Source organism: Pantherophis guttatus, chromosome 6 (assembly GCF_059756535.1).
Source record: "Pantherophis guttatus breed Tessera chromosome 6, ASM5975653v1, whole genome shotgun sequence".
NCBI classification, from domain to species: domain Eukaryota; kingdom Metazoa; phylum Chordata; class Lepidosauria; order Squamata; family Colubridae; genus Pantherophis; species Pantherophis guttatus.
The window spans coordinates 27,816,682-27,960,860 of NC_142068.1; the positions used below are offsets into that span (position 1 = coordinate 27,816,682).

The 144,179-nt window shown below is 37.0% G+C and overlaps 3 protein-coding genes and 1 long non-coding RNA gene across 7 annotated transcripts; 2 read left to right on the top strand and 2 right to left on the bottom strand.

Moving 5' to 3' along the window:
* Positions 1-10,916: 10,916 nt before the first annotated feature.
* Positions 10,917-25,630, bottom strand: EIF2A (eukaryotic translation initiation factor 2A). Of its 3 annotated transcripts, none has more exons than XM_034439241.3 (14): positions 25,297-25,630; positions 22,254-22,323; positions 21,562-21,636; positions 19,155-19,273; positions 18,031-18,127; positions 17,162-17,244; positions 16,458-16,531; positions 16,204-16,348; positions 15,036-15,152; positions 13,894-14,465; positions 13,648-13,764; positions 13,270-13,398; positions 12,487-12,552; positions 10,917-11,930 (listed from the first exon to the last, which is right to left on the bottom strand). In XM_034439241.3, the coding sequence occupies exons 1-14, from the start codon at positions 25,322-25,324 to the stop codon at positions 11,865-11,867; spliced, it is 1,758 nt and encodes a 585-aa protein (XP_034295132.1). In that variant the 5' UTR covers positions 25,325-25,630; the 3' UTR covers positions 10,917-11,864. The 3 variants fall into 3 exon arrangements, with proteins under 3 accessions (XP_034295132.1, XP_034295133.1, XP_034295134.1); XM_034439242.3 differs by having other exon boundaries at positions 25,100-25,301; XM_034439243.3 differs by having other exon boundaries at positions 24,906-25,301.
* Positions 25,631-25,825: 195 nt separating this feature from the next.
* Positions 25,826-29,035, top strand: SERP1 (stress associated endoplasmic reticulum protein 1). The gene is made up of 3 exons (XM_034439244.3): positions 25,826-25,961; positions 26,250-26,325; positions 27,643-29,035. Exons 1-3 carry the CDS (start codon positions 25,878-25,880, stop codon positions 27,681-27,683), a joined length of 201 nt encoding a protein of 66 aa, XP_034295135.1. The 5' UTR covers positions 25,826-25,877; the 3' UTR covers positions 27,684-29,035.
* Positions 29,036-47,720: 18,685 nt separating this feature from the next.
* TSC22D2 (TSC22 domain family member 2) lies at positions 47,721-81,684 on the bottom strand. Of its 2 annotated transcripts, XM_034439246.3 has the most exons (4): positions 78,765-81,617; positions 63,458-63,529; positions 53,208-53,259; positions 47,721-49,391 (listed from the first exon to the last, which is right to left on the bottom strand). In XM_034439246.3, exons 1-4 carry the CDS (start codon positions 80,684-80,686, stop codon positions 49,131-49,133), a joined length of 2,307 nt encoding a protein of 768 aa, XP_034295137.2. In that variant the 5' UTR covers positions 80,687-81,617; the 3' UTR covers positions 47,721-49,130. The 2 variants fall into 2 exon arrangements, with proteins under 2 accessions (XP_034295137.2, XP_034295138.2); XM_034439247.3 differs by lacking the exon at positions 63,458-63,529 and having other exon boundaries at positions 78,765-81,684.
* A 10,943-nt stretch (positions 81,685-92,627) lies between these two features.
* LOC132709393 (uncharacterized) lies at positions 92,628-95,221 on the top strand. The gene is made up of 2 exons (XR_009620385.2): positions 92,628-92,942; positions 94,897-95,221. It is a non-coding gene; the product is annotated as an uncharacterized LOC132709393 (long non-coding RNA).
* Positions 95,222-144,179: the final 48,958 nt, after the last annotated feature.

Genomic DNA, 144,179 nt, shown 5'->3' on the forward strand with positions numbered 1-144,179 from the left:
TTTAATAAAGGTAATAATATTAGCATTTTGGTATGGCATCCATGCCACCTTTTGAAATTCAGGAAACAATGTTTTTCTTACAAGCCAAAAAAACATTTCTTTTATGGGCAATAACTAGTCTTTTCAGCAGGAGAGGGAGCTTATTCTGAATGTCCTTGAACACCCTTGCAAATTTTAAGAAAGTTACAAGCTCAGCTGGGAAAAAGGAGTTCTAATGTAACCCATAAATTTGCCACTTTTAGAATCTGTGTTTTCCATTGTTCAGTTCTCACATTTAATCACATCTGATCAATTGCTTTCCCACATATCATATACTGAATGTATCATTTATTTCTGCACCCTATATTTATATCCTATATAAAGATTTGATCTCCCTTAATAAATGCTTTTTGCTTTTCTTGAATTACTTAGTGATTCATATTTTTGGGTGGGTAAAAAAATCCCTTTGCAAAGGTAAAAATGTTTTCTCTCCCAAATTCAAGGATCAGGACTTCAGCTCCACACCAACTTGGGGTACCTGAATTTCAAAGCAATAAAACTAGCGCTTTTTTAAAAAAAAAACCGTCAGTTTCCAATTTTATTTTCTTTTATTTAAAATAATATTTTGGGCTGAGAAATTAATAGCTGCCACATTTTAGTCACTGAAGTTTCCTTGGAAACAAAACTATACCTGCTCAGGTTGGTATGGCTGACATAATACTATTTCTGAAGTGAAGAGAATATTATTCCATATTCCAAAACTTGAAAGTTAAGACTTGGTGAAATTTGATATTCTTTTGAAGAATTATGCTACCAAAGAATCCCTGACTAGAAAGAGAATGGCTATTTCTGTTTTTAAACTACTGAGAGTAGCAGTTTATGTTTATTTTATATGTAAAACACTGTTACAGCAAGACTGACAGTACATTTAGGCACCCTAAGAAAACATCCTTTTCTCAAAGAGATGTCTCTTCCTGCCCCTAAAATGATTCTTCTTGTGCCATATCCATCATTGGATGTTGGCGATCATGTTGGCGATCTTATTTTTATCAACAGCCACACAAAAATGTGTTGTTGAGTTTTGTCCAAGCCAGTCCCTTAGATTTTGAAGCCATGATGTTCTTCTTCTGCCTGGACCTCATTTGCTTTCAATCTTTCCTTGGAGGAAATGATTGAATTGGAATTATATGGTCATTAATGAAATTGGGACTAAGACTGCATTGGTTGATAAAATGCAATTAAGGTTAATTCTAAGGTTATGCCTAACACTTTTGCTAATTGAAGACTGTTAATTTGTCCATACCATATAAAAAGTGGAACAAACTTATATCTAGCAGTGAAGCCTAGATAAATTTTAAATTGGCTATTTAAAATTTAGTATGAGTAAAGCATTTCTATCTCAATTTTTAGATAGCAAAACTCCCAGATCTGTTCTCAAAGATTAAGCCCAGTAATTGTGCTGTCATTCACTTTTAATTTGAGACATAACATAATTTCCACCAAGTTCTTACCAGCATTATTTCTAATAGGAAAGAGTGAAACAATTCTTCTCTGAACAAAATATGGAGCCAGGTCAATTCTCTTCTGACAGAAAGGAATATTTCTTCTGGATAGGGGCAAAGGGAGCATGTTGCTTTTTTTATTTCTATATGAATGATCTCTTACCAAAAAGTAAGTTTAAAATGAATTATTGTTCATCTTTTAAGGACATTGTTATTTCAACATTTATATCAGACCAAATAATGGCTAATATTGTAGATTGGACAATGCATCTTGTTTTATTTTAGAAAGTGCAGTTTGTAGGGTTTAGCTGTGTAACTTACTCAAAAATTCAGAGACTATTCAGATACTTCTGAGCTTAGACATCTGGCTGCCACATGGAGGACTAAAAATATGTTTTTTCAAAATAGAAAGCTGAAGTTCTGATTAGTATCACAGGTACATTTTCTATTAGATGAAGTTCTGTTGCAAGTCTAATGCTGCAATCTGCTAGTTATCCTGATCTCTACACACCTAAAGGGTAGGCTGTGCTACAATGTACTAGCAGATGTCTTTTTTTCCTCAGAAAAATTCTAGATTTTTAAAAGCACATTTTTCTAGAAAATCTCAGCCATAAGAAAAAAAATCCTTACTGTGATCTTCTGGATTCATCGTAAGTAACGCAGTTGCATAATTAGTCTCCAAGGAATCCTGCTTCAAAAATAATGATCCTCCTGGGTGTCACTCCAAGGTACCAGTCTGTTATTAAACATAAAAATAAGAGTAACCAATGAGGACATCAAACTGTCCACACTGTATTTTTGAATCACAATTTTCCTTCCATATCATTTCTTGCTGGAACTAGGAATATATATGAGTACTGCAGTAGAAGCTGCAGCACCCAAAGAAATTGACTTCACATGCAGGAAAATTGAGGTGTTTATCTAAGTTTATCTATTGAGCTCTGCAAATGGGGAAAATGAAAATAGAAGAGTTGTGTGGCTATTAAATTCAAATAAGTAAATAAAGGTAGACTGCATTGGCACAATATGGGCTAATCATTTTATAGTGGAGAATATTTACATGGATTATTTTTTTCATTCCATTCATTTCCTCTCTGTCAGGCTCAAAAGACCATCAATGAGCTGATGTTTACAATATTTTTCATCAGAATTAAGAAAAAACAGTATGATAAACCTTCTAATCATAGGTAGTCTTTGACTTGCAATTGGTCACGTTTCAACCATTCAAAGTTATAACAATATCTGTTAATATCCCCAGCATTATTAACAACCAGTTTTGAAGTTCCAACAGCCAGTCCCCATAGTCACCTGATCACATTTTGGATGCTTGGTAATCAGCCCACATTTACATCTCTTTGCAATGTCCACAATCATGTGACCACGGTTTTCATTTTTTGCCAGAAGATGGCTTTAACTAAAATGGGCTTACTTAGTGACTGCCACATTCACTTAATAACCACTGCATTCATTTAATAAGCAGATCTAATTTAATAATAAGATCATAAAATTGTGTGTAGCCATGTGGTGATGCACTTAATGACCATCATGACTTAAAACCGTAATTCCAGGCTCAATGATAGCCGTAGGTCAAGGAATAACTGACTAACCTTAACTAGGTTCAGAAGCTAGGTAGAAATCCTTAGACTAGACTAAGGATTTTTCACCCTCTTACCTAAGACTAGACTAATTCCTTAGACTAGACTAAGAAGGATTTTTTCACCCTCTTACCTAAGATTTATATAGATGATTAATTAAATTCCACAAATGATTACACTAACAATATTACAACTCTCATGGAATTTGTAAGACATAAAATATAAAGTTTTGATAAAGACACAGAATTCTTATTCCTACAAATTACTATGTTTGATCAAAAGTTGCCGGTGATCTTTATATCTCATGAGCCATAAGAAATTTTAATATTTTCAGAGTATTGTCTTAAAACTGCTATGGAAAAAATACTACAAATGTCAGTGCAATTCTAAATATATTTTCTCAGAAATAAATTTTCAGTATATTTTTTTGATAAGTTAGAATTTCTTCTATTGCTGGTTATAATGATCTTTTTCTGCTTTTTTCTTCCTTTTTCTGCTTTGTGAATAGATGGTGTGGCCTTATTGCTTTATGTTCTGTGCATGCTAAGCAAAGATATATGATAACTCTTTGGCTTTCAAAATTGTGAAAAAGATCAGCCAATCATAGCAGTGCTGCAGTGAAGGATCTTTGCTTTAGGTCTCAAGAGTGATATATTTTATTTTGGGGATAATTTTCTATCAGGGCTAACTGCCGAGTGAGAATGGAAAACGAGAACAGAGCAGTTTATATTATAGTTGCACAAATGCATAAATATTTCCACAGTTCTTATTCTGTTCTTAACTTGATGGAGTCTACATTGTATACATAACCACAAACCGCCTCCTAAAACTGTCCAAACCACTAACAGAACTGCAGTTCTGGTTTTGCATTCATTTGAAAATCACTCATGGGTAATTTCCAGTTTGAGCAATCAGTACATTTGGTCATAACCCATTTTTGTGAACTAAGGGGAATAAAAGCCAAGAGACATTGTTTCTCAGTTGCTGCTCTAGTGTGGCTCTGTGGCAAACCCACTCCTTAGAATTACAGAGCAAAGCAGTTTATATTATAGTTGCACAAATGCACAAATATCCTTAGAATTACAGTATGACATGGCTTGATCCCTTCTAATTTCCGGAAGCTGTGGAAGAAATTTCCAAAAGTGTTTGGTTGAATAATTTGCAATCGCCATCTTTAATTTATTTCATTTTGAATTACTTTATATTTATATTGATTTCATTATTAATATTATATTGATTCTCTTATTATTTGTTTATTCTTCAACAATATAATAATTTATTCTTTAATTCTTGAATTTGATATTTACCAGTTGTTTTGAATTATTTACCAATAGTTCATAATTACATTTATGTAATGGTTATGGATGTTGTTGATTGTTTTACAAAATGTAATGAGTCTCTATTGATTTAGTGGTATACAAGTAGATAAAATTATAACAAAGATCAAACCTCTACTTCCAAATTAAAAAATAAATAAATAAAGCTATTGGGTTTGTGATGGTCAGGCACAACTCTACAATTAAATCAGGCTCACCAGCTGCATGTGGCCACCAAACAACCATGTGCGGGCCATCACATTTTTTCAACATTGCCAAATAGCAGAATAGTGCAGCAGCTATTCCTTTGTGATTATTTCTGACATTAAGATTAACTCTGGCTATTTTGCCTCTATGAGTTGGCAGGCCTGATCTAAGGTAATGGTGTGTTGGCATTGGACTTGATTATCTTATACCATCATACCACATTCTTGGAAGCAGTATGGAACTAGTTTGAACTAGTCTGCTTCTTGGACTTTTTTAAAAACTTACCAATGCAATCCCCAGTGCAGGTATTTTCTGATTATCTCCCATCTTGTTCTGACAAGCTCCACCTTTTTTATCCCAAAGATGCTTTTTCAGGAGACAACTAGATGTTCGCTCCTGTTGCGAACCGGTAGTAAAGGTAAGTAGAACCCACCCCTGATCCATAGGCCAAAATGAGAGACGGGTCACCCCTTTTGTATGTGTGACACGATAATGCATGCAGGGATATAAAGCTTTGGTCATTTCATTTAACTAAAATATGAATTTTGCAGATGCCTCAGGGGTGAGGGGATTTGCATGAACTTGGTAAGTAGCTAACATTACTGTTTCATATGACAAGATTTTTTTTAGTTGGAGATGCATATAATTGAAAAAATAATCATTCCTCATCACTGACATCAGATCATGCCCTGTTTTCTTAGGTAATTTTTAATCAGTATATCACTTATATTTATATACTCTACATTTCTTGAAACATATACACATTGGATTGAATATATCATACTGCTGTTCAAAAGTGTTACTCGTTTTCACCACCATAAAAGAAGCATGTAGCATTTCAAGTGTAAATATGTCTTATCTTTCAGTATATAGGTAATCTTCAATTTACAATCACAAATGAGCCCAAAATTTCTGTTGCTAAGTGAGACAGATGTTAGGTGAGTTTTGGCCTATTTTACTACCTTTCTTGTCACACTTGTTAAGTGAATCACCACAGTTATTAAATTAGTAATAAAGTTGTTAAGTGAATCTGGCTTCCCCATTGACTTTTTTTGTCGGAAAGTTGGAAAAAATGATCACATGACCCCGGTACACTGTGACCATTATAAATATGAGTAAATATGCCAAGCATCTGAATTTTGATCACGTGACCATGGGGGTGCTGCAATGGTCGTAAGTGTGAAGAATGGTCATAAGTCACTTTTTTCACTGCCATTGTAACTTTGGTCACTAAATGAATGGTTGTAAGTTGAGGACTACCTGTACTTCTCCTTAAGTGTGTTTTTCGAGTGGATGTTTATGGTATGATATGGTAGTTGTATTGTTCCTTCCATTCCATCTAGATGAAATGTTCATTTTATTCCTCTTAGACTATTTAATTGATTTAGGGATTTGCAAAAAAAAAGAACTAATACAAATTGTTGAATGTTCTGACTCCGGGATAACATAATTTATCTGAAAATGAAAATCTGTTTTTTTAAAAAAGATGCTTATATTAAATGTATTGTAAAATAATAAATGCTATAGTGCTATCGATAACTTTGCAAATTATTACAAATTCCAATGAACCAAAACATTCCCTCCCCTAATTACCTTTCCATAGATTGAAAAAATAATCAACCCTGTCAGTGCAAACGTATAACATATAGCAGGTCAAGAAAAATTGATAAATCTTAAGAAGATCAAGCGCAGACTTTGGGAAGCAAAAGAACTATAAGATAAACCCATAAAAGTAATTCTCTAGAATAGAATGAAACTTTTTTGTAGAATATTGCCCTTGTTCTTTCAATAAATGAAAGTTTTTATAGTTCCACTCCATTACTTTACTGACCCTACTAAACATGTTATGCTATGAACCAGTTCAATGTAAACCTATTTTTGTACATCTAATTATTTGTATTATCTAATGAGCATAATGTCAATCTTAAGCTGACCTGACCAAAGCCATTTTGAAGCTTCAGTGTTGCCACACTGAGTTGAGGGATAGGGAGGGAGGAATAGATATAGCTGGGATTTTGTAGCCAAAACAAAATACTTTCTCCTGGGAACCAAGGACATTCCCACAGGTGGCCAGAGAAAGAGGAGGAGGAGTGACATTACTAGGCAACTGGACGGCACCTTGATTGCACTATGTGACTCTTTGGAAAAGGGGGAAAACTTTTAATTAGATGAAAACTGCAGGAACCTTTAGAGTCGTTTTTCACCAGAACTGTGCCAATGTGATACTGTATATCCAATAAAACTATTCTTTGAGGAATCTACCTGCTTCGGAGTTCCGTTTTCTATGGGTGTATTACTTAGAACCCTGATAGGGTTCTATAAATATATGGGATTTATCACTACAAATTCAGATTTGCTTATATTGCCTCTGGTATGATGGTACACAATCAAGGGTGGTCTGATCTCTGCTTATAAACAAACTGGAAAATACTAAGTTGATATGCTTAGATTTATATCCTAAAGAGTACATCATCCAGCATGATGTCATTATGCCTATTTTCTATGGCACACTTGGCTGCCCAAAGACAATGCATGGGAGAACTCTTGGGACTTTTGCTAGCTGCTTTTCCTGCCACTCAGGTTTAGGAAGTGCTTTCTCCTCGGTTTCATAAAAAACATTCTTACAGCCTAGGCGTTTCATTTCCTGTGCTGACAGGAAACAACTATGGTATACAATTACTGTGATGAATACTGTGTAAACAAATGAAATCTGATCTTGACAGGATCAGGTATGCCAGGGATATGAGAATTTACTACAGCAAACTATGTATAAGCAGACTATGCAGGACATTACAGGGACAATCCTGTCCTTTGCAAATGGACTAGTCTCCATCTTCTTATGGACAAAAGGCATGGCATGGGGTATTAATAGCTATAGCACTTAGACTTATATACTGCTTCACAGTGCTTTACAACCCTCTCTAGGCAGTTTAGAGGGTCAGCATATTGCCCCCAACAATCCAGGTCCTCATTTTACCAACCTTGGAAGGATGGAAAGCTGAGTCAACCTTGAACCGCTCAATCAAACTCCTGAAACAAGCAGTGAGTTAGCCCTGCAGTACTGCCTTCTAACCACTGTGCCACCACAGCTCTTAATTGAAAAACATCAATATCAAATGGCAAAATATAATAGCCACATACAAAGGATGGGTGGACCAGAATTCAGAACAGAACAGAATTCAGCTGAATTTGTACTTCAGAAAAGGTGTATTAATCAATTAAGGTGACATGAACTGATAAAAAACCCCGCTAAGATAGCAAATGTGAACAAAATTTTAGCTTATAGTACTATGAAAGCTAAACTACTAACAGCCCTTTATAAGGATCTATAACATCTATAAGTGTCAAATGTGAGGGGAGCTGTTCAGCAGTGATGAGAGTCTATCATTTGCAAATGAAAAAGCAATTGCTTTTATATGTATATATGTAGATAAGTCAATATTAGAATTGTATGTATAAAGGATAAATTGAAATAAGGGAGAAAAAAGGGATATGTAAGAAATGTTTACCGATGCAAAATTGTTGAAAAGAAGAAAATAGTAAAAGATTCTTTTTTGCTTTTTTTAAAAAACAAAACTGTTTAATAAAAATTATTTTTTTTAAAAAAGCAATTGCTTGACTTTTCCACTAGAGGGCATTTAAAGCATTTGTTTCTTTTTCCTGCCAGGTATCTGCCATGTGACCTTATTTTGCAATAACCTTAGCATAATAGAATGCAAGGTTGGACAAGATCTTAGAGCTCACCTAGAAGACCCCCATACTCAGTGCTACTACTACAATCACAGTGTCACTGATAGACATCCACCCTGTTAAATGACTCCAGCAAGAGTGAACTCACATAGTAGTGAGTTTTAAGGTGAACAGTTGTTACTATTAGGACATTTTTCCCAATGCAAGACCAAAATGAATTTCCTTGCATATAAGCCCCATTGTTTCTTTACTAGTCTTCAGGAACAATTCTGAATGATTTTTCCCCACGTTCTACATAACAACCTTTCATATATCTGAAGAGAACAATCAGGCTTCTCTGAATCTTCTATTTTTCTAACTTCAGCTATTCTTCATATACTTTTTTCCACCCCTCTTATCATTTTAGTAACTATCCTCTGGATTTGCTCCAGCTTGTCCTGGGAGAATTGGTCAAATGCTTTATTGAAGCTAATGTTCTATCAAATTCCCATGGTTATTCTTTTAAAAAAATCAGTTTTGCTATAGGATTTATTCTTAATATGTCTAGACCAGGGGTGGGTTCTACTTACCTTTACTACCGGTTCGCAGCACGCCTGCGCTCTTCTGCGCATGCGCAGAAGCTTCTTGCGAACTGGTCCGAACCAGGGGCAACTCGCCACTGGTCTAGACCGGCTCTTCTGTTTCACTCTCTCCTAACTCCAACTATAATTATGAGTCCACCTTTTTCCAGGACAAGCGTAACTTTTTAATCTCTACCCTGGGTACTGGTGAGGAGTCATGGCAACCCAAATATTCCTCAAAGGGCAGGAAATGACATTAAAGCAAGAGATCAGTGGTCAGTCAGTGGATTCTGGTGAAATCTCTCCAGAAAAAGGAGGCACTATAATATCACCCGCTTGCACTCTGTGAAAACTGGTCCTCATGCATAGAGACTGCAACAACCTAGGCTTTTTGTGGGTCACTTATGAGTCATGGAAAATACTGTTTTGGATTCTTAAATAATAGGACTCTGAAGATAGAGAAAGCCAGAAGGAACTAAATATTACAATTAAAGAACACTTAAATTTGACTTGATACAGAACGCAGCAAAATAATTCAACATAGGACATATTGAAGGATATGTGGGAACAATGGACTTTAATAATTTAATAATAATTTTAAGAGTCTCTGCCATATTGACAGACTGTGTTTAAAAGATGTTGCAGAAGATGAACAAGTTTTACCAGGCAAAACAGAGAGTGATTTAGAAGTGGATTTACTGACAGGCTACAAGAATGATATAGGAAGAGATCCAACACTGGATATACAAATTAAACTAGCTGGTATCTTAATAATTGAAAGGAATATACAAACCAAACCAAAAAGTGACTTAACTCCCTATATTGAATTTACAAAAGAGGTCTGTTAAAATTTTGAAGGATTTTGTAAGAAGGAACAAAGAAAAGTATAAAAAGAAATCAAGTTCTAAGACATTACTTGAAGGGCTTAAAGATTGTTAAACGTAAAAGAAATTATATAAATTGATTTATTTGATGGTTAAACTAGGTATGTTATCTCTGATAATCCTTAATAGTCTGTTGCTGACCAGGACTGAATGACAAGACTTTAAGGATATATTTATGACAAGACTGATATTAGATATAGATAGGATAGGGGAAGTTATCATTTGTGTTTTGAGAGGGTGATAAATTACTAAAATTTATGTTTGTTGTGATGAAGAAGGAAGTCATTTCCTTAAATATTTTTTCTCTTGACTATATTTTTATTTTTGCTTTTTTAAATTTTCTACATTATTTTAATTTTATTTTTAGTTTGTATTTCTTTTTAACTTTTTAATTGCATTTAGTAACTTTTATTTTAAAAAATCCTTTACCCTGACCATTTTTACTTGGCTCAGCTAAAAAGCACCAAATGTTCTTTTTTCCTAGTCATTGCTCAAATCTCTTAATTTTATTTTTCTACATTTTTCCAATGGGAGGGGGATACAGTTATGGGGATAAGGAAGTGAATGTAGTGATAAGGAACTCCATCAGTATGCTATTGTTTGTTTCTTGTTTTTTTTATATTGTTTCTCACATTGCGAATACATTGAACGAAATTTGCTAAACTAAGAACTTTAACTAAAAATAGTATTTAGATACAAGCCAAGAGTTGCAAACAAACTTGAAAATTAATTTTAATCCAGAAAGTTGCAGTAGAGTTGGGAAATAAATAAATCTATTGCAAACTGGAAGAAGCTGCCACTAGAAGTAAATAAATTAACTCCAGTGCTACGGATATACTTGCACAAGATTGTAGCTGAAGGAAATAATGTTATTCATTACCTGTATACTACTGTTTGTATAGCTATTGTTTTCTTACTAAAGCTAGTAAGCCACGGTAAGCTATGAGCCACTGTGGTGCAGTGGTTAGAGTGCAGTATTGCAGGTTTCTTCTGCTGACTGCAAGTTGGCAGTTCAATTCTCACCAGGCTCAAGGCTGACTCAGCCTTCCATCCTTCCGAGGTCAGTAAAATGAGGACCCAGATTGTTGGGGGCAATTTGCTGACTCTGTAAACCGCTTAGAGAGGGCTGTAAAACAGTATATGTCTAAGTGCTATTGCTAGTAATAATTTTCTTGTATGCATATAGAGATGAATATTTTTATTAGATTGATGAAGTGTGGAATTTCATTTTACAGGTCACCTGATGGCTGAAGAATTAGCAAAAGGCTGATTAGCAAAATGAATTGGATAAAAGTTGAAGGGATCCTGCTGGAAGATCCTCCTTGTGAATTAGCTTCTCAACTCGAGACCAGGTAGTGTACTGCTTTAAAACACATAGATCAGGGTTGTCAAACTCATGGCCCACTGGCCAGATACATCACGCGCTGGCCACACTCACGCCTGGTTTAGCAAAGGGAGGGGGAGTTGCAATATGTCATGCGATGCCACCATGACGCCACGAGTTTGACACCCCTAACACCCCTAACATAAACTCTTATTTCTCTGGCTTTATAGTATTAAGTGATGGTAACCTATTAATGAAACATTTTGTTCCTGAATGTCCAATCCCTTTTTCTTATTTGTTATGGAAAAAGGTTCTTACATTATAGGAAGTGTGTGTGTGTGTGTGTGTGTTAAAGCTGTTTTTAAGAACTCAGAGACCTACAAAACCAAAATGTGTACGTATGTAGTATTTAGTATAAACCACAATGAAATAGCTATTGCAGCATCACAACCAAACCACAGTATGTAAATCACATAATTTGCTGCTTGAACTGCAAACTTCTACATATATATATGTATCAAAAGTTTAAGTCTTTGTTTAAAAACAATATACATCAGGGTTACATCTTAAACTTAGCATTTGCCAAAAACATAGGTACTCCAACATACTTTATTTTGGATTTTAGCAATACTGTTTTGGAATCAAGGCAAATGATTTACTTCTAAATTATAATTATTTTACATTCTTTCAGAAGGTAGACAGAAAAAAAAGGTAACCTATATGGGAAGTAATAAAAGTGAGCATTTTTAATTATTTATTTTAAAATGAATCCATAGAAGAAAATTTGTGATTTTAATATTCTGTAGCTCAAACACCCAGTTCCAAGTCTTCTAATTCTTTTAGAAGGGTAGCCTCTTTCTGAATTTTCTCCATCTACAATATAGATATAAGACAATTTTACTTAGTACACATAATGAAAAAAATAGTATAAAGTATAATCAATAATTATTTGATTATTTGAGTATCAGATTGAAGATCGCCTGTCTTCCAGATTCTTTCTATGTTCTCCTATCTATTCAGATATGTCAAATGAAACCTCTATGCTGCCTGAAATAAAACAATTAAGCTAATATTTAACTTAATGTAAGACAATAGAGCTTATGAAATTGTAAGGTTTAAAGAAAGGGACCAATAGTTTCTTTGAAATGTATGTGAAACAGATTGCATAAATAAAAGAAGTCCTTTCTTGTCCAATACCCAATTTCATTTATAATTATCACTATCACAAGTTACTAGCACTGGCTGCTTGACTATCACGCTGGTGACTAGGAACTATCTGCTTAAGAAGCAAAAGAAAGTCTTTACTGTGAAGAGGCAGCAGCTGCTACTTGGCTAATTATTTACAAAGCAACACTGATATATATTTTCAGAATTCAGGTGATGTACAAATTATAGACAACGCTGTATCTTAATAATATGATAAGCATACCTGGTTTTTCTCTAGCTGTTTACCTGCAGCAGCCTGATCTTTTAGCTGTTCAATAGCCTTGAGTTTCTGTAATTCAGAAAACATGGTTAAAAGCAGGGCAGAAACAACAGATTTAATTTGTTTTCTGTGGTACATGCACATATGTGGAGGATCTTATGTATTTTTTTATTGAGCTGAAAGAGAATCCTCTAGGTTACCAATGTCTTTATATTCCTTTCCGATATACACTACACTAAAAAAAATTCAATTGGTTTAATATAAAGCAGATTCTTAAGTCCCTAGAAAATAATATCCAAACTTCTTACCTCTCTTCTTTGGTTGTACAGACGCATAAGACTTACATGTAACATTGAACTGTTTGGTTTACTCCCATTTTTGCATCCTGCAGCACCCAAACTAGTCAAAATGAAGATTTTGGATAGCACATTTTTTGCAGTTTGGGGACAATGTGGAATTTTTATAAGGCTACCAAGTTTGGCCCTTGGCACTGCCTCAATTCAAAATATCCAGGCCCATGAGTGTAGTCCTACCCAAACCAATGACTTTATTACACCACAGCTATACGCTTGTGACACTGAGAAGGTAAGACAGATAAAAAATAATGACAATAATAGCAAAAGTACACTTCCTGTTTCCCAGTCAAAACAAGGGCTGCATTTCTTAGCTTAGTATGCTTTATGAACTAAATTGCTGTGGTTTGTAATCCACAAACACTAATACTACTGTTCAACAAAAGAAAATGGGGAAAGGATCTATCAATAGTTTTTGTTAGGAAAAACTTACCTTTTTAAGATTTTTTATCTTTTTCTCCAACTCAGGATCTCCTGATGTTTCAGAGGATATTGTATTGCTCGATTCATTTTGTACTGGAGGAGCTGGAGTTATTTCCTGGTTCCCTTTAGCTCTCGCCTCCTTTAATGAAATGCATCATTAGTTAAGATGACTTTTAAATGAAACCATTCTAGGCAGTAATTTTATTAACTATTGAGATATTTTGAGTTCTCCAGAATTTTTAATTTAGGCTTATGTGATAGTGAAAGAGTGGACACTTTGAGTTTAATACAAAATTCTATGCAGAATCCTACTAAATGGTTTACCAAATACTATTGGTTCAAAATGCAATGAATCATGCTTAAGAAAAAAAAATAAAAACAGCTATACCTGTTTAGCCACCTTCTTGGCTTCATGCTTCTTTTGATTTTTAAGTGCTGTTTTAGATAATGGCTTATCACCACTTTTTGACTGTGTTCTCATGTTCTGGGGTGGCTCATCCTCATGCTATGAGGAAGGAAATCAACACAAAAATAATTGATGTATAAATAACCAGCTATAATTAACTGGTGCAGAGGCATAGAAGACATAGCAGGTTTCTTTCTTCACTCTTTCGTGAAGATAATGGTTACTTACCAGTTTAGAACTAGTTAATGGCTTATTTCTGAGAGCTGGAGGTCTATAGGCTGGGGCAGCCTTTGGTTCCTCATTTAACACTTTGCTTGGAACAGCATGATATGTTATTGGCTTTTCTGGAAATACTCCATCCAAAAAGGGCTGCCAAGTAACTTGCCAAAGTTCTGCATTTGGCTGAACTTCATATCTGTATAAGACAGAGCCAGTATAATGCCAGATCTTGAATCCATTCCCAACTCGTAGCCTTGGAGAACATGTAGCTGTTACTATATGCTCTCCATCAGGGCACCAGGCAAAATATGTAGAATCAGAGGCTTGTGGTTTGGAAATAATTTTGTAGTTTTTAATATCCCATACATCAAGTTGTCCACTAAGATTCCCAAATCCAGCTAATACTAAGATATGTCCTTGAGGACTGTAGTAGACAGCATTGTGAGGACCAGTCCCAAAGTCAAACACAGGATCACATTTTAGATTGAAGACAGTAGATTTAGCAGGCATGAAACCATACACAACGCAGAACTCTGTGGCATTGGGATTCCAGGCTGCATCATAAATAGGACCATTTTTTGCTGTATAGGAAAAAAAAAACAGCTGAAATTGTAAAACAATATCTAAGTTGTTGAGAGACAAGTAAAATAAAAAACTTAAACTTAACACAAATTACAGTTTACAATTGTTCAATGAAATCATAAGTGCTACTAAATTTTGGTAATAAATGTTAGTTAAAAGCCAAATAGGAAGGAAGGGTGTAGTCTTCTGTAGGGCCAAAAATTAAATATTGAAAGGTCCTAGGGCAGTGATGGCAAACCTATGGCATGCGTGCCACAGGAGTGGCACGCAGCTCCCTCTCTGAGGGCACACAAGCCGTCACCCCAATTCAGCTCTGCCACGCAAGCACATGCACCTCCCCGCAAGTGCAGGGGGTGGGACTCTCTGTCCCATAAACATCATTTTTATATAATGAAACCTTTCACTTTAAATCTTACATACTTCATTCCATTTTGGTCAGTAAGTACTGGTTGGTCATAAGATCTAAATATGGCTCTTTAAAGGTGATCTTCAAATTCTGATGGGATTCTCTTTCCATCATGTGTTTGAATGCTTTAAAACGTAATATAAAAATTACTACAGCCACTTACGTAGTTGTACAACAGCCGTTTCTCCATTGGTTGCTATGTAATGTAGAGTTTGTTCTCCATAATAAGATGCTCCTGTTTTATCAACTTCTGTACTAGCTATCACAAGCATTGCAGTGGCTATTCAGATGAAGAAAAAATATATTTTTAAAAAGAAGCTATTAATCTATTTTTTAAAAAAAACAAATAATAAACATAGCTATATGCACTCTTGCAGTCTGAAGAGCGATGATTTTAAAAAACTAGCTTTGGATAAAGGAGACCATTTTAACCCCAATGTCGTTCTATGTTTCTTCTAAATCATAATTTGCAGCTGATACCCTCTGACTGTTGGGCTACAATTTCCAGGGAATATAATGGCTGGAAATTATGAAAATAGTTACTTAACATAACCAAAAAGGGTGCAAGTTAGGAAAAGATGCTTTGGTTTCTCCTCCAAATCCTTATTCCTAAAACAGAGTCTGCACAATGGGAACATTCAGAAATATTTCTCAGTGTATTCTGAAGAGCTAACTTTCAAATAAGTGTAGAGGGGATCACTGTATGTCAGAGTCATACAGAATGGGATTGACATAGCACTGTGATGGCAAACCTATGGCATGCGTGCCAGAGGTGGCATGCAGATTCTTCTCTTTGGGCACACGCCGTCACCAGCTGCTATTCTGGTTTCTGACGTGCACATGCTCGCCGGCCAGCTGGTCTTTGTGCATGCCAGAGCACCAGAAAACGCCCAAACAAATGGCAAAAAACAGCCTGGAGCACCGGAAACCAGAAGACCAGCTGGCTGGCAGTCATATGTCTGTTTTCAGGCCATTTTTCAAAAACGGCCAAAAAACACGCATACGTGCGCCAGCCAGCTGGTCTTCAGGTTTTCAGTGCTCTGGCACACGTGTGTGCTGGAAACCCAGAGGCCAGCTGGCTGGCGTGCGCATGCGCACCGGCCAGCTTGTCTTTGGGTTTCCGGCACTCTGGTGCACACACATGCACGTACATGCACACACATTCTGGTTTGGGCACTCAGTACCGAAAAGGTTCGCCATCACTAACATAGCATAATACCAAGTATAAATGTCCTTTGGGCATTTTGATTATTGAAGTCTATATGCTGACTACATATAGAAAAAGAAAAATAGACTCAAATAAAGACAAAGCTTTTTCTAAAAAAAAATACCTTTGCTATTCCACAGCATTTTTACCCTATCAGCTTTAAAAAAGCTTTTATTTGCCAGTGCAGATTGTGGGCCTTCAAAGTTAGGATATTGGTAAAGCCTTACAAAAGATGGGGCTCCTTTGCTTCCAGGAACATAAACAGCAACCTGCATTAACAAGGTATGAAATATCTGTTAAAATAAACATTAATTGTAGTATGTTCTAAAATCTGGATGAAATTAAATTGTGCTGGGGAAAGAATTCAAACGGAAGCACCTTGGTTGGCTGATCTCCTGGCGACAACACAAAGTCATTCATTTTCTGCAGATGAAGCTTATTTGCAATTGTACCTGCAAAGATCACCATCCTCAAGTTAACAAAATAAGCAAAACCTTTTGTGAATCGTTAGGTAGCATTGCCTATGGGTTTCAGCAAGTAATAAGTAAATAAACAATTGTAAAATATATTGTATACATGACATATTGGCTACTTTACAAGATTTTACATGAATTGTATATCTTTACAAGTATGAGAAAATAACTAAATTTTATCTCAGATTGAATTTAATGTAAATCTTGTAATATAAAATATTTTAAAGCTTAAAATGGCAGCATTTTAAGTAAAATACCACCATATAGCAAAAGTTTAGAGGTAAATAAAAAGATAAAAGTAAACTTTCATATTATAGATAGTCCTCCACTTACAATAGTTTGTTTTGTGACCATTCCAAGTTACAACAGCACTGAAAAAAGTGACTATGGCAAGAAAGGTAGTAAAATGGGCAAAAGTCATTTAACTGTCTCAGGAACAGAAATTTTGGGCTCAATTGTGTTCATAAGTCAAGGACTTATGGAACTTTAAAACTGTATTAAAGACTAAAGGTGGGAACTGCAATAAAGCGAGCAGCTGAAAACATAAGAATATCATGAAAAGATTAAACATGGAATGTTTATCTAGAGAACAAAAAAGAACTTGCATACTGAAGTTGTTGTTTTCAAAGAAATGAAGTTCATTGTTAACACTCCTGGCACACAGGCTTTCATCATCTGACCAGCAAGGACACCTAATGATTAGAGAGTGGGGTGGAGTGGAATAAATATTAAAACCAACACCTGTTGGTTTGTGGCCTTCAGAAATAGAATTTTTAACAATATTTTTTAAAAGCAGATTTTTTAAAAAATTAACATTAAAAGTTATATATTTAAAGTTGTAAAGGTGAAAAGCAAATTTGTAGATTCTAATCATTACTTATTATATTTTCAAATGTCCCCATGAATATGTTCTTATCTGAAAATAAGTTACATTAAAAATGTAAAAAAAATTCAGCATTTTAAAAAACAGAGGACATGCATGGAGAACACAGCTTATGGAACCCTTCTTTTTTGACCACAGGATCCATATTTATCTTTTCTGTACAATGAAGCAATATGTTATGTCATTTGCATGTGTATTGCTGTATTTGCTTAGACACATGCACTTGGAAGCTCAGGGCAGAATGTATACATTCTCTTCTGGGTCATGTGATCAGGAGGGATAGGTATTCAGACTGAAGCTGGTAGAAACTTTTGAGTAAGCTGCCCATAAGCATGCTGTGGGACAATATGTTTAGAATTTTTGTCTCTCCAACCCACAGACCATTTTCCAACTCAATTTTTCTTTTGCTGGCTTCTCTTGCAGACCAAATTTGGTTTTGTTGTGTTCAGTTTTGTAGAGTTACTGTGTTGAGAGCTAGAAATACAGAGATCTAAGCAACTTTCTACAGAGTTGAAAAACTTATTAGACAATTAGATATTTTAGTGTTTTCAAATATCATGCTCTAAATAATAAAATTCATTGAAATACTATTTACCAGTTCTGTGACTTTTTCTGGATGAATGACTTCAAGCATTTTCCATTTTTCACACTGAAAAGGTGAAGGTTGGGTTCCCCTGCACCATCTTTTGCAGCTACAACATACCAAATGCATACATTATACCAACACCTCCAAAATCATCTCTGTTCCTCTGCAATATACCATTGACCCAGGTGACGTTTTGTTGCAAACCTTTTATAGAAAAGGAGCTTTTTTCCCCCACGGTCCCATTTTGTCAAGTACAAAATAATATTTTTATCATCAAAAATTGCTAACAGTGACAGCTTTCTTCTTCTCAAATCAAAATTAGCCACTGTAAATTCTTGCCACTGTAAGATGAAATTCACTATATTACTGGATAAAACAATCCTCAGTTGTCAACCCTTTTGCTGACAGATATTTATGCATTTGAAAAATACTTATACTTTTTCTTCTGCAATATCATCTTAACTGCCAACAATAGTGGAGGTAATGGAGAAAATAGGTGGCATGACGAATCACAAAACAATTTCCTTTTTCTGTCTTTACAACGAAGCCATTTTGTAAAACAGGGAAGCATAAAAAAGTTAATCACATTCTTCCCACCCCAACTTTAGAAAAAGGAAATAATATCACATATGGTTAGGTCCTGGGGGCCTGGATTGTTTGTTAAGTGTAAAAGTGTAGAGATACATGGAAATGTGCAGTACACCTTCAAATATTTTCATTTATTTATTAAATTTATTTATTAAATTTCTAATGCTGCCCATCTCCCCTACATGGTGACTGTGGGCTGCACAGAAATTTAATACCTGAAGAATATCGCACAGAAGAAAATCAGTACATCTCTATTGTCCCAGAGTTCACAATATGAAATAATATATTTACGTTAAGGAAATCGATGTTGGAGATTGATTAAACATTTTGGGGCAAAACAATGAGAGGTCAGAAAAAGGAAACATAACCTCAAGTCATACACTTTTTTTTCTGCTTTGGAATGAACCCTCTTTTCCTCAGAGGCTCCATATTTTGAATGTTCCAGTTCAGAACAAAAAAATAATCTACTTGATCATTATATTATTCAAAATTAGCATGGTTACTGTCATGTTTACAGTAGCTGGAGAAGAACCTAGAATACTTACTTGTATAAAGCTGCCATGTCACCAGGACATTGCTCTTTGGAGAGAATTCAAGGCAAACTGCCTTTGGCAGATCAAAAGAATGCAGCAGGTTGTGGTTGGTGACATTTACAATGTTTACTCTGGAACCAAAAGAGGTCAGCTCAGTCAAGCTTGATTACTCTGGTTAATTAATAGCTATTTAGCTGTTCCTTCTAAATAAGCTCAATTCCCAATCACAGAAAACAGATTCATTCTTCCAGTTACTATATTGCTTGATATTTCATCAATGCAGTAATTCATAAAGCATTAAAACATAATTAAAATAAATTAGAATATAAATATAGAACTCCAGAGTTTCCAAAACTTGTACACATGCATTTCACTAAAATGTCCTTGAGAATCAAGGTAGGTAGACATCATTTCCCCTCTGATACACCACATTTCCCCTTTTCCCCTTGGCCAAAGAAAGCAAATAAAGTACCTATAATAATAGGAACCTTGGGTACAATTCTAAAATATCTGGAGCACCACTTGAAGACCATCAGTCAATTGCAAAAGGCAATTTAACTTGGAACATCTTACCTCCTGCTACAATACTTTTAACACCTCAAACAAATTTGCCTACCCCAGGTTCTTGAGAAGGGCTTGACAGATAAAACTGCCAAATCCAATCTAAACATCTGGCTGACCAACTATAAATTATGATATTTATATGCCACCAACTCTCAGTGATTCTTGGTGACCTACAATTATTAAAAATATTTTTAAAAATGCAAAAACCTATAAAAAAACCATCATGTGATAACAACCCGGAGGGAACAAAAAGGAAGAAAGGGACATCAGTTATCTTTACCAAAGGCCTTGGCAAATAGCTAGGTCTTTAGGGTTCTTTGAAACACTAGTAGGGTGGGAGCCATCTGAATTTCGAACTTCATTCCAGAAGATAGGGTGCTGTTGCAGAGAAAGTGTCAGGGGTTCAGAGAGATAGCATTGTTTAATCGATGAAATCCAGAGTGCACCAACCCTGCTAATTAGAACTACCGTATTTCCCCAAAAATAAGACCGTGTCTTATATTTTTTTGAACCCTGAAATAAGTGCTTGCCCTTATTGCCATGCGCTCAAAAGCCCAATTGGGCTTATTATCAGGGAATGACTTATTTTGGGGGAAACAGGGTAGCCAGGCAACTACTATGGGAGAGACAGTCCCAAGCATTTAATATAATCAGTGGAAACTACAAAAACCAACTCTTTATATTCATTGCATCCTTGTGTGATATGTTAAAACCTAAAAGAAGTTTGCAAAGTTTATGTCAGTTAATCTTACCACTGGAATACTTTATGAAAATTAATTTCTTTATTCATTAGTTTATTCATTTAATTTATATGATCACTCATCTAAAGTTCATGACTCTGAGCTAACAGCAGTTAAAAATATCATTAAAACGTAAGTGTAAAAAATAAATGTAATCAGTAACTGAGGTGAAAACAATACAAATCAACATAGCCATTGCACAGATTCTGCCACCAATAGATGGAGCATCCTCTGCTGTCAAGACCTAATGGGATAATCAGGGAGAGAATACTGCAGTACCTATATAAAATTAAGCAGAAAAGTACCCTACTTATCCAAAATATAAAAATAATTTGTACTCACATCCCACCAAAGCAGAGATAGCCCTCGACTTACAACCAGCCCCTTAAAACGTGGCTCTGGTGATTTGCATGGGGCCCTGTTGGGGATGTTCCATAACTGGAAGTGGTTAGTGGAGTAAAAGAAGGCTCCACCTCTACCGTATTTTATATTGGTTCCTTCCTTTGCTAATTTTTGTTAATGTTAATATTTGCAATATTTATCATCAAAATATTTTAAATTGTTTTAAATTTTATTTTGTAGGCCACCCAGAATCACTTGATAGTGAGATAGGTAACATATAAATTTAATAAATAAAAAATATACCAGTATAGCCAAGTCCATTATATCTTTTCCCATTCCTAATACATCAATTAATAAATGGAAATATCTGAAGCTTGTCAATTTTTTATAAAATAAAATCTTAGAATTCGCATTAAATAGTGAAATAGGCCTATCGCTAGTACAGAATTTAGAATGTTTGCCTGGTTTTAAAATCAATCTTATATATACCTCATAAAAGGAAGAAGCTATTGGTTACAAATCTCACAGAAAAATGTAACCTTACATGTTGTGCTCTTTTGAAAAAGATTCAGTCATGATTCTCGTCTAAGACAAATTCCTTGGAAGCCAAATACTGATTGCAAAAGTCACAGTAGCCTGCTTTAGAATAGTGAAGTATGCAAAATAATTTCCTATTGGAGGGAGTATCTGGCTAAAACTAATGAGCTTATTTAAGCTATATTTTTAATATATATTGTTAGAAATATAAACATCCCAAACACAGAAAGACTAACTTTTCTCCATTGCCCCATGCAAAAAGGGATCCATCTCTGTTGAAAGTAAACACTTTTGCATTTTTCCCAAAATCCCTGAAAGCAAAAACAAAAATAAATTAGAATTCAAACACTTATAAAGAAAAACTAAAATTATTTAGATGAAATATAAAGTATCAATCTTAAAAAATGCTTCCAACAAAATAATTGTTATTATTTTGATATAAAAGAAATAAATGTTACAATCAAACTAAAACAGAGGTGAAATAAGCCAGATGAGATATATCTCCCACCCAAAACAGAACCAAATGCAAATTTAAGTATGCATTTCAGTAACACAATGGTATGTCAATAGTATACTTGTTTCATTTCTGTCTCGGGTATGTGAACAAAGAAAATGCTAACTATCTACACCCAGATGCTCTTTTTTTCAATATGTGGAATTGCTTCATTTTCCATTTAATTACCAAAAATGTCCTGCCCTATCCATATTAGCACCCAAAGTTGTAAATGAATAGTCCAAAACATTCTGATTATTACAAAAACCTGAGTAATATTTGAAGTAGCAACTAGAAAACATTTACAAAATTTAAGCTCTACTGAACATATGTGGAGACATTCCAACCTCCACATATGATTATGATTATGTTATTATTTTTCAGTAACGGGCATCCTAAAATGTATACATTTAATAAAGCCAAAAATTAAAATACCTTTGAAATGTTGTATGCTCTGTAAAATGAGGTGACCCATGCAACATATAGAGTCCTTCAGATCCTCGTACTAGCAAATAATGAAAGTTATATGTTTATTTTGCTCCAAATTAATACATTAATCCTTAGTTTCATACAATAGAGAAAATTCTAAGTTAAATGAACATACTTCAGTTGAATAATAAAATATGAATATATATTTTGTGTAATAACCATGCCAATCAGTGAACAAGCAAACCTAAAGCCTCATATTTATTTACTTGTTTATCAAATATATATTGTGCTCATCTTGCAGTTTGAGGCAACTATGAATCACAACATAATAAATCAAATGGAAGTAATCATAAGTATAAAAACAGATTAAAATTACAAAAACCATGGGTTTAGAGTAAAAAAGTAGTGGTTGTTTCTGTTCCTACACTAGCCACTTCCATCTAACAGCTGCTCCTTCAGGGCCTCATGCCAACTGGCACAGCCAGGTTTTAAAGCATTTCCTGAAGGCCAGAAACGGGGGCGGGAGGGGGGCAGACCCCACTTCATGCAGCAATCTGTTCCAGAGGGTGAAGGCTGTGGCAAAAAAAGGCTCTTCTGGACCTCACTGGCCACAACTCCTTGGCTGATATGGTCTGCAAATAGGTTCTTCTGCTAGCATGAGCCTCGCATTGCAGCAAGGCGGCTCCTAAAATATCCTAGACCTATGCCACAGAGGGCTTTAAAGCTAATGACCAACACCTTTAATTGGACCCAGAACAGATCAGCCGCCAGTGCAGCTTGCATATCAGTGGGGTTACGTGTACCGCACTAGGGGCCTCTGAAACTCTACATGCTGCTGCATATTCTGTAACTGCCTAGAGTTGCTTCAAAATGAGATAACGGCAAATAAATTGAATAAATAAAATAAAATAACTCTGGACCAATTGTAGCTTCAAAATATTCTTCAAGGGTAGCCCCATTAGAATGTGTTGCAAGAATCCAAACAGGAGATAACAGGAACTGAGCCTCACAATACAGAAAAGGATTCAGTTTGTACACAATCTGAAGTTGTGCAAAGGCTGTCCTAGCCATGACTGCCATTAGCCCCAAGTTGTGGAGTCAACATGCCTCAAAATACTAGTTATAGGAAGAACAGTGGGAAAGGAGTATGTCTTTATTTGCTGCTTATAAGCACCCAGAAGGCACCCATCAATCAATCAAATTATGCAGCTGTCCCTCTCACAGATTACTCCAATAATTCAAAACAATCCAATGCTTAATGTGGCAGTACACTTTAGCATGAAATAAAGTAGAGGAGAAACACATTCACTATTTCCACTTAGCACTTTTATTTTAAGTGCTTTCATACTAATTTAAATCCCAGAGAAAACCAGTGACTTGGAACAAAATTACCTTAAAGCAAATACTGAAATCTGTACAAACGCATTAATATTACATATTTCATGAAGTGGCACTTACTTTCTAATGTCCCATTTTTAGTTATTTCATTGACATATTAACTCCAGTAAAATGGAAGGTAGTCATTTAAAATTAAGACTAGGAGCATGCCTCTGGCATTAGCTTTGCAGAAATATTTTAAAAGATTACTCACGATGCTATGTAATTGTGATGCAAACTAATATAAAACATCAAAGGACACTTAAAATGAAAAGTACAATAAATGTAAAAGTAGTTTAGGTTGGATTCAAACACATCTTTACATGAATTTAATACACTGCTTTACTTGAGTTCAGAATTACATAACTGTACAAATGTTCAAGATATAGCTCTGCTTCAGGATTCTGGTCTGAATGATTTATGCCAGAGAAAAGCATGGTTGCATGCATGATGACTCCACTCCCTCTCTCTTTGAGCTCTGGGACTTTTGTGGTGCTCAACTGCTTTCATTGGCAATCTAGGATATTTTCTAAATTGGAAAGAGTATAGCATGAGACAAAAAGCAGCCTCAGGCATGCATGAATTAGAGATCCTTGGTGCACACTGAGCTTGGTTGTTTTCTTGCAGACTTTTCATTACCCAAACTAGGTAACATCATCAGACTACTAGCATTGATGATGTTACCTAGTTTGAGTAATGAAAGGTCTGCAAGAAAACAACCAAGCTCAGTGTGCACAAGGATCCCTCATTTTAACCCTGAGCTACAATTATTCTCCTTTATTGGCATGCACAAATATATCAGATGAAAGGATTAGTATCTGCCCCAGCATAACCCTAAGCAGGACTTTAGTACCACAGCAGGCATCAAGCATTTCACCATTAGTTCAGTATGCTGCAAGAGAGTTCAGAGGTTATCTGATCATCTGGCACATACTAGTAAATTAGGGCCAGGTAGGGAGCCTCTGTAATAAGGAGGAAATCTGCCAAACTGAAAAAGAGCCTTTAGGAATTCATGAGCAAACAGGTAACTCTGGGGAGTTACCACTCAAAAAATTGGAGGGAGAAAATTATGTAGGTGATAATAGTGGAAGTTGGAAAAGATGGGGAAAATGGTTTTGGGTATTAGGATATTGCAAACCTGGCTTCTCTCTTAAGTCTTGGACGAGTGAAAAGCAATCTAGATTCTTTAGATTCTGAATGAGCATAAATGAACATTTTGGGTATATACAATGCATTTAGTAATGTTTGTAAGATTAAAACTATCGTTCTTCAAAAACTAACTTTTTCCTTTCGTGGTTGAACCCAGACTCTGTGACAAAATGAGTAATGGAATGTAAGCAAGTACTATATTTCAGATACGGCTCTCTCGAGAGATGCTTCTGTCCGCAGCTAAGCCCTTGCATATACAAGCAACCGAATGCTCTTTCCCGACAACTCTTTCCCTTTATAGAAGCCTACGCTCCCCATGCACATACCAAAAGTGTTCTACGCAGACACAGATCACTGGAGAGGTACAGCCCCCCACCCCAAAAAGTGAAGGCTTATACAAAATCCCGCTAAAAATTGCCGCCAGTGTGTGACGTCCTCGGGCTTCTACCAGACATCACAACAAGCCTTACAACGAGAACCATCTTGACAGAGAATGAGTCTGCTTGATTTATTCTGAACCCACCTGCCAAGAGCGGCGTGGGAGGCGCCATCTTTATCCGGATACGGCAGTTGTCCTTCCGGGTGGCGCACAGCGGGTCACAGCAGAAAACTGTACACGTCTGCTCTGCCCTCCATCGCCAGCTCAATAGCGGAGTTTTTTCCGGGTGACGTGTTGCAAGCTGAAGGGGGGGATCGGGGAGTGCCTCGGATCACCTGGCCACGAGGAAGCTTCCCCACTGGCTCCTCCAGGGAGCTCAGCGCCCATTGGACAATGACGACCGAGGGAGGGAGCTCCGTCAACGACGCTTTGCAGGCGAAAGTGTGAACAGCGGAGGCTCGAGGAGAGTCTCGCTTCCGGTGGAGGGGGGGGACGGCTCTCCCGCCCGCCCGCTTCTCCGCCGCTGGGCAACGCGCTTCCGGAGGGTGGGATCAACTTGAAGGGCAGTTGCTGCTTACGCGGCGGCTTGGCTGGGAAGAGCCCGAGAGGCGAGGCGGACGGTCCTCCCGTGATCCCCGGCGCGGAGCTCCCACAGCCCGAGAGCGGCGTCGCTCGGCCAGTGCCAGACGGAGGAGGCGGCGGCGGGGACGGCAACAGCAGTCAAGATGGTGGCGAAGCAGCGGATCCGGATGGCCAACGAGAAGCACAGCAAAAACATCACGCAGCGCGGCAACGTGGCCAAGACCTCGGTAGGGACCCCGTCACAGCCCTGTCGGGCCGCCTGCTCGCTCCCTTTTCCCGCAGCTCTCGGCGGGCCGGTACCCCCAGGGAGAGAGAGCAGCCGCCGAGGCGTCGCTGTTCAAAGCCCCGTCTGTCTTAAGGCAGCCCAGCCACCCCGGGAGGCTCCCTCCCGTTCGGCTTCCCTTTGCTTCGGCGACCTACCCCCGTCCCTCCGTCCCTCCCCGGCTTGGTAATCCCCGGGAGGGTTTGTGGCGGGGCGGGTTTCGGTCCCTAACCGTCGGTGGCTTTTCCTGCAGAGAAACGCCCCCGAGGAGAAAGCATCGGTGGGACCGTGGCTGTTGGCGTTGTTCATCTTCGTGGTCTGCGGTTCGGGTAAGTGTCGGTGCTGGCTGCAGCTGGGGGAGGTCAGGTTTTTTCCCGGGAATTGAAAGGGGGCCCTGAAGTGGACCGGCCGAGCGAGTCCCTTTGCAACGTGGGAGGAAGGTGTGTGTATGGGGGGGTGTCTTTGGTTATGATCCAGATTGCTTCAGACCCAGACCAGGCGGGGATGGGAAATGAACAAATGAACATATGAACATATGAACAGAATATATGAACATTTCTGCAGTGAAAAAGAATGAGACATTGCATCTGACAGGCATTCAGGTGAAGATGTTTGTGCGTTTGGGAGGGTGTAGGGGAAGGCTTTTATTGCTGTAATAGTTGAGAATACCATGATTTGGCAATCAGAATATATGATGCAGATGTGTACTTCTCTAATTTCCAAGCTGCTTGGCCTAGGGTACTTTTCGGTCAAGTTTTTTGTTTTAGTAAGCTTACACTGATCTTTATCTAATTCTGTAGCAATTGTATGTGAGCAACCCCTGAATGTTCATTTCACAATTCATTTTTAATCGCTTCATTGAAAATAATAGGCTTCCTGTATACCAGATGGCTCAGGACAAAGCTTTGGCCAAAAAAAAAAAAGATGAAATCTTATGCAAAGTAGTCTTAAGCACTATCATTAAAGAGGTCATGTGACTATTCACCTGTGCCTTTTATCAGCTTTCAACTTTGTTTACCCTTACAAATTATGTAAGACTATATGGGTTTTATTACTTGATACTAGACTTCATATTTTGATTTTTATAGTTTGTTCATTTTTTATTTTATATTTTTATGATTGTTTTGTATATTTTTATTGTTATATACTTCCCAGAGTTTCGTTCTGTGAGGTGGCCAACCATATAAATGTGATATAGATAGATAGATAGATATACTTTCCAAATATCCTTGGCAAAATTACATAAGAAGCAGAACTTGCTGCCTTATACTTGAACTTTAACTGTTAGAGTTAAATCTTGCTCATTTATTAACAAGATACTTATAAAAATAAGCAATACATAAAGGAAAGTACTACTGTACTATAAACATCTAAATTTGCAATATTGTAATCTAAACATTCAGTATGAAAAGTTTGTACACTGCAAGAACTTGTTTACATGTTATTAATGTGTGAATTGACTTATGTCCCATTTGAGAGGATTATTCTTTCATTTCTATACTTTTGAATAAATTGATAAGCAAATAATAGAGCATTGAAATAGGGGTTCTTTCAGATAAGGGAGCTAAGCTAACTAAAAAGGAATGTACCATTTGATGAATGCTAATATACTTTGCTTAGTAATACTTTTTGGTTTTGTTTTATAGCGATCTTCCAGATTATTCAGAGTATCAGGATGGGCATGTGAAAGAGTTGGTCTTTAAACAAGATATTTTCTCCTGTGAACTATGAACTTTCATTCCTAATGTTCGATAACTTGGAATTTAAATTTCCTGTCGTCTTGCTTCTGAAGAACTGTCCATGTTGGCCACATATCATTCCAGGTTCTTTCACAAATCATTCCAGGTTTTCTAGTCCATGCCACAGTGCCTTGAAAAAGCACCACATGTATAAAGCAATAAAGAATTATTGTTAACTTAAAATGGTGGACCTACTTATTCTGTGAATCAAATTCATGATTTATGTTGATATTAAAGTATCATAAAGTATATTTTAAAATATAATCAGTGTAGATAGTGATTGCATCATATGTAAACACTGATTTTTGTTAATCTTCTGTATAAATGGAAGTGTTTTATTTAAAAGAAAGTGAATCTTATTAAGTGGAAACTGTATAACTAGCTTAAAGCACATTCATGCAATTCAGTTAAAGGATGCCTGCTATGGTTTTTGCTTATCTAAAGCCCATCTTGCATATGTGTAGCTTAGCTTTAGTGTAGCATGTGGTGATTTAATTACAAATCTAATAGAATACCTTATCCTTTGCTTCTTTTGGATCTTGTTTTATTAAACAATGTAATGTAAAACCAGTGGCTTAACTGACCATAATTTACATAAAGGAACAAAGCTCTTCAGTCTTAAAATGCACCAGAAGTTTCTCAAAATGCTTAGCTGCTACTGTTAAATTGTATTGAATGTCAGTGTTTCTTATGCCATTATTGCATTGTTGGGGTAAGATAACTGTGTGCACAACTCAGAAGATACATTCGGGATGTAAATACCACCTCTTGATGTGTTCCACATCAATCATATGTTGTTTATACAGGCAGCACTAACATGCATGTAGGCTGAACAGTACCCCACTTCAGCTATACAAATTAATAGATTAAACATACTGCTGAATCCAAATTTTTATATTACTGTGACATGAGCCATTTTCTGTAAATTCTACTGCATGTTAATGTAGAAGTCAATGAACCGATGTAAGGGTAAGTGGGTTGCACTTTCACAGGGTAGTAAACGTCAGATTGAAATGTTCTTACCACTATTAACAGCGTCTTGCAAAGTATATAGCAAGGAAAATGCTAAGTTTGGTACTCTATCAGGGAATGCCTTATAAAAAGGTAACTGGACCACATATTACTTTTTAAAGGGCTGAGTGGAACTTTAACTAGGTAAATGACTCTTAATCCTGAAAAATGGGATGATGGGCAGATTACTGGAAGGCTATACTTTGTACTGTTAGCAGTACATTCTGTAAATGGGAAATGCTTGTTTGTAATCTAAGAACAATTTCCAATAAATTACTTTAAAATCTGAGATGTGTTAAGTTTTCAAAATCCCTGATTTAATTTGCATGAAGAAAATCCTATATTAGGCAGTGTGTTATTTTTCTGTTCAGCGCCATTTTATAAGCTATAAAGTTCCTTGGCTGGGTGATGTACTACCAACTTGGTTTGCCAAAGTATTCCCTATATTTATACAAGATTGGTGGTGCAGAACTGAAAATGGGTGGCATAGGGAGAAGAGCAGTTTCTACCACAATCCTATTCTTCAATTACGTCAGAATCCAGTCTTGGTCTTCAGTGTTGTAAGTTTATAATATTAAAAGGTTTAAGACAATATAACAGCTAAGATCAATCTTCCATCATAGTGGAGCATAGTATTCAGGCTAACCAGTTTTTAATGTTACAGTCTATACATTACAGTCATTTTGAAGTACAACATCTGGAATTACTAATTAGCTTGGTTTGAATTTATTGACACTGCTCCATATGAAGTATGGTAGGTAGCATAGACTCTTGTGTTGCATATTTAAATATTAAAGGGGTGTTTTGGTGATAGGAAATGTGAAAAAAAAACTATACTATTTTGGCCATCCCGTTTATTGGAGTGCAAGCTTGATACAACTAAACAAATGTGGGAAAAGATGCAGATTTAAACTAGATTTGCTTCAAAGTATTTCCATTGTTCAGTTTTTCAATGGTGTATTAGCTAACTAACATTCAAATGAGCTGTCCTTCAAGTCTCTTGAGAAGAGGTATGCAGCTATCAGTATGCAGTGGTTCCATTGCAATCCTGAGAAGTAACAGTTACTGCTAGTAATGCTGTAAAAAGTTTAGAGCGGTGGTTTAAGATACTTTTTATTAGAACAAGCAAACTGTATTTTGAAATAATTCTTTTAAAAAGAGCTGTGATGTATTTCTAAAAGTTTCTAAAATCGTATATTAAACCTTTTCACATTTCGTATATAAGAATCTCAAATCGCTACTTCTCATAAATCAATAAAGATTTAAAATATGACAATGCTATTAATGTATATCTGTAATACATTAATATATTTAGTATACTATGTCACAATGTCCAATTCCAGATAATATTCTTACAAATATTTTACACTAAGCAAAGTTTCTGCATCATTTTCAAGAGTCGCATCATGTAAAATGCAGTGCAGTAATCTGGATGAACAGTTGCTAGGGCAAGATACCAAATTGCAGCTAGCCATTCAATTAGGCTTTGTCTAAGCTAGTCAAATGCACTTTGGGTTAGTGAGGACGCTTGTAGCTAACGACAGAGATGGAACAAGAAGCCGGGTACAACTTGGATCTTTAAAAATGAGGACAGTCTGCCCAGAACAAATTGGTTCTGGATTGGTAGGCCATTTGTTTACAATATTTGTCCAGCTTGAGCTTCAGTTTGTTAGCCTTGATTTCCATTGCCTCACCTGAGCTGAAGAAAGGGATAAGAAGAACTGCATAACATCAGTGAAAGGTCTGTAGTGTTGGTCATGGTATTATAACATATTTATAAATGACAGAACAGGAGGTGTGATGCTTATCACATATGCAGATTACATCAAACTGGAAAGAGGACCTAGATAAAATCATAGAAGATAAAATACAGAATGACTATGACTATGAATTAAAAATATTTTAGTAGGGACAGTCATAAATCCAAATATAAGATCAGTAATAACTGTCCTAACTATAGTAATACTACAATATGCAAAGCAAATTAGCTGTGGTGGCTTAAAAAGACTAACACAATTCTAGACTTGGAGTTAGGATTTGGGTTAAGGCTACATAAGGATAGTATCCAGTTCATGAAAAGTATATCACTTTATGGTTTGGTTCTACCTCATTTAGAATATTTCGCCCAATTCTAACACGACACTTTGAAAAGCCATGGACAAACTGGAACATGTTTTATCCAGAAGAGTACAATACAACTGGCAAGAGGCCTGGAAATTAACAATAATTCAAACAATTGACTGTACCCATAGAAAAAATCCTAGCCATGTTCAATTATTTGAAAAGTTGTTGCACAAACAAAAGGAATTGTGTTTTCTATTATGTGAAGCCAATCCAAACCAACCAATTCATATTACACTAAAGAGGATTTAAATAAGCATTAGGAAGTATTTCCTGACAAAACAAGCAATTCAGTATCAAACCTATTTCTTGAAAGATGATTGATCCTTCTCCATTAGATGTTTAAGCTGGGGATGGATCTTTCTAGGATGATGTCTAAGACTGGCTTTATCAGAAATATTTCCTTGACATTTCCAGTAGGAAGCTATAATATAGTTTAAACTTCTTAGGTGTACAGAGCTTGCCTAACACTTCGTTGGCTTTGAAAACCTGGCTCTTCTCCCTTCCCTCTACCAACCTACCCAGGCCTTGTGCCAGAATGTTTCTTAGGCCCAATACAGGTGCAATTGTGGTGGAGGTATGCTATGGTGCCTTTGATGCATTATGGTTATTTTTACTTTGTTTTGTGTGTTTTTAGGGGTTTAATGTTTTTGTGGATTGTTAGCCACCCAAAGTTATGTATTTAACATCAACTGTCACATAAATTTTCTAAATAATTACATTAATGTATAATACTCATGTATGTATATACTATATATGTACTCATTTTTCTGTTTGATTTATAGTCTACCTTTTCTGCAGTGGGTTGAGGCATGAATACAGTACCATGTTCCTCCAGTTCTTCCAACAATGCAGGTTGAGCTGAGCAAACATGACTGCCCCGAAGTCAGCAAATGAGCTTTCATAGTTGAGACACAAACATGGATCTTCCTAAACCAAGTCAAAAATTGGATTCTGGCTATTTGCATTAATGTCTTGTTTGTTTTACTGAATCACTGATTGGTGCTATCAAAATATGATAGGGCAGAGGCCATTGACATGTTGAGCCAATGAATCATATACATAGCCCATAGAGAATCTTTAGTATGAGTTAAAATATGCTGGTATTGCTGCCATGGGTAATGAGGTGGGATACGGGCAAGATATGCCAACAAATTTTCAGTAGTTCAAAGCAGTGGTGGGTTCCAACTGGCGTTACCACTGGTTCTCTTCGTGCACGCGCTTTGTGCGCGATGTGCTCGCTTCACTCGCATGCGCACTGAACTTGCGCTCTGCACAAGTGCATTAGATATCTGCCCAGCTGAGGTGTGGCAATCCACTCTGCCGCGCCTATCAGCTGGGCTAAAAATGAAGAAATAAAGGTAGAAATAATGCGGGGGCAGGCGGGAGGGCCCAGCTCCCAAACAAAGAGAACCGGTTCAGTGATATCATATCGTCACCGCTACCGGACTGGCCGGACCAGGCTGAACCGGGAGCAACCCACCTCTGGTTCAAAGGCCTGGAGACTAAACCATATGAAGAACGGCTGCAGATTTTGTGTCTGGCTAGTCTAAAGAAAAGAATAATTGGGGTGACATGATAGCAGTATTACAGTATTTGAGGGGCTGCCACAAAGAAGGGGAAGTCAAATTATTCTCCAAAGCACCAGAGGCAGGAGAAGAAACAATGGTTGGTAGTATATATTCACTTGAGATTAAGGCATTAGATGTGTTTCCTGCCACCTTGTGCCTTTATTCTATTTTCTACAAAATAGAAGAGGGTTTTTTTTTCCAATCTCCCGTGAACAGGAAGAAGACTGAAGGCATTTGAGGCCATCTTTTGGGCATTGCTTAGATGAGAAATGACCTGTTTAGGAATTTGTTAAAGCTTTGAAGCAAGACAATTTAAGTATTTGTAGCATTTTCCACATCCAGTGAGTGAACATTTTTAAAACCTGTCTGCTTCACCCATTTGTTTTATATATTCTTTTTGACAACATATGACAACATCTTGCAGGCTGCTATATCAATCATTCTTCAACCTAAATTCTTTAGTCCCCTCTAGTGTCCAGTTTTTGAAATCATGAAATTGGTTAAGCATGTAAAAACCAAATCAGAAACTATTTCTCACAAAAAACTGTGGTACTTTATAATTAATTCCCGCATCTTTATTTTAAAATTTCAATATTCCATTTTTATCTGCATATTTAATCCATTTATAGCTTTCTAAAATTAAAAATGTATATTGAGCCATTTGCTGTTTATTTCAGTCTCCATTGCAGAAAGAAGCCATCCAGAGCACATGTGAGAAATCGTATGTCCTCTTCTTATCCAAAAAGGTCCCCAAGAATTGGTCTACTCTCTGGTTCTACAGTCTTTGCAATGGCCATCAGCTCTGCTTTCACAGAACCATCTTCAGTGTGCAATACCTTCCCTCAAATACAAAATATTCCTGTAACAGGTCAGTCACATACCATAGCCCATGGCCCACTCTATATGATGGTCCAACAGTATATTAAATCCAATTAGTTTTTTGCCCATTTTTTCATACACTCTTTAATATATTCATTTTCTGTTTCCTTTTCAGTAAACATTTATACATAGCAATAGACTTATATACCACTTCACAGTGCTTTACAGCCCTCTCTCAGCATATTGCCCCCAACAATCTGAGTCCTCATTTTACCGACCTCGGAAGAATGGAAGGCTGAGTCAACCTTGAGCCTGGTGAGATTTGAACTGCCAAATGGCAGTCAGCAGAAGTACCCTGCAGTACTGCACTCCTAACCACTGCGCCACCATGGCTCCTATACCTGTTAGCAATAATATGCTCATCATTTGTACACAATCCAGTCTTATCATTTTCAAAGTCTGGATGAAATTTTTTTTACAGTTAAATTTTGATATACATGCACATCCATAGTGATCTCCATTTTCTCACATCTCAGTTCCCATCTTGATAATTGATTACTATGCAATGGAAAAAATATATCTTCTACGTGTATTTTGTGATATGACAGTGACACATCACATATATTCCATCCTGTATATAAAAAAGGCAGAGAGATTAGATAGGATTTTGCTACTGAGGGGCAACAGAATTTGGGGGAGGAGGTGGTGTCACACCTGACCCCCCCTCCTCGTTACAAGTGTGAGTAGTTCACCAGTGCCCTATACAACATCAATTCTTCTAAGCCTTTTCACTTCAAAGTACTAAATTATGTTGACTAATATAAAATGGTTTCTTATCTCTTCTCCTTCTTCTCTATTTCATGTATGCAGGAAATATCCCCTGAAATAACATACACTATCTTTGTTTTAGGTTCATGGGATGAATAAATAGCCTTACCATCCTTCATCAAGGTTTTGCTTTATTAGTTCTTTACAGTCTTGCCATTCTTTTCCACCACATTTTCCACCACTTCAGGATGACTTTCATGTGATAGATGGACTGACATGAAGATCATTATTGGATGCAGAGAAGCTATTATGAACTTTATTGCTTTTTTGGTTTGAGGCAGAAGGATTCTGCATTTGAACGTATAGATATTATAAATGGTTCAACAGCCTGCAGCAGTGTCTAAAGTGTATCAAGCATGAGTCAGGTGTTAGCAATAGTGCAATAACAGCCTCCCGTTTTCAACATACATCATCACACTGCATGTACATCAAATCAGAATGAACTCCTGTGGACACTGCTATTGCCTGATAGCTATTTTTGCTTCAGATAATGAAGGAAAGAAAGGCTTAAGGCCAAATATATGACATATAGAGAAGCAAAAGAAATAAAAGCATATTGGAAGGGGGGGAAAATCTTGTGCAACAAGCAGTTGCAAAACCCAGAGTACCAGTCGTCTGACTCTGTGCAAGCATTTTGGACTAGAGGTCCAAAGATTTTATGCAATTGTGAGCTCAAATTTTCTGCAGAAAGACTGAATTCATGGGCATATTTCACTAATCTCACTCACTCAGCCTGTTTGGTCTCAGTTTAGCATCTTATAGGATACCAACAATCACTGTTTGAAAAACATAACTTTAGTATTTTAAGGTTAAATGTCTATGGAGATTCTCAGTCATTCAGGTAATGGTTGTCCAAAGGTACTTTATTTTTTAAAGAGGCAACTAGAATTTCTGATTTTTCTTTGGAGATGTTTTGCTTCTCATCCAAGAAGCTTCTTCAGCTCTGACTGAATAGTGGGGAATGGAAGGATTTATACTCCTTGCAGGTGGCTGGTCATTTGCATTGTTTTAGATTTAATTCCTGCAAATGACCAGCTGTCTGCAGGGAATATAAATCCTTCCATTCCCTATCATCCAGTCAGAGCCTCTTGAAAAAAAAGCAACTTTGGGACTATTTTAATGTTAGTTAATTTTATATCTTACTTTCTCACCAAGAGTTCAAGGTGGATTATATGGGACCTCCCTTCTTACATGAAATAGGTTTGAGCAAGAATGACTGCCCCAAAATTATTCTGAGACTTTCCATGGCCGAGGCAGTAATACAGTATTGAATTTCTATAGGTTTCATATTGTACGAGCCCAGCCAATGGAAGTAGTTAGTAAGTTATGGAGAATTGTAGTGTAACATGTTATGTGAATTCAGCAAGTTTGAGGTCATTTGCTTATTATTATTAAATCTCACCACACTTAGTTTATTCTATGGCATAATTAATGGTGAATTTCTTAATGGTAACCCCTATGGAACAGCTGAACTCCTGTTGCTGCTTTGTGTTGTTTGTGCATTGGCCAATTGCTGCTTAACTTCAATTATTTACAACTGTAAAACTTTGACAAAAATACAGTTGTTGTTGTTGTTAGTTGCGAAGTCATGTCTGAATCATCGCGACCACATGGACAACCTTCCTCCAGGCCTTCCTGTTCTCTACTCCAGTGAGGCTTTCCTTCTCATTAGGTGGCCAAAGTATTTGAGTTTCATCTTCAAGCACCATAGTTCAAAGGCCTCAATTCTTTGGCACTCAGCCTTCCTTATGGTCCAACTTTCACAGCCATACATTGCAACTGGGAAAACCATAGCCTTGACTATACGCACTTTTGTTGGCAGGGTCATGTCTCTGCTTTTTAGTATGCTGAAAAATACAGTAATGCTCCCTAAGAGCAACACCTACTGGCAGAATCGCACACAGAAACTCAAACCTATGTCGGCAATAGCTTCATTCACTTAACTACAGCTGTATAAAATTGCTGCAAGCTGTCAAGTTTCCTAAGACAAATCGAATCACATCTGTGCTAGATCTCATTTGCGGTGATGGGAGCCTTGAAATATTACAGCTGGAGCTTAACGGGTATAGTGAGAAGAAGCCTGCTCCTCTTAGAAAGGAATTTAAAAGAGGGAAATTCCCCTGCAGCTATCTGTCCTTCAGGAGATGATTTCCTTCTAGAAAGGGAAATTGCTGCTACAAATGTTATCAAATTAGGCAAAGAATAATGGGAATGTGATGAGCACAACAATCCTTTATTTGTATGAACTTCATCCTCATTTAGGGACTGCCTCATTTACCAACCTTTCCCAGTTAACCACAATGACGAAAAAGTAACTTTACAATCAATCCTTGCATTTATGACCTTCACAGGTCTGTAAAGCAAAGGAAAGCTGAAGAAAGATGGTAAGAATGGCCACCGTTTCACTTAGCAACCATTTTGCTTAACGAGCAAGCTGTTGGTCCTAAACACAGACTCCCTGTATCCGTGTGCAACCATGCGACCAAAGCCCTGCCCCCCCTTTTTACAAGATTTTGATTGCAGGACAGTGGCTGCCATCTTGGCCAATACTATTCATCTCCTTAAAGTGGCCTTGTTTGAAATACAATACAAGTGCTGAGTAGTAGTCCGGTTCTGGGATTGTAGAGCACTAAAAGTTGATATGAATTAAAGAACAATGTTTTTTTTTCTTAAAATGCAATCCCATGCTCCTTGGCTATAACTTTGGAGGGGAAGCTGGTTGTTCCTGGCATTGAAATCTCTGAAAAAAGGTTGACATTTTGGATCCAAAGAATCCAGAGAAATGTAGCCCCAGTCCACACTCACAAAGCAATTATATATTGTCTATATGCATTCTCTCCTGCTCTTTGGAATAACAAGACAAGGACGGTGAGGAGGAGTATGGTAAGGGACAGAAAAACCTATGAATCTATTCTCCATTCTACCCTGCTGATTTGTCAGTAGCAAACTACTGAACTAAGCATGCAAAAACAGAATTTAAAATCTAGCCGTATCTTGCAGTTCCTTTTGCATGCATCATGCAAAATTGTCTTCTTCCTCGTTAGATTTTGTAAAGGTTAGCAGTTTCTAAGGTATCTCTATATTGGGTTATGTACAAATTTTACCTTGAATCTCATCCTGAAATTGAACACTAAGGTTCAATAATTGGAAGTGGAAAAGCTTATGGACACAAAAATAAAAAGCAAACTAAGCAAACAAACTATATGCTCTTTCTTCTAATGTGGTGTTCTCTTCTAGATCAGTGTTTCTCAAACTCAGCAACTTTGAAATGGGTGAACTCCAATTTCCAAAATTCCTCATCTCTTCTACTCTTGAGAGTTGAAACCCACACATCTTAAAGTTACTGAGGTTGAGAAACCTTGTTCAAGATGTATCGGATCTTTGTTATAATTACCTCCAGATAGCTTAGCCTTTACAGGTTGGGGCTTAAGGGAGTTGAAATCACAAGTATCTGGAGAGAATTAGACTGAGGAATGTTGCCAATGGAGCCTAGAAGAGGTTATTAACATTTTACATCCAGCATGGATTGCACTGTTAGTTCCCAAACCAAGAGTGGTGTGGAGGTAATATGTGGGATTAGGACAATGGTGGGTTTCTAGCGGTTTGCCCCAGTTTGGGTGAACCGGTAGTGGTGGTGGCGGGAGGCTCCGCCCACCTGATCAGATATCATCACAGACGCTCTGCGCATGCATAGAAGGTTCTGCGCATGCGCAGAAGTGCCGTGCGCGAGCTCGCAGTTCCAAACTGGTAGCGAAGGTAAGTGGAACCCACTACTGGATTAGGAATGTGGAAAATCAGATACAGATTTCCAAATCTGACAGTTTTGGAAGGCACCAAGTTGGGGAAAATACTGTATATTGCCAAAGAAGCAATTTCAGATAAAAGGTCTAGAAACTTAAACCCAATTCAAAAATTGTCACCTTATGGTACATTATTTCACCAGCTAAAAGTTATGGGAACAAGAATTTTAGTAGTATACATATTCTAAGCTGGCCAGTTCTAAATGCAAAAAATTCCATATTTTTTATGTCTTTATAGAATCTACTGGAAATCTAACTAGGAATAACATATGCAACTTCAATGTGCCAAGATCCATTTCCAAGTGATATTAACAAACCTTAAATTACAGCCTCACTTCTAATTGTAAGACAAGCCCAATTCATGAGATTTAATGTTACAGCTCCTAACTTTCATCTTCACTAATAAAGTTGTCCAGTATACACATGCAATTTTCTGATATTCCACTGATGAAGTATGTCTATAGTGCTGGAGTATCATGAAAACCTGGCAGTCGATTGCAGAGTATATACTTACTTCATATGTTTCTCTCAATCGGTGTCTGAAAATTTCTATTTCTACCAGGAAAGAAGATTGAGGGTTGATTGCCAAATGGTGAATGTTCAGTGATAAAGAAGATCTATTCACTGCTACAATTTTGCACCTAAATTTACATTAGAGTGCAGAGGATTAGCGAAGGAAGTATGCAAGCTGTTTCTCAGAAAAGCAGTGCAAGAACATGCACGGTTGAAGTGACAATTGCATGCAAAGCTATGCAACATTAGATACTCTTTCAAACATCATTTGAGGTGGTGAGCGCTATTTCCATACTTTTTTTTCTTTTTCTCCAAGAGAAACCCAGAGCAACAATTGTTTGAAGATATCCGAGCATTATAAATGAGGACATAGCTCATATATTGTGCTGGGTCATGTTTCAGACTTAATCAGAGTTTGCTGACTAAGCCATTATCCACTGTCTTCCTTGTAATCCAGGGAGCCATAAACAATGACTTACTACCATAATCACAATAGGTTCATATAAAATCTAAGACAGAACCAAATAAATTCCATTAATAATTAGAGTGACTAGGGAACCCAGCCATTTTTAAATGACTATAATAAATGTTTATTCTGCATTCCTCCCAGAGAATCAGTTCTCTGTTAAGGATGGATTAGCTCTGGAGACAATATTTTTCCCTGACACATTCACAAAAACTAGTTGACAGCCTTGTGAGGTAGACCAGACAGGAAGCATGGCCAGATGAGTTAATTCTACTTTACGGTAAAGTTGCATTAACAGACTCTTGCAAAACTGAAAGTACATTTTTCTCCACAGCCCAAGAAATTAGAGAACCCTTCTAAGCTGCTTGCCCTACCCATATTCCTCCTCTGGGCTAAGGAGCCTTTTATCTGACCATTTCCTTAGCTGAAATTCTCCCTATTTCCCAAGGTCCTTCCCACACACCATTACACCCATAACACTGCAGGGATTTATATTTGCAGTTCTTTGTTCAGTCTTTGTAATGGTCTGTGAGAATAACTTTAGGAGACAGGAAAGACACAACCTAGACAACCATCATCAAAAATCTATCTTAGCCCATAGTAGGGAAGGGAGGCATGGGAAGTGACTCAGAAGGGACCCTCCCTAAGCCTCTGAAAAGTAAAGTAAAGGCAGGGGACAAGTGCTTTCAAATTTGCAAGGTTCTGTTACTGTAACCTTACAGTAAAGGTTGTGTTAGTACTCATACAATACAGTTTGAGGAGCAGAGATCTCACATGTACTGAAGGATGGTACTCATGATTTCTCATGCTGCTGCATTTTGCACTTTTCAAGTTTATCCCCATGTAAAGCCTGGTACTTTGGCCACCTAATGAGAAGGAAGGACTCACTGGAGAAGAGCCTAATGCTGGGAAAGATTGAGGGCAAAAGAAGAAGGCGATGACAGAGAACGAGGTGGCTCGATGGAGTCACTGAAACAGTAGGCATGAGCTTAAATGGACTCCAGAGGATGGTAGAGGACAGGAAGGCCTGGAGGAAAGTTGTCCATAGGTTGCGATGGGTCGGACATGACTTCACAACTAACAACAACAAAGCCTGGTGCAGTAAACCAAAAGCAGGAGGTTTATGAGTAAGGCCTCCTGGTCTAGGAACAGGTACAATTGCAAACCAACACAAAGCTGTGTAAAGGTCCCTCTGGCCACCTCTGCTACCTGCTCTTCAAGTGAGTGCAGAAGGACTCCCAAACTGCACACAGGATCTGCATGGGACAGTGCAACCCCATCTAGAACAAAAGATAGAAAGTCTCCAAACCCAGGGGGTTCCAAAAACCCAAAGCCACTTGGTCTCACTAAGGTTGAACTGAAGCCTGCTTTTTCCAGTCCAAATTCGCACAGTCTGTAGACACCATCATGATATTACTTTGCTTCTTGAAGCCTATAATCTTTTTTTTTTTTTAAATAAGCAGCAGCCTGTCCAGCTGCCTAAAGATTATGCAGCCCTATTTTAAACTCGGTAGCAGTTGAATACATTGTGACAAATGTAAATGCCATTCATTTCAATAGACCTATTCTATGATTAATCCTGGCTTACATAATAAAAACAAGCAAGCCAACTTCCCAAATCAAATTCCAAACCCATCAAATACAATTCAGATGAGAATATGTACAGTCCTGGGTTTCAGAAACACTTGTCTGAAAACTTTCTACCTGCAGGTGGAGATAAAGTATAAGATAGAACAATAACTTGGGAATTTCACTGAGAGAGCGAAAAGAAGGTGTCACCTGGGCATGTTACGCTTTCAGATCTTGTAATATGATCCAATTTTCTTTTCTGTGCTTTTTTATTGCAGAAGGGCAGGGGGTGTTCAAAAAGACTTGCGTTGTGCCAGCTATCAATAACTTTTGTGGGATTCCAGTTTTAAAGGTGCTCAGAGTTCTGCATTTGAAAGTTGAGCTGATGTCAAACTTCCAACGGCAGCTCACAGGAACAGAAAACAAACAGTGCTTGCAATTTTCCTACTGGCACTTCGGACCAGACACTGTGGGAAGAAGGGCATTGAATAGGTGCTATTTAAGTCTAGTCCCCACTGCCACTTCAGCTATTTTTATTAAACCAAATATGCTTTCATGCTTTCAATAAACTCTTGTGTTTTCTGTTTCATTCTTTGATTTGAAGGACAGGGTGGATTTATAAACATTGGATATGGAACTGAAGACGTTTAAGTCCCAATTTCTCTTTCCCATGAAACTCAGGTGTTCACCTGCCCAAACGTACCTGTACTAAGCTGCATTCATACAGCAACGAAGCGCCCATTTAGTTTGGATCTGGCTGAGGCCATTGTGCAAAGCATTCTATTGATGCTTATTCAACAAACTGTAGTTAAAGGCATGATGGCTTGATGCCACATTGAAGCCAGGAACAACACTGCTGGGAAGTGATTTTAATCTTTTGGGTTCCTTAGCTAGATAGGGAGGATGGTGATGAAAGGAATAAACGGGAGGAGGCAAAGAAATTAAATTCTAATGATGAAAAATAACAATTTGTTATTTTCTTCTCCATCACTACTCCAAAGCTATTCTGCTGAGAATGCTCTTATTTTAAAGAATCTTCAGATTGTATCCTTAAATGATTCAGTTTGCCCCTTCTTTTGCAATGGAGGGTCACTCCTTTGCCCCACCTCCTTTTCAGAGGTTTTCTAGTTAAGAGGAGAAAGGAAGCAAAGCAACTCCCACCTTCTCTCTTCTTGGTGTGTTTTACTTGGGAGACAATGCTTTACTAAACTCTTGTGTGTCCAGTTACTTGAGGTTGCTTTAGCATTTTTTTTTATTTTTATTTTTTTGCATGTGCAGGCACCTATCTCATCCTGAATCATACTTCAAAGAGAACCTGGTGAGCGGACTTAGCTACAAGGACAGCTGGCATGGCTCCTCTGTATGCATTTGGAGTGCTGAAAAACCTCTCACACCCCCCACCCCATGTTCAAAAGGTTTTGTTTTCTTTGTTACCAGCTATCATGTGATGCAAACACTGCCTGCAGCAGTTGATTGACTAAGCTGGTGCTGTCACACCGAAAACAAAGAAGGGGCTTTGCAGTGATAGGGAACTGGCTCATATAGCACAAAAGACTAGCAACGGCATATATAAACAAACAAAGGCATCCCCCCTACCCAACCCGCCTTCCTTTCATTAATTAGATTCAAGCAGAGAAAGATTTTAAAATGTTTCTGGGTTGAGATGGAAATTGTGAGCTAATTTTAATTCTTGAGGTCCTTTATGCTCCATTCCCATGTTTATTGGACTCAGTGCAAGAACTCAGAAAACCTTTCCACTTGGTCTTCAGGAGGGGTTAGAGTGACATTAGATTGGTGTAAAGGAGAAGTTATTTGGGAGAAGCTTCGTGTCTACAAAAAAGATCAAAAAAAGCAAAGAAGTCTCAGAAAAGCTCTATGCTGTTCTGGGAATTCTTTAGACACTTGGAAGTATCCTCCATTGAATTTCTGGTTAAACATTAACCTTTTGGGGAACACATTGAAGTTTTCAATAATAACAAAACCAACTTTTAAAAAAGGAAAAGGTCTAGCACAGCTACCGTATAATATTCTTGATCTTAAAGATGAGATGTGCCACATGACATGTTCCTGTCTTGGAAATGGATTCTTTCTTTCCTTCTATAACATTTAATCTGATGAGATCAATTTAATCAAGCATGTTATGATTTGCTAGCCAGTTTTAAATCATGGTTTAAAGCTATATTGACTAGATATATTTCGGAAAGCAGATTTCATATAGATGAACTTAACCCAAAATATAAGTAAAGCAATCCACAGAAGAGTGTGGGAATGACTTATCCTCAAAGTAGAGAATGAAAAGTTTGGCATGGTCTACCGAAGCATAACACCATAAAATGAGTTGTTACTCAAGAATTTTCAGCTGATGTAAGATATCACTCAGACTTAGGAAATGTTATAGTTGGGCTCACCTATTCACATAGGTGAATAAAAATCAGAAGGACACAATCTGTGGTTGCTCAAATTCTTGCTGAAACTCTCATAACTCTTCCATACTTGTGTATTTTAATGTGGCTTGGGGAACAAGCATTTTAACTCTATTTAAAGATTAAATAAATCTTAATTTTTGTTCTGATCCTGCAATACAAATTGTAAAAGCTCACTGTGTACTTCAGGTACAAAAATGGTATAACTCTGGTAAGTACTATATAGCACTCCAACCAAAAATATGGTAGAAGAAAATCTTACTGACTCAGTTTTTTTATAAAAAAATCATAAATCTCCTTTCCCTTCCCTCCACCCTCCCTCCCTTTTATATCCTGCTATTCGCCTAGGGATTAAAATACTGTATATTCCTTAATTTTATTCCTCTAAAAATTTGTGAAATTGGCTAGCTTGACTGATAATAAAAGTTTTTCATGACAGAATATGAATTTGAAACTGGATGTCTCTGATTTAATCTAATACCCTAATCACTAAATCACATTGGTTCTCAGATTTCTTCTTTTCTGCAGTTCCTTACCTTTATACTTATAGACACTTTGGAACTGAGCTCTGAAATATTCAACAGGTAGATTTATGGAATGTAGTCCATATCTATTTTTTTTTACATGATAAAATTCAAATGAATCCTAAAGACCCCATGGGAAAAAAGTACTACATTCCAAAAAGTTGATAGACATGGAGCAAGCAGAAGGAAGTCAAAGCTAGAAATGGCCTGTTTCTTTGTACTACTCTTTGGGTCTCAGATAACTGAGACATTTAGAATAAGACTGCTAAACTAAGATTTACATAAACTATAACTTCATATTCATAACTCCTGGTTTCTATAGAGATCGACATTGCCAGCTGCCTTTTAATTCTGGTTAACGGAAGTACCATTTTCTCTTTGCTGTTGGATGATATGCTAGCAGCTGGCATAAAAACAAATGGGACCCAAGTGTACAACATCTGGAGGGATTAAGTTGGCTACCATAAGCAGTTGACTCTGAAATGTGAATATTCCAGAATTTGAACTCAGTTTGAACTCTTGCTGGATTGAAGCATCTTATTTTGTAAGTTGCTATAAGAAATGCTTTTACAGACCCTGAGCAAATAAAGCAGTGATGTAGTTAAAAGGGTGGGGGAGGCTTCCACCATCTGAAGTGGCCCAGAAATGCCAAGCAAGAAGAAACAATTCAAGCACTTATTCTGAGTCTTTATCAGATCTTTGTTTATACATACTCAGTTAGAATTTTACCAAAGTTGCAGTGATATGTATTTTAATAGGAGTAGATAGGTCTCTATGAAAGAAATCTCTTTCTTCTCTTTTGCCTGAAAGAAAAATTGTAAGTTACTTGTCTCATTGCCAAATTTGTGTCAAGAGATTAAGTCAAATGTAAAAATAATTTGGGTATTTTAAATCTTGGTACCTACTGCTTCATACTGTCATGTATGTTCATTTCAGCATATTTCTTGTCGTAAAATTCAGCAATGCCCTTAATCTACATAAACTTTTATGTTATGATTATTTCCTTTCTCAGTCATCTATACAGATAAGGTAGCCACAGCCACATAACAAAGTGATGAAATTGGTGGAGAGAGTGAAAGAGAATGTAATGTCTTTTCCAGTACCTGAATCTGTTACTTGCAGTGACATCTGCATATTATGTGAAAGATGGCATGGATATTCAAACTATATAATAGAAAAATCATATTGCAAATTAATTTAAATAAAAGCAGTTTGAAAATAACATTCACTAAATTAGTGCAAGTAACATTCACGTACTCAAAAATTGTGATCTCTCTAAAGTATATGTATAGGATCCACGTATGGTGCCCTGTGACAAGATCTCTCTCAGCTACATAGTGGATCCAAGTCCCCATGATGATTTGTGAGGCTGAAGGTTGTGATTGTATTTTGGATATGTTTTATGCTTCTTTGAAAGGAAGGGTAATTAATCTTGAAAGTAGCAGTGATTATCATCCAGCCTTCCATTCTTGGGGAAGCTATTGGAAAAAGTGGTGAGACCTCAGTATCAGAGAGTCCTCAAGGAAATGCATTTTCTGATTTTTACAGCTGGATTTCAGCTGAAGTTGAAATAGTATTAAGCTCTCTGATGGGGGACTGGTTGAAGATGTACACGCCTGTGAGCCCTATTAGGATGTGCCTTGGTAGATTTTGATACTGATACCCTTCTAAAGAACTTTGGATTGGAGGAACCGTTTTGTTCTGGTGTTGCTCCTTTCTTAGTGGGCAATTTCAGTTATTGAGGTGATGCTAAATGGAGAAGAATGGCTGATTTGATCCGATGGCTTCTCCAGTATAGGATACTGCAGGGCTCAGACTTCTTCATGCTATTCAGCATCTACACAAACCCTTGGGAAAGATCATTTGTAGAATGCAGTCAATATCAGTATGCTGCTACTAAATAATGCAGTATCATCCCAGGCTGAACTGGGTGGGAATATTGTGGAAATCTGACCCGTTGTCTGGATAAGACTCAGACTGGATCCTTATAGGACAGCGATGTTATTTACCAGTGACAAATCTGGCTCTAGTTTTAGCTCTGGTTGGGATAGCAGTCCTCTAAAGACGCAGATCCATAGTTTCCATTGGAGAAGCAGGTGGAAAATGTGACCAAGGGGAACTTTGCCCAGCAACAGCTGGTAACTATTTGCAGGACAATCTACATGAGGATAGTCCTGACCACAGTTAACTCATGCCTTGTCACCTCTCAGTGGAATGATCTATGTTGGGCTGCCTTTGAAGACAATCAGTTTTAATTGGTCCAAAGCACAAAACTCCATCTGCTGATTTGAGGCAGCAAAAGAATTAGCTACTTACATTTATATTATCAACATACTGGCGAGTGATTTGTTTCCAGATCCAAGTGTTCCACTGTGCATTTGGGCACTAATGATGCCCAAGCCACTTTGTAAATAGTTAATTGCTTGTTTTTGTTTTCTCATATGTGATTTTATTAAAACTTTTAAGCAAGATAATAAAAGCTAACACAAACTAACAGAAGGTAGGAAAGTAAAAAGAAATCAAAGAAAAAGCAGAAACTGTGGGAAAAGGGAAAAAATTAAGGAAAACTAGAAAAGAAAGAACAAAGTGTAAGGAAATGGCTTTGATACAGTATTCTTCACTGTAGTAATAAGTACAAATATATTTTAACCTCTCTTATTCTAAAATTACATATTACTCTTCCTTCTATAATCTTGCTAGCCTAATCACAAAAACCCTAAGTAACGAGTTCATTTTTTTCATTTTTATGCAAAAAAAATAATAAATCCACAAGAGCTTCCACTGAGCAATAAATGTAGATGTCTTTTCTCTAATCAAAGAAGTTAATTTAATAATGTCAGCAAAATTTGTCAACTTCACCAACCATTCCTCCATAATGGGCAGCATTCCATCTCTGCATACAGCAATTTCACTGATGTGATCATACATTGAAATAATTTTCTATGGCTTTTTTCTAATTGTTTATTCATTAATCCTAAAAAGAAAAAATCTGGCTTCAGTTGAATATTAATCTTTCAGATCATCTGTATCGAAGTATGTATTTGGATACAATTTTTTAAAAATTGTGCACGTTTGTTAATTGTTTTTGTTATGCATATCCCTATTTTTAAGTTATCTGGGATCCCATAGAAAGGGGCACTAATTCTTGTGTTACTAGGCTCCCTGGTACACCTAGCTTTATACAGTAAAAAGTTTAGATACAAAATCAGAAGCTTTCTGCTCACAAAAGGACTCTTTTACCTCTACTTTTAGTACTCCTACAGTACTGTAGATTCCTTTTAGAAAATAAGTGAGTGCAGCTTAATGCTTTCTTTTGTGTGTTCACATCATGGACAAAGATAAGAAGGGATAGTACAGTATAGAATTGGAGTGGATGAAAGCAGTATTACATACCCTGTTTTCCCCAAAATAAGACATCCCCTGATAAAAAGCCCAATCCGGCTTTTGAGCACATGGCAATAAGGCCAAGCACTTATTTCAGGGTTCAAAAAAATATAAGACAGGGTTTTATTTTCAGGGAAACATGGTAATTAATTCCCCCAAACTTTCTAAAAATATGCAAAGTAGAATCCAGAATTTGTTACAGGTAATCCTTGATTTACCACAATTGGGTCATTGATCAGAATTTCTCTTACTAAGCAAGGCTGTTGTTAAGTGAATCATGCTGAATTTTACCTTTTTTTGATATGGGTGTTAAGCAAATCATTGCAGTTATTAAGTGAATCATATGATTGTTAAGTAAATTTAACTTTCCTCATTTACCTTGCTTCGCGAAAGCCAGCTAGGAAGATAGCAAATGGCAATCACGTGACCCTAGGATGCTGTAACCATCGCAAATACATGCTGCTTGCCAAGCACTTGAATTTTGATCATGTGACAATGGGGATGCTGAAATGTGTGAGGACCAGTTGTCACTTTTTTCAGTGCTGTTGTAACTTCAAACAATCGCTAAACGAATGGTAGTAAGTCAAGATCTCCCTATTTTCCTCAGAGCCCAAAAATAAACCAGTGCAATGTTGGTGCTTCACAAGTCTAATGTAGAACTAAGTAGCAGATTGCATTCTGTGTAGTAATCACAACGATTACTACATGAGCTTTGATATGTCACTTAGGTGAGATGGGCGGTGTAGAATTTTAATAAATAAAATAAAATAAATGTTAAAACCCTTTCCATTGCAGATTTCATTCGAAGTTTAATAATCTGTGTGCAATCTATTCCTTAAAATCTAATATACCTATATTATAACCAGTGTCAGAGAAGTAGCACATATGGATATCAGCTTCAATATTTCTCCAAAACACTAACCTAGGGATCTTCTGAATATATTTACAGCCAGACCTTTCAACAAAACTGCAGTTTAATTTCAGAAAGTGTTAAAATATATTGTACATCAACTTCTGACATACTACGTTAGTATACACAAATGGTCTCTTGAAACTGTATTTATGAAATGTACATTTTAATTTAAATACTCAGTATACACTGCACTTAATCTGCATGTTGCATTTATTAAATACATTAAAATCTGCAATGTAACAAAACGTTTTCTGCATACGAAATTCAAAACACCATTTTAAATGAACAAAAGATGGCTCACTTCATTTTTTTAAACTAGTGCATAACACACTAGCTCAGCTCCACCACACTAGCTGTTCTTTCTTTTTTTAAATTTGACATTGTTCACAGACTATTACATATCACAATAAGAGTGCTGGATAAAACATGAGGTACGAAAGTGGTTCAAAGATTATAGGTCATGCAGATCCATGCTAGACAGCAAAGAAAAATGTGAATGAGAACACTAAATAAAAATACATAAAGAATGTGCATTATAAAATAAAAACTCAATTACACAGCTTTGCTTCTTTGGTTACAAAGTAGGTTGAACAATTTCACAGCTTTTTATTCCCCCCCACCCCCCAAAAAAATCATACGAAATGTCAAAAAGCAGAGGAATCATGGCAATTTCTCTATTAGAAAGTAGAAACAGAAATGAGCAAAGTTTTCTTCATCAAAATAGCCCATCAATTATTATATCACAATGACTGGCGACTACCTGTACAGATGCACTATGGTCTTCATACTTACACTATACAAAAATTTACATTCAAGCTGGATCTTAACTACTGAAAATAAATACCAAAAGGTAAATTGCCATTAGTGTTAGAAATAGGCCAGGATTCTTTTGTTCAATTATTGCCTAAACATTTTTTTTCTATTAAACTCAATCCTGTCTATCAAGTTTTACTGATACTTACATTTATTTTTTAAAAAATTAAAAGTTCTGTGACATTGTTCATGTACATTATGAATAGCAGCCCTGTAATAAATAAAACAAATAAATGAAACTAATGTAGGCAAATGTTACTTGTCATTGAAAGAACAGTGGCTCTAAAGATGAGTTGTTACTGTATGAAAATGCAAGGCTCAAAGTAATCCATGAGTAATGGAAACCTTGAAGAGCCTTACTAAAGCTCTTAAAGACCTCCACTCATGTGCATCAAACAAATGCAGATTTTTGCATTATAACTCCTTCTACATTTTCCCTTGTGCACTGATGGCATAATTGGACACCAACTGTGTTGTATGACATCTCAGTGAGGGAAAGCGCTTGCAGAATGATTGTCTAATACTGAAAAGGCCAAAACACACAACTGAAGCATGGCTACCTGCTTTCATATAAAGTGGAAAGAAGACCAGTGGCACACAAGGACAGATTGCTTTCAGTTCTTAATGAGGCAAGAAAGCTTTATGCTGAGGAGACATTCGGCTGCTGTGGAGGTTGCGTTGGCTGTGGAGGCTGTGCTATCACTGTTTGCTGTTGAGAAGTGCTACTTGGATTGGCCTGTTGGGTTGAGAGTTGTGATAACTGATCATTGTTTGAAAGAGATTTTAACAGTGCATTTTCCCGTTCAAGTAAAGAGTTTCTTTCAACTAATTCTTTTATTTGTTCCTTCAGTACTTCCACTTCTTCTCTGACTGCATACATCAAATGGCTTTTCACCAGATCCTGTAAAAGGCAAATCAAATAATTAGAGAACTCCATATCAAGCTGTTATTTAACTCCAAATACTTGAATAAAACTCAATTATGAGCTTAAATAAGAAAAATAAAAATATCAAGAAATCTCAGATAAACTACAGGCACACATACCACTATCAATAATACTGCTAAATATATAAAGTAAAATATTAAAAACATAATTACAAAAAAACAAACTGTAACCTAGCTACATATTACATCAAATATGTTTATTTTACTCAAAAGGAATAATGGCTCATGACTGGGATAGAATCCATAGTGAGAAGTTCTGATATCTCTGAAAACATAAGCCTAGCATTTTGCTAATAGTTAATGTCTCCACGGATATGAATAGAAACTTTTCATTGAGTCTTGAATTAAACTCCTCAGGTTTACTTTTAAAGAAATGAAAATAATAAATTAATGTTATATATGTAGCATAAGTTGCTGGCTTTTTACAGGTGATCCACAACTTATGACAGGTCTCTTAGCAACTGTTCAAAGTTACAATATAACTTTTTAAATTTAACAACATGCAGATAAATTACAATAAGAAGAAAAATAAAGTTTAAAGTACATGGATGTCCTTTTAAGAAAATGTGCCATGATTTCAGTTAGGCCCTTATTCCATAGGTGCCTATTCTTCAGAATGAAAGGTTACGTTGTTTCCTACTATTTTGAAGTGCAATTATATATTTACAACCTGACTGTCAGAGAAACAAGAAAATGTAGTTTTTGGAAATGTAACCTTGTTGACTTATATGTTTAAAACTAACAAATCTTAAGTCTTTACAAATCAAAAGTAATTATTTTAGTCATCATATTTATATATAAATATTCTTACTCTTGAACTAGCTAACACATAGATAATTTAGTCTTTTCAAAAGCAATTATTTAAATCATTTAATTATTTATATTTTATATAAATATTACTAAAGAACTGACTAACAAATGAAAGAATTTAGCCTCTGGAGATGAAACTGTTGCTATGCTCTCTACATGAGGCTGCCTTTGAATAGCATTTGGAAGCTTTAGCTGGTGCAGAATGCAGCGGCCCAGACAATTAATGGCATTGGTTTTTCAGCATATGTGACACTACTAGCTTGTGCGCTTCCAGTGTGCTTCCAGGTGCAACTGACTTCCAGTGTAACTTCCAGTGTCTTCCAGATGCAATTCAAGATGTTGATATTTACCTTTAAGGCCTTATGAAGTGGGACTGAGCTATTTATAGGATTGTCTTTTCCCAATTGTCCCACCGAGTCCGGCAGGAGGGACATACTCTAGATGTCATCAGCTAATCAGTGGGAGCTGGAATGGCCCAGGAAGAGGTCATTTTCTGCTGTGGTGCAAGTGGAACAACCACTTGAGTTAGTTGTGACATTGCTAGCCTTTCATAAAGTCCTAAAACCTTGGTTTTGTGCCAGGTCTGGGCCTGGAAGTGTGATGGAGCCTGTCTCTTGGCTTTGTGGATGGTTGTTTTATAAAGTTCAGGTGTCACGTGTTTTTATTTTATATTATATATTTTATTTGTTTTTAATCATTTCACTGTATGCCACGTACAGTCACATATATGAAATAGGTAGCTATATAAACAAATAAATGAAGAAACAATATCCATAGTAACTTGAAAACTAACAAATATAATTTTTAAGTTCGCAAACCAAATAGTTAAATGCATTATACAGTATGCCACAGAAGTGAGTACACCCCTCACAATTTGTAAATATTTAAATATATCTTTTCATGTGACAACACTGAAGAAATGACACTTGGCTACAATGTAAAGTAGTGAGTAAACAGCTTGTATAACAGTATAAATGTGCTGTCCCCTCAAAATAATGCAATACACAGCCATTAATGTCTAAACTGCTGACATCAAAAGTGAATACATCCCTAAGTGATAATGTACAAATGGGGCCAGAGTAGCCGTTTTCCCTTCCTGGTGTCATGTGACACGTTAGTGTTACAAGGTCTCAGGTGTGAAGGGGGAGCAGCTGTGTTAAATTTGGTGTTATCGCTCTCTTTCATGCTGGTCACTGGAAGTTCAACATGGCACCTCATGGCAATGAACTCTGAGGATCAGAAAACACGAATTGTTGCTCTACATAAAGATGGCCTAGCCCTAGGCTATAAGAAGATTGCCAAGACCCTGAAACTAAGCTGCAGCATTGTGGCCAAGACGATACAGCAGTTTAACAGGACAGGTTCCACTCAGAACAGGCCTCGCCATGGTCGATCAAAGAAGTTGAGTGCCTGTGCTCAGCATCATATCCAGAGGGTGGGGGGTCAGCCTATCAGTGCTCAGACCATACACTGCATGTGGCATCAAATTGGTCTGCAGGGCTGTCGTCCCAGAAGGAAACCTCTTCTAAAGATGATGCACAAGAAAGCCCACAAACAGTTTGCTGCAGACAAGCAGACTTAGGACATTCCTGGAACCATGTCCTGTGGCCCGATGAGACCAAGATAAACTTATTTGGTTCAGATGGTATCAAGCATGTGTGGCGGCTACCAAGTGAGGAGTACAAAGACGAGTGTGTCTTACCTACAGCCAAGCATGGTGGTGGGAATGTCATGGTCTGGGGCTGCATGAGTGATGCCGGCACTGGGAAGCTACAGTTCATTGAGGGAACCATGAATGAATGCCAACATGCACTGTGACAAACTGAAGCAGAGCATGATCCCTTCCCTTCGGAGACTGGGCCACAGGGCAGTATTCCAACATAATAACGACCCCAAACATACCTCTAAAACGACCACTGCCTTGTTAAAGAAGCTGAGGGTAAAGGTGATGGATTGGCTAAGCATGCCTCCAGACCGAAACCCTATTGAGCATCTGTGGGACATCCCAAAACAGAAGGTGGAGGTGCGCAAGGTCACTAACATCCATCAGCTCCGTGACATCGTCATGGAGGAGTGGAAGAGGACTCCAGTGGCAATCTGTGAAGCTCTGGAGAGCTCTATGCCCAAGAGGATTAAGGCAGTGCTGGAAAATAATGATGGCCACACAAAATATTGACACTTTGGGCCCCATTTGGACATTATCACTTAGGGGTGTACTCACTTTTCTTGCCAGCAGTTTAGACATTAATGGCTGTGTGTTGTGTTACTTTGAGGGGACAGCACATTTACACTGTTATACAAGCTGTATACTCACTACTTTACATTGTAGCCAAGTGTCATTTCTTCAGTGTTGTCACATGAAAAGATATACTTAAATATTTACAAAATGTAAGGGGGTGTACTCACTACTGTGACATACTGTATTTTCAAAAGTAATTATATTGAAATAACAATAATATCCTTACTAATAATATGACTAACAAATTAGGCAATTTTAGACAGAATTTCAATAGTTTTAACACCACAATGTTTTAGATGACTGAAATAACATTGATTTAAATTGTATTTGCCCAGTTAAAATATTCAGAATTTGAATATTAATTATACAGCAGCACGTACTAGAATGGGCAGTTTTATTGCTAAAAATTCTACAAAAGCTCCAAATTATTTCAACATTGGTGCTATTTTGCTCATCACAAAATTGCCAAACAACAAAGTGCAAATAGCCAAAAAACTAGAGCAAACCATAATCTGTGCTGTACTATGCTATTCTTTTGTGATTATTCTTCTCTACCTATGAAGAATTTAGGACAGATAGAAAATTCTAAAACATATAGCTATTTATATTAAAATCTCCAAATATATGATCAAGATTGTAGGCAAAATAAAATTGTCCATAATTGCTGTTTAGAGTGAGATGACTGGCAGATAAGTTTAATAAATAAATAAGTTTCTTACTTACCATTGCCTGTTCTATTTTGTTATCAATGGCTACAACACTCCCACCAGATGCACTGTTTAAAAGAAAAGCAAAGAAAAGTCACATGTGAGCTTTGAGTTCATTGAAATGCTGTTCAGCAAAAGTGATGGAAAAGCAAAGTCTTCCATTATAGTTTCACAAGTCAGCACTTTGCATTCAATGTTCTTCTATATTTTAGTGATCATTACAAACCTTTAAGATTGGCGAGTGTTAATTCCATATGCTCAGGAACAAGGAAGTGTGGTATCTTCAAATCATAGGCATTGTATCCCAGAGAAAGTGAGACATATTTAAATCTCATCAAAATCAATGGGAGCTGAGAATATTAATGTTTTGAATAGAACTTAGACATAACTAGTTCTTGCTAGTTTGGCCCCGAGATATTTATGCCAATTTCTGGCCCTTGTTGAAACTGAGCACAGACCTCCTGAGAGTATAAGAAAAGAAATATTGCCCACATCCTATTGGCTGTTATGAGCTCCCATATTTGAGCACATCAATATGCAACTGAAATAGTTCATAATCATAACCAAGTCAACCACTGTGTGTTTGAAAGTGACATTTTGATGCAAGTCTAGATCAGTATGGAAATATGTAAAAGCATCTTAGTAGAAAAAAATAAGCCAATTCTTTTACAATAAAAGGATCCAAAACTGATTGTTGGGAGAGTTCTATTTCATTGTAGAATACCCACAAAAGATAGTTGGGTTGATTACCATGGTCCAACACTTTAGTCTTCAGTTCAAGTTGTACTTTTGGAGGTATTTCCACCAGACATTTTACAGTATACAGAACTCGGTTTCAGTTCTAGCGAGCACTAATTATGTTTATGTCATCCTGTACCATGCTGATCAAAATGTCATCTCCATATGGTTTAGATTTTTAGTACATTTAATAAATTTACTATAGAAAAAAACCACTGTATTTGGCATATTTTTCAGCAAAGTATTCTGTATTCACTACTACAAAGTTAAATCTATTTTTCATTTCTTAATCTATTATTGGCCAGAGAACTCAGTTTGCATGTAATTATTCATGTTTTTATAATCCAGCATAAAAATAAGGAAAATTCAGTGCTTTCAACTGGATATTAAAAAAACTTCCTTCCAGACTGATTTTATTTTAAATAATTATAATTGATTTTCAAATAAACAATATATAACACAAAATCTACCAAAATTTTAGGATCTCCATAGTTTAATCACAAAAATAATCTGCAGTAATATATAACTTCAAGTATTAATATTTTATTCTTTTATATATGTATGTATACTACAATGTATTCTATGACAAAATATTGGCATTATTAAACAAAAACAATAACCACTGTAATAATTAAAACACTCCATAAATAAGTGAAATTATCCTCAAAGGATTTGACTTTTTTTCTGATTTTCCTCACTGTAATAGTAAGAGTATTGTCAAGTTGTGATTAATCAGGTGTCTGGGAGCTATTGCTGAGTTTTGAGTTGGCATATATGAAAATAAATTCCATTTTTTTCCAAAAGTTTAAGGAATATTAAAGAAAACCTCTGATTGCCAAACAACATATCTAAAGCAGAAATATGCAATTGTGCTTTGTATTTACACTTCCTGAAAATTTGTGTAATCATTTCCAAATTTCTCAGGTCCATAAGAAACACAGAGCACATAAAGATAAATGATACAGGTCTGATATGATTAAAGCATCATTAAGAACTTTTAGCACAGTATGTTTAATACTCAAAATAACTTTTTTTTTTGTTCTCTCTCTGAGTCAGTACAGTTGCTCTGGATGAATCTACACAAATACTACATATAAATGTTCAACATGAAAAGCTATGTCAATTAACATGCATTTCATCCAGACAGGAATCACAGCAATTCCAATTTAGTTCTCACCACCAGGATAGTGCATGAAAAGAATTACCAACACTACTTTATTGTAAACTTATTTTCCATTGTTTCTTCCTTTCTATCATATGAAATATTTAAATTTTCTCTATTTATACTGTAGTTGGGATCCATCTCAAAATTCCTTGGTGAGATAGAATAGAAATGTACTATATATTCATTATTTAATAGCATATTTAAAGTGAAATATATCAACCTTCACTTAGAACAGGGCTATCAAACTCCTGGCCCACAGGCTGGATGTGTCACGCGCTGCGCCACGCCCATGCCTGGTTTAGTGAAGGGGGGAAAAGTCCCGATATGTCACATGACATCGCCATGATGACGTGAGTTTGACATCCCTGACTTAGAGCAACAGATTCTTGTTTAAAATGTGGACGTTTTTCAAAACAGGCATGAAAGCAAAATATTCATTTTGTTTCTTTTAAAAGCAATCAATAATGGAAACATATTTTACATTTAAGAGGTTTTCATTCACTCCTTTAAAAAGAAAATGCTTAATATTTTATGTTGGTAAGTATTTATAAAGCAGTCTTAATGGTCATTCTAATTTTACACTTTCACAATTTCTAGAAAAATATCTCATATTTTTGAGGCCTTACATTTTTATTACTAAAAAGCAATAGTTGTTGCATTTATTCAAGTGTAGATTTCACAATTCTATAACAGATGAAAAATATTTTTAAATGCCTTTTTCAGATTGTTTTGATGTTTGCATTAAAACTTGTTTTTTTTTTAATTATTTTTTTAAATTTGATTTATATGCCGCCCTTCTCCGGAGACTCAGGGCGGCTTACAATGCGCTAAGCAATATTTAGGAATATAACTGAATTTACCTATGTTATGAAACATTAATATTCAATATTTTAAAATGGAGCAAATGCAGTCCTGTTAAACTTTTTGGAGTCAGGTAGCATTCTGGACCACATGCAAAGAGTAGGAGAAAAAGGCAGTGTTTTGTGAAGGTTCTACTCTTTACTGAGTATATGATTCTAATCAGTTTCTCAACAGTAGTTATGCGAGATAAGCAATTGAGCCCTTGACTTCTCTATTTTTGGATTGTACAAGATTCAGTTTTTTCTCCCTTGCTATTTAACATCTATATAAAAGAAACCATGTTTTAGTTTGGAGTAATAGATAATCAAGCTATTGAAGATGCCTGGTTATACATTGCCACCATAAACCAAGCCAGAGATGCAGTGGGAGTCATTATCTGATACCTAGGGGTTATGAAGGATTAGATGATCAAAAATAATCTGAGATGATGGCTCCTACAAAGCCCAGAATAGGATTACACTCCCTGTAGAAAACTGTTAGATGAACCTGCTGCGAGATATTGTGCATCAGTTTAGGGTGAAGTATCAATATGCTGATAAGTATACATTGCCATCCCCAACTAAGCTAGGTATGTCGCAGTAATCCTGACATAGAGCCTGAAGGCAATAATTGAAGATTTGGATGGGTCAAGTAGATTCTTGCAACACTGCACTGCAACATGTCACTACTAGATTTGGTTCTACCCCAGCTGGATAGGCTTTAGTTCTTGATAAGATCAGACTCCCTCTAAAGCAGGGGTGTCAAACTCACATCATCATGGCAGCGTCACATGACCTATTGAGACTTTTTCCCCCTTCCCTAAACCAGGAGTAGGTGTGGCCAGCATGTGATGCATCCAGCCCGCAAGCCGGGAGTTTGACAGCCCTGCTCTAAAGGAGCATGCCTGCATTTGGGGATCTTCCCAGATTCACAGCTCCTGCTGAAACTGAAGGTAAAAGGCATAGCCAAAGTTTCTTTTGCTCAATGTTGGTTGATATGCCAACTATTGCCCTTGATGGATCAGGAATCTTTTTCAACAGTGGCTTATATCCTAACCTTTAGGTTTAAGCACTGCAAGACATTCTATTGGGGGCTTTCTTTGAAGACCACTGGGAAAGTAAAATTGGTTGTAAAGCACCTGCCTTCTTCCTGGTCATGGATAGTTGCTTTGGAAATAACACTTGTTTTGTGATGCACACTGGTTATCAATAGCATTCAAACTGCTGGTGCTTATGTATAAAGTCTTGGCTTGGCTCTCAATTACCTTTGGAATCATATCTTCCTAAGTAAAATTTACTTGTCCTGTGCAGCTAAGGGGGCTGGAGTCAGAAGATACACTTTTTCTTTCAGCTGCCTCTTAAGTTCAGATTCATGCTTTCCCTCTTGAATTTCAAAAAGTCATTTAAAGCAATCTTATTCTGTTGGTGTTTAGGAGGCCTGGTCTGGTTTTGCAATGTTTTATACTAGTTTTTTTTTTGTTTTTTTTTTGAGGATTATAAAGGAGGCCACTATAGAATTTACAAAGGAAATGTGGAATTTAAATGTAGTAATACACTGTATTTTCAGACACACAAGAGGATATATTTTACAACGTATTTCTAACATCTAAGAAAAGAATAACTCAAATTCAAGACTAATGCACACATTTGTAAAGAGTGGAACAAAAAGAAAGTGTGCTTTTCTCTCAAAACAATCTATATATTACAAATAAATACTATTACAATTTCAAGAATTGGCTCATTTATTCCTATCTCTGGCTTTCTAAACTTGTACTATGACTACTAAATTTCATTAGGACATTTAACACACACACACACACACACCGTTTTTTCTAACTTATATGAACTTTGTTTTACCTTTCAACTATTGCTTAATGAAATGATACGTAATCTGAAGCTGGAGAAGCAGAGATTTTTTTCATTTTTTTACTTCACAAATTTATCTATCTTTCTCTATATAAATATGGATGTTTTTTCCCCAAATACCTATAGAAACAATCATATTTCTGGACTGTTCCATGATTCTTTGAAACAACCATCTAAGTTCAATACTGGAATACTTAAGAATCCAACTGCAAAACACTACATCCAATAGCACTATTAGATAGACAACTGAATACATTACTTCTACATAGATATGATAGATGATGATGATGATAGACAGGGCGGATAAAAATCAATGATTTTTTTAAAAAAATCAAAAAAATCAGATTTTTTTATTTAAATCGGATTTTTTTTATTTTTATTGAATTTATTTTAATAAAAAACTTATGGGGTAAAAATCTATTGTAAGATAGTTTTCTATTTAAGATACATAAATAATTTAGTTTATTCAGCATGAAATGGAGCTTAGTTATGTAGCATGAGGCTGTATTTTCTGCAACACTGGGACTATCGGTGAGTCAACAGTGGGTCAAAGAAGTAGCAGAGATGACAGTTGCTCTTTAAAAATTATGATTTAAATCGAGTTGATTTAAATCAAGCCTTTTTACTAGTGATTTAAATCATGATTTAAATTGTGATTTAAATCAACTCGATTTAAATCAAATCCACCCTGATGATAGATAGAGCAAAGATTCAAATGCGATTTAATGTATGATTATGTTATTTGGATAGAATCTTTGATGTACTGAATCAGATGTTCAAGATACAAAGGCAGTTTGTAACTTTGAAGACTAACAGATTTAGTCTGAGCTCTCCATTGTAGCTTTCCTTCCATATGTAGATAAAGCAGAGGCTTTTTGACATTAATATAGGTAGTCTGCTGTTGAGTTTTTCTCACATTCATAATATGTCCCTATAACAATCTTTGAAGAAGTACTGTTCTGTCTGTGTCTCATTTCTGATAGAATTTGTTTAGAGAAAAATGTTTGGAGACACAGAAAGAAAGAAGAAGAAATATTTATATTGAATTAAAAATCGATTACTCCACTTTCCATTTTCATTCCCATTGTTTTTAACCCTAAAAAATATTCAGAGAAAGTATTTTATAGATAGCTATGGTAAAAGGCTTGACTATATTGGGCTGATAGTTTGCAAACCATATCTACCATTGTCAGACCATTTTTGCCAAAGTTAAAGTAGCTAATGAAGTTTAGTAATTTTATAGTTAAATATTTTATTAAACTGAACATCAAATCTTTTAAACCAAATATTAAATTTAATTATTATTGACTCATACACCCTTAAGTACTAGCTAATAATCATCTATTTAATGAGATGGGAAAGCAAATGAACGAAAAAGTTTTTTAAAAAATTATGAGTTTGAATGTTTATATCAGTGGTAAATAGTAAAGGTTTAACATGGTAAATTGACGTAAGATATTAACTGATGAGAAACTTTCTTTGAAAGGGACATTTTACAGTCTTATTTTTAGAACTGTTACTGCCAATAAAACATTTGTATTACTAAGTGAACACATCTGAAACAGAACATGCTGGTGCACACAAACATTCTAGAACATTTGTTAAATACTACGTTTGAATTTGGAAAAGTTCAGAATTTAAGGTGGTTCAGGAAGTACAAATCAGAACAGTTCATTTCCAAATACAAACTGAATGAAATGCTGAGTCAAACCAGTATGTCAGATGTACTGAGATTGGAAATGGCCATTGGTTCAGAATTCTAGAGGCAGCATTTTCAATACACAATATGGGTCATCACAAAGAGGAGAGCTGTGACTAAACAGAATTGTCAATACCGATGGGCAGACTTTACTTCCCATTTTCTTGCATCTATCGCAAAGTCAGAATATACTAGGCCAAGCAGCAAAAATATACTAGGCCAAGCAGCAGTTTGATTGTTCCCTGGTGTGTCCTTTTTAAAGCTATTCCACAATCTCTTATTCTGAGTAATTAAAGTAGTGAAAGGCTCCTGAGGTTACTGTACCTAGCAACAAGTGTTCAAGTGGTAAGAAAAAAACATGGTGTCTTCCCAAAGGAAGCTTCAACCTGGCCATGGTGTTTAATTCTTAAAACAATGATTTAAAATACTATATCTAAGATAGAAAGGTTTCTTCAAATACCTAGCTCGTACTGCCCAAGGGTCCAGGAATTTTATTTATTTATTTATTTATTTATTTTATTTTATTTTATTTGTATACTGCCCTACTCCCGAAGGACTCAAGGCGGTGAACAGCCATAGAATAAAACATATAAATACAAAATTTAAAATAGAGTAAAATAGAGTATAGGAATGACTTTTTAGAGATGATGAAACCCAGGAAAATAGGGATCAGTCAAAATCATATGCAGTTAAGAGTCCAATGTGATCAGCAACTGGTTTTGCCAGGTCCAATATGGTAGGTAACATCATTATGGTAGGTAACATCAATATGGTAGGTAACATCATTATTTTCAGATCAGTGCACAAATTCATTTATTATGCTAGGGAATCATGTTATCAAAAATTTTGAGAACCCCTCCACTACAGGACAATATAGCCTAATTTGACCCTATTCACATCTCCCTCTTGTCCATGGATGCTACTAAACTATTTAATAAGTACTGACTCCTAATCAGAATTTCAAAGGAGAACTTTATTTTAATCTTTATCTCTTTTGTATGGCTATATAGTTTTTATATGTAAACCGACCAGAGTCAGGATCCAATCTGGGTTGGTCACCAGGACCAGAATTTTAGTCTTCTCAGCTTTTGAACTTGGGCTGGAGCCCATCCTCAGGGTACTTCTCTCCCACGAGAATGTGTCCCTTAGATGAGATAGCTGGTGTATAAATTTGATAAATAAAAATATCACAGAATTCTGAGTTATGGATACATCCACTACACTACAATGTCAATGTAGTTAGATTCAAAAGTCAATAAATTAGATTCAGGGTTTGCTTCCAGTGTCATTGATTCGGTTGCATTCCCTTGTTTGGTTGAAACTCTTCTCTTAAAACTCTTCTCTTAAAACTCCATGTGGTTAGATTCCTAAACCTTCCAAAGTAGAGTTGAAGGATTTGCTGTAGAGTTTGTAGAGCTGAAGGGACAGAGAGGCCGTACCACTGATGGAAAAGGAAAAGTTGCTCTTTCTCCATTCCACCAGTGTCTTTATGGATTGAAGGAGCCTATCAGTTCACAAAATGCAACATTTGCACTCAAGCCATAAATTACAAAATAGTATGAACAGAAATGTCTGGGGAAAAAATCAGCATTTAATAAATAGGCTATAGTCTATGATCAATTTCTCTCCTTTAACTGTCACATCCGTGTTTTCTACATTTATAAAATTTCAGATTAAAGAAACCTGATCCGTATCTTAGACTATCATATGCATAGCAATAAAAATATCATATACTTTACCTAGCAATATATAATGTCCATCTCCCATGTGAAAGAGAAAAAAACTCTCATGAAAATTTATCAAAAAGACTATGAATTTCTCTATGAAATCCGAAGTTTTCCTGAGTTCTTGATAGCTCTCAAAGAGTTATTTGAGATACTAAAGTTGCCTCAGCAGAGCAAGACAAGATCTGAAGGAAATGCTGAAATGAATTCTGCACAAGTTTTGAAAGAACAACCTGCTACAGAGCATAAGTATGAATCTGTCTTCAACCACTTCCATCTATTCCAACATTATCACAAAATTGGAAAGGATTTCTAGACCAACTACCTGCTCAGTGCAAAATTTGCTAAATCATTTTAGATAGATCTCTAACTTTAACAATTTATTCCATAATTTATATATCTATATATCTATAAAGCCTTCAATAGTTCCTCTTAGAACTTAATTTCCAATTGCCTTACCATCTTGGTAGCCCTCCTCTGAACTCAATTTATTCTTTCTTTACAGAGATATTTGCTTTTTTCCAGTCTTCTGAGTTCTTGCTAGATCTTTAGGAGTTCTTACAACTATTCAAAGTTAATGTAATCACCTCAATAGTCCAGGATGTAACTCATCTAGCCCTTGATATTTGAGTTCATTTAAAGAAGGTAAGTATTCCTTTACCCACATCTTGTCTAGCTTGTATTGCAGCTTCCTCCCTGCATTAGTGGCACAATAATAGCCAAGCAGGGCTTTATTTCCTTTCAGAGAAAAAGCATTGAAAATAATTATGGTATTCTGTATTCTCATCTATTATTATTCCTTCTTCCCCACAACAATTCTACATTCTATTTGCTTTTCTTTTTGTTTCTGACATACTCAGAAAGGTTCTTTTTCACTCTTTGGACATTTGTGACCTCAGCACATCCCAAGCTTTAATGTTTCTGATACTAGCTCCACATTTTTTGTCTCTTCCTTGTATCCTTCTTTGGTTATATCTTCTTCCTCCAATCTTGTATTATATTATTTGGCTTTTTTTAAACATACTGACAATGTCTTTTTTCTATTTGTAGTAGAATACCAGAAATTGAATCAAGCTTCTATCAGCCATGTCCACTTTGGTTCAAATTTGCAATGAGTGAAACTGATAGGTAGCAATATTAGGAAATTTCATTTTGCTTGCAAAACTGAATCAGTGAGATGAATATTACTAGATTCCTATTTAACCACTATAGTGCTTATTGTCTTCATGGAGCTAGTAGATCTGAGACTCAACACACAAAACAACAGAATTATATTTTTTTCCTTAATCTTATGGCATGTTGGAACCCCCAAATGTGGAAATAAGCTATTAAGAGTACTTGAGGATCTCAATATGAAAACAATGGCTTTATAAGCTCTTTTGTATTTGTTTTAAATATGAGTTGTTCAGTTTAAATACTGTATTTTTAACCTAAAATGTGTTCTTTAAAATGTTGAAATCAGCAAGCATGTGAATTGAGCAAGCTTTAAGAAAAGCCATTCAATTTTCTTTGCTTCAATACCACAAATGCAAACAAACAATGATGCTTAATGTTCAATTAGCAGTAGAAAATATAAAACAGACAAGAACACCATAAGCCTGAAAAGCCAAGATTCCAATCTTTTAATATTGGAATCTGCTAATATTGTGAGAAAGCGAATTGCAGCTGTTGAATTAGTAACACAACTTTGACAAGTGATATCCTCAAAGTTGAATTTGTTGCAGTTTCTCGCCAATTGCCTGGCTGTAATTGAATTCCTTTTAATGCTTTAATTTATCATGACTCAATTTGTAGATACATGTTATAATTGTTATTTTGTCCAATCAATATAGATCCCATATTTACTGTTCTTAACTCTGAAATTTAAAAGATTTTGATTTACTTTCAAAATACTTTAGTCAGGCCATTTTTACTACTGATAGTTTTCAAACATTAAGTCTGAACTGTTGATAGCTACAACTGACAGAAGTTTTCATTTTAATATCAATGAACATCTAATTTAAAAATACTCTTCTCCCAGAAATATGAAATGGAGCAAGATTCCACATGGCCCAAAAGACAAGTTATGTAACTGAGAAATTTTGGGATACTTTAATTCCCCTACATGGCAAATAAACAAGGAAAAGGAAGAAGATACTAAAACGAACATATTACTTGATGACGAGAAACCTGCACAGTGCAAAGCTCTTCATGCATACTTAAGCACGTATGCTTTCCATACTCAAATATTCATACCTATCCCAGAGGTTCTTTGATTCCTGTAACTTGTTCGAATGAAACACTTGGTAGAAAGTAGTTGAAGGATTCCTATGAGAGCCAGGAAATGAAACAATATTGAAAATGAACAATCTTTTTGAGTAAAATTATGTGTTCTGGTTTAAACATTTAGATAAGCTAGGTTCAAAACTTAGCAGATATATAATAGATAAAAGAGAAACAAAGTGTGTACAAAATATTCTTCTTGGATATTAAAGAGAATCTTGTTCCTTACATCATTTTCAAAATGTGTCAATCAAATGCATCTAGATGCTTACAAGCAGAATACAATGATAGCTTTTATGATTCACCTAGCCCTGATATTTAAATGGCACTATCTTCTGAATGAAAGGTTGTCTGTTATCACTATGTACTGATAATATGGGTCCCAAAGACAGACCATGCTATGGATATGTGAACAAGATAGTTTCCACAACTTCTAAACAATGAATTTAAAGATACACATAATCCAAACATAAAAACCTGATGCCATTAACCAGAACAGTTCATATTTGCCAAGCAAGTTATTCATGTGTGATTATCTGGATGAAAAACTGCATACACATTTCCCAATAAGTAATTTTCTTAAATTATCAACCTCAGGCTTAAAAAAAGGAAAGTCTAAAAAAAAAAAGATATTCTAAACTGTGATTATTCAACCAACTGATGTTCTGTGAGCAAAAATGAGATAGCACAGAAAAAGACTGACAAATTCCATGCTTCTAAATACAGAAGCTGGATTAGGAATGAATTCCCTTTACCTAAAGATAGAGACAGGCAATACGTCCTTCACAGAACTTTGATCACAAAAACAGGTCATCACTGTATTAGAAAGGCAAGAATATAACTATTTAGGTATTGATTTTTATGCATTTCAGCTTGCAGAATGATGGGTTTGGCCAAAATCTGAAACAATTTTCAAGTAGATAGCAAAAATATGTTATCAGTAATTCTCATATATCTGTACTTAATGGAGACAGGACAAGGAACTCTTTTCTTAATCATTTACTATCCCATAAGGGAAATCTATATTTTCAGCTGAAGTCTGAAGAAATAGAAATCTTATCTTAAAAAATATCCTACCTTACTTCTGAAAAATCACGAAGAACTATTTTTCATAACCAAATTTTCAATGGGCCAATATATTAAATTACTGATTAAAATTATATTACATTGCAAAAAATTGCCCCGCTAAATCCCGAATTTGCATAATTCTCCCTTGATCAGATGTTGAGGACTCTCTATTTTCAATTCCCAAGCCTTTAGAATCATCATCAAATTGGCACTACCGATAGCCACAGTTTGTGGAAACAGAAAATTTCTGACTATAAATTGTGAAGTTAATCTATTTCCATCATTATATTTTAGCATCTTGATAGCATGCTAAATGCAGTTCATGTAATACAGAAAGGAAACAGGCACAAAAGAACCTGAGGGATTCCTGGGACTTGTTCTTGTAACACTAAATTGAAATTTCATATTATATTTGAATGTTGACATAAAAATTGAATACCAAGCCATACCTAAGGAACTATTACATACAAAATTCAAGATAATTATCATACAGAGCAAATACGAAATAGAAACTATTATAAATCTGACAAATGCAATTTATGTCATATAATACAATGTTACCATTTTGATTAACAAGGACTACATATGTATTTTCTCAGGAAACACTAATTTGCAACAGAATCTTTAGCATCTTTCTACAGTTTTCCTAGATAATTGCAGTGGTGATTTAAAAAGAGAGAATGATGCAGTGTCTAGTTAACATGTGTGCATTTAATGATCAGATTAAAAATGTTTCCTCTCTCTCTCTCATCTATTATTATTCTACATTATGGGTATCCTTTTGATTTGCCTGAACTGCATTGTGTGAATGTGTAACTAATGTATATAAATCACACGATAATGCTAAAAGTTTACTATCTTCTGGGGCTGTCCAGGGCTGCATGCAGTCTGTGGGCTGGACACGTCTGTTCTACATAGCAAATAAATATTATTTATTTGAGAAGGTAAAATCTGTAACTTAAACCTTATCAACAGATTCTGATAAAATAGTGGTTAGGTAATATTAGATAAAGAGAAAACTAAATTTGATAAATTAAATAAAAATATTAAACACAGAAAATGGGTTACTTCAAAAGAGCATTATAGAATGATTGAGACCTATAGTACTCTATAATTTAGCTGCACATTGCTAAAATTAACCAAGAAACTAAGCTTCTTAAGAAGAAGAAAACCTCACTGTGTAAATATAGTAAAACACTTATGAAACTAAAACAATTAACAAAAACTGTGTAACATTATGGTACATATTTTCTTACAAAGACACTGGTTTTCTGACAAGTAATTAAAAATATAAAAGCATAGAACTGTGATGGCAAACCAAGGCACGTGTGCCACAGGTGGCACGCAGAGCCATATCTGTGGGCACATGAGCAGAGCCCTACCTCAGCTCCAGTGCGCATGCGCATGCTGGCCACCTGATTTTCGGCCCACTGGAAGTGGGGAAATGGGCTGTTTCTGGCCTCTGGAGGGCCTCCGGGAGTTGGGAAAGGCCGTTTTTGCCCTTCCCAGGCTCCAAGAAAGCCTCTGGAACCTGGGGAGGGCGAAAAACGGACCTACTGGGCTCATCATGCCATCGTGTGCCAAAAGTGGGGAGAGCTTGGAGGGGTGCGTGCATGCGCGGGGGGGCACTGAATTATGGGTGTGGGCACCATCCCCCTGCTTTTGGCACATGACAGAAAAAAGGTTAGCCATCACTAGCATAAATATCATCTATAGTTTAGCATGACTAAAATATATGAACCTAAATGTGTTCTTTGGAATTATGATTTAAGCCATTTAGATTCATCAGTATTGTTCACTCTTTTAATACATAAAGTTAAACAGTTTCATGAATCCATAGTTTTATCAACAATTATTTAAAATAGAAAATTACAATTTTGAAGAAAATCTACTTCAAGTGATTAACTTTTTGAAGTAGAGTATCTTGCAACTGAGTAAGATAAGCACCAAGGAACAGGATGCTAAAGGACAAAAGATACAGGAGACTTGAAAATAAAGTTAATATTCTAGTAGCACAGTAAAATGTTATTGCCTCAAGGATATTGAGATTTTTTTTTTGACAAAAAATGTCCAAATACTATGAACAGAAGGAAGTTTATTCAACATTGGAAGTTTTTAAGATGATGTTGGTTAACCATTTGTCTGAAGTGGTGTAGGGTTTTCTGCCTAAGGAGGGGGTTGGACTAGAAGATCTCCAAGGTCCCTTCTAACTGATTCTATTCTATTCTATTCTATTCTATTCTATTCTATTCTATTCTATTCTATTCTATTCTATTCTATTCTATTCCACTCAAATAAGGGGTATCTTCCCAATTTGGACAATTCTGTCCCCATCACTACTTATCCAGAGCAGTGGTCAACAACCGGTGGTCCGCGAGAAAATTTAGGTGGTCCGCGGGGAGATTTTCGTATTTTTGCAGGTGGTGCAATACGGAAAAAGCACAGCCCTTGCCACTGTTGTGGTGGTGGGGGAGGGGGCAGCACAAGTGGGAAGAAGCAGTGTTTGGGATGGCTGGAAGCTGCGGGAGTGAAGCACTACTTTCATTTGCACGGCAACAGCATTCTGCCTCGGTATATTTGCGCTAACCAGTGGTGCAAGGCAGCCTCGTCTCCTGCTGCTTGGGATTCAGAGCGGTAAATGGCGTCTGGTCTGGGGAGCAGCCAGATTTTGCTCTCCATTGCGGATGCCAGATCGGTCCCCTGCAAGCTCTCGTCTCTCGAGGAGCGCTCCCTGAAGCGGCGCTGGAAACTTTGGTCGGGCTCCTCGAAAGATGAGAGCTTGTAGGGGGCCGATCTGGTGTCTGCAATGGAGAGCAAAATCCAGCTTCTTCTCTCTGCTGTAAGTGCCGCATCAGGATTCTGCCTTGGTATATTTGCGGTGCAAGGCAGCCCTCGTTTCCTGCCATTTGAGACTCGGAGAGTCTGGTTCGGGGAGCAGCCAGATTTTGCTCTCCATTGCAGGGAGAGAGAAAATGAGAGAACTGGGAGAGAGAGAAAATGAGAGAGACTGGGAGAGAGAGAGAGAGAAAGGGGGAGAAAGAGAATGAGAGAGAAAGATTGGGAGAGAGAGAGAGAGGGGGAGAGAGAGAGAAAGAGAGAGAGGAGGGAGAGTGCCTGAAGGACCCCATCCCGTCACTGGGAGTCCAGGTGTTTCAGCAAGCGGTGCGCTGGATTCGTATTAATGGTCCGTGAAATTTAAAATTATGAATTTGGTGGTCCCTGAGGTCCAAAAGGTTGGGGACCCCTGATCCAGAGGGCTATTTGTGAAAAAGGTAAGTGTCTTTACATTAATTTTTATATATCTAATCAAATACAGTAAATTCACATTTTCAAGATTCTATTACTATGGCTAGTTTAATAGAAGTAGATTTAAACCTACCAGTATATGGCATTGGTTTCCTAGTTTGGTCTACCCTCCTGGGTAGACCCTACTCTCTTGAAAGTCTCTTACTCTTTCTAGAGAGGCAGTAGTTCTCTTTATTCCTGGAGATAGTCTAAAATTCTTAAGGTACACCACTACTATCAGCAAGGCACCACACTGCATCATTGTTGGAACATCAGTAGTAAGTGTATATATAAATAACCAATTTAAAAATGCCACACTGCAGCTAACACAACATTTGGACAGAATTTATCTCAACCTGCAATGCAGCACAACCAGTATTTCTGCATTTTCATGGGAACTTGCCAAAAAAATCTAGGGGAGACCAGGACTGATTCCTGACTTTCCCAACTCAAATGTGAACTATTTATGGCTGGCAACATAGTAGAGTTTCTCAAAGATTGTACTAAGATCACTTTCATACTGAATTTACTATAAGGAGCAACTAGAGCTGGCAAAGACAGCATACACATAGACCACAGACATGCAGGTAAGAGGTGGCTAGTTTAGCGTGGCTTTCTACAGATTTTTTGCTGTCTCCCTGATCTTCAAAGAAACTTGACTTGAAGTTTATTGGCCCCTTTCCAGCTAAGCCTGTGACCACTGATGTGTAAGAATCAATGAAGATTCTGTTTTCCATCAGTCTCTGATTATGAGAGGCGCACCATCTACCCTATGCATATTAGGATGACTCCAGCTTTGCTCATACTGGTAGGTAGAGAAGAGTATGAAGTGGAGACTATTTTGGACTCTGATACAAGGGCAAACATTTAAAATCCAAGGTAAGAAAGATTGCAGGAGGCTGCGATAAATATGCATGTTCCATAACTGCAATGCCAATTTCACTGCAAGTACCCAGGGAAACCCTGTTCACATGAACTATCTTCCATTACAAGAATGGGGCAAATCAGAATAGGAAAAATCTCACTTCTTGTAGAGGGCTATAGAACTGACAAGTGGGGGAAAGGGAAAGTACTTTGGTTGTATCTACATTCATGATATTAAGAATGGAAAGGGGAGGGAACAATTACCAGAACAGGAAGATGAAGAACAAGCTTGCAACAAGAAAGGGGGGGGGTCACCCTTCAGGGCACAAATGAGTAATAGAATTTGTTAAGTGATCTGGAGGAACCGCTGGTTGAGAAGGGAACAGGACACCTACATTTCATTCCCATGGCCTGACTCTGGAAATGTGGGAAGAGGACTGAGGCTGACAAAAAAAGTGATGTAGAGGGCAGAAAGAATGGCCCTGAAGGACAATGGAAAGATATGTTACCAAGGCAACAATCAAACAAATGCAGATTGAGCCCATTTCAAAGAAACAAATTTTAAGAAAACACCTGATAGGTCTCTCCTTAAATCCCACAAAAAAAGTGAGGAAGAAAGCACATTCAGACTTGCAAGATTCTGTTACTATAGTTGTTCTAACAGCAATAGCGCTTAGATTTATGTACAGATTCACAGTGCTTTACAGCCCTCTGTAAGTGATTTAGAGAGTCAGCAATATTGCCTCCAACAATCTGGGTCTTCATTTTAACGACCTCGGAAGGATGGAAGGTTGAGTCAACCTTAAGCCGGTCAGAATTGAACTCCTGGAAGTGAGCAGCAAGTTAGCCTGCAATACTGCATTCTTACTACTACGCCACCACGGCTCTTAATAAGAATAGTTTTACACCTATATGGCCTTGATTTCTTAGCTAGGTCTACCATATAGCACTGGCACCTAGTTAGACTGTAGGTTTCAGTGAATCTTTAACTGAACAGAAGCTGGCACAATAATATATTATAGTATGCATTTGCAGTATAAAATATCATTGCATTTTGTCTTTAGAGTTATATATTTTATATCATTTCAAATTCACCTAACACAGTGATGGCTAACCTTTTTGCTGTCGCGTGCCAAAAGCGTGTGTGGAGTCATGCGCGCGCATGTCCACACCATAATTTAATGTGCCCCACACCCCCATGCAACCCCCCTCCCGTGCTCATCCCACTTTTGGCACGCGATGGCACGGCGGGCCCGTTAGGCCTGTTTTTCACCCTCCCCAGGCTTCCAGAGGCTTCCTAGGAGTCTGGGGAGGGCGAAAACGGCCTCCTCCCCTCCCGGAGGCCCTCTGGAGGATGGAAACAGCCCGTTTCCTGACTTCCAGTGGAACTGGGAGGCCAGTTTTTCACCCTTCCCAAGCTCCAGAGGCTTTCTCGGAGCCTGGGGAGGGCAAAAACGGCCTTCCCCCCATGGAAGCCCTCCGCAGGATGGAAACAATGTGTTTCCCGACTTCCAGTGGGCCCGGAAGGCCAAAAATCAGATGGCTGGCATGCACATGTGCGCTAGAGCTGTGCTAGGGCAATGCTCGCATGCCCACAGATATGGCTCCAGGTGCCTGTGTCACATGAGCCATAGGTTCATCATCATGGACCTAACATGAACAGTACATCATAACTCAGTATTGTTATATCTACTACTTTTTCTCTAAAATACTTTTTACAATTTTATCTTATTAGTGGTTGCAGAGATTATCTGAGATTATTTATTATTAATTTATTGAGTGTGTGACATCTATTACAGAGATAATGCAATCACTGATATACATTAATAAAACACATTATACACAGACATAAATATAAGCTTAAATAAGGCATCAGCAACACACACACACACCCTTTTACAACCCTGTAATCCCTTAATTCAGGGTAGAGTCGGGGCAACTGGATGAAGCTGAGCCTTTATTTGCCGGATGCCCTTCCTGATGCAACACAGATATTTTCTCTTTGCACCTTGAGAAACATCTGCCGCTACCTAGGATTGAACTCTCAACCTTCCAAAAGGGAGGCAAGCGTCTTCACCACTAGACCATCATGCCAAGTGTGTGTGTGTGTGTGTGTATGTGTGTGTGTACACCTGTACCTATATACATACAGTATATCTATATTCATAAAGTATGTGGACAATACAATATACAATATAAAATACTAAATTAAGGTAAAAACATAATAAAATCACCAGAATACTGTATATCATCATAGTCACAGTAGGATAGAGGATACAATTCGATATTTAAAGAAGCAAACCAGTGTGGTTCTAGTGTGGCTATGATGAGACCATTCAAGGTGCCTTACAATTTCTTGAGGGGACGTTCTCAAACTATATGTATTATCATCTGTTCTGATGATATGGGGGGTAGCGGGTATGAAATGTGCACCACTTCCATGATGGTATGCCCTGCGCAACTTTCTGTTCTAATGGAGCAGCTAAAAGTCTACACACACAGCAACCAAACTGGATACTCTCATTGTCAAAAACTAAAGTTGCAGCAACTAGATTATCTGAGCTAAAATAATGTCCCATAGTATTTTTTTCCCATTTCTAGCTTCCTGCAAATCTGAAATCTAATCAAAGCAGCAGATTCTTTACCAGACTAAATATTTATTTCTTTGAAATCATAATTTAAGATGCCAGATATTCATTGTTGTCCCATTTAATTTGGAAAGGGGACTTGTCCTCTGAATATGAAAACATTTTACTGAAAAGAAAATATCCATTAAAAATAACAGCAAAAAACTTTCTAATTTCAATAAAAAGAAATCTTGCATACGTAAAGGATGATAGTAGTTCAAGTGGAACATTATAAATATTTTCCATTCAGAAAACTTGGCCTGCCTATTGCTAAATTTTCACAGAAAGGTAGCATGTTGTTTCAATATGCCTTCTCTATTTAGATTAAAAGTGATTTTACTTGGGTTTCTCTGGAACCCATGAATGGTTTACTTTTCAAATTTGATATTTATCAAATAACACTTAAGCATTTTTCTTCCACCGTCTTCAAGAGTTGGCTTTACTGTTCTGAATTAAGCATTTACTTTCTAAATCAATTTCGATGCCATTTGTTTCTTTGCACTTTTCTAAAAATCTACTAAGAAACACTAGCTTGTTGTTGTTGCAGCCTTATCATATCAATCAAATTTTAAAAGGATAAAGAATGTGAAAAGTCTTCTGTAAGTTCTTATATCTCAAATGTTGGTTAGAACTTTCATGGCAAAAAAAATTAAGGGTATAGTTTGAAGTTCTAGATGACTTGGCAATGTATATTTCAATTCTCTATTTCTCTGATTGGCAAGTATGAAATTCACACATGATGGAAGTTTCCTGTGAGATCTGGTAACATTGGAATATAGATCTCCTTTTGTTTTTAGAGGCTAGAGCTAAACCTAATATTTGTCCTATTAGATTAAGTTATCTAACATCAATTCTGTTGATCAATTTAGCTACAAAACACTTACAAAACTAATAATTCTTACTCTAAACTATTGTTAATCTGAAGGAAATAATTTTAATGACTTTCTTCTCTCTCATTGCAGTGATCTCTAAATGTTCAAAATAAGTTGGAAAAGTAAAAATGGGATAAACTCTGAATGTCCACTTTCATATTTTCTTTCATTTATTATTAAAATGTCATATTTAAAACACAGAACTTGCATGCCTGCTAATGCAGGCAGCTAAATACATTTATTCAGCAAACTTTTTCCTACTAACTATATGGAACATGATATGAACAAGACACTGAATTCTAGACCTTCCTTAGGCTTGCCTCCCTTAGGCATGAAAACTGGGAGACTTTGGAACAGTCATTCTCTAAGCCCAACCTATCTCACAGGGTAGTTTTTGTGATGAAAATAGAAAATAGGAATATTAAGTTTGCCACACTGCCTGCCCCTCCCTCCCCTCTCCCCTCTCTCCATCCATCCATCCATCCATCCATCCATCTCAGGATAAAAATATAATTATGAATTTTGATTTTTTTTTAATTCAAAGGAACAGAGCTGAAGAGAGATACTAGCTGAAAACTGAAGTACAAGAGTTTATAAAAGGCTTCTCATATCATAAATTACTGACATAAAACAGATAGGGTACGATATCCTTTTCTGCTGGAATAGATCATGAAAGCTTGTTATTCTGTTGGAAGATAAAGCATCATCTGGAAAAGCTCTCCAACTAAAATGATGGCTTACCTCCAAACTATGCCAGTCTGGTTATAGAATAAATATAAGGAGACTCCTTGTGAACTGAATTGGATGATAAGCATTTAGTTCGGGTGTCGGCAACCTATGGCCTCAGAGCTGCATGCGGCTCTTTCGTCCCCCTGCTGTGGCTCCCTATTGGCTGGCTAGCCACGCCCATCACTGATGCTCTGCATCGTAATGGGCTTCAGGAGGAGGAGGACGCTGTTTACAACAGGGAGCATTGGCTGCAGCCAGCCCAGGCCAGCATCTCAGGGCAGAAAGCAAGTCGTGTGTCTCCCCAAGCAACCAAGGTGCGTGCAGCACTAAGAAGCGCTGGAAGAAGCCTCCATGAGATGAGAGGCAACAGGGGTGAGTCCCTCTTGTTCAGAGCGAGTCTCCATCCCCATCGTTGCCCTTACCTTCCCAGGCTACGCGAGGAGTGACTGGGAGGGGAGGGTGAGGGGCAGGGCCAGCTAGCTGAGAGGGAGCTACAGCAGGGGGATGAAAGAGCTTCATTTATCTGGGAACCTGAAATGACTCTTGATTTAAATCATATGGTAAAAAGCACCCAAAGAAAAAGAAAGAACATCAGCAAAAAAACAAAAACAACTCCAACCCTTGCCTGTTTTTGGAAATGATTCAAGAGGGAGCACACACACACACAAGAGGGGGGGGAGGAAGAGAGATGAGAGAAAAGGGGAGAAAAGAGAGAGAAATGAGAAAATGATGGAGGGAGAATAAGAGAGAGGAAAGAGAAACAAATGAGAGAAGGGAGAGAGAAACGCTAGAGAGGGAAAAGAGGGAAACAGAGAAGGGAGAGAAAGAAAGAAAGAAAAGGGAGGGAGGGAGAGGAAAAACAGAAAAACAGAAATGAAAGGGAGAGAAAGAGAGAAATGAGACAGAAATAAGAGAAGAAAAAGAGAAATGAGAAAATGATAGGGGAAAAAGAGAGAAACAAATGAGAGAGAGAAGGGAGAGGGGGAGAGAAATGAGCTGGAGGGAGAGAATGATGGAGGGAATGAGAGAGGGGAAAAAGAGGGAAACAAATGAGAGAAGGGGAGAGAAAGAAGGGAAAGAGAGAAAGGGAGAGGAAAAAGAGAAAAACAGAAGGGGGGGAGAGAGGAAGACCCATTTCCCAGAGAAAACACCTGGAGCCACAAAACCTGGGTAGGTGTGGCTGGGCAGGTCATGTGGGTGGGAGTGACGTTGAGTTGGCCACGCCCACCCAGATTTTGTGGCTCCCAGTGTTTTCTTTTCTGTGGGAAACGGGTCCAAATGGCTCTTTGAGTGATTAATGTTCCATACCCCTGGTTTAGTTAATCCATATGAACTAACACTGGCTTATTAACCATATTAAATATTGTATATTGCTGTATTTCCAAATTATATCCATTTTCCTAATATTAAGTGTTGGAAGACCAGTAGTTTTTAACAAAAGGAAAAAATTCAAAGTGGCTAGACTTATGTTTTTCAAATAAAGACTAACTTTAGAATAATTTTTAAAAGGCAAACTATTAAGATATTTGATCCAGTCATAATAGTCTCAGCTTTAATGGGGATAAATATTTCTAACTTATCCAAGAAAATAGGCCTTTGCTTCTCCAGCACTTTTTTCTTGCATCTCTTCTACTCAAAGGCTGGGCATGCACAGGCAAGGGAGGCGTGGCCAAAGAACTGATTAACTCAGCCTACAAGTAGAAGAGAGGAGCAAAACCCATTCCTTGGATTTTCTACTCAGCACAATGGAGAATCGACAGCTTTACTCCATTCAACTAACCTAAAATCCTAAAAAAATTATTGGACTTGTAGACAGGAAGTTTAAGTCTGTCTATTTAAAATGTTTAAGCCAACTACTTCAGAAATGGGACTATATAAAGATTATACTTTTTCCTTTATTTCATTTGCTGATTATTTGACCTACATTCATCATTGCCTTTTCAATGACATGTCATTTCTCTGCTACAATCTCAATATATTCTAAATTTATTTTTCATTTGGACTGATTCTAATTCAGTCATCACCAACCACAGGCTGAAGTAAATAAACATAAAATAATAAAGAACCCATTTTTCGTTAGTCAGTGCAATAAGTCTATTAGGACACTTAGAAGCCAACATGAAGCTCATATTTATTCCATGGAATCCCTCCATGGGTATAAAGGGCAAAATAACTTCTCTGATCAATTATGGCAACACAAGTTATTTAGAGATAAATACCAAGCCCAATCTAACTCTAACTCAGTGCCAAAAAATCCACTGTATAATAGAAATAGGGAAATTTGCTTATCAAATGAAACAGTATTAGGAAAAACTACTAACAGCATTTATTAAAAAAAAACCTTTATGAAAAATATTAAATAGGTATCAATAATCAAAATACTTAATATAATGATTTGTTTAGTAGAGAGCGGATACATAATTGTATCACTAATATTAAAATTACTATTTTTGCTAAATAAAATATTTGATGTATGTATTTGAACTTTACAAGCTTCTGTTATTCTAATAAATAAATGGAAGCAGTTTTAATAAAATAATTTTAAAATTATTTCATAAAATGTCTAGAACATGGTCATCCAACCTTTTGACTTGCTGCCTTGGGCTGCATATAAAATATATAATACAGTTAATGTACATAAATAACAAACTTCCTTTATTTGTATTTCTTATTATCTTGTGGGGTTGCATTAATAACTGTCAAGGGCCACATGTGGCCTAGACACACCTGTTCTAGAAAGATAATTATACAAGTTTAATAATATGCCAGATAACTGCCACTAAAATTTAGGACAATCTAATAAGAAACTATTCCTTACATTCAGTTTCTCGTTTAACTATATCCCAAGAATTGAGGTTCCAATTCCAGAACATTTTAGACCATCCTATTTAATAATGTAAAATATCAAGATCTACAGTTACAGCATGTTCTGTGTATATTATTAATGTAATAGATCTAGAAAGGATTGGAATGAACTTTAACTCTCATATATTTTGATGAATGTGTAAGAAAATATGTTGTTATTCCATGCAGTTAATTATATAGAACTACAGTGAATCTCAAAGGATGCACATAAGCCTTGAACTGGGTTCATAGCAAAAACCAATTTTAGAGAATGAAAACCTGATGGTTATACCTGTTAGCAAGCTTAACAAACAACTAGGAGGGAGAAATCAATAATAACAGGATGTGAGTAGAGCCTAGAGCCTAGAGCCTACTATTTTCAGTTTGTACAATCTTTTTTAAATCTAGCCTTCAAATAGCACATATAAATGCTATGAACAATAGATTACAAAACCATCATCAATGTTAAAGCTAACAAGTTTTTCTCCCATGAAGAAAAAAGCCTTGAAAGGTTAGTTTTACCTTTATAATATTGTATCACAAATTTGGACACTATACAAATACATTTTTAAATATAACACAAAGGTAGTTTGTGAAGAAATTCTTGCAAATTTTCAATCATCTAATGGTGACTGCTGAAAGTTCACATTGCAGGCATTCATCAAAATTCTGGGTTATAGTCCATAGAGTTCATACTGATTAACTAAGTCTTTCTATCCAGTTTATGGTATTTATTACACCATGTATCCATCAATTGAAAAATGAGAGTTTAAAATAAGTTTTCACAAGAGCCAAAAGTATAATAGTGAGTTTGTTATATTTCTTAAAAAGTCTGTGGATTTAAAAGAATATAAGTTTAGCAATCTAATATATGCTAATTTATTGAAAACTATTTTTATTTGAATGTTATGAAGCATTTACTAATTTAAAAAATAAAAATGTAGCTTCATATATTTACTAATTTGATATAACTCATAAGAAGACATTTATTAAACCAAAGTAGAAAAATTATGTCACCTTTGGAGCAAGCAGATCAATCTACTTTTTAACTATGTTTTCAGATTTAGAATGTTTTCATACTACCAATTCAATACCATATACTGAGATCAATTAACTGAATATTAAGATTCAATTATACTGTCATAATCTGTTGAACAAAGTTTCTTCTGTTCAGATGACACTAGCCCATAAGAATAATTTATGAATCCAGTGATTATGTAATTCTTCTGCTGATGAATATCAGACCCACCCAGAATTCTGAAGACCATCAATGAGAAGAGACATTATTTCCAATATAGTTTTAAACAACTTTGATAATAATGGGGTGCAATATCACAGAAAACTATAATAACCTTTACCAAGTAACAAAAAAATCTAGCAAAAGAATCTGTGCTTTGAAATCTGTCATATTAAAGAAGACTTCATTTTGAAATTCCAACCTATCCCAAATCTTTTAAAAAAAAACAGTATTGTAATATCTACAAATTGCTTCAGAACTAATTCTAGGAATTGATTTGTAGTAGTATTTTACTTTAATAGGATAGGTTAAAAACTGATATTTTGAGTACAATGCTGATTTATTTTATGTTATAGAACTTCTTTGCCTCAAAATTTAACTGTAATAGTAGCTAAGCAATATAACTTAAGTACACAGAAATAAGTAACTACCTGCTAAAAATAACAGGTTTCTCCTGAGCATCTCAGTCATATTTAATGCCAACCAATTAATTGGAAGAATCTTAAGTTATAGTAACCATATAAATTTTAAACCAAGCATAATGCTATCTCCTCTTTTAATTACATTATAAAATACATTTCTCCCTATTTTTTACAATTCCTTTCTTGCTTTCCCACACAAAACCATGCTTCTGCTGCTGTGGAAATTCTTATCATAGAAAGGAGAGAAGAGAAAGAGAATATCCTGGTATAGATCACAATTCTGCATGATTGAAAGTTTCTTCTTGAAATAAATATTTTAGGGGAAGTTTTTAAAGAAAAACCAACAGAGCAAGCCTATACATATTAACTGAGAAATCCTGGAACACATTTCCAAGGTGATTTTAGATTTCAAATTTAGATACAAACTATTTCTTGCTCTACATTTTTAGGTTTAATTACATTAACTTTTATAAAGCTGTGTCTTAGTTCAAGAACATTCAGCTTTACAGAAGAGATCAGCATTTTCTGCATATCCTGATTTTTTTAAATATGAACTCTTTTTATCCCTTCTTACTTTACTTTTGTGATTACACCTTTTAAATATAAACTTCTTACTGAATTGTATTTCCTTAAAGCATTCTGATGCTTCAACGAATGAGGGAGCTCTACATTTCCAAATTTGGTACTTTGTTCAAAGAAACCATTTAGAAATATTTTATATATGGAATTCCAAAACCTGGGAAAGATCTGGTACAACTTATTCTATTTAAAAAGCAAGTCAATGTGGAACCTTCTTTACCTCTATGATCTCCTTTTTCCTAAGAAGTACCTTTTGTTAATATCTGCAGGTTTACATTAAAACTCCTGAAAGATATATATTCCAGACTATATTTATGTCCTCATATGTTTTCTTCCACATTTGTGAAAATATATAATTAGTAATCTGATAGAATAAGTAGATAGACCAGTTAATAAGGCTAAATTTAATTATTTCTAGTTTATGCTACAAAAAAAATGAAATAAAGTATTTCTTTTCAAGTTACCAAATGTACTTGATAGATTCAAGAGTTACTGTAACTCTTTTCAGCAGCATAGAAGTTTATATTTTTTTATTTAATGTCTATGATCTCATTTCCTTAATATTCTTATAAAGTTTTCCACAGTTTTGCAACATAGTTTAGTAATGAACCAGAGGTTAAAATTTATCCTACATGTCTATCTTATCAGCAAGTACCTTGAAATAGATTTAACATGCATTTAAACTCAATAAACATTCCAATAAATGTGTTTCTAACAATACATTCCATTTAGAAAATATAAAAAAATAAATACCTGTCTTCATCACCATCAACAGGAATAGATATGCCAAAGACAGTGCTGGCAAGACTGTTCATAGGAGTAGTTGCAGGTAAGTTAAGAGGGTTTGTTAAACTGTCCGGAATAGGTGGCTTCACATGAAGTTTGTTTTCAGCAACAAGAGAAAGTGGTGGTTGAGGTAGGGGTTCAGATTTTCTTCTAGTATCATCAATCTGGCCTAAAGGCTGTGTCTGAAACTGTCCAATGTTAGATTGTGGTAGATTCGTATGTACACTGCTTGTGCCTTGCATTAATGGAAGGCCAATATGTTGCTGGACAACACTGGAACTTCTACTGACAGTTGTATGGCTGGTCAGCTGGGATTGGACTAAAGTAACAGAGGCATTTGGCATAGTAACAGAAGTTGTAGACACATTAGGCACAGTAGTACCAGGTACAGCTACAGGCACATTCTGAACTCCGGAGACTATACTGTGTGGAGCACCAGCCACTTGACTGCTTCCACCCATTTGCTGCTGAGTCATGGATTTCTGTTGAACAGCCCCTGCATGTCCAATGCCTTGCTGTACCACACCTCCTGGTTGAGAAATGACAGTCTGAAGTGGAGTTGTCAGGCCACCCTGCATTAGCCCAGATCCCTGTCCTATTGTTTCGCCTGCTGGTGAAGCAACTCCCATCACTGGTGCTAGAGGTGAAGGATTCTGACCAACTACTTGTGCTGCTGGAAGACTGGAAGCTCCAGTGCCTGTGACTGAGCCAGAAGCAGCCTGTTGTGTAGCTCCTTGAGACTGCATTACTGTCATATGCTGAATGTACTCTGGCTGACCAGGAGTCTGGGCTGACACCATGTGTACTGGTGTCATCTGTGACTGAGAGTAAGCAAACTGCTGAGTCTGTGGTACATTTGCTTGCTGTACTTGCTGTTGTGGCATAGGCAAACCTGGCTGAGCTATTGCTACATTCGTAGATGGTAAGCCTTTCCCATTAGGCCCAGCTTGCCCCATGCTCTGTGCATTTACCTGTGTCTGCAACAGAGATCCCATCACCTGCTGGCCTGCTACTGTGGCTCCCGAATAGATTGGCTGAGCACTACTGTGAGGCTGCTGACCAATAACAAAATTAGGCTGCTGTGGAGGGGGCTGGTTTATTTTCTCTGGCTGGAGTAGCTGTGAAACAGCAGTAACAGAACTGTCAGCTAAAGAGTCAGGGCCATGCACAGAAGTTACCACACCTGAGACAATCAATGAACTACCAGTAGCACCTAAGCCACTGTCCCTATCTTGAACAGCTTGTTCAAAAGTACTGTTGTGTCTAATGCAATCACCAGTCCTGGCTAACACAGCCCCACCATCCGAGTCCCGATCATAGTATTCCATACACGTCCATCGTCCCCGTCTATACGGCTCCCCAGTACCATGGTCTAGCTTGATCACTCTGAAGCGAGAACTGCATGCGGCAGCAGCCGTTAGAGGCATGGCTGGCGGACCAGCAGCTGGTTGCACACTGCTGCCTCCTGTCGCTACTGAGCAGGCTTGGCTGGCAGTCGCTGAAGGCATCACAGTGCTCCTGGGAACCGCTCCTCCATTGGCAACAGGCACAGCAGGAGAAGGCGGCGGCTGGATCCCTCCAGAAGCCGCAGCAACAGCAGCAGCAGCTACTTGGCCATCCAGAAGCAAATTGGGAGAGACTGTCCCTGGAGTCTCAGCATCACCCACATTGTTGAGAGTTTCCTCGGAGGAGCTGCGCTCACAGACATCTTCAGGTCCATAGTCGGTGGCACGGGACACATCGAAAATCTCCGATGAAACATCCTCGGTGCGGGATTCATCCGGGTCGTCCAAGCTCTCGGTATCTTCCGTGATGCTGCTGGCCACTTGGGCCGTCGTCACACTTGTGATCTGAAAACAGCTTTTTTTCTTGGCCGGCATCTTGGACATGGTTCCTTCGCGAGAGAGACGCGGGTGAGAAGTCAGGGGGTTCCGCCCACCTGCCCTCGCCGGAGTCGACGAAAAACTAGGTGAGGACCTTGAAAGGGGTCCGAGCTGGCCGCCACACAAGCCTGGCCGGGCGGAGCGGAGGAGGAGGATCACGTTCTCTCTACGGCGCAGTCGCTGGCCGTCTCGCACATTCCTCCGGCCTCCCGACGCAGTCCGGGCTCAGCAGGCGGTCACCAGGCCTGGGGTTGGAGACGAGGCAAAAAAGGGAAGGGGGGCGGCGGCCGGGCTCCTCCTCTTCCTCCCCTTGAGTAAAGCGGCGGGCCCCTCGGCGGGCAGGCGGCGGCGGCGCCGCCACCTCCTCCTCCTCCTCCTCCTCTTCTTCTCGCCTCTCCGCGAGTTCCGCTGTCCCCTTTCGCAGCTGAGGTTCCTTTCACAGCCGTTCTCGGGTTGCGCGGCCGGGGTGGCGCTATCACTCAAGCCGCTCCGCTGCCGGGCTTCCGGCCAGACCCGGGATTCCCAAGGCGGGCCAACGCCACTGATCCGTCCGCAAGCTTTCGGAGAGGGGCGGCGGCAGCCGGCGAGGCGTCCCTGAGGCGCAGGCCGCCCTGCCTCCCCGCTCTACCTGGAGATCAGCACCAGACGCATCATCTTCTGGGGAGGAGAGAAAAGAGGGGACGAGAACGAGTCCGGTCACAGCGGCCCCCTCAGGCGGGCGGGCCTCCTAGACGCAGCGGGGTCGCTCGCTCTGTGCCGCCAGAGCAATTTCTCCGTCTGCCGAGCCAGGTGGCAGCGAGGCGGAGCGGCCGGGCTCCTTTTCCCCCTTCTCTGAAAAGCGCCGCGCACGCTCCGTTCCCCTGCGCCGCCGAAGGAGCTGAAATTCAAACTGCTCACTCCCCTCGCTCAAGATGGGGCTCAAATGGAGCCGCGGGGCAGGCTGGGAACTGGAGCAGGGCTGCTACTGCGGCAGCCTCACTTGTCTCCGCCCCCCACGCAGGAGCGCGCGCTGACATCAGCACCCGCGGACGCGCCCCTCTCCAACTCGAGCGGCTGAGAAATTTCATCCGGCCGAGAAAGGGGCGGGCGAGAGGGAGGGAGGGAGCGGAGCGTGACTTCTCTGAGACAAAACCCCGCCCCTTCGCCATCGTCATGTTAACCGTTTGGAATATTCCACTGGTTCCACCTCGCCTTCTCTTTCTCTCAGCAGACTTGGTATCTTCCCGGGGTGGGGGCGGGGGCGAGGGGGGGGGAAAGGGAGGATAGGAACGATGTAGCCCCCCCCCTTTTTTAACGTCCCTGCTTGTGTTCCACGTCGAAGTTTTATCTGCCCCGGTTGTGGCCCTTTTATCTTTAGGATGTGACACGCCCGACTAAGTTATACTATAACTTTTATAGCCTCCTCTTTGCCTGGAGGTTTTTCTAATGAGGAAAGTGCTTCCCCTGCTGCCAGGAGTACATTTATGAGTCTGCTGGGTTTTTAACTGGTTTGAATCCGCATTAAAGTCAAATGTTTACCCACTTAAAATCTTTGCTTTATTTTCCACACCAGCTTTGGTAGCCCAGTATGAGAAAAGCGGCCAGAGAACTAGTGAAGAAGAACACTTCCATGTTTAGGAAATGTTGCTTCTTTTCTGCCACGTGGTGTTTTCCAGGATTTGGCAGCCTTAAGTAGGACATGCCTTATCAAACGGGGCACTTACATTATATAGGTTTTTTACATTATATAAGCTTTTGACTTAAAAGATCCCCAAGGCAACAGAGTCCGGGCTGCCAAAATCCAGGCAACCACTAGATGGTGACACAGAGCTGTCTGCATTTTGGCAGTTCAGACAATCCTGGATAAGAAGCTCTACAGTCTGATTCCCCCCATTGAATAGATGTTTGTTACTTATTTTTTTTTCTTTAACGATTTTGAGAGACAAATTAACAGTTCAGAATATTTGCCTCTGCAATTGTAACCCAAGGGATCAAGTGCAATTTGTTTCCATGAAACAAATGAAAGTGTTTAGGGCAGAGCCTTGGGCGTTCTATCCTTCCAAAATGTGTGGTAAATTTCAATGCACAGCCAGTGTAATCCAGTAATCAATGGCAAAGCATGCTGGGAGAGGTGTTTTAGGATCTGAAGGGGCACATATTCCCTTTTGGTTTAATTAGATGAGTTTGCTTGGTTTATTATTTTTTTTTTAAGACCAAGCTGCTATCTCAATGTGCAAATTACTAGTGATTTTAAAGGGATTAAACAAAGTTGATGGGAACTACCAGATGACCACAGATTTGGTTCACTTCCCAAATGTTCAAATTTAAGATTATCACCCTCTTCTTAGCATTAGTGCTATCTGTTATAAGATACAAAGATTATTTCATCCTTGAAATATATATTTTTTCACACTTTTTAACCGTCCGTCTCTCTCAGAAAGGGGCTTTGGGGGGGGGGTACAATTTAATCTGCAGCAATATTATATGCAGAGAGATGGAAAGATTCAGCATTATCCACTATGGAAGAACGGTTGGTGAAATTGACATCTTGCTGAGATGGATAAACTAACTTTGATTAGAGAAAATATACTATCTACATTTATTGCTGACTTGAAACCTCTTATGGGATTTTTCTGTAAAATGAATTTGTGATTTATAGTTTTGATGATTAGCCAGGTATTTTTTTCCTTGTACATTTTGCTTTCTCTTTTCTTTTTTCTTTTTTCCTTACTTTATATTAGTTTAAATCCATTTAATAACAATTTTTATCTTTTGTTGAAAATGTTTTAATGAATATATATATATAATTAAAATAGCCAGCAAAGTATATACTGCTGTTCTATTTGAAATAGAAGTACCTCACTGCAGTTAAATCATGTTCACATCATTGGTTTCACTACTGCAATGGACTACACAAGGGATTACATTTGAAGATCATATAGAAGCTGCAATTGATTCAGTATACAGCAACCTGGTTGTATGGCATGTTTTGTCAAGAGCTCATTTCACCTATGCTTGGGCCTCTATATTGACTTTCAATGGGTGCAGCCTAAAATGCTTGTTTTGAACTATAAAGCCATATATGACCTGGCACCTAAGTACTTTTAAAAAACATTCTTCAACTTGATCTGACCACGCCAACTGAATTTGCACCAGAAAAAGAGTTAGGATTTTCCTGAGTCTGAAAGACAGACTTATATATGCCATTTGTTAAAAAGTCTTAATTTGATCATACATGGAAGCACAGAGAAACAAGAGTGCAAAAATGCATATGTATCTCAGAATCTCCAATTAATAAAATCTCATTTGGTTATCACCTTCAAAGCCTTCATGGCATGAGTCCAAGCTATCCAAGAAAGTGGCTCACGCCCGTGGAATTAGCCTGCCCCATTCAGGGTGGTAGAAGGGGCATGCTGCAGTACATAGTGTGGTGTAAGATAGGTAGCTATATCTTGATCCCCTATTAATCTCAACTTTGTTCCTGCAAACTCTTTCCCAACAGTAAGTCTACAAGTATGTGTTAATTAAATCAAAAGTAAACTAGCACAAATAAGTAGGTTATCAAATATATATAAAATCAGGAGGAGCTTGGAAGCACCTTTTTAGACTAACATATTTTATTAAAAAGTATAACTTCATCAGATGTATGATGAAGATATACAGTAGGGTCTGGAAGACCATGCATGGAACAATTTAAAAATTCTAATATTTTTGCTCCATTTTTCATTTCACAATGTACGATATTCTGATCCAACTGTGTCATTCTCTAAAATTAATTGCTAAGTGTCACTTGTTATTATGAAGTTCAAATTCCTAATCTGAAAGAATTAATCACTGCTCCAATCCATACACATAGTTTGCATAAGGATTCTAATTTGAAATAATCCTGTAATGTAGCTTTTTCATAGCAAAGTAGAGTATAGTGATTAATGTTGATCAGCTTGAATTATTTGGCTGAGATTTGGCTTGTCCTAAGGAAGGAGAATGGAAGTTAACAAGGGATGAAAAATCAAAGGACAATAGAAGTTAACAGGTATTGGGGAAGAAGATGAAGACCAAAAAGGAACAAGATGCATAGATTTACTAACATTTCCTGATAAACTATTCCCTTATCACAGCTGACTTTTAGCTTTATTTTTATGATCAGGTCAATTTTTCTTGATAGTACTCCAGGGCTGGGATCTCCCCAAGGAATTTGGGGTGGTATTCTTTTTTCATTTACCTGGCACAAATTTATTTTAGAGCGAGGGCCACTAAAAGCAGTGTTGGGTACCTCATATTGCTTTGAGGTTTCCCACCTCTGTTTTAGAAAATTCTTCCATACACTGGTAAAATGTGAATTTTGCTTTTCAGCTACGCTTAGGAAATTTTTTCCAAATCCTGTTGCTAAAGTAGGGAGAGATATATGTATACCTGCACACGTGCACCAAAAAAATCTAGTAATGCTATTATCAAGTCTCAGATATAATATACATGCAGAGATGAAGTATAGGACTGGCTAAAGGTTGACTCGGCCTTCCATCCTTCCAAGGTTAGTAAAATGAGGACCTGGATTGTTGGGGGCAATATGTTAACACTAAATAATAATAATAATAATAATAATAATAATAATAATAATAATAATAATAATAATAATAATAATAATAATAATAATAATAATATTTGTATACCGCCCTTCTCCCGAAGGACTCAGGGCGGTGTACAGCCTATTAAAAGCACAAAGACAAACAACAATTAAAATAATTTAAAATTATTATTGGCTCAATATTAAAAACCCCCAAAATTTAAAACATCCCATTTAAAATCATTACATTGATAGCCCGGCTTGGTGGAACAGCAGGGTCTTAAGGGCACAGTGAAATACCCTGAGGTCGGAGATCTTATGCATTTCTGGGGGCAGTTCATTCCACAGGGCTGGGGCTCCCACAGAGAAGGCCCTCCCCCTGGGTGTCGCCAGCCGACATAACTTGGCCGATGGCACCCTGAGGAGACCCTCTCTGTGGGAGCGAACTGGCCGGTGGGAGGCTACTGGTGGCAGAAGTCGGTCTCGAAGGTACCTGGGTCCTATGCCATGGAGCGCTTTAAAGGTGGTAACCAACACCTTGAATCGCACCCGGAAGACCACTGGGAGCCAGTGCAGCTCGTGCAGGAGGGGTGTCACATGGGCAGAATGGGTTGCGCCCATAACCACCCGCGCGGCCACATTCTGGACCAGTTGGAGCCTCCGAGTGCTCTTCAAGGGGAGCCCCATGTAGAGAGCATTACAATAGTCCAGCCGGGAGGTAAATTACTCAGAGAGTGCTGTAAAGCACTATGGAACAGTATACAAGTCTTAAGTGTTATTGCTAAGTGCTGTTTTGTACTTCCCATTCACACACTTCTTTGAATATTCTGTATTCTCCATGGAGAAACTGACAATATTGTAAGGGAGGACTTTCCAGAGGTGAAGGAAGGATAGTGAATTTATTTGGGATGATATAGAATATGCATAAACAGGAAATTAAATGACTTACCCATCTTATCACCCCTAAAATATGGCAAGCTACACCTGTTTGTCCTTTTACATAGTTATTAAAAGCAAATGAACTTTATTCTCATTTGGCATCTAGCTACCCTAAGCCTCTTCCCTTTTATTATCAGGTCTGCAGTTGTACTTCAGGGGCAATACATTTCTTCCTATCTAGGAGCTGTCAAAGGCATAATAGCTCTGCCAGAAAATGGAAATAATGTTGCATATACCAATCAACTTTGGCCAGGCCATGCTGGTGGGATGGCTTACCTGTTCACAAAATGGCTATCACGTTTAAGAGAAGACTTTAGTAATGCATAGACTGTTCTGTATATAGAATTCTATTAGCATAACATTATATTTTCCTGTCTTAACAAGACTAGAATAAGCTTTACTACAAGACTATAGAGTAATCCTGCCCTTATTACTTTATAAGTAACCCAAGGTGGTGAATATATATGGTACTCCTTCCTCCTATTTTCCCCATCACCTCCTCTGTGAGGTAGGTTGGGCTGAGGAGAGTGACTGGCACAAAGTTATCCAGCCAGCTTCCATGCCAAGGTGGGACAGTCTTCTGGCACTCAGACTCCTAGTTTTTAGGTCAGTACTCTATCAAATTGTTGTTAAAGATATAACTAAAAAGGCCTGTTTAAATGATGGTCAAAGTACCTTATATTAAAAAAAGTCCAATAATAATAGACATGCATTGTTTATTAGAAATACATAGTATCATAATAGTTATAAGTATTTAAAATGAATTCAGCTCTGTGATAGTGTTTGTATATTTTTATACACTAGAAATAAGAGTATTTTTTAATAATGTATGAAAAACATAAATCAAACAAAATAGTTTTATGTTTAGAGAGAGAAAAATGTGCATGTACATGATTGAAATGGCCTGGCAGTGCTTTTTTAGAGTTCTGCTTTGTTAGGGCCCATAAATGGGAAGGTTAGGCAAGACAGAATAGCATGCTGTTCTGCATTTTACACAGAGCATTGCTTCTCAGTCTGAACATTAAACACAAAAATAATGGATTTGCTTGGATGTGGAACAGTCCTTAAGTTAAATAAACATCCTAACAAAAATTAAGAAAGTTGTTTTCCAGTAATGTGTTAGGCCCAGGAACTTGAAGGACTATGTGTATGTAAATTTTTTAATTGAATCAAGTACATGTTCTATTATTTTCAAGAAGGCTGCATCTGTAGTTAGGTAATTTTCATTAAGTAATGAACTTCCTATCTACTTCAGTTTACACAATAATCATCAAATGTTTTAGGGAACAATATTGACTCTTCATTTGTGCACATGCTATTTGCAACATTTATTTATTTATCATTTTTATCTACAGTAGCTCCCTTTCCTTCAAAGGGGACTCTTGTACCCCCAAACTGCTGTCAGTCTTCCAAGGTAGACTAGACTAGGACAACAAAGTCACATATGTTATTACTATTTGTAATAGTAATTTGGTTGACTCAGACTTCCATCCTTCCTAGGTTGGTAAAATGAGGACCCAAATTGTTGGGGACAGTATGCTGACTCTGTAAACCACTTAGAGAGGGCTATAAAGCACTGTAAAGCGGTATATAAGTCTAAGTGCTATTGCTATTGCTATTTTTATTATAAGATTATAGTAACAAAATCTTGCAAGTCTGAATATGCTTCCTCCTCATTCCCTTTATCCTTGTGAGAACTAAGGAAGATCTTGTCTGAGATGCTTACTTGGGGTACAGATCTTGCTTGGACCAAGATTTCTTTTATCTGAGTATTGTTTTGGGTTATGACTTTTCTCTCTGTTCCACAATGTTATTGCTCCTACACTTAGCACATTAGGTAATACTCTGTGTGTGTGTGCGTGTGTATAACCATAGTATGTATGTGTATGTATATATATATATACGTAGTCATACTATGGTTACAATTTATTACTCTTTGTTTATTGTTTATGGGGGCTCAATGGCTCAGTAAAAACGTTGAGCTTGTCATGTGATAGGATGAAATCCCAATACTTGCCCCTAGCAGTTTGAAAGCATGCAAATATGGGAAAGTAATAGTATTCTATGCACCTTGGCGCAGAGACAGGTTGGCAACATGACCATGGAAATGTCTTCAGACAACGCTGGCTTTCTCAGCTAAGAAACTGATATGAGCACCGCTCTCTAGAGTCAGTAATGAGTGACCAGGGGAAACATTTATCTTTTTGTTTATTTTTATATTATTTATAAATTTTGACATTATTGATTGAATTCATATTTTAATATTCTGAACTGAAGGCTTGCTTAGAGGTTTGTAGTATTTTTATTATTAGTTTTTAAAATATCTTAATGTGGAGTTTGAACCACTGAATGATTTTGTATGATATTGTTAGGTTCTTAGGGGGTTTCTTTAGGCAAAGAATGTGAATTAATGAAAGGCTATGTAATTTTGAAGAAAGCACCTACCCCCTCCTAGAAGAATGAAATATTTTAGGAAATATTAAAAAGGCAGAATATTATATTTCCCCGGATTGGAAAAGGAGAAACCCAGATCGACATTTCTTCCAACAATTTTGATCATCATTTTCTGGCATTTTGGTTAATAGAGTAGTGTCTAAGTCACTGATTATTTATTGATCTATTCCATCATTCTGAAATGGCTTCTACTTCAGTCAAGTTTTGTTGGGTTATTTCATTAGAGTTATGTTTTAGGAGATACATAATATCCAGTAAATAGCACACTAAAAGATTTCAGGGGAAGCTTTGTCAGCATGATTGTGATACAGACACCTATTTTCAGATTTTTAAAATTTCATTAGTCTTACTTAAAAATCAGAATATATCAACAGGTCTTGGAATTCTACACATACCGTTACCATACATCTGCCATAATATGATTAAGTTAAAATAATACCTTAAAATTAATGTAGCAAAATACTTGAGTTTATTTATTTTCCTAACTGTTACCCATCATATATGTTGTAATGAAATACAGTGTCTAGTGCTTACACAAAACAGTAAAAAAAATGTTAAAGGCCTATATAGTTTTCACTGAGCATTGAAATTGTTGTTGCTGGTGGTTTTCTTAGCATTTGTCCCACATAGTTGGAGGGTCAGCTTGTTTAATAGTACACTCACCTAGCTCGTAAGCAAACCTATCAATTTATGATGTAACAGGATTGTCACAGAAGCTGACACTAATTTGGGCTGAGAGGGTGTAACTGGCCAAAGGTCACCCAGTTGGCTTCCACGACTAAGGGAAGACTAGAATCTGAATTTAATTATTACACTACACTGGTTCTCTATTCCCTACCTTTTGGTGTTTCCTAATAACTTACAATTGGCCCTCTTAGATATATTATTTAATACAACATTGAAAACCTGTTTACTTGAAATGCTTTTTCATTGATGTCCCTTATTTTGATATCTTGTTTTATTCATGTTCCATAGCTCTGGAATTTTTGAAAAAAAAATATTTTCTGTAATATTTTCATACAGCTTCATTAATTTTAGATTTTCAAGCATTACAATTTTTCTGTTTTGCTAGGATGGGTGGATTTGGGAAAAGAAGATATAAATATTTAAATTCTCTCTCCTTCACCCATCTACCCACTAACTCACTTTAGTATGTTTTCACTTTTTTGGGGGGGGGGAAGCTTACTTGGCAAATTCAACCTTTTAAATTATATAACATATGAACAATGATTTAGGTGATTATCAGCATAGGAAGAGAAAGTTGGTAACTCTTTGAGTAGGTCTGGCCAAACTTCATTAGTTTACTTTTGCATATTTCTGTCACTGAGACCACCTCAGTCTGTTTCCAGAGATTGGCCCATTAAGTTATTATTGTAAAGGAAAAATGCCATCTAAGGAAATGCAGGGACGAGGGGAAAGTTTTATAAGGCAGCCAAGATATTATAAATGAATAATTATTTCTGAAGAAATATTAGAAAATTGTATAGATATTATTTATCCTGTCCAAATTATTTCATGCTCAAATATTGCCTAACCCTGCCAGGGATTGAGAGCAACTAAGAATCATGTCACAATTTAAGGAGGGGGGAAGGTCAGCCTTGTACAGGTGAATAGAAAACATTGTCAGACTCACTCTGGACTCTTTCTTATTTTGCTTGCACAAGACCACAGTGGTCAATTGCAAGTCCAATATGTATATGTTTATTTCTTGCCCAACATAAACATGAGTAAAATCATCAGTTTTGTTCATGGTTTTTTCCCCCAAATTAATGTGTCATTTTAGGATGTTGAAGTGCTGCACAGTTTGAAAGCTGCCAGCTTAATGTCATCACTCAGAGTCAAAAATCATCATGAAGTAGTATGAAATATAAATAAAAGTACAAAATTGTTACAGTTCTTTTTTCCCACAGTAACAAAAAACATACAATATGGTCACTCAATGGGCATTCATCAACTAAGCTAAAATGTGATTTTATTTGGGTTTAGCATAACATTTATTTGGGTTGTCAATAAACCAAATACAATGTTTTGTAAAACATAATATATCCCTTGGCATACATTATGAACCAGTGGTGCATTGCTACCGGTTCACCCCGGATCGGGCGAACCGGTGACAATGGGAGGCTGCCCACCCACCTGGACGTCTCTGTGCATGCGCAGAAGCGTTGCGCGCACGAGCGTGCGCACGCCCATAAGTGAACCGGTAGAGACGGGATTTGAATCCCACTACTGTTATGAACCCAGCCCTTGTGACTTAGCAAACAAACCATGATTAAGAAACCATGGCTTAACACAATGTGAAACGTATCACTGTCTAAATGAATAAGGATAACCACTTTCAAACTAAGCAGGAGAAGGGGGGAAAATCCAATCACCGATGCCACATGAAATTTCTGTTTTTCATAAAGATTCATACCTAGTCCTCAGCATTCCAGTTTCCTGATCAAATAGAATCCCTAGTCATGTCCAGTGTAATCCAATTTAAAGAGCAGTAGAAACATTTCTGGATACCTTATATAAACGTATATCATGCACTGTAATTAAATATTGGCAGGAGGTGAGAAATTCCATTTTTTTCCTGGAAGACTTTATAGATCCTACAGTAGATAAAAATATGGCCTGTAATGATTCATTATAAGATTTTTCAAATCCATCACACTCGGTATGAAAAACACTGTTGTTTTCACAGATTAATTTAATAGTATGTCTTATTTCCTCGCCATACAGACAAATAAAATTAAAAAGTCTGAGTAATCTAGATAAAATAATACAGGGTTATAATGAGCACTGTACCTCATGGAACCTGTTTTACAACTCCTTATTTGATAATTAAAATGATGAGAATAAATATGCATAATTATAAGGTAGTTGCATGTGTCCTACTATTTTTGTTCTTCATGGAATGAAAGACTAGATGGCCTATATATTACCAAGCTAAAAGCAGCTGGGGCACACTGGAGTTGATTGGGCAGATTCAACGAGTGACCAGAGACTGAGCCAACCAGCTTTCTGTCCATCATCCTCCCCTGACTCCTAAGGAAGTGGCAACTCACGGTATATAAAAGAATGGTTAGGAAGCATTCAGTTTTCTGAATGAATAACTCCTCAGCCCCAGAATAATTCCATCTAAAAGTATGGAAGGTGGGCGTGGTTGTCGTGTCAAAGCTCTTTATTTTTCCTTTAAGAAATTATGGAGAGTGGCTGTAATGCCAGAGAGTAAATCTGCTATCAACAAAAAGGAAAAAGGACTTTTAGAGAAGAAATGGTGAACTGAAGACGACTCAGCCAAAAGTGGAGTTGACAACTGCAGCTGAATGAAGACATGGCAAGTAGACTGGTTCTACATGTCATCTTTTCTCCTTATCCCCTCTGAATAGGGAGAAAACATGAGATTTCCCACAAGTGCTCCAGACAGTAGCTTTTTGTGAGGAGACCACAAGACAGCAGTCTCTTACAGTTCTCAAGCTAAAGTCCATACTTCTTCAAGTGAGGAAAGTTGAGAAACACTGATCTACAGAATAGTTTTGGACCAGCTCTTCCCAGCCTGGCTCTTTGCTTTGGAACTACATATCTCAAATCCCCAGGTTGAACAAAGTTTTCAAAGCACTTAAGTATCAAGTGTAATTCAAATGCCATAGTTTTGAAATGCCAAACAATGTTTTAGTTAGATCAACTATTTATTATTAAATTGTCTAAGTCCCGTATTATCGGTGATCTTCTTTATTAGAAATACGTAAATTCAAGTATCTACTTCTGTTTACATAATCAACAATAAAGTTCTGTCATGAGATACATTGGACTTCCTTTTTGATGTAATTCAGCTTCAAGGTGGAACATTTTTCAAGGGTAAGAAAGCATGTCAGTCAAAACATTGAAAGATGGGACTCTTTAACCTTTTCAATCTATCTTTTAATTTAAGTCCGTGATCTGATTCATAGGAGCTTCACAGATGCTTTCTTCTTTGAAAAAAATATTTTAAAAACCTGTTTTTTCTCAATGGAAATACTTGAAAAAAATACTTTTAAAATGTTGCATAGCATTAGTTATTCTTTCAAGTTCAAATGTAGACTACTACTACTAAATCTCACTTAACAAACAGTGCTTCTTCCCTGATTTTCTCCTGACATTTAAGATCAAAGAATGATGTCTATGTCTTATTTTCCTACATTTGGGGGGAAATAATAACTTCCAACTAGATTATTAAGAACATTAAGTTCCTCAAAGTGTCATACTGCTTTTCCTCATTTCCCAGGTATAATCAATTCCTCTAGTGAATCAGAAATCATTCTGGACAAGAAATCCAAACTTCATCCACTCAAAATCAGTGTAAGTTTTTATAGGCCTGCATACCAATCTTGTACTTCTGATTATTTTGTCTGATTATTTTGTCCAATTCTTTGTTCTTTCTTTGCCTCTGGATCTTCCAATAGCAGATAGCAGAATATGTACCAGTTTGCATTCTGGAAGAAATCTCTTTTGTGTGCTTTTACAATAGCAGACTTTCAGCAATTTCTTGGTTGCTCCAACTCTACAGAAAGTAAAATTCTTCCAGATATTCTTTACCAAGAAAGAAGATAAAATAAGGTTACAAAAGTCTCAGCAACTGACTTGCTTCCCTCCTTTAGAATTTCTTAAGACAGAAACTTTCTTTGTCTTCATTCAGGGCTCCTGTATGAACAGGTGATGTGGCTCTTCTCTTATCTGATGCTGGAGGAATATCCACCTGGTTAGAATATAAATATCTCTCAAGTTCTAAATATACGCCTTAGCAAGTTGAATAGCATCACATTGCCATAAAGTGAGAAAATGGAAAAGTACTTTTAGTTCCACTCTCAGATATAATTTCATAGATAGATTTTCTGAAAGCTGTAAGGGAAAAACCCTAATTTTCCGTTCAATCCACTTTAGTAATTGTGGGAGTCTTAAGTATTAGAATGAATATTGCAACAATGTATTATTTATTTGTTGAGTTGAATAATTAATCTGGGAAAGTTCTGAATCAATGCACAGTCCTGTCCAAAATATACATATATCTTAAATTTTCTGCGCAAGTGGGAGGACAATGTTGAAGAAATGAATGTTAAGTTCCTCTTTCCATATTTGATCCCTGCTGCTCTCTTAACAGTGTTTACTAGTAATTTCTTAGCCAATGTTATTGTGGGTTTTGTTTCTAACATAAAATTGGTTTTTTTAGCTAATCCCTTAATATTGCTTATTTAGGGACCTCTGGAATGCCAGGTTAAGTAGAGAAGCAAATATTTTAGTAGGATACCAGGATATAACCCTCAGATCCTGGCTAAATCATATCCTATAGATCCTACAGGATGCACTCAAGGTTAACTGGGTGTGGGATCCGTGGTGTGATAATTTATGGCCACTACATAATATCAATTGAGTTTGAAACATTTATTCAATATATTTATCAATTTAAATAGTAAAAAGCAATATTTCAACACTGTAATCCTATGCCAGTTTGATGTAAACATATGCAGGCTGAACTGCACAGTAAATTAAATTCCACTGAAATTCATGATTTATTATTATGCTTAAGTGAGATTCCAGTGGGATGTAGATTAAGATGACAAACAACAATTGGCCCAAGCCATTCAGTAAATTTCAAAACAGAGAATAAACTATTTACTTATCTACTCATGGTAAAGCCATGTGAAGTTTATATGAAACAATATCTTGATTTAAATTCAGCGCAGGAGAAGCCAGCAGCATTAGTCTGAAATGACTGAACTTTAGGAAAAAGTGGGTTCATCCAAACAAACCATCATGCAAATTTCAGAATGTATATTTATATTTCCAAAGTAGTCTAATGATATTAGGTTAACTGTGTATTGGAACATCTAAGAGGTATCTGATCAAGATTAACACTATCTGAACTAAACTGTAATAGAATGTCATGCTTATAAAAATGCAGAGATAAGCAGTGGAAAGTCTGGATGTCTGGAACTGTTTCAGTTGAATTCTGGGTGAAATGGAAAATATCATAATTGAAAAAAAGTATGATAGGAATACATATTTAAAAGCTATAAGTTATCATATGAATTAAATTTACAAACAAACTGACAGTTCATTTCATCTTGTGCCCTAAAATATAATCTTCCACAAAGTCCTCTGACAAATTTGTTCATTGTTTTTTTCCACCTTTTTTTCTTTCCATTTATATGTAACTCCCCAACCCTCCTTATTAAAGAGAAAAATTAACTGCACAGTAAGTTTTAATTGGTAGTGCTAAGTCATACGTCAAAAGAACTTTTTTTTTCTCACACAGGAAAGTTTGTGTTTCTTTAAAGTTGAAATGTAATGGACATTTACTCAAATCTGTGGAAGAGTGATTGCTCACTGGTTCCTATGCTTTGCATGCAAGAGGCCTCAAGTGTTTCCAGAGAGGAGATGAACAAAGAAACTTATGTGAGATATTGCTTATTGACCACTGCTGCTTTTTGCAATACCTTATCTGAGAAAAGTTCTGGAAAACAGCAGAACTTGAAAATTTGCAAACTTGTTTGTTATCATTTGTGAGATACATTTCCCACTGTGAAAAGTGGTCTAGCAGCAAAACAACCAGCTAATAAAGACTCCCTACCTCCATAAAAGAAACAAATTTCTTTGCCTTTATGTAAAAGAAAACATGAGCAATGGGCTAGAATGTCACTTTCTTAAACTACATTTATCTTGGGTTCTTATTTGAGAGTAGAGTATCAGCTAGAATTCTTGTGTGACAAGCTTAACCTTTCTTCTAATAAATATTACTAACCAGAACTCTGAGAGACTCTGAACTCTTTCTGGTCCAGACAGGGAGGAGAGAAGTCTGGCATGAGTTTTGTTTACTTTATTATATATAATATGGAATTTGGATTGTATCCTCCTCTCTGCTAATGTTCTAGCACAGTAATTATTATTATTTATTTGCACTGTAGTAAATAATGTTATATTTGGAATTCAGCAGCTTTTTATCGTTCTAATTGGGATTTATAGTAAAATATACTGGATACAACCTGATACCATTTTTCTAGATTTGGCTATAAAATCAATATAAATAGAATAGAATGGCATGGCATGGCATGGCATGGCATGGCATGGCATAACATAGCATAGCATAGCATAGCATAGCATAGCATAGCATAGCATGGATGGAATTTTTCCTACATAGAATTGCCTCTTAGTACTAGAGCCTTTGTAATATAAAATGGACTGTATTTATATGTATTTAACATGGCAGATACAACATACTAAGATTTATACAACAGTTAGAAATACTGATACTGAAGAATTAGGTATAATCCCTGGAGGAATTAACAGTAAAGCAGTAGTTTATGATAGAAGCTATAACTATTTATGTATCTGGCGCTGGTGCAGGTTTGTTGTTTAGACTCAAGAGCAAGGTAGCTCTCAGAACAGTACAATTTTAAGGTCTGTTTATATTACTGCACTTTTTTATTAATGCCAATGAAGCATACAATATGAGGAAAGTTGCAGTGATAGAACAAGTAGTCATCCCTTGGATCTAATACTTGCAACATGTGGTATTCCCATTAATTTTTAGCATTAGGTTAAAATCTTGTACTGTATAGAATAAAAAATATAACCTCCCTAAAATCCAATTCTAATTCTAACCCTAACCTGGCAACATCCTTAGCACTGTAATTTATGTTTGATACATTAGCCAGAGCCAACATGCTTCATTTAAGTCAAACACAATGTGGCTTCAAAGGGGAATTGATAAAGAGGATCAGAAACATCAGTTTGTAGCTGATCAGTTTATTCAATCTATAGGGCTTAATGGTGGGCTTAAACGTAAAAGCAGATTCATGGCTGCATAACTCCACAAAACAGATGTAGTAACAGATGCATAAGTAATTGCATTCTTTTCTTCATGGTGTCCCAAGAGTATCTTTCAATATCCTCACAATGAGAGAAGTTGACCTGGAAAATGTACAGCATGCCCTAAACTTGCAGATGGTACTGCCTGATCCCTCTTTGTTAAAGCTGAGCAAGTAGCATTGGAGTTTTGGTGAGGATTCCAGAAAGCCAAGAATAACATCTGTATCCCATATCCCATTTGCTGTTGCAGCTGGGATATGGGACATGGTGAGAAATGGTTGCCCTTTGTAATAACTAACAAAAATAGTACTTTCTAACAATTGATATCAGGCTGCTTTGTTTACTATCTATTTATGCTGCATTAAGCTGTCAAACATATTTTTTTGAAGAACTGATTTTAAATGCGCCTTGATACCGGAGGAAATGTTGTTATGTGTATACATATACATAGCAAATATTATGTATGTGTGGCTTCCAGAATACTTTTCAACTAGCAATATTAGAGTATACGGTACATTTAAAATCGATGTTTATTTCAGAAGGTGAATGTAGCTCTGACAAAATCTGGCAAGGATTATATTTTCTTCAGAGAACAGAATGGAGAATGTTCGTTACATAGAACTGGGTTAGGAATAGAAGCTAGTTGTGGATCTAATAACAGAATTCTGAAAATCTGAAGTAGATCAGCAAGAATTTCTGATTACCAGTTGTTTAATAGCAATAGAAAGCTAGTAATTATATTGCTGCCCTTAAAACTCTTGAAATTGGGGTATTCAAAGATAGAACTTTGTGTGGAAGGATTTGACTTCTATTCATTTTTGGCTGTGAAAAAAAATACCCTGGATTTAGAATGTTTTAATTATGTGTACTTTTTTCATTAAACTCTAGTTAGGAAGTTTCTAATATAAATGATGTATATCCCTCAAACTTAAAGACCATCCTAGATGTAGAAGATTACCATGTAGCTTAATAAAATTTTCCTTCTTCTATGCAACTATTAAAATACACAATTCTTTTTTCCTATGCGTTTTTGCCCTTTTATTTTAAGTAGTGATAAATTTCTTGTGTTCAAGAAACTAGCAATTATTACTCACTCCATGTGTGGGCAATAACAGTATATCAAAGTGGAGGAAAAGTGTTATTTTTACAGCCCAAAGATCATCTGAGGGCAGCATATATGCTTAGCAGCAGCAATTCCTAGGGAGATTTTAAACCAAGAAGACTAAGGAAAAAGAAAAAGTGATGACATGCCCACTCTCTTAACTATTGCTCCTTTCTTAATTCTGAAACTGTCAATAAAAACTGCAAATTTCCTAAGGAATATTTTACAGACATATTACATGAAAATTCAGTTTTGTTTGTTTTCTGCGGAAACTTAGTTGTCCGAAGTAAAGTACTTTGGTAAAAATGGTAGTGGCAGATAATAGGATAACTTTGAATGCTTTTGTATAAAAAACTCCTGTGGTGCACCATAAAGTTCTATACAAGTATGTGTGTTCTCTCTTTCTTTCTCTCTCTCTCTCCCTCCCTCCCTCTCTCTCTCTCTCTCTCTCTGTCTCTCTCTCTCTGCATGTCTGCGTGTGTTTCCCTCCTTCAGCCTGAAGATTCCAGCTCCTAAATGTGTAACTCAAATATAGTTTTTGTATAGCAGTTGTCAAGCTACTAATAGCTGAAGGTAAGTGAAACATTCCTGCCAGATGTCCATGTCATTCTGTTTCCTGGTAAAACTGAGAGTATAAAGATATTGGACAAGTGTGCTCATGATTCCCCTCCAGTCCTGGTGTTTGATAAATTTATTTATTTATTTATTTATTTTATTAAATTTTTATACCGCTCTTCTCCCGAAGGACTCAGGGCGGTGAACAGCCGGGGTTAAAATACATGCAGTATAAAAATTAAAATAAATTAAAAATAATTAAATCTAATTTGGCTTTCCAATTTTAAAACCCCTTACCCATAAATTTTAATCAATTAAAATTTTAAGCCAGTCCGACTCGCTGAAACAAGAAAGTCTTCAGAGCCCGGCGGAAAGTACGGAGGTCTGGGATCATTCGTATTGCTGGGGGTAGCTCATTCTAGAGGGCGGGTGCCCCCACAGAGAAGGCTCTCCCCCTGGGGGTCGCCAGTCGACATTGCTTGACCGACAGCACCCTGAGGAGACCCTCTCTGTGGGAGCGTATTGGCCGGTGGGAAGTTATCGGTGGCAGAAGGTGGTCTCATAGCTATCCGGGCCCTAAGCCATGGGGCGCTTTAAAGGTGAGAACCAAAACCTTGAAGTGCACCCGGAAGATCACCGGAAGCCAGTGCAGCTCTCGCAGGAGAGGTGTTACATGGGACCTCCATGTCGACCCTATAATCACCTGCGTGGCTGTATTCTGGACCAGTTGGAGCCTCCGGGAGCCCTCTGTAGAGAGCATGGGGTTCCTTAAGTTCATATTTTATTTGAAAAAGCATCTAAGCATCTAAATATGTAGTCTGCCTATTTAACTACAAGTTTGAATAATCTGTTTTTACTTCTATCAATATTGCCCTAGCACCATCATGCACCACAGCTCTCTCTCACTCACTCACTCTCACTCTCTATTTCTGAAGTCTCAAATTAGATTACTTAAGAGAACAATTCCTTGTCTTTCAAGTTTCTTGAAAGTTGCTGAGGACGCAGTGTACAATTTGACCTAGTCAATGTTTGCTTGGGTGTACATCTGACCAATTTTGTTCAGAAGGAGAAATTGAATTGTCCTTAAAGGAGCAATAAAGGCACAGTTCATTAACTGGCTTTAAAATGCAACACATGCTTAACTTCAATAGTGGAAGCGAGACACACACTTTTATACAATTTTTCAGAACTTTACCATAAACTCAGGTCATAGTTCCCCAGCCATACAGCTCAATCTGCTTTGTGTTACATTGCGGACAATAGAATTAGTAAAGGCTACATAGTAAGCAGTACCCATTACTGATAATTGTTATGTAAGAGGAATTCTCAGCTGAGAATCTCATTTAAATTTTCTGAAAGCAACAGTTTCCAGTAATGTAATGTATTGATCATTTTGATACATACTGAACATCTCCTCAAGCTAAGATGGCAATGTCCCCATACTACAAAAACCAAGATTATATTTGAAAGTAATTCAAGTAAGTCTCAATGGTTTCTTTGCCTAACTGCAAAGTAAGGATGGAGACAGGGGTGGGCTCTACTTACCTTTACTACTCATTCGCAACGGGGCCTCACGCGCACGCTTGCTTTGCACGCTTGCGCATGTGCAGAAGCTTCCTGATGACGTCGGGGTCAGTGGGCGGAGCCTCCCACCGGTTTTACTACCGGTTCTATAGAACCGGTCCGAACTGGGGGCAACCCACCACTGGATGGAAAGCAAGAGCCCTGAAATGGCCCATTACCAGTAAGTATAAATTAGGAAACCGAACAAGCAGGCAGACAGACCACCAGCTCCCTTCAATAGTGTGAATTATATTAAATTTGTACTAAACTATAGAGATTGATTAGAAGTTGCATTCTTACTGTAAGTGTACACAGGCTTGATACAGAGTGATGTATAGTATCTTCTTTGAGGACAAGGCATTTGTTGTGGCAATGGGTAAATTACCCCTTAATATCACGCTATATATAAAATGCACCTGGGCTAAATGATATAAAATAACAATGTTTCATTCCCTTCCTTTTTCCTTTTCCTGACCAGAAGGAACTGCATTCAATGTTTCATCATAGTCAACCAAGATGCTTGTGAAACATGCATGTTGGAACAACAGTGATTTCATATTTACTCTGTTACTTGACTCAGGAATGTAGCCCATGCTTGTTGCACAGCTGTTTATTTGACTGAGGCAATTACATATATACCAACTTTGCAGTTTCTCTTGGCTGTCAGTTCTGCTTAGAGGCAAAATAAAGAAGATGACTGTGTAACTGAAGAGGAAAAAAAAGTTATAGAGCAATGGGCAGAGCAATTCTGTGCTTTGAGCACTTTGTGTCGAAATGGTCAAACAATTGGCAACTTCAAATCTCAACCAACAAATGCTCTGCCTTACATGTTGGCAAAAAAATCCAGAACACAAAATACATGCTGAGTAGACACGACCTTGTAGATGACCCTCACTCTGTCAAGAATCTTGGAGTACTCATATCTAATGATCTAAGTACCAAGGCCACTGTAACAACATCGTCAAAAAGGCATTAAGAGTTGTAAACCTAATCTTGCATAGCTTCTTCTCTGGTAATACCACACTACTAACCAGAGCATACAAAACATTTGCTAGACCAATTCTTGAATACAGCTCATCTGTCTGGAACCCGCACTGCATAAAATTAAAATTCTGAGCTTAGAAAATGAACTACGCCGCCTTCAGTATGACCTAAGCGTAGCTCATAAAATTATCTGCTACAGTGTCCTACCTGTCAATGACTACTTCAGCTTCAACCACAACAATACACAAGCACACAATAGATACAAACTTAAGGTAAACCGCACCAAACTCGATTGCAGAAAATACGACTTCAGCGACAGAGTGTATTCCAGGTCAATGCCTGGAATACACTACCTGACTCTGTGGTTTCATTCTCAAACCCCCAAAATTTTAACCTAAGACTGTCTACTGTTGACCTCACCCCATTCCTAAGAGGTCTGTAAGGGGCATGCATAAGAGCACCAGCTTGCCTTCCGTCCCTGTCCTAACGTTTCTTCTATTTGTATCTATTTTATGTATCCAATCCATGCTTATACTTATTACCAAATACGTTCTTGACAAAAAAAAATGCTAAGTGTTTTCACTGATGGAGCTCTTTGGAGGCACTTTATACTGTTACAAATCCACAGGTGCCAATTGTAAGTGGTCTGCAGTTTTCTTTACTTCCACAGACTTGAAGTACTAAGCAAAAGGAGCCCAAATCATTACATGAGTTGCTGCAGCAAAATAATTCCTCTCACCCTCACCAAAAAAGAAGATAGAAAAGAAAACCTCAAAACCCAGCAGGGCACAGGGAGCATACAAAGCTCCCTTGTAGAGAATTCCACTTAGTTTCCTCCTCCCATTGTTTACAACATTCAAAATACTGGTTTTTTCTTCTTTCTTGAGTGGTTTCTGTCTGTATAATGGGGTCATGCACCCCTCCATCTGATGGTCTTGTGCATTGTACATTTTGCACACATTTTGCATGTAGACTCTTCAGGCAGGTGGGAAAAAGGTAATGAAACATTTATCTTTTTTTTCCTTTTTCTTTTTTGCTGGCTCATTTTATCTGGGCTGCTCCAAAGAAGTTGTAAAATTGTCGAATTAATGTTCTCCTTACAGAACATGAAGTTCTGGAGTTAAAGGAAAGAATGAATTCCCTCCAGTAGAATTACTTTTCATTTCAAATTTATTTTATTTGCATTTCGAGGCGACTCTGAGCAGCTACTTTGAAATGCTTCCAAACTCCTTCAGTATCCTCCTGTGGAAACACCCTGATTTATTTGAAAGTCCAACCACAAGTGAAGGTGGATAGATGTTTGGTGATCTCTGCCGCTTCCTATTTCCTTCCTTCCATTGGAGGCAACAAGAAGGAAATTCTTTAACTGAACTAATTTCTTTCTCAGGTGAAAGAGGATTCTTAATCCTGTGGACATGGAATCCCATCTCCAGCAAATCTCCTTTCAGGACTTCCTGAGATTAAAAGCTCCTCAAAGAGCTAAATTGGAAATGATATTCCTCCCTCTGTATCGGAGCAATGCCTTTGATCTCCAGATCCAAACGTGGCAATAATGATAAAAATGGTTTTGAAGAAATCCCTTGTGGATAAGAATCTTACTGTGGAAAACAGATACAATTTCAGATTTCCTCTCCTACCAGCCCATTCCCACCATTTTCGTTTTACTTCTGCACAGCAGGGATTTCATCATGATGGAGGACATCATCACTAGACTGTTATAATGTACAGTCTCTTCCTTCATTAATTAGTGTCACTGGAAAGGAATGGTCTGGCAACACCAATTTGATCACATGTACTCCAAATGCTGCCCTTGTTCTCATTCCTAAGCCATAATTTACTCAGCCTCTTCCTGCTATTTTATATTGCTGTGTTCTATTTCTATCTTAGGCAATCCATAACATAGTTACCAGGTCTTTCTGTCACCAGAGCAAAGCTGTGTTTCTCTGTGGTTTTGTTAGGATTCTTTCACCTATATCCTTTTACTTTAAAACTATATGGTCATCAATCTTAGCTTGTCTCACAGTTGTACTGTATCTTTGTTTTATTTTTATAACAAGTAGTATGGTCCCCGTCCCATTCATGTAGGAGGAACCCTTTAAGGCACTTCCGGATTAAAAGGATTAGCCGGTGACATCACGGTTGCCCGGGGGATGCCTGTGGGGGCTCCTTTCATATCCCTATTAAGGTTACATGGTTAGGATGCTAAATTGGAGGTTAGCAAGCCTCCATTTGAGACCTAAGTGCTGCTATGTGGTAGATGAGCTCCTATCATTTGCTGCAGGTAATATAATAGAACTTACTCCTGCGAATAAAAAAAATGTGAAAATGTGGATAAAAATGTAGATTTTTTTTTTAAAAAACCCATTTTTTTCAAAAATCATTGCAGAGGTTGCTAAATTTGTCCTCAAGGCCAATGGAGAGGGTCACTGTCCTAATTTTAACAAATTGCTCAGAGAGTTCAAGAAGATCAGACACTTTGCCAATGTTTGCATATCTGAACATCCTCACCTGTTCAAATCCTGGAGATAGTACTGAGTTTTAAAAAGTTTTATTTAATATTATTTTTGAATTTTCTTATGTAATAGACATTACAGTATCTATTATTGAGATATTGAAAAAGTTCATCTCAAAACTTTTTCTGTGGTTCTTTCCATGTTTTCCACACACAGCACCTTATCTTCCATCTGTGGCAGGAAGTCTGAACCAATCACCTGAAAAACTACTACTCATAGATGCCTTCATTTTTTTTCTTTCCTAACATTTTTGGCAAGTGCAGGATCCATATTTTTTTTTTGATCAACCAAGTGATCCATTGATTGTGACAGAAATTTGCCTAAGTCATGGGCTGAAGAGAATGTCTGGCCCAAAGTCACTCAGCCAGCTTTAATGCCCAAGGCAGGACTAGAACTTACAGACTTCTGTCTGTCTTTCATAGCTACCTTCATTATTGGTCATTTAAGGAAATTACACTGCTATGGGTCTTTTTTCCTGATGAGTCAATTTACAGCATAAGCTTGTAGAGTATCATTCTTTCTCATTTTCCCATTTCCTGCTAGCCATTATAATTTACCACAGTCACCTAGACATCATACTTATGCTGCCATAAATAGGTGAGGTGAAGCCATTAGTAGATTTAGATCAACATAAACAGTCTATTTTGCAGTAATTTTCAGAGCAAGTCAACAAGTTATATTTTAAACGTCATTAGGTTATAATAAAACTGTGATTTTTAAAGACTACATAATCTTTCAATAGAAAATATTCCACTATTATTATTGAGAGAATTTACAATCGCTTGGAATAAACAGAACACCAAGTCTTGAAACATACACATGGCCTTTATGGATATATTCGAAGTAGGACTAATAGACCAGCTGAAGTCACCAGATATAAACTCAAATTTTTGTCTTGAGACTTGAAGCTGAACAACATAGTGCTTTAATGAGTATACCAAGAAATTGTGCAGCCTTCAATGTGGAATTAAATAATTTCTCAAATTCTGGCATCTTCAACATAATCTTCAACATTAATACTATGGTTTTATGGGTAGAAGAATAATATATTATACTGTGGAGTCTTTGATGCTCTCTTAGCTTGGTTGTTTGCTTGCAGTTATTTCATTACCCAACTAGGTAACATCACCAGTATTCATGAGTGTGGAGTTTGCTCCCTCTTTATACACAGTAGCTTGTTAGTGGGGGTGTAGTTTTCTCCTTGGTAGTATCTTGTTTGCTTCCAACTTGATTGTTTGTCTGCTGTTAATCCCTGTTTATCTGGGTGTTGGCTGCTGGAGAAGATTGGTCAGGTCTTTTTGTTTCTTTCTTAACTTTTTTATTCTCTCTTTTGAATGGTGTGTAAATGTGGTTTATTTTTGTGTTTACTGATGGCTGATTTGTCTGATTACTAAGCTTCCAGGAGCTCCCTAGCATTTTGGGATTTAGTTTGGCTTTCTGTTTTTTTTTTCTTTTTCTTTTTGGGCTACCAGGTCTTTTGGATCCTTAAGATGTTATGGAGGGCTTTGGTTGGTTACAAAGCTTTGGTGATGTTGTGTGGTTTTACTATTGTAGTCTGTTGGTTGTTTCTGAGTTGTTTCCGATGTATGGCACTTTTGCATAGTTTATGTTGGTTGATTATAGTGAGTTGAGTGATTGGACACTTTTTGATTGCATGTCTGTTTGTTGCATGGCTATCCATTTTGTTGGAAGATGTTGTATAGGTAGTCTGCTTCCCCTTTTCTGATGTGTGTGGGTTGTTGCAATGCATTTGTGTTCATCTCAATAATGTTCTTAAACAACTCTTCTTGCGGAACGTTGAATACTCTGGTGGGAGGTTGGAGATATTTTCTTCTATTGGAATATATTTTATGTCAGACTGTGGTGCTATCTCAAAATTAAATGAATTTCCAAACTGCCAATCTTTAAGGAAATCTTTCTTTAATTGAGCTCAGCCACCGGATCATGACTCCGCGCGGACAAGACTGACCTTTATTTTTTTATTTTATTTTTTTTATTTGATTTATATGCCGCCCTTCTCCGGAGACTCAGGGCGGCTTACAGTGCGTTAAGCAATAGCCTTCATCCTTTTGTATATTTATACAAAGTCAGCTTATTGCCCCCACAAACTGGGTCCTCATTTAACCTACCTTAGAAAGGATGGAAGGCTGAGTCAACCTTGAGCCTTGGAGAGATTCGAACCAGCAGTAAATTGCAGGCAGCTGTGTTAATAGGTTAATAACAGGGTGCTTTAAACCACTGTAGTACCAAGGCTCTTTGCCTCCCAATCCCTCCCTTTCCGATCTCCAAATCTCTGCTTCTCATTGGCTGTCTTCCAAGTCATTCTTCAGACTTCTTTTCCTCGTCATTTCCCAGGAATGTGCCCCCTCCCCTCATTTCCACAACAACCGGGCTTCAAAGGGATTTAGCAGGCAAAAGTTTCAGAGTTTATCTCTCGCTCTCCTCTGCTCTCTCTATGCCAGCGTTGAAACGCTGACATCTTACCTCTGTTGAGGGAAAGAGCATGGATAGGCCATTCATCTCTGTTCTTCAACAAAAGAGAATTATGGGAGTTTTCAGAAGAAACTTCTTGGAGAGCTGAGATTCCAAGGCACTTATTATTTACTGCTTCATCCAGAAGACTGTCCTGACTTGAAATTCTTTCCCTTCCTCCTACCCCAAATCCCATTCCAAACTTTTTATTTGTTAATGGGAAAAAAAGACTATGACAGTTATGAAGAGGAAGAATAAAAAAGGAGAAGGAGTTTGGGTTCTCCAACCAATTCAAACCAAAACACACATTTGGAACATTGAGGTGATTGTTATAGGAGGTCTAACAAACTCATGAATTGCCCATTCAAAAAATATCAGCTATTTCAGGTTAACATTTATTAATGCCATTTTTTTTAAAAAAGGCCCACTGATTTACCAGAATGCCAACTAGTGAGATTATTCCCACTATCACTTCTAATACCTGAAGATATTCCTTATGACCTTAGCATGTGTTAGGGTTTTTTTCTTAAATAGCTTTAGACACTTCTATATAAAATTATAGCCATCTGTCATTTGCATTTTTTAGTAAATTTTTTGAGGTCCATGTAAGTTCCAATAGCTTTTTTGAAATGAAGTTGCTGCTGCAGCTGCCATCTTGCTTTATATTGTGACAGATTCTTATCTGGTTGAAAAAATGCACAACATTAAAATAATGTATAGTATATAATGTAAATGGAGCCTGATAGTCAAACAGAAATTGTCTGTACATGGGGCCCTAACTAAGTTTCATTTAAAATCACGCTCTCAAACGGTTTTTAAAAGTGAGAGATCTATTATAAAAATTGGCCTTGGGAGTTTGGAGACTGTGAGACAACATGCAATAACACTTTAGCTATTCACTTGCTTCACTGATTCTGCCACCTGAATGCCACAATGCAAGCAGGAAGTCTACAAGTTTTGTATTTGACAGTTTTGCTACTAGCATCATTTAAAGAGGCTTTCTTAGCTGACAAGGCAACAAAGCAGTAAGATTAGCCAGTTTCAAATGAATTGAAACCTAAGGCAGGAAATACATTCTGTCTTGATGCTTTCTGTAAGGAACTTGCAACTATATTAGGAGCAGAGCAATGTGTGTCAGGAAAAAAAATCAAAATGTGTTTTCAGATCTGTGAAAAATGAATAAATCACATGAGATAAAAACTACAGCTATTTGCTGCAAAAGCAGGTAGTAGCTCAAAAACGTTAGTTCCAAATTATCCAACTACAACTGGATTATCCCACTGTGAATCAATTGCTGAGTTCTATTTTTTTTTTATCATTATGCTAACAAGAATGTATTGGTCTTCTGTACTTGGAACTGAATAGTATAAACTTCCGTTATTTTGAGAACTAAAATTCAGAATTTGATCAATTCCAGTGAAAAGTTTTTCCAAATGCGATTTGGAGATCTGCTGCTGGTCAAAGGAAATACTGAATAAACAAACTGATCAATAGTCCTGATTCAGTATGTTTCAGTCCAAGACAATAACCAGAGAACATAATTAAATTGTTGTGGATGCTAGAGCAAAAGTGACTTTATGATTGGAAATAAATTGGACAACTTCCAGCCTGATACACCCTGGGTGGATTTAAAGCAGTGGTACCTGGCTTCAACTCCCAGGGCTACCAGCATCCCCCAAAGACTTAAGTGTAATCCTCCAGGCACCTAGCAAAGTTTTTAGCCAAGCTGTGTTTTTCAATGTGATGGAAGACAAAAATTATTATATGCATGAAACCAATCGGATTGATTATATTTAATCTTAAGTAAGTTTCAGTCACAATCAGCTGTAGAGGCAGAGGATTAAAAAACAAAAAACAAAATAGTGGTTGTGATCACACAATTGTAACCCAATCCCTAACTATTCCACTTTGAACACCTTTGGTTAAAAGGAAAGGCAATCAGTGTTTTTTTTTTTTTTACACCATTACTTTTTTAAAGATCAGCTATTGATCTGTCGTTCAAAGGTCAGGTATGGTTCAAAACAGAACAGAACAGAACAGAACAGAACAGAACAGAACAGAACAGAACAGAACAGAACAGAACAGAACAGAACAGAACAGAACAGAACAGAACAACAGAGTTGGGAAGGATCTTGAAGGTCTTTTAGTTCAGTCCCCTGCTCAGGCAGGAACCCTTTTACCATTTCAGACAAATGTTTGTTCAATAATGTTCTTCTTAAAAACCTCCAGTGTTGGAAATTCTTGGCTGAGGAAAAGAGCACCATGCTTTAAGGCATAGTTCTGTGTGGCTTCCATCCTCCATGTATTTCTAGTAGTTAGTCTAGTAATTGTCACTAGCTTTTTTAGGACATGATTGGGCAGCTTTCCAACAGCAATTGGGAGTATGGATATTTCTGGCACCAAAACAAAGTGAGTAGACCTAATTGTCCAAGTTCCTCTCTTACACACTTTTATAGTTCTAAGTGGCATCTCTCTGTTCTTTCTGTTTTACAAATGTTATCTAGTTCCATAGGAATCCTGCTTCCCAGTTTGGTTACAGAAGGATACACCATAACATTCTGTCACCATAACATTCTGAAAAACTAATGTAAATCTTATTTTAGATTTAAATGTGTGAGAAATTGTGTTGCTGATGGGTTTTGATGAAAAAAAGCTGTACAAAGTCTTCAAATGGAGCACTGCATTTGAATTGATATTTTTAAGTTGCTAAGGTAAGATACCAGAGCTGTCCAAAGACTCTTTTGTCAAAATGTCCAGAGCAAGTTTTTCCCTTTTGTTTGCTTAAGTGAACTTATAACACGCATTTAAAAATGTGGATTTTGGGTTATGATGGCATGACATTGCTGTCATCACTTTGCTACACACACAACCTCACATGAAAACACCTGTATAAGCCATACTTCTTGCCAGACTTATATAGCTGCTCCCTGGTGTTTGCAGATTGCAGAGGCATGTGCATAAACAGCCGCTTCAAAAACAGAAATTTCACATGTGCTTCCATGTGTTTGGAAAATACTCTTTCAGCCATATTAAATTGAAGGCTGTTTTACTCAAGTTGGTTTACATTTATTAGCTATAATAATCACTTTTCTATTAATTTAACTTTCTTGTTTCTATACAAATACTTTTTGGGCAAAACTATTGGATTTAGAAGATTAAAATCTTTGAATTTATTCTTAGGTGAGAAAGGAGCTAGTTTTGCATAATTCCTGCATACAGCAACTATCTTCCATAGTTATATCGTCAAATATATTTTCTTACCACAGCTTCCTCAGTAGTGTGTCCTGTGTATTTTCTCTTGCTTTTGCTCAATATTTGGCAAGTCCTTCCATAGAGCTTTTTTAAATGATTCAGTCACAAGAAATTCCGCTTGTTTTCCATTGTGTGCAGTAACAAAGGATATATAAAGGAAGTAACCCCTCCTCCGGCATAGATCTTAAGTTAGGAAAAGCAAATACAAATCTGAGCATACATTGCAAGAATCAGATAAGAGAGTGTTATTTTCTTAATGATTCACCTAGTCACTGAATGAGAAAGGGTGCCATACAGTTTCTTTTGTGAATAACTAAACACAGAGAAGATTTTAAATGATCTGTGTAGAGATACTTGTGGGGTTGTGTTAGAAGTAAAAATTGTCAGAGAACTTCTGCTGTGTCCAAAGGAGTTAAGGCAAAGCAAGCCTTGAAATCAAACAAAACTATCCAATAAATAGTATGGAAAACTGGTTTGTTTGGAGACCCACAATAAAGGTTTTGCTTAATCAAGCTAAGCAACTAATTTAACATCTTATTTCATGAAGTAGACAAACAGGTGCTTCTGGGAAGCTCAAAGCAAGCTTGCTTAATAATTTTGCAAATAGACTCACCAAAACTGAATGAGTTAAGCAATACAACCAACACAGTATATTGTAAAATCTCATTGCTATAGATTAGTGTTTTTCAAAATTGGCAATTTTAAGACGTGTGGTCTTCAGTTCCCCAGTGTGCTGCCTGGGGAATTCTGGGAATTGAAATTGCCAAGGTTGGACACCCTTGATCTTGGCTGTCCTCGGCATGGCTGGCAGAGGGTTGCAGCCAAAAATGGAGCTCGGGAGTCCATTTTCGCTGATAGAGTGCTTGAGCCACCACAGGCGCCCCCGACATGAGTGACATTGAGCTGGTCACACACCCCCGGCCACGCCCCCCAGGTCAAACAAAACCCTGATGTGGCCCTCAATGAAATTGAGTTTGACACCCTTGATCTATGAACTGAGTAGTGGAGAGGCAATCACTCACTACTATTAACCTTATTAACCTTATTAACCCTGTAACACCTGAAGACAAAATCATTTCATTCCTTGAAAACAGCCATGTTAATCAGGATCATTAAGAATTTAGTCTCTAGTTACTTAGTAACTTAGATTTAGTCTCTAGCTATTTCTAAAAAAATAACTGTAACACACTTTATGTTATTTTGTTTCTAATTTTATTACTAGATTTATCAGATAAGAAGATAATTTCTCCCAGTCCTGCCCCAACAATTATACATGAATATGTTAATAATAAAATGCTGCTGAAAACAAAACAAAAGAATTGCAAAACGGCTGCAGACCTTCTGGTTGCAAAGAATGGATGCCTTGGAAAATTAGTTACCACTTCAAAGGGCCTGTTGCCGAGTGAATTTAACCCTTTTTGTAACACTTAAACCAGACTTCTTTTTTTTCATTTCTCTGCTCAGTTACCACTTCCTGTGACTTCATCTCTCTCCAATTTTAATATCATACATTTTTCCTTCCCTTTCCTTCCTTTTCTAGTGAACTTGCCTATTATTCTTATCCCAACTTCAATCTGTTTATTTCCTTCATTTCTCTTTTTGAAGTTTTTACTAGAAAGAGGAAAGGGAATGTGTGTGTATACCCACATCTTTTTGTGTCTGAGAACATGTCTGCAGAGACAGAATGATTGAAATATATAGATGGTATCATATTTTTAAGTAGGGTACCTTATTTTGTAAGTAATTAATTTTAAGTAATGATTCAATTATTTAATTCAATTACTTTTTTTAGTTGACCCTGCCCTGTTTTGGAATGCTGTTTCTAGGAAGAAGTATGTATGTGTGCATACAAAAATACTGTACGTATATAAATGGGTCAAATGGGAGCCTGGTGGCGCAGCAGACTAATAGCCTGTTATTAACATCCAGCTGCCTGCAATTACTGCATGTTCGAATCTCCCCAGGCTCAAGGTTGACTCAGCCTTCCATCCTTTCTAAGGTAGGTAAATTGAGGCCCTAGTTTGTGGGGGCAATAAGCTGACTTTGTATAAATATATATAAAGTATGAAGGCTATTGCTTAACACATTTTAAGCCGCCCTGAGTCTCCGGAGAAGGGCGGCATATAAATCAAATTTTTAAAAAAATAAAAAAATAAAACTTGAATTGGTTAATGGAAGAATCTCCAAAATCTGCAAATGGCAACCATAGGTGGACAAAGTTGGGCATTGCCCAGGATGCTTGTCTGTGTTCTTATTTTCTTTTGCTATTTATTCTTGTTCTTAAGGAATGGGTGGTCTAACCCATTGTGGTTTCAGCCTCTCTGGATTTCTGAGGAAGCCTGAATTAACTTAAATCAGCTCTACTCACTCTTTTTGGAGGCCAATGGACATTTCTGATATTTTGCTAACATGTTGTAGGAATTCAAAGAAAGGCTGACCTAGGAGGGATAGCATATTCACAGAGGGTGAATACACCAATAATGCAGCCAGCCATAAGACAACGATTTGCCTCATGGCAAAATCGTGAGATTGCTCGCTGCTGCCCTCATGAGCCTCTAAGATGTTCACTGTCAATAGTTTATTGATTCCCTTTTTGGGACGGTAGGAGTGGAGGCAGGCCCAGTTACAAATAAATTGTTCCCACTCATCCTTTTTGTACTCAGAGAAAGTATATGGAGCCTAGGTGAAATCTAAGGGCATACTTGGATATGGAAAAATGTCAGAGACGAGCCTTTTGCTTTAAAACATGCCAACTTTCTTTTAGGTACTTAAAATTGAAATAATACACTTTAAAAAGTAGAAGGGAGTTTGAAGAATGCCAAAGGAAGTATTTCTAGGCACATTAATATTAATCAAGGGTTGTCTGTAAGGCAGAGATGAAAGAAGTCAAGATGGTGGAACTTCAGTTGCAGTCTTCATTGCTATCCTGACTTTTGTTTACTGCCACCCCATGGTCATCGCTGGTATTAAAAGTGTCGTAGACCTGAAAAGAAGGCACAGGATTGGGTTGTATAATTCTGATTTTTGCCTAATTTGTAAAGCAGTTCATATGGGATAATGTCATTTGTTTGGATCCAGGTCCAAGGCATATGATACTAGAAGATGAAAAGAGAATTATTTGCACTACAGTTCTCATTGTCCACCAGCACAGGGACAGTCTGGTGTAATTTACATCATCGTGACTGCAAAACAGCCAGGATCACTTTGACAGCTCTACAGTTTTCAAGCTATTTTGGGTCCACTCTTTGGAATTCTGGAATTTGTAATCCTAGCTCAGACAAATAAGGATTGTCTGAGCTAGGATTAAATGAAAATACAAATATATGCTCATCTATAGATGCACACAAAGGGGAAGCTAACAAAAAGCAACCATGGTCTGGTTTTTGTAACATCTGGCTCAGTGGTGGGTTTCAAATTTTTTTACTACTGGTTCTGTGGGTGTGGCTTGGTGGGCGTGGCATGGCTTGGTGGGCATGGCTTGGTGGGCGTGGCAGGGGAAGGATACTGTAAAATCTCCATTCCCACCCCACTCCAGGGGAAGGATACTGCAAAATCCCCATTTCCTCCTGATCAGCTGGGACTTGGGAGGCAGAGAATAGATGGGGGTGGTGCCAGTCAGAATTTTTACTACTGGTTCTCTGAACTACTCAAAATTTCCGCTACTGGTTCTCCAGAACTGGTCAGAACCTGCTGAAACCCACCTCTGATCTGGCTTGATGAACATCTTGTATACTTTTTGGTAGCATTTAGGTTGGTTCTAATAAAAGTGTAACTCAGCAATGGATTATGAGGAAGAATATCAGACAATATCAGATATTCTGATATGCATCAGAATGCGAATCAGACAATAGCCTATGTTTGAACTGGCAGTTACTCACACATACGCAGCTTTGCAATGTTATCTGTAAAGTACATTATGACTAATTTATCTTGTAAGCAGTTTCATCATGACCTCTGCAGTACAGGAATGTTTGGCTTGCCTTCAGCTTCAAATCATACTACATAATTTATAGATTACATAATCACACCAGAGAAGGTTAGATGAAAAAGAAATACACACTTCCTCTGTTGGTAACTCTTAGTACTGGAAATTACCAATGTAGTTTCCAGAGCAGTGTATCAGAATCTAGAGTCTATTTGAAGTGGGGGAAAAGGAATTCTAACTTTTTTTAAAGTAGGGGGAAAATAACACACACACCCCAGGCAATTAGATAATGAATGTTTATCAATAGGTCACCTAGCACATGTGAATACCAAAATGCTTATTAAGTCAATGTAATGATTGTAATGGCCTGCCAACACAATTTTATATAGACACAACCACATCCTGTTAGGAATCTATGATAGCAGGAGAGTGGTAAAATTAGCTGCTTTCAAATATTCAGTTAACATATGCAATGTGATCTCTTCCACGGTGTATTCAGTTGAATATTTGACAGACACGCATGTTTTCAGCAGTTCTCAGGATGCTACATGTCATCACCTTATCAAATGGCTGTATGCACGTTGTGGTTAGTTACCAGGTAATGAACAAACATCAGTGCCAACTCGACATATCTTGCTGCCTTAGATAAATTAAGAACTTCATCTTTCTCCACTCTTTCTGCTTTATTTAAAGCATAGATAGTAACAATAACATAATATAGTTGCAAACAAAACATAACACACTAATTATCAGTTTCATATTTCAGCATTACACAAATATGTGTTCAAACCATATGATGGAATTAACAACTAAGTACGAAAGAAAAGGTGGAAAATGTGAGCCGTAGGCAAACAAAAATAAAAAACCTATGTTGCTTGCAAAAGTACTTCCTTGCCCTTCTGTTTTAATCTAATGTTTTTTCAACTGAGAAATCAAGGAGAGGGTTGTCAAATAACAAGAAAACACTTTCTGTTTTTTTTACAATACATTTTCTTTTATGTCATTTTTATTATCAGAAAGTTATTGTTGCCATGTTGCTAATAATGGCTGAGCAACACATGCTCTGTCTATCATGCTTCCCATTTTGTTGGTGTTAATATCAGCAAAGAAACAGTGACCTGAAACAGGACTGTGAGTGCAAAGAAGGGAAATGAAATTTTATCTTCCTAAGTTTTTTTATCCTTTCTCCATGGCTAAAACGAACCAGTGCAGGATTGTAGAAAAAGAAAAAGAGAAATTTATACTCAATAATCCATCTGAAAATGATGTATGCAAGTGCACAAAAGTTGCAGAATATGTATTTTGTAGTTACTGCATATTATATATAGCTTACAAAAAATTCTGCAGTTGATGAGTCCCTTAATTAAAAGATATGCTCAAACGTGAAGTTCAAAACAATAAATTATTCTATATGCTGCAGTTTTTTTCTTTCTTATGTTATGGTCAACCAATTTAACTTTTTAAAACTTATTTTAAACTATATAACTCTATGGTTTGATCACTTAACCCAGGGATGTCAGGCTCAATTTCATTGAGGGCCGCATAAGGGTTGTGTTTGATCTTGGGGGGCCAAGGTGGGCATAGGGTGTGTGGCCAGTTTGACGTCACTCATGTTGGGGGCACCTGTGTGGTCTGAGTGCTCTGCCAGAGAAAACGGGCTCCTGAGCTCCGTTTTTGGCTGCAATGGCTTCCTGCAACTCTCTGCCAGCGAAAGTGGAGCTTGGGAGGGCCGCCTGCGGACAGAGGCACTGCGGGCTGGTCCTTTGCTGTTTCCAGGGCAGCCCTTTGGGCCAGATCTAAGCACCCCACGGGGCGGATCTGGACCCCAGGCCTTGAGTTTGACACCCCTGAATTAACCTCTAAGTGGCAGCAAGGAGTTACATAGGTTTGGATCTCTTAATAGCCATCTAGTGGCTATCTCTATTTATGCAGCAAGATCAGTCACTAAACAAATGCTGCTGAAGAACTTGAGTTTGAGAACCGGGTTTAGTTGTGAGGATCAGTGTCAGACTTGACACATTATGTGAGGAAAGGAAGTGAGAAGTTAGGGCTTCACTGAGAAGCTAGTGGCCACTTGGAAGGGACTTCTTTACCAAGGAATAGGCTACTGAAATAGAAATAGTCCTTTCAATTATATTTTCAATTACATGGGTTGGTCAACTTCAAGGCTTCACACTGAATCAACTCATTGAAAAAAGACAAATAGGAGTGACTGCAGAAGTCAGAATTCCAATTTGCCTAGCAGCTAAAACAGGGCTGAAAAATAGGCAGAGACCAGGCTAAATGGGGTACCTCCACAGGAAATCAGCAGAATCAGTTGGAGCCCCAAAATTGGTGGCATGAAGTACATCATTTCATTTATACATCAATGCACTTTATATTGCCATCATTTAGCAGCTTCAGGCTGAATGTTACAGAAAAATTGCTGTCAGATTATTGCACCTTAAATTGTCCTCAGGCTGTCTCACCTACAAAAAAACATTGAGATAGGTAGAATGTGCAGATATGCACTCAGGAAATGGTTAATGAGTTGTCCTTACCATAGCACAAGGAGACTCTATTACCATGTGGGTTAGTTATCTAAAATGTGCAACATTATAGCCTTGTTAAAATCATCATTAGGTAATTATCACTACTGGTACTTCCTGCATCTCACTTTCCTCTGGCTACTAGATCTGGGCTACAAAAATAGGAATGAAAACTGTAAAAATACTGTATCAATAAAACTGATCACCCAGACCTTTTCAGATTAGATCTAGTACCTCTCTCCCTCCCTCCCTCCCTCCCTCCCTCCCTCTCTCACACACAAATATTATGACTCTACGTTTATGACATCATTATAAACCTAACTGTGGTAGAAAAAAATATCATATATCAGAAGCACCAGGTTGCATTTTTCAAAATCTTCTACAATAAGAAACAAATTCAATTTTAATTTAGTGCAAAATTCTTAATTGTTTCTCATGCATTTCACCTATAAGTTTATCTCTCTGAAAGTCCATAAATTTATGTCTGAGAAGAGGTATAATTACAACCTTTCAGCTGAAAATATTTTATGAAGCATTAAATAACTTTTATGAGTAGGTATTTATTGTATGTAATAGGAAACATCTCATCACATCTAGTCTAAATCCTTCCTTCTTGAGATTCCTCAGTATGAAATGAAATCAAAGCCATAAACCAGGCATCATTTTAGAAAATGAGCAGTCAGTAATATTTTAATTGGAAAGTTCCTAGTGTCATATCAAACATTTTTTCCTAATGATCCTAGTATTAAGTATTCTGACTTGTAGCCACTGGGGGTTGCCAAGAATTAAAGTTATGCATTCACAGTTATATGTCACTATTGAGCTCTGCATGGTTCCCACTTATCTAAAGGAATAGTGACTTTTCTGGACAGCAGCACCCAGAAAGTCCAGAATTTGGAAAATATATCTGTCAGTCCTTCAACATAGACCGGACTAGGAAACTATACCAGTAGTAATTAATGTTAATTCTATCTTTATCATATGGTTATGGTTACAGTAGCAGAACCTTGCAAATCTGTATGTGCTCCTCCCACCCTTTCTTTTAACTTTTTGAGATATAGGGCGGGTTTTGTCTGAGAAGCTTGTTTGAATTATAGTTTTGCCCAGATTCAGATTTCTTTTAACTGACTGTTGTCTTGGTTGTAGCTCTTCCTCCTGTTCCTCAGGATTATTTTTCCTCCCCATTCCAATATTTTAGGATATGAATGCCATGCTGGCACAGCTAGACAAAAGACATTCCATTACCAGAAGTAAAAAAACAGAGGAGATTTTTACACATTGCAACTCCTGGAAGAATGCTCTTTATAATTTCAGTTTGCCTTTGATTTTTCCCCCCTAAACAAGTGTATGCAGAAGCTTTAAAATAAAGCTTCCCAATATTTCTGCTTTCTTCTGAATGCCTTTTGAGCCTCTAGGGCCCAGAGGCATTCTTGCTTTGATTTATACGTTTACTACAGTCTTAGACCAGCATAATTCTTGCTTTGCTTTCCATTTAATTTTTAAAATCAAATATTCTTTTAAAGTACATTATTGCTCTTGGTCTGAGGGATTGGAGGATAAGAAGTTAGATATGGAGGTATTGCAAAATGTGGGGATGTGGTGGGAGAGAGATGAAGGAGGAGATAATTTTTAAAGGGAATGATGGGAGAAATAATGCACAAAAAAGAACATTGAAGCTGTTCGTATTGTTTATATTATGAGACAAGCTAACACTGAATTCTGTGAGAAGTAAGCTTCAAAAATGTCTTGGATGTGAAAAAACATTGATTACACAGAGAAACTAGATAGAGACATCCTAAAAATACAAGTAACGAGAAAGCAATATTGAATTATTTCACTAAATGCTAAAGGACTGGGAGATCCTATCAAGAGAAAAATAATTGTTAATTATGATAAATCAATTAAGCCATATGTTACAAGAAATATATACAATAAATATAGCAGGGAAATTTGACTATAAAATATTAATTCTAATATTAATTCATCTATATATTGCAGGAACCCAGAGTCCTTTACAGGCTTTGACCAGCAGTTTGAATTGCACTGGAAGTCAAATGGCAACCAGTGCAGTTCATGAAACAGTTGTTACTTGTTATACTGAACCATGCCAATCACTGCTAGTGCCACTGGATCAGAGGTGGGATTCACTTACCTTCCCTACCGGTTCGCAAATGGAAGTGTGCACATGCTTGCTTCGCTTGCTTGCGCCACCTCTGCACATGTGCACGGCCTTTTGTGCATGCACACTAGTTGCACATTACATCCAGGCAGGTGGGCGGAGCCTCCCACAGTCACTGCTACTGGTTTGCACGATCCGGAGAGAACCGGCTGAATCCCACCACTGAACTGGATTCTGAACCAGCTGAAGCTTCCAAGCAGTGTCCAAGGGCAGATCCATGCAGAGCACATTTATTTTAGCAGTGTTCCAATATCTCATGGGTTGCCACAAAGAAGAGGCAGTCAAACTATTCTCCAAAGCACCTGAGGATAGAACAAGAAGTAATGGGTGGAAACTAATCAAGGAGAGAAGCAACTTAGAACTAAGGAGAAATTTCCTGACAGTTAGAACAATTAATCAGTGGAACAACTTGCCTCCAAAAGTTGTAAATGCTCCAACACTGGAAGTTTTTAAGAAGAGATTAGATAACCATTTGTCTGAAATGGTGTAGGGTTTCCTGCCTAAGCAGGGGGTTGGACTAGAAGACCTCCAAGGTCCCTTTCAACTCTGTTATTCTATTCTATTCTATTCTATTCTATTCTATTCTATTCTATTCTATTCTATTCTATTCTATTCTATTCTATTCTAGATGAGGGGATTTTTTTAAACTACACAATCAGTGTTCGCTCAGGGCAGTGATTTGTTGACATTGATTCTTCTTATTCGGCTGGAGGGAAACAGGAATTGGCTCATGGTATTCTGTTTCAGAAGTAAAAAGATATTGCAGCCCAATTCTAAACTGCTTTGGAAGAACTGGAAGTAGGACTGGGGATGTAGAAATACCTGTATCTGCTTTGAATTTGCTTATGAGCCCTGGCAGTAATTCAGTGGCTGAGACTTCAAGCCATGAATATACTTGTTGGTTTATTTAATAAAGATCTGCTGTGTCACATGCTAAGCCTCTTAGCAGAAGATAATAATGCTATCTTTTTCAGAATGTGAGAATGTGTAATGAGATCATGTCATACTTGTGATATTATCTCAGCATATGGTATATATCTGTATTAGGGCTATTCAGAAGGCTCACAGATGTAAAACATTTTATTATCATCACCGTCATCATCATCATTTTAGCAACATTTAGCTTCAGACAGAAAGATTGAAGTTGTTAAAAAGAAAAACCAAACAAAAATATGACAGAAATGTCCCAAACTCAAAAAGGTTCAAATATTCAAATATTGTAGGGTGAAATCAAAGATGCTATCAGATCTTTTACTTCTGTATTTTATTTATTTATTAAATTTATTTGCTGTCCACCTCCCACAAGGCGATTCTGGGCAGCTTGGAACTTAAAATTTTGATTAGTTCATTGGAATAGCTTTCAATTTCATTTTTTAAAATTATTTGTATCTCATCTTTAATATTTTTACAAATACCTCAAGGCTGTGAACATACCCAATACTCCTTCCTTCTCCTATTTTCTCCACATCAACAATCCTGAAGGTGAGTTGGGCTGAGAGAGCGCAAGTGGCCCAAGGACACTCAACATTTAAAGGAGAAAATTCATGCCACAAAGTCTTTTAATAGCTAGTCCAATCCACCGCTCTTACTTCTTTCCAACAAAGGGGAAATGTACATAAAGAAATTTACACAGCTGACAGAGATGCTTTTCTGCAAGCTCAGACAATTTAGCTTTGAGTAATCTCGAAAGGACATGACTTCACATCCACACATCCAGATCCACTTATTCTGGAAGGAACAAGCTTTGTAAACAAGTAGGGCCTAGAGTTTAAGGATGTGTAAGGTTGTTTATAAGATTCATGGCTACAATTCTGTGCCTGTTTATTTATATATAAAACTAATGGGAAATGATGGAATTTATTTAAATGACTTGTAGAACAGTACTATATTCTTTATTAGTATTAAGCAAGCAGTGGGTAGAACAAGCTAAGAGTGGGTGGAGATGCTCATTCTCTGTATGACAAGTTTTTTCCCCTCCTCCTGATAGACTCTTTTCCCAAAAAGCAAGCTATAAAAAAAAAAGAGAGATGGAGTGAGGTCAGCCTGGCTTTCTTCAGAGGTCTTTTGAAATTAATCTCGAGCCTCTGGAAAGCAGGCTACTTACTTCTGGCTTGGTATGCTGCATAAAACATCATAGTCATTAGGATTGACATTTGTCCAATTGGTAGACAATTCTGAATTTAAGAAGGCGCTCCAGGAAGATTAAGCAGAAAAAACTAATCTACCATCATTTCTATATTTGCAATGAACTTAAGGCTGCATTCTAATTTTACATTTAAATTATCTGGGGAAAATAATTTTCCTTTCAGGTAAACATAGTAATTGGGCAAGTCAGCCAAAATGCAAACCTGTCATTTGGGTTGTATAAGCAATGAGCCTAAGAAGCATAAAATAATCACATGTATAAATACATTAAAATGTTGTAATTCCGGCCTCATGAAAATTTTATAGTGCACCTATAAAATAAGTCCATGGAAACCACAAAGGAAAGTGAATTTTACAGCTGTGTAATAGCTTACTCCACCAAGAATGTCTTATTCTTCTTTTCATATTAAAATTGCCTTGGAGTCAAGCTTGATTCTCGCTGGACACATCCATGTGGTTTTCTTGGCAATTACACTAACAATGCTGTCATTTGCCACCATCACTTCTGAGATTTTATTTTCCAATTCCCAATCTTGCCTATAGCTAAATAGTCTTCAAACTAAACACAAACTCAGTCAAGATCATCCAGATGCTGTTATTTTCTGAATACCTTCCATATAAAATGGGCTATAGACAGTAAAAGAATGCCATTTATTGACTTCAACCAGCTTTTATTAATCTTGTACCTTCTGGGTGTGGAAGTGTACATATTCCATACACCCTACCTAACGTGAGATTGATGGGAGCTGTAGACCGATGCTTCTAGAAGTCTTCAGGTTTGGAGGTATGAAGAAATTTTACAGTTATAGAGTTCTCTATTTCAAAGCTTCAATTGCACGTTGTCCTTATTAGGGCCTTTCCCCATGACCAAGCGTGGTTACCTGTACTTCATATTCATAGCCAAAAAGGATTTTGGGGCAAGCAAGGGCATACACCCTGCACCTGTCAGCAACTTTAAGAAGCTGTATCTTTGACTGTGTTCATCCAGTTGCCATGTAATTCCATGTAAGGAAAACACATATTTTAGTTAAGGAGATGCTGAGAGAATGACCACACCTGCTCCAAAGCAGTTTGTCACATGTTATTGGCACCTCCTTAATTCAAATGTAAATCTTTTCCTGGGACTGTGCAGCTACCATGTGAATCCAGAACCCCAACATGGAAGTCGATGAGCAGGCAGAGAACCCACACTTCAGAATTTGACCCTTGTAGGACACCGTGAGTCAGGATCATGGGAAAGCTGACTTCAGCAAGGTACTCCTCCCAATGCAGTCATCCCAAAGGCACTCATACCTACTGCATGGCATGGAATTAGATAGATGGATGCGTGTCCAGTAGCATTCCTTTGTGCTCACAAAGCAATGGGAAGAAGTCAGCCTACAGGCAGTTCAACTGTTCAGACTTGCAGAGCCATCCATTCATTCCCTACTCCTCCGTAGACTCCACACAAGCCAATGGTTGATGGAAGAAAAGGGAAGGTTGCTGATGGCAATCACCATCAGCCTTACTAAACACTAGGACCAGCCACAGAAAGGCCTCAATTTTCTTGGAGTGCCAATAGGAAGCCATGGCTGGTAGAGATGAGGGACTCTGAAAAACAAAAACAACCTATTGACCAGAAGAAATAGATGCAGATGGAGCAATGAACAGTTATTCAGAGTACCCAGCTTTGGTGGGAGTGTTATAATTGATGCTGAGGTATGACCTGCAGACACTGCAACATTCTGTAGAATGTCTAGTATTCTTTTTTGTGTTCAGCTTTTTACAATTTTGCAGCAGTATTATTCCAGAACTGTCTTTGTTCCAGTTCTGGATTAGGCCAGCAAGCACATTGGTACTGGGATGCATGAACCTGGGATGCACTGCATTTTTAAAAAATCAATCATGTCCTAACATAATTTGTAGTAGAAACAACTTTAACAAGGATTGGATAAACTGCTAAAGGAGGTGAGATGGCAAGTCAGTCTGGAGAAAGTGGAAAGCATGGGAAAGAAACTCAAAGTAAGCCTCCGAATGAGGATATGTTTATGGCAAGATAAACACCCTGCGAGTGGCTCCACAAGCAGGAACATCATCACGGTGAATTCACTAGACAGGAAACAGGGGTAGCTGATGAAAATCTCGCCAGAGAAAGGAAAAATTGCCCATTTTATTTTATTTTTATTTTATTTTTCAATTTATATACCGCCCTTCTCCCTGAGGACTCAGGGCGGTGCACAGCCAGAATTAAAAACATGAAATACAAATATTAAAAACAATTAAAATCTATATAAATTTGGCCCAAAATTTAAAAAACCACAAACCAATTAAACATTTAAAAATTTAAAAAAATTTCTTCCTAAGCCAGCCCGGCTTGCTGGAAAAAGTGGGTTTTAAGGGCATGGCGGAAGGCACTGAGGTCTTGGATTCTCCTTATCTCTGGGGGCAGCTGATTCCAGAGGGTAGGTGCCCCCACAGAGAAGGCTCTTCCCCTGGGGGTCACCAGCCTACATTGTTTGGCTGATGGCACCCTGAGGAGGCCCTCTCTGTGGGAGCGCACGGGTCGCTGGGAGGTTGTCAGTAGCAGCAGGCGGTCTCAAAGATAGCTAGGCCCTATGCCATGGAGCGCTTTAAAGGTGATAACCAACACCTTGAAGCGCACCCGGAAGACCACCGGGAGCCAGTGCAACTCACGCAGGAGCGGTATTACATGGGAGCGCCATGCTGCTCCCATCACTACCCGCGCTGCTGCGTTCTGGACCAGCTAGAGCCTCTGGGTGCCCCTCAAGGAGAGCCCCATGTAGAGAGCATTGCAGTAGTCAAGGCGAGAGGTGACGAGGGCGTGAGTGGCTGTGCACATTTGAACTTTGGAGAGGTGTTTCTTGTAAGGAGAATACAGGAATTGAGTTTCTTGTGGTTGAGTGTAACTTGATCAGCTTGGTGCCAAGAGAATGTCAACATATCCAGAACTGCAGTGATGCATATGTCCAGCAAAAATCTCACTTTCTGAAACACCATTGGATACAGTTAGTTTACCAATTTAGGAGAGATATTGGCCTATATTGGCCAAAAAAAGATCACTGTGTATTATTGCATTATGGAATATCAATAACTGCATTATTTGAATTGCTACTGCCTGGTTTAGGCAACATGTGAATCAACATTCCAGACAAGGAGAAATGGATTATATTATGCCACTTGGGGGTAATAAGTACATAGAAGACACTGATTTCACAGTGAGCCAAAAAGCATCTAACAGTGTTGTGGTCTTTCAACCTATTTTGCACTGACTTGCAGTGTCTGTTCACATGCACATGATCTTGGTCTGCACACCAACAAAAGTAAGAACAAACAAAGCAAAGAATGAATTCTACTCCTAGTTCCTAGCCACATTGGTCTTCTTAACACAGAGCAGTATGATAATCTTTGCTGGTGTCAAGGCAAATTGGCAAGGATGGGAAGACACAATCAGAATTTGGAGCATGGAGAATTAATATTATTTATTTATTTATTTATAATATTTAATATTTAATATTAATCATAATTAATATTATGATATTAATAATAATATGATTAATTATTTGCAGTAGAAATTAGGCTAATAATTTGAAACAGCATTTTTCAACACAAAATACCATCTTATACAGTACATCCTGTGTATATCCAATATAAGGTTTGCCCCATTTTGGACAATTTCATAATACCCAATCAATTCAAAGCCTAATTTAAAGATATTCAGGCATTGTGGGAAATAAATTGTGGGTCTGACCATCTCCCTGGATATATAATTATCCAGTTCCAATTTAAAAAACTCACCTCTAAGACAAAACTTCCACACCATAAAGTTTTGGTTGGCTGATTCTGTCTTCAAGCAATAATTCTAACTTGTCCTATCCAACCATTTTACAATGCTTGCAGAACATAGACACACAAACACAGACAATTAAGGAAGCTGCAGATCATTTTGCTATGCTTCAGGCAATATAGTCAAAATTATATTTATCACTGCTACTTTTTGAAATAAGATTTTAGTATGATCTGATTGTTTGGTAAAAGATATGGAAAACTGATAAAATTATCAAATTGCTTTGGAGTCAGGAAAAGATAATAAGCAGATAAACAAATGGCAAAAATTCGATGTTACATGTTACATGATCATTCTTTTCATTTTTGTAAATTAATTTTTATAACATTCTTATTTCCTTTGTGACAAGTCATTCGCAGAGGAATTCAGTACAAAAAATTTAAATTTATGTTCACTCAAACAACAATTTGGAGTCCAGAGACAAACTATTGTAAGCAATAACTTCCAAATTATAGCAGCTGAGGAGATGTCAAACAAGAGTATAAATAAACTTTTCCCATTTTCACTCTTTGGCTTGTGGCTTCAAATTCTGCTTCTGATGTGTCACCTATTCCATGTGACAGGAAATATGACTAAAACAAAATTGGCAGACTTTTTCTCTGTGAAACTCACAGCGTCTGTAAAGGATCTGCTTGCTGGCATGTGTCTTAAAGAACAGTCATAGCTGGATTGACAAAACATTCCTTCATTTCCTTTTTCTGTAAGATAAGAAGTTGAAACAGCTCAAATACTATCAGGCATGGCTTTATTTTCAGGACTTCAAATATTCTTCCCAACAATTATGACACGCAATGAGCCAAAGAAGGCTTATTTTTTGATTCCCAAAAGGGCAGAATTATTTACTGGAAAGGAAATTCTGGCAGGGCATTGAGAGGCTACAATGGAAAAAAAAAAAAGAACAATGTGAATACAGCACAATTAGCCAGAATGCAGGTAAGAACTTAGATTTCTCCAGATGTTTTAGACTTCATCTCCCACAATTCCTTGCTCTTGGGGCTGACAAAAGTTGAAATCCAAGCTATCTGGAAGGAATCAGACACCTTATGCTAAACACAGAAGACTAATGGGCTACGGTTTTCCAAACAGGAGATTGACAGACATCAGTTGAAGATGCTGGTATAATTCTGTTCCCTTCATTGATTGAGCATGGAACTAAGAAGCTTGTAAATTCTGTGATTCAATGTCCTGTAAATTAATTTAATGAATGGGCTCTATTACACATATACTGATTCATATTGAAAGAAAAGAGTTCTTAATGAATTAGTTTTGTTTTCTAAGGGCAGATGCATTTCATCAGAATGCACTCACTTCTCAGAATTGTCTGTCCCTCAGAAACTTTGGCACAGAAAAGCCTGGAGGGATCAGTCTTAATTATTCTTTGCTCCTCTGTACATTGAAAATGTAGAGTCCCTTTGTTCGTGCTTTCCAAGCACAGAGTGATGATTGATGGGTGGGGCTGGAGGGTGGGGAGGAGCTTGAGGAATGCATGTCTACCACTGACACAATCCTACTTTAGTACAAGTCCCAGGAGTTCCATTCTTAAACCAGAAAATTCTCAAACCTTGATTTAAAAGATCTGTTTGCTTTGCAGTTCAACTGAAAAAAGCCCCCAAGACAATTTGCAAAGGTTATTCATGGCACGATGCTTGTCTTCTGAATTATAGGATTATAAAAGGTAAAGCACAAAAGTAAACAGTTGGGGAGGGAAAAGAAACAACAACAACAAGAAGAAGAAGTTAAGCATTAATTCTTAATCCTAAATTTCTTGCTGGTATTCTTTTTGGCAGGAAGGACAAAACTTTTTTCAGCTTTTTTTTTAAATAGATGGGCCTAGTTTATTATACTTCTTGCTTTGTGGTTCTCTCCCCCCCCCAACCCTGCCACCCAGTTCCTTTATTAAACTTGCAATAAACATACAAAGAAACACACATCAATACAAACAGCAGCTTTAATAAATATAAAGTTTCAAATGGTAATGTAATTTGTTAACCAAAGAAAATCTAAAACTTGCAATCTAATGTACTGTATTGGTGTATAAAAATAAGTGGAAAAAGGAGATTAACAAAAAGCTAGCAATTTTATAATCATAGTTTGATGTAGTTACAATGGAGTGGATTTTTGTTCCTTTTTTGCCCATCCCTAGTGTTAAAATCTCATGTCCAAAATGGTTTTACATGTCGTGAACACTTTTAACATGAATATTATTCCCAAATTAATTTATATTCTGAGAGGAATTCCAGTTTATCTGAAAAATATTTTCAGAAAATATTTTCTTTGTTTAGAAAATTTCTAAGGGATTCTTTGGTTTCAAGAATATTTTTACACAAAATGATATTGCATGCTCTGGATATATTGGTACAATAATTTTATGTTTATTAACATCAATATTTCAAATCCTAGCTAATACTGATATAATAACCTTTTCTTCTTTTTATATATTTAATGTTTTAAGTGATCAAAAGATTAGAGTGTTAATAATCATTAATCAAGCTATAGAACTACTGGATTTCTTACGTCTGTAATTTAATGGGAGAAACAGTGCATCAAAGGGCAAAACTTTATCAACCAAGTTACCTCAAATGGATTAATTTACAGAATCTCTCCAAAATCCAAGACCCATGACTCCTGCAGAATTAAAATTTGATAAATTTTAGAAAAGATTTTATGACATAAAATTATCATAAAATTGTTTATGACATAATACAAAATGTATATAAAACATTTATTGTGGTCAACTGCTGATGTTTGACTCTGCAATACAGTTCAAATGGGCCACTTTCAAGGCAGATACATCTCTGAATTTTTAAGAATTTTTCAAATACATTAGAAGCTCTGCCATTGAAGGTATTGTAGGATCTGGCAAGAAATTGTTCTGTAACAATGACTCCCTGGGGTCAGTACTGAATGAATAACATTGTATCAAAATAATACAATGTATTAGCAATAGCACTTACTTATATATCGCTTCACAGTCCTTTAGAGCCCTTTCTAAGTGGTTTACAGAGTCAGCATATTGCCCCCAATAATCTGGGTCCTCATTTTACTGACCTCGGAAGGATGGAAGGCTGAGTCAACCTTGAGCAGGTGAGAATCGAACTGCTGGCAGTCAGCAGAATTAGCCTACAATACTGCATTCTAACCACTGTGCCATCATGGTTCTTGGTGATTTATATAATAATACAAAACTTTTTTTAAAAAAAAATCTGTTTGTGCAATATCCTTTTAGTCATTATGTGCATCCATAAATTCTCAGAAATAAGTGTCAACCATACATCAATAACTTTAGCTCTAACACTTTTGCCAATATGGGGGGAAGCATGGATGGGACAGGCAAAAGAAACAGACATAATTGATTGGTGGGCAAAACTAGCGCGCAAAAAATTATTGGTGGTAAAAAAAAGGATCAATAGCCATGTACTGTTGCTAAGAGAGAGAGGGAGGGAGGGAAGGAGAGAGAGGGAGACAGAGAGGGGGAGAGAGAGAGAGAGAGAGAGGGAGGGAGGGAGGGAGGGGGATGACCCTTCCTCCAATGGCCCTTTTGATCCTAAACTGAAAGGTGAGGTGGATGGACTCATAAGACAGGATGGACAGCTTTTCTTATTTTGCAATTATTCAGGGGTATTTTGGTCTGGAGGCCGCAGGTCAACAAGGGAGGTTGAAATAACCTTGTCAGCAATACCTGAACCAAACATGAATGAGTCTACTTGTTCTCTGTTTGAAATGGTTCTTGTCTCTTTTCCACATAAATCAACAGGGAAAGAATGGCTTACTTTCAATGAAGTCCTGGTTGATCAATGTAAAAGTCCTGGTTGATCCTTGCAAAAATCAGACAGGTGCCATGTGAAATTAGTTCTCCGGGTGTGTTTATTTTTATAGTACTCACTCTCACTTTAAATTTCTTTATTTTGTTTCCCGTTCCTGACATGCGTGGAAGCTAAAAGAATAAAAGTTCCTTCCAACTCAGTTATTCTATTCTATTCTATTCTATTCTATTCTATTCTATTCTATTCTATTCTATTCTATTCTATTCTATTCTATTCTATTCTATTCTCCAAAAAGAAATTTCACTGAAGTTAGTGGGATTCTTTATTCTCATAGTTATTGTTTGAATTGATATTTCTGCCTAGGTCATTACAAGTTCAGTCTAGTTTTGGAACAACTTTCCAACCTCATGCTCTCCAGAAAGGTTTGGAATTTGAGGAATCTTATCAGAGGGTAAGCTCCTTGTACTTACTTTCTATCATACTGCAACTAGCTCCTCCATTGAAGTAAGTGGGAAACACTGTAGAACACTAATTGAAAAGGATGTATATGTCCTTAGGGAATCACAGCATTATGCTGATGAGGAGCCTGTGGATTTTAATTGAACAGTGTCTGCACCATTCAATAAACATATTTTAAAACCATCAAAATCAGTGGCATTAAGCAAAATAAATTACTTTAGTACTGGTATGTCAATCTTCAAAATTCCAATATATTACAGCCTTTATAACCGTGATGGCGAACCAATGGCACAGGTGCCAGAGGTGGCATGCTGAGCCCTCTCTGTGGGCATGTGCACCATCACCAGCTGGTCTTCGCGGATGCCAGAGTGCCGGAAAACGGCCTGAAAACAGCCCAAAAAATGGCCAAAAACCAGGCCATTTTTGGGGCCATTTCCCAAGCCACTCAGGCTGTTTCCGGCCAAAAACAGCCCAAAATGGCCTAAAAATGCCCCCAAAAAACAGCCTGAAAATGGCCTGAAAATGGCCTGAAAAACAGCCTGAAAACAGCCCAAAAATGGCCTGAAAATGGCCTGAAAAACAGCCTGAAAATGGCCCGGAAAAATGACCTGAAAACAGCCCAAAAAACAACTAAAGACGGCCAAAAACCAGGCATGTGCATGCCAGCTGGTCTTTGGGTTTTTAGAGCTCCAGCGCACATGAAAACCAGCTGGCCGGCATGCATGCACATGCCAAAACCGCGAGGACCAGCTGGCCGGAGCATGCATGTGCATCGACCAGCTGGTCTTTGGGTTTCCGGCGCTCTGGCACGTGCACGCGCATACCTGCATGCACCTGCAAGTGCATTCCGGTTTGGGCTCTAGGTGCCGAAAAGGTTCACCTTCACTGCTATATAATAAAAGAGTACAGTATAACAAGAAATGGTTTACTAGTTGTTAGGGGAAGGAAAAAACTAACAGGGCAACAAAACAACTAATTCAAAAATTTTGCACAGTTGTGTAACTTGGTAAAAATATTTGGTCACCTTGAATGTGAGTATAAGCTTAATGTCCCTTAAAAAATAATAAACATAAAATTTATCTGTATGGCCATTGTATTTGGAAAGGTATAGTAGTGTTGAAGATAAATGTTCTCTGGAGTCAAAGCCAACTCCTGATAATTTCATATATATGCCAAATATATCAAAGTGGTTTGGAAGGTGATTCCAACGTCTCTGTCTACACTGCAATTCTGGGATTTCCTGATAGTCTCCCATTTAAACACTAACAAGTTTTGCTTAGGTGTTTTTTTTTTTTTTTTTTGTTCATCTAAGGTCAATGGAGTGCTACCTCAAATACAATATCTGAACACAAATCCTATCTTGCTGGAAGGAATTAGCATGATGCAAAGTTGCTTCTCTGCTCAGCCTCTGAAGATGAAAAGGAGCTCGGCTACTGATGGGGATAAGGCTTCTTTCTGCCTCTATGGCAGGGCCCCCCAAACTTGGCACCTTTAAGTCTTGTGGACTTCAACTCCCAGAATTCTCCAGCCAGTGTAGTTATGCTGGCTGGAGAATTCTGGGAGTTGAAGTCCACAAGTCTTAAAGCTGCCAGGTTTGAAGACCTCTGCTCTATGGAAACCTTAGAGACACTGTAGCTGCATGGTGGCTGGGAAATTTTGGAACTTAAAGTCCACACTTCTTAAAGTTGTTAAGGTTGAGATGCACTGCCTAGTGCAGGGGTCTGCAACCTGAGGCTCTGGAGCCTCATGTGGCTCTTTCATCCGTCTGCTGTGGCTCCCTGTCGCTCAAAATATGCATCACAACTGCCTACTATTGATGATTGGATATTGAAAGTAACTAATTTAGCTGAAATGGCTAAAATTTCAGCATATCTGAAGGATCACACACAAGAAAGGTATATACAGGACTGGAGAAGATGGATTGATTATATACAAAATAAGTATCAGACCAAAAAATATCAAATAGCTTATGAATGATCTCTTTTATTTGTATAAGCGCTATATAAGTGATATTAGAAGTATTATGTTTAAGAAATAGGATTTTATATATGGGGGGTTAAGAATTTTTTTTTTTAGGGGGTGTTAGTTTAATGATTGGTTATGCAATTTAGTTTATTGTTAAAGGTCAATAGAAATACCTTGTGTTCTGCTCTGGGAAGTTGGGGAGGGGGAGGGGGGGTTGGGAGGGAGGGTTGTGGGGAAATTGTGTTTGTTTTAAAACTTTTTCAATTAAAAAAAATATATGCATCATAACCGCCAATGTGCGACACCTGCCGGCACGTGATTTATTGAGCTTTTCGACCCATCTTTTTTTTCAGAGTTCAAAATGTTTTTGTTGCATGCAGAAATGAAAATGTGTTTTCTCTTTAGCAGGTCATTGATTTAATAAATGCAACACACTATAGTTTTTTTATACACAGCATTAAGGTAAAAAACGATATATGCAGTGTTATCTTCATTTTAGATGTCAAAAGGGTTTTGTGGCTCCCAGTGTTTTCTTTTCTGTAGGAAACGGGTCCAAATGGCTCTTTGAATGTTTAAGGTTGCTGACCCCTGGCCTAGTGGGAGAGCCAGCAATATGTTCTTTCAAAAGAAAAATCTGGGCAGTTTTGTATCTGGTTAGCGCCAAAGTCCTATGAACTCCCTGAAAAGCCTGATTCTTGAATCTCAACTACATCAATCTAAAGTTGGCCCAGGAAAAAAATTTCTTCCTACATTCTTCCTCAGCCAAAGGATGTGGTTTCAAAATGTGGAATGTGGTAGCGGATCCTTGCTCCATTCCTTCCTAGCTTAACTTTGGATGAATCTGCTCATAGTGTGAGCATGCAAGAAAGGGAATATTTTGTTTGTTAAATTAATCTCCTGTCTTTACAAGAACAAATTCAAGCTTTTAATTTTAGCCCACAAAAGCACAGACTCTTTATTCAGATAAATCAGATCATTGGCCCCCCTGGCAAGTGTGCATAACGTGAGGTTCTATGCCAGTCTTCCCCAGTCTTGCTCTGTCTACATATTGGATTTGCAACTCCTAGAATTCCTAGACAACAGGTCAGCAGAAAATTAAGGAATTGTAGATTCATGAAAGCAGAAGAGTACAGGCCGGAGAAGTTTGTTCAATGCTGTCTATTGTCTGAAGTACTCAGATATTTGTCTATTGATGGGTCAAGCTCAAGGGAATGTAGTCAGAGCACATTTTCAGCTACTTCCTACCCTTTTCACTAGTAAAGAGGCAGCTCATACATTTCTTATGTTCCAATCCATCTTGAAAAGTGACCAAACTGGCATTTATAGCTGAAAGCAAAACAGTGCAATCAAACCTAATTCTTTAAAAAGAAAAAAAATACCACTCATTTGGTATGTCTGTTTAACTTAAGTGGGATTAAGGTACTTTTCCCGTTAATTACAAAAATGAAATGATAAATTATTTATTTGCTTTAAGTGGGGTTTTTTTTTCTGTTTCACTTCTTTGTTTAAAAAAAACTATATTATGTTATTTAGAGCAATTTTGTTTTTAATTACATTTTTGAACATTAATCATACTTTTTAAGTACCATTAAAATGTGAGAATATTATCGGCCAGACTCACCATCTTGACTGTCTTTTAAAAAATAATTCTATGGGTGGCTTCAGTCTGGAATCAGGCAATGCCTAAATCGAACAAATCAAATTAAATTAAAAGAGGAAACTCTGATTTTCTATTTTTCTCTCATTGTAAATATGTGTGTGTGTGTATTATATATATATATATATAACATCAGTCCAAAATTTAATAATTAGCCACTCTTCTATAAATTCCCAGACCCTGGGAATTCAAATCAAACATACATATGATAATAGAATTATGGAAGCACATAATTTTCTCTATATCAATACAGTTTTAGTGTTTTGAGGAATTCCTCTTTATTTAATAAGGGTGATTTTATTTCTATCAATCAGCAGATATTACTCCTCGCCCCTCCCCCTCCGGCTTCCCATGAACTTGGCAGGTACCCATGGCTTCCTTTGATTTTATTTAAGCTTTGGCTTGATTTCATGTGAGAGGCAAGAAAAAATATAGGAGTGAATGGGCAGAAAGGAAGAGAGAAAAGGGTGCCCTGGATTTTTGTCTCTTGTCCCATTCAGCTACTGGCATGCAGCCACTGAAAGATTATGCCCAAGAGACCAACACCCTTGAGAGAAAATCATACTTAATCTCTAATCAATGGCTTAAACAGCAACCAGAACGCAATGTTGTACATATTTATTTACTGAAAACATGTGAATATAATTTCCTGTTAAAAATTATCTTACAATAAAGTAAGATATTGAATTGTAAATATTGTAAATAGTTTACAATAAAGCTCAAAACAGTAAGTTAAAACAATTGATAAAAGCAAACATTATCTAAGACATGCTAAGTAAAATAAAAAACAAATAACACTGAGCACAAAAGCAACAGTGAAAAGTTTAAATATTCTACGGTATTATCCCATTACAGTATTAAGAGTCCCGGAAAGACAGAAACATTCTTGTCTTTATAGCCTTCAAAGACCATAAAGAGGATTAAAAAATGTCTAGAAAGCTTGTTTCTGAGTAGGGACTCATTGCATCTCATGGGGGCAAGAGTAGACCTCATAAAGATGGACTTAGATTAAGAGTAGGAGTGTAGGAGAAACAGAAGGAAAAGAAGTTCCCAGCTATGAAGGGTTTTTAAAATTAATATCTGCCCCTTGACATGACACAGAAACTGAACTAGGAGCCAATGAAGACCATAAAATTGGCATGATGTAGCTTTTATCACCCATTCCAGTCATCACTTTCGCTGCAATATTTTGTACTTATTGAAATTAGGGCAATGTCCCAGGCTACTTCATTCTATACTTCAAAAAGAAGTTAAGATGAATCTTTCATACATTCACATCTCTGGCAGTAAAAGATGTGAACAGGATTTCTCACCAATTTATATCATGCTACAGTACTGTTTAAATAGTATTAATGGAATTGGTGGATGACAGTCACAGCCTACTTCAATTTTTGATCCCACATGAGTGTATCTAATGTGATTTAATGTGATTTAATTTAATGATAAGTGGGTTCTTCTTAAGGCTTAGGTGGCTAGCACCAACAACTGGCACTGGCTTGATTTATTCTATGCTTCTCCTTGAGCATTTTACTATTACTTCCTTCACAGGCATGCCAATGATTGGTTCTCCTGAATCACCTTAAGATTTGTTGACTTATCTGCTACTGTTCAGAAACAATCTCCATGGTGGCATAAAATAAAATAATAAACACAGTTGTACTATAAAATATTAAAGGAACGTAAAAGCAGAAGCAAGCCAAACTTGAAACAACACATGCCATTCAGAAGAGCAAGTCATCAAGAAGCTGTCATATCTTGGTCACATTCACTCTTTTTTTGATAGTTTGACAATATGAGGAAAGGGTCCATCTTATTGGGGTAAGATGGAATTGCCCTGGGTAGATCCTTAAAAACATTCAAGAAAAGAAAATTAAGAAGTCTTATTAAGAATAAAAGACAAAGAAAAATCAGATTTGGGCATTACTTGTTTTCTAAGTAGCCTATCTAAACATACTGCCTATTAATAAGGACGCATTTCAGAAGCTAACTGAATGTATAATAAAAATAGTTTGTAATTTCTCTGAGATTACAGAAGAAGGACAGAATTTATTAAGGGAAAAGTCCCTCTTTTATCTGTGTGAAGAACTGAAATAAGCAATCTGATATCCTCAAGGTACAGTATTTTGAACTTCCATAAAGTCCAGCAGTGCAGTTAGAAACAGGAGACTGTAGGAACTGAATCTAAAATATCAGAAAGCCATCAGTTCACTGCTCCTGGTGTAGAATCAGTGGAGGTGAAGAAGAATTTTCTGATCAAATGTGAAAACAGAGAAATAAAACGTGCCAAGCCCACATGCTTGGGGTTTTTTAAGTATACTGTGATTAAAAAGGCCCTTTTCCTTGTTCAAACTCCAGGAGATAGAATTAAACCTGCTGTTCACCTGTTTTGTGATGAAGTCTGACTCAGATTTCTTTTACTCTTTTAAGATTAGTAACAATACTCCACTCACCTGTTCTTTGTATTAATTCTTTTATTGGAATGCAGTTTTATGAGTGGCAAGAATTTCCAGAAATGTCATGCTTAGAGATTTCTGTTTAGCTAGAAGATGGTTACTAGAAGCTTATGTCATTTTGTAACAAGTGACTATTTACAAATATAAAGTTAAGCAGAAAGTGCAACTTAAATTTTCAAACAAGATCCAGCATCCCTTCAGATCCCCAAAGTTAGCATTACTGAATTATCTCTTTGCCCTTTTCCCAAACTTCATTCTATGTTGTTTTGTTTTGTTTAATAAACATCCAGTTATACTCTTAGCTGGTGGAGAATTGTCCTTGTTTGCTCCACATTGAGAAAACTAGAAAGGTTCCTTTATCAGAAGCTCTAATTCCTATCACCTTTTCAAACAATCAGAATCATTCTAGTAAAAAAAAAGAGCCTTGGTACTACAGTGGTTTAAAGCACCCTGTTATTAACACAGCTGCCTGCAATTTACTGCTGGTTCGAATCTCTCCAAGGCTCAAGGTTGACTCAGCCTTCCATCCTTTCTAAGGTAGGTGAAATGAGGACCCAGTTTGTGGGGGCAATAAGCTGACTTTGTATAAATATACAAAAGTATGAAGGCTATTGCTTAACGCACTGTAAGCCGCCCTGAGTCTCCGGAGAAGGGCGGCATATAAATCAAATTAAAAAAAAAAATGACCCTCTCTATCTCAATCCTAAACTCAGGGCTGTTTATTAATCACAATATTACCCAATGATTTTCTGCAAGAGAAGTAGCTTAAAAACTTCCTTCTCAATGGCTATATTTTCATTTAATCCTTAGAACTATCATTGGAATGACATTTCCATGGGCAAAATGGACTCTTCTGTGAAGCTAGAGATGAGAAAGACAACAGGTTAATTTTTGTTTTAAAGTCAGACTATCTCCTATTCTTGCAGAGGTGTGTAATGTGACAGACAAATATATCTGTCTTTATCACATGCTGTGATATTTATCGCATCACATGCTGGATGTATTGCATATTTTTTTCAGTCCAGAAAGAACTATATGTTTGGTTAATTATTTTTTTAAATTTAAAGAATTACTTCATATGGGCTGTAATCCCCCAAGTAATTAAACTTCACTTCTAAATGGGAATCATATTGATAGTTTGTTCCAGCCTGGAAGAATACAGAATCATTTTATAAAACATCCAGGATACAGCTGCCTTGTACGGAAGGGAGGGGCTATTTATTTCTATTATAGTAACAAACCAACATGTCTTTTTTCCCCCAAGGAGGTTTGAGGGGGGGAACTGTTTTTGAGTTCCATTTCTACATATTCTAATGGTGAACAAATCAAGATTTTGGAAAGACAAGGAGGGGGAGAAAGCGAAAGTGAGCAAGAGAGAGATTACTAATAAAAATGCTTTGAGGAAGCAGCATATACTGGATTTTTTTTTTTAAAAAAAGGAAAAGGTCTCCATGGTAAACTATTGTTCTTTTGGGGATATTAGCTCATTCAAAGCTGAAGCCATTGTGTTCCAGGTGTTTTTATATTTGCTTCAAAACATATTGAGACAATTACAATAAAATGTTATTAGAGTTGAATTGTTGCACAGCATGCAGGCATTAAATATGTATGCAACGTACATAACTTATTTTTAATTTTTAGCTACTAAATGAATTTCATTTTCCCCCAGCAAATGTCAGCAACTGCAATGTGTGAAAATGTTTGAGAAAACATAGTATGCTCCCAACTCTGAGTAGATTAAAATGTATCTTCCTAACTTCAGCTAGAGAATGGTTGACTAACTGTGCTTTGTGTCAGTGACAAAAATAAAAAATAAAAATACAGTAAAAATGCTTGCATGCTACACAGTGACTAAAAGATAATGTGAATGGACAGAAAATGCTAAATATTTGAAATAAATACAAGCTGTGCACTTTTTCACCAAGAGTGCTATCTAGTCCTGAAAATTTATTGCTAGCAATAGGCATTTTTGGAATCTATTAAAGGAAAATATCATTGTTGTGTACAGTGAAAAAAATCACAGCTGGATATGAAGAGTCAATTGCTTTTTCAGCAGAAATTCAACAGAAAGGCATTCACAAGCTATAAGGTTACCAGTAACACTCATTATATAGAATGAGATTCATAACAAGTATTAAAAATGCATTAAACCACATACCTGCTGGAACCTACCTTTTTTCTTTCTTTCTTTCTCTCTCTCTCTCTTTCTTTCTTTCTTTTTTTTTTTACAAAAGTGAGCATAAAAGCTCTTTTTAGTCTTTTTAAGTGAGGGATTTATTTTTTCATAATTGTCACAGTAAAACCAACATGGTTTATCTTAGCATCAAGAAACAACAGCAATCCTGCATTTTATATCTAATACCCTTTACAAGAATAGGCAGAAATGAAGCTTGCAGATTTTACTTTGGAGTGCATTGAATCTTTGAAATCTACCAACTAAAGGCTGCTGGAAAAATGCACCTTTAGAATGACACTTCAACAATTCAACAACAGTATTTTGTTATTAATGCCATTCAATTGAGAGTTGAAATGAGTTTGAGATCTACATATAGATTCAGATGTAACTTCTTTCTCCTCTGTGCATTCTTAACTCTTTAGAGCCGGGGTGTCATGGCGGTGTGATGTGACGTATCGGGACTGGGCATGGGCATGGCCAGCACGTGACACAACTGACCCGCAAACTGCGAGTTTGACAGCCCTGCTTTAGAGCCAATCAGTTGCATCAAGCTGAAGTCTTCATTCATGGGAAGCAACCTGATGCTTGTGGTTCCAAACGATTTCTTTGGTTATTATTTTATTTTATTTTATTTTATTTTATTTTATTTTATTTTATTTTATTTTATTTTATTTTATTTTATTTTATTTTATTTTATTATTTTATTTTATTTTATTTTATTTTATTTTATTTTATTATTTTATTTTATTTTATTTTATTTTATTTTTTATTTTATTTATTTATTTTATTTTATATTATTTTATATTATTTTATTATTTTATTTTATTTTATTTTATTATTTTATTATTTTATTTTATTTTATTTTATTTTATTATTTTTATTTTATTATTTTATTTTATTTTATTTTATTTTATTATTTTATTTTATTATTTTATTTTATTTTATTTTATTTTATTTTATTATTTTATATTATTTTATTATTATTTTATTATTTTATTTTATTTTATTTTATTTTATTTTATTTTATTTTATTTTATTTTATTTTATTTTATTATTTTATTTTATTTTATTTTATTTTATTTTATTTTATTTTATTTTATTTTATAGGAAAAGTTAATGTTTCAGCCTGTAGGGTCATTTTTATATACAAGAATGTTCCACAAAAGAATAAATTATGCTACTTATAAGAAATAAAAGGCTGAAAATTATTGGTTTTTTTAACCAATGTGATAACATATAAAGGTAGGCCACAAGGTAATATAGAGAATAACTAGAGGTATAATGGAGAGGAACCTCATCTGGCAAATAGCTTGAAACTGGAATTTGTGTACTGTTTTCCATTTTAAAAAGTCTTGATAATTGCAATAAAATTCAAACTATTCAAACAATGTTAAAACAATGGAAGTGTATTAAAGTAGAATAAATCAAACAATAAAATAGGAAATATAAGCTAAAAATTATTCCCCAGTGCAACAATAATAACAAACTATTCAAAAGTCTGGGAAATAAAAATGTATTTGCCTGGCAGAAGAAAATCAATGAATGTAGCATCACTGATGAGGAGCTCCTCAAGTCAATAGGTGTCTGCCTTGGCAGGTAGACCAGACCATGAAATCAACTCCACAGGAAGACTAAGATTGCTTTTATTGAGAGTGGCTATAATAACAGTCTTGCAAGTCTGATTATGTTGCATTTCCTCCCCTTCTTATAGTCATGGGAACTCATCATAAGCTGATTATGCGTGCATTCTTTCTTCTTGTTTGAGATTATAGACATATCTTTTTTCCTTCAGTTTGGTAATGTTTCTGGCCTATCTCTACCAAGTTTATTTTTCTTATTCTCTACCACTGAAAAAGCTACTCTTTTGAGTAGCTCCACTCTGTAGCTCAACATGAGAGGATCTTTAACATAGGATATACACAGATTAAAAACCTGGTTGTTCTACCTAGCCTTGAGCTAGGGTAGTTGATGCCCCTTTTTGTCAGAACTGCCTCCTCACACCTGCTATTCGGTACCAGTCTGAACCAGGGGGTGGGGGAGTGCTGGAGGAAGGGAAGTGAAAGCTACAAAAGTGAAAGTGGCTCTCTAAGACAGTGTTTCAAGGTCGTCTCCTGATGAGAAGAATGCAGCTGTGAGCTGGCCTACAATCAGAGTGGCCGTTTCAAAAACATCTTGGAGATTGATTGGATGATTGGGGGGGCAGCAATGGGAAGTGCCTAAGGAGGAAAGGTTTTCACTTAGGAATTGGCACGCGAATTTCAGTTCTGGCTTTGCTTTGCTGCAGTTCACTTGACTTCTAATAAAACTGTTCCTTTTGCATCAAATGTGGCCAAGGATCAATTTTACTTAGAAGTGCAAACTGAGACAGGGCTGACACCTTTGCTGGTTGTTAGTTATTGTTGGGGTTTGTCAGATTCACCATCTTCATCTTCTTCTTTTTCCTTAGTTCACATCTGGTTTTATGTCAATCGTTTCTATTATACTCTGTTTTTTCTCTGCAATTGGTCAGCTGGATTATTTTTGGATATAGGCTTAATAGTCATTCAAAAAAGGCTCTCAGTCATGTTCAGAATAACTGAACAGACAAATTACAAGTATGGCACCCTTCCACCAGCAGTATTTGAGAAGGAAGGCAATGACAGAAGTGGCATCATACCGATATGATGCAATCTCCTCTACTTTTGCACATACTTTGTGACATCATAAAGGTAAAAGGTAAAGTTTCCCCTTGCACATATGTGCTAGTCATTCCCTACTCTAGGGGCGGTGCTCATCTCCATTTCAAAGCTGAAGAACCAGCACTGTCTGAAGACGTCCCCGTGGTCATGTGGCCGGCATGATAAAAGGGGTGAAGAAAGCAATGGATTCTTCACCTGGACAACTCAAAAGGTGATTAAAATCTTTATCCCAGAGAGGTGGTTACACTTATTCAAATGACCAGGACAGTGAAAGGTGTCAGGTAGGAATGAAAATGAAACCAGGAAAGTCAACCAACCACTTTCTTTAAAGTGGTAACAATGGCAACATCTCCTGGTTTTTTAGGTCAACATAATTTTATGCTTATCCAAGAATTAGCAGATCACTTATAAATAAGGCTATCTTCTTGTGCCCAAGGAACCAGTGGTGGGTTCCGCTTACCTTTGGTACTGGTTCGGAACTGGGAACATGTGCTCATGCACGGTGCTTCTGCGCATGTGCAGAGCATCCATGATGATATTTGGGTGGGTGGGCAGAGCCTCCCACCAGCTCCACTACCAGTTCACCCGAAGCGGGGCGAACTGATAGAAACCCACCCCTGCAAGGAACCCTAAAACAGTGTATACCTTTTGCTCCTTTTATCTCCATTGTCCTTGCCTACTGCACACTGCAGGTGTTGCCCATATACCTGTAAATCTGCCAAATTAGCCAATAGCTGAGTGCGTCATCCAAATTTACTTGATAACATCAGCCAATCAGCATTCATTCGCCCTTCCTTAGGCATGATAGTTTAATGCTTCCCTTGGCTCCCTTCTGTCTGTGATTTCATAAACAGCCAAAGGAGAAACAACAGTTTAAATAGAAATTTTCAAAAGTTTTGAGGGCCCCATTCTACTGATCTTTGGATTTTTCCTTGTCACTTTGTGTGTATGTTTCTCTGGCAAGTTCATTGAATAAACTCTATTTGGAATTATGACTTCCTTGCCTCCTAGTGGTGTATTATTGCTACAAGTAACATGTTTTCCTGCACTGCCTTGTTTGGTATAAATCTTTTGCTTGGAAGTGTTGCATGCTGACTGACTTAGCATTATAGTATTCATTATCTCTGGACTTGGTTGAAGAAAATATGAGCTACAAGCAAGGGCATAGCAGGAGTCAATCCTGTTGTAAAACCAAAGCCCAAAGATACCAGAAAAAATGCACATTCCTATCAGCCAGAGTATTTGAAAATTGACAGTGCATTTCAGTTTTTTGGCAAGAGATGTGCAACAAAAGGAAAATATCAGTGAGCAGAAGTAGACTATTCTCTAAAATCCTTTAAGGAAAAATTGCTGGGTAGGAAAAGGGAAAATTAAACATTAAAATGATTGTTCATATTATTCATAAAGTCACACAAGTTTTTAACCTATCAGTTTGGAGAAAAATAATCTCAGGAAGCAAAGGGTCAATAGGTCATCAGGAGATCACACAGCTTTCCAGATATTTGCAGCCTTCCACTCCCAGCACTTTCAGCCACCACGACTAATGGCAAAGAATGCTGGGGATAGGGTGGTGGGGGAGGGGTTAATGGTCTTTGGAAAATTTGGTTTAACCTGATCATTGTAGACAGTCCTCTAATGTTCTACCTCTCTGTTTGCTGCAATTTTCACATCAGCTCAAAAGCTGATTCTTGTAATAATTGTCCCAAGCATTTTCTTCATTCTCTGGTTGTATGCAGCCCCACCCCTCTCAGTCCTGACTATCTCTTTGCATACCAGTTAAACCACCCTCATACAGAGCAAGCCCATCCTGTTTTTGATCCATGGTTAGGAATTGGTTCATACATTCAACAAGGCCCTTGAACCTGGTAATTACAGGAATGGGCTTGTCTGAATTGTTTGGGAGGTCCACCAACACCTCCTTTTGCTTCAGGCCCAGAGACTTCCTAACAAGTTCTATTATTTAGTCATTTAATTAATTAATTAAAGCAGCCCATGAGGATAAGCCAACCTCTGAGGTCTCTCATTCTATATGGTTTCTAACAAAAGAAAACAGAATGCAAATCAATTCAGCCCTCATTAGGGAACAAACCAACATCTCAAGAAAGAAAAAGAAAACCAAATTTGCAGACACACATATATATATACACACACACATTATTTATGATATGTCACATAAGATATGCACTAAATTAAAGTCTTATCGTTTAATAGTATCTTATTTATAGTTTTCTATATATATGTATGCCATACATCATAAGATATACAGTGCTATACTGAATTAAAGTCTCATCATTCAATAGCATCCTAAACTAAATGAGCCAATAGGCTTTTAAAAACTAGACCTAAGAATGTATTACAGGAAGAAAGCTATGTAACATTACAAATATGCATAGATTACCAAAGTGTATATGAATGTCACGGGTGTCCAAAACAAACACATATATTACAAAAGACACACATACATATATAATGAAAAAAAATCTGTGATTTCAAAATATATATTGCAAAAAATAAATGAGGGAACTAGGAAAAGTTAATAATCTTGTCCACTTTTGTGGAAGGGTAGTACAAAATTAACATTTATAATCTCTAACCTGGTACTATTCCACTGGTTCATCTCAATGTTTTTTCCCTGAAAATTCCATGGTTACCAAATACAATCCAGAAACATGAATCTTTTAACAGCTATAAATATATATATAGCTATAGAAACAATTGTGTTTTTTTCCCAGACTTCTTTGCAAGTCTGAAGAAAGATGAGGCTGATTTAGTGGGTCAACTCATTAAAGGAAGACTTTTTCTTTTTTTATGGTAGCAGGAAAGCTTGAAAAAAGACGTGACTGCTTTAAAGAAGTACTAAGGAAATAAATTGCACTCTCACACGTGCCAAAGCACCTCTTAGGAATCATTCTTGAAGCACACATAGCCCTAATAAAAATAAAATATTGATACGCAGGGGAAACACTTGTATTTTCCATCTTAAATAATTAAATATGAGTAGCACAAAAATCAGCAAGTCACACAGAGAAAAATTCTATGTCTGATATAATCTGCAGTATTTTACACTTTTGATTTTCCATACTTTGGATCAGTGGTGGGTTTCAAAATTTTTTACTACCGGTTCTGTGGGTGTGGCTTGGTGGGCGTGGCAGGAGAAAGATACTGTAAAATCTCCATTCCCTCCCCAATCCAGGGGAAGGTTACTGAAAAATCCCCATTTCCTCCTGATCAGCTGAGACTCGGGAGGCAGAGAATAGATGGGGCGGGGCCAGTCAGAGGTGGTATTCTCAGAACTACTCAAAATTTCTGCTAATGGTTCTCCAGAATTGGTCAGAACCTGCTAAAACCCACTTCTGCTTTGGATATCCAAACTTAACTTGTAGCATTCTACACTTGACTATTTATGCTTTTTGTTTATTCATCAAGACATTGTTGGTTGAAATCAGGTGATATCCAACTAGAATACAACAAAACACATACAAAGTAAATGGGACGAGTTGCTAATGAATTGTGAGTATTGCTGCATGGTGCATTTCAGGGGTACTTTGTAAGCCATCAAGTCCCTATCCAATCTCTTGAAGCCCTGAAGTCCTGTATCCTGTTGAAGGCTCCATAGAGCTACTTCAAGACCTCCTAAATTGTCTGTCCATGCTTTGCTTCGGGGGCAATCCTTCTAAGTATACATGCACAAATACCCTCTATTTATAAAGTAGTGTGAATTATTTCCCTTCTCAATGAATTAAACTTACATTTAAAGGCTTTCTCCCAAGCAAGGCTTTAGATTTCAGCCTCAAAATCCTGCCCTGAAGCATTATGCTATGCTTTATGGAAATTCCCAGAGGTAAGTATTTAGAAGATCATTGGTCACGCATTACATTTCTTCCCCCCCACCCCCACTCTATATAAACATAAAACTAAAAGAACAAAAAGTCAAGATGATGTAAATGCAGCATGTTTGATGTGGCTCTAAGGCTATGTTGTCTTGTTGCAGCTGTCTTATCTTGAGTTTGTGAGTGGTGCTTCAGATTTCCCTTAGCTTGCTTTTTGCATTCACTCTTGCTTATACAGTCCACGTTAGTGAGATTCCTTTAGAGGTTTTTACATGTTCTTTGGGTTGTAAAAGTGCCCTGTGGAATTCATGTTGGATTTATGGATAAGAGGCAAATCCTTTCAGCAACTTGTCAAGCAATCAACCCAACACCTTGTTTTCTTAGACATCTTAGATGTCAAAAATGGATATGAAAGTCTTTAAATGGCAGTAGGTCTGTAGTCTTGAGTCATTCAGATTATGTCAACAGTGAATGTATAAAAAACAGAACCGTAAAGGGTCTGTTACAGGTAAGCTTCATAAAAAGTTGTTACAAGATTCAAACTAGCTGTGTGTCTGTGTGTATATGTATACTAGCACATTCACCCACACACCAACATTAAAGTATGATCCCAAAAGTGAGTTATAAAACAAGAGAACAGAAGCAGAATCACAACAACATCTGAAGCAAATAGTCAATAAAAATCTGTTTTTTCCACCTCAAGCACAAAATCCACATCTGATTTCCAAGTGGGAAAAAATTATTGGATGCTCAGAGATAGCCATTTCAAATTTCCACATAAAACAGGTAAAAGCAATGGTCTTTCTACTGCCCTCATCAGCACTTTCCTTGATAAAATGACTTGGTGAGTTTCAGAAATAGACCAAGATTTCAAGCACCAAATGCTCTACCAATATTTTTGGAATACCCTCTCTAGGAATTATCACAACAGTATAGCATAATGCAGTAGTATTTAATTACATATGCAAATATTTCCATATGTAATTGAACTCTAACTCCCAGATATTCAGATCTCACTTAAGCCAAGAATGAGAGAAGCCAGGAGTTGTAATTCAGAGATATGTCATTGCCTTATCAAGCAAATGTCATCACAGTTATATGTATCCATGGATGGATGGAAGATGGATAGATGGATAGATAGTATAAATCAGTGGTCCCAAATTCTTCAGCTCATTGACCCCTTCATGAAGTTTCAGATTGCTCATTAATCCTAAACATTTATTAGATGAAAGTAATTTAATGAATTCTACTTTAATTAATAGTACTACAAATAATATTAATAATAATAGATTGTGTGAAGAAGCAGAAGAAACAATAGATGATATATTCTGCTGATCCAAGAAGATCCACAAATAAATAGAAACAACAACAATATAGCATAGTTACCAACATGATTTACTGGAACATCTGTAAAAATTATCATGTGCCACTAATAAAAATATGGTAGGAACATAGAGGTGAAACAGTAATAAAAATGAGCAAGTTAAAATATTGTAGGATTACCAACCGCAAATGCAAAAAATCTTAGTTCATTACAAACCAGATTTAACTGGTTGAAAATAAGAAAGTATGGAAATGGATAATTAATGTGGCAATACAAGGGGAAAGACAATAGAAGACCAATAATTGAAGAATATCACAAAGCATCAAGATCTGAAAACTGAAGTTGAAAGATTATGGTATAAA

Coding starts and splice junctions, on each gene's coding strand:
- EIF2A (XM_034439241.3), bottom strand. CDS start 25,324: ATGGCGCCTCCCACGCCGCTCTTGGCAG. Junction 21,637..22,253: donor GAGCATACAACATTTCAAAG/GTATTTTAATTT, acceptor TTTTGCTTTCAG/GGATTTTGGGAAAAATGCAA. Junction 13,399..13,647: donor CCAAGAAGGTGGCTAAACAG/GTATAGCTGTTT, acceptor ATTTCATTAAAG/GAGGCGAGAGCTAAAGGGAA.
- SERP1 (XM_034439244.3), top strand. CDS start 25,878: ATGGTGGCGAAGCAGCGGATCCGGATGGCCAACGAGAAGCACAGCAAA. Junction 25,962..26,249: donor GCAACGTGGCCAAGACCTCG/GTAGGGACCCCG, acceptor CTTTTCCTGCAG/AGAAACGCCCCCGAGGAGAA. Junction 26,326..27,642: donor CTTCGTGGTCTGCGGTTCGG/GTAAGTGTCGGT, acceptor TTTGTTTTATAG/CGATCTTCCAGATTATTCAG.
- TSC22D2 (XM_034439246.3), bottom strand. CDS start 80,686: ATGTCCAAGATGCCGGCCAAGAAAAAAAGCTGTTTTCAGATCACAAGT. Junction 63,530..78,764: donor GTTGATGGTGATGAAGACAG/GTATTTATTTTT, acceptor TGGCTCTCATAG/GAATCCTTCAACTACTTTCT. Junction 53,260..63,457: donor TCAAAGAACCTCTGGGATAG/GTATGAATATTT, acceptor TCTTTTAAACAG/TGCATCTGGTGGGAGTGTTG.